We start from the raw sequence: 144,179 nt of genomic DNA on the forward strand, positions 1-144,179 counted from the left end.
CAGGCACTTCCAGTTATGAACTGATATACACATTAGTTTAAAAAACAGCAGTGCTTTATTTTCACACACAGTACTTGTACTTCTGTAAAAGCATCATTCCTGAAAAAAAAAAAAAAAAAAAAAAAAAAAGAAATCTTTGCTTAGTCCCTGCAGAGTCAGAGAGTCAGAAACAGAGGCAGTGTGAATCAGAAAGCTACATGAAGGGATTACAGGCAGAAAAAAATTCTAGGCAAAGGATTGGGAGATTCTGAGCTAAGCTTCCTTTTTTTTTTTATTATTTTCTTTTCTTTTTTTTTCTTGTTACCCACACAGATTTGTAAACTGCTGTGCAATTGAAATGCAAAGGATTTTTTTTTTCCAGTTATTTTTCAAAGAGATAACTAGTACTTGTCACTGGACTCCTCAACCTTGCATTGTTTATCTTTTGAACCCACTATGCAAGTGCTCTGGAAAAACGATGGAGGTGCAGTGCTCACTGACTAGATACACAAAAAGTTGTTCTGTCTGCAAAGAAAATGCCATGTTGTGACTTCTACATTAAAATCTATGCTTGCACAATGGAGGTCTGGCAAATACTTTCCTTCCTTCTCTTTCCCTTCATATTTTTCAGTCTCACCACATGTGTTTTCAGTCAGTCAGTACATAGACTTTTCATTTGACTGACACACCACTGGAGCTAAACAAAAAGCCTCCCACCGTTGCTCATGTTTAAATACAAGCCAGCATTAAAGCTTTCACTTCACAGTCTGTCCATGAAGACATACTTTTCACTTAAACTTATATGTTGCTGAGCTCAGCAAAGAAAATCATTGTCTTTCTCATTTTGTTGTTTTTTTTTTTTTTTTTTTTTTTGTTACGCATTCCTAGAAATAGGAAAAGAGATGACAAAACGTGGACTTTAGGACTATAATGTCTATATGTTTGCAATCCAGCCTTAACTAAATATCACTCATCCTAAATTAAAACAAAACAAACAAACAACCACACAAACCCCCACATTAGGGGAAAAACTGAAAGGCTTTTTTATGCAGCAAAGTGGAAAGTTATGAAGTATTAATTTCTATAAAATCAACTACTTAGAAACACAGGAGTTACATTTGGACATCCTGTGTTTAAAGACCAGTTCTAAGTCAGTTCTAAGTCACATGCTTACCAGTGGTAGCATCCTTGTAAAATTAAGAGAGGTAGTCTTGTTTTACACTAAGGCTGAACAAGTTTGTTTCCCAGTTTTTACCTCCTCAAGCTATTTTGCAATGACTCAGGAATGGTGACCCTCTCAAGTGGCAGCAGTAATTCTGAGGAATGAAAACCCAAACTGACATTTCTTCTTGACCTCATTTGCTTTACTGCTGCATATGTCTGACCTTTCTCTTTTGCCCGCACCGTAAGCACAGCTTCAAAATGAATTGATGTAAACACAAAGCAGTATTCATTTAATATGATTAGTAAGAAAGGTTATTATTTTTTTTCTCTTTTTCCTTTTTTTTTTTTTTTTTTTTTTTTTACAGCCAGGGCTTGATTAGTTAGAAAATACTAACAGCTCCTTTTTTGTGAAAGAAGAATGGACAATTTCGTTCAGATAGTGGAAGAACATTATGGTGTTGGTTTTTTTTTTCTCTTTTTTTAAAAAAAGAAGGTACTACTGAGAGCATAAAGGCTCTTTGTACTGCAGTAGCAAATCCAGTACCGTAGCACTTATGAGGTGGTTAACAGTGCTTTGGTTCAGAATCAGTGTTAGAAAATAAAGTGTAAAAAGTTGTGATATTGGGAGGGATTTCCACTGCAATTTGTAATGGATGTAAAAAGGACTGAGGCATTGGCTTCTTCCTGTTGGCAAAGTACTTTGTTCTTCATTCTGTTGAAGTCCCAGGTTTCACAACTGAGGTTCTCATTTCCATCGGTGTCGCACTAAGGAGGACTCATCATTGACCACGTCGTTGTCAGTGTAGCGATGCTGACAACGGGGTGGAATAAGCAGCAGGATGATCAGTGCAAGGAGGATAATCCCACACAGGCTCATGAGAGCATAGGAGGCAATCCACAACACTGGTTCATGGAAAGAAATGACAGAAACACAGTTGCTTGCAACATCTTCTGTTGTGAAGGGACCTTCAATCTCAGATACTGGAGAGCCATCGACTTCTGAGAAATTACAAAATAAGAAACATTAAGTCTGTAAGACACCATTTAAAAGTAAACAACAGCAGATCTATCCTAAATAACTATATACCCCTCTCCCTCCATCATCATGCATCTCAGCATACTTATTTTTAATCTGTTTCTTATTGAAAAAAAATGCTAGTACTCCATGTTTATGAAACGGAAATCTGAGGTATATGGAGACCATAATACTTCCATATCTACATAGGCTGTCAAAGAGAGAGCAGAAATTTAACTCATGTGTCCCACAGCCCAACTTAAAAGCCCCAGTCACTGGATCACCTTTTCTTTCTGAACTAACATTTCAGAAGCATCAACTTAATGAAGCTTAAAAATTCTACATTACCAATACACTAGAGTAGTTCAGGGTATGGGGAGCTTTTGTTGTTTCTGGCGTTTGCAAGAACACCTCAGAGGATTCTTAGATCTTCTGTGTTAGCTACCTCCCAAGGTCTTAGGGAGCAGCATGCAGGTTCTTTAGCTTCACAGATACCTTAGAGGGCCATATCCTAAGCACAAGGCACTGGGCAGAAACCAGCAACATTAGCCTTGTGAGTAGTACTGCTGAGATGAAAATTTAGAAGGAAGAGGAGGTAAAGCAGGGATGGCTCAGTAACAGACACAGAGGAAAGGGGAATGTTGGAGGGGATGCTCAATATCAGTAGTGATGAGCTGTGACATGAAGGAGCAGTGCTGTAAACAGGCAGGGAGAAGCTAACCAAGCAACTCAAAAATGGATGAGAAAAAATTAAATCAAGAAGCATGAAGGGATGCCTTGGAAGCTGTTTTTGAACAGCCACCCATCTTGGTAACATCACAGGCTGTGTGACTTGTTTCATTACCATCACAAGACAGTACTTGTTAAACCAGTATTTACTGAAAAAGGTTATGCTGCCCATGGTTGTCACAGTAACCATGGCAAGCACAGCAAAGTTCCCCTGAGTTGTGGACAGGGCTACGTGTATTGTAAAGGCAGAGCAAGGGAGTTGCCTAGGGCAACAAAATATTCGGAGCATTTCATACCTGCAGGTCTGTGGCTGGGGAAGGATGTGTCTTTTAGCTTGCTTAGGGGGACCAGGAGCACAGTTAGCCTGTGCATTTTAGAAAATTTTCCAAATGGTTGTATTCACTTTTCTAGTCAGATACTCCAAGACACATTTGTGTATTTCTTATAAAGTCCTCGGTTTTAAGCTTCCTGCTTCATTTCTTGTTCATTTTACACACACGCATGCTCATGCGAAATCATGAGTGACCAGTAAATGAGATACTGTAAACAGTATCTCATATTTACATAGAGCTTCAACAAATTTCCTGGAAGCACATTTAAAGAGATTGGCATAAAATACCCTTTGGAAGGAAATTGAGAGATCTGGTATTCAGTCCCTGGCCTCCCATGACCTCATATTATATAAAGGTTTAAGTCTCATTAGAATTAATTCAACTTAACGGTAGGGTGCTGCTGAAGGGGGCAGTCCTGCTTGCCCTCGCTGCCTCTTTTGTGTTGATGTTAGTGATGGGTAGGTTGCAGTCAGAGCAGCTCACTGATCTGATGGAAAACACACCTGTCATAACAAACTAATGCCAAAGCCAGGAATTGTCTGTGGGATCATTCACTGAACCAACCCTTTCTCCAGCTGCAAGTGTGGGAAGTCTTTAGTGGCATGGCGCTGTTAAAGTGTGCTGGGTGAAACCTAAGGTTGTACCCAGAAGCATCCTGACATTGGTGAGTACCAAACATGTATATCTCAACTCATCAGACTGTGTACCCTGTATCATCAACACATCTTTGCCAAGGCACCGCTGTTGCACAGGTATGGTGAGGGAACTGCACAGGAATGGACAGAGTTGCAAAAGACTGCCTCGAAGGCCTGTGGCAGAAACAAAACTGAAATCTGTTCCGTTTGTAGTCCCAGTATTACATTTTGTCTGCCATGTAATTATTTCATGGAGACGTTTCACTCCCTGTCAGCCCCCCACCATTTACTCTGTCTCTATTAAGTCCTTCAGGAAAACCAAACTAAGCCACATATAATACTGATATCAAATGCAAGGCATAATTATTACTATTTAGGAATTCAGTATTTTGAAGAAGAAAAAAAAAAAAGCAGTACAATTTTCCATCTTGTAGATAGCTTTGAAAATAAACAGTCCCTAATTACTCATTATTTGGCTTGAGTACAATAACTACTGTTATTAAAAAAGGCAATACAAACTTGTTGCCATAGTGGCTGACATTGTAAATTACATTTTGAGAATGCTTGATAGCAGCATAGCCTCCACTTTCTTCCATCCAAAAAGAAAACTTTTCCTTCACCCTCTTCTACCCCCAGGGAAATTGAAAGGAAATAAAAAGGGTGAAATTTGTCTAAATTGTTCAAACAAACCCTTAATATAAATCAAGTCCCATACTTAACCTATCATACATTAGATAATAGGATATTTTGGCATTTTCTTTTTTAGAATACTTGGTTCTAGCTACTTACAGTAATTTCTTGACCTTGAAAACAAATGGGATTTTCTATGTTATTGATAATTACAGGACAAAAATGGCACCTCTAGAAAAAATCTATTTTATAATATCTGTGTAGAACTCAAAGTTGAAAAGGTCAAATAGTCTTTCTTACTACCTTGGAAAGGAAGCAAACATAAAGTTAGATCGAGTATAGCACAGAATAGTAGAATGCTGCCTGGAAGGGACCTTTGGAGATCACATCGTCCAGCCTCCTATACAGAGCATGACTGTTACTATCACTTGATCAAGTCAGCTGCAGCTATGACCAGCCAATTGTTTAACCTCGAGGACAGAGAACCCATGATCAATCTACGCAATGCATTTCCTGTTTCAGTGCTGTACTTCTTTCCTTCTGAAGAAGGATTTCCTAACGTTGAACTCAAATCTCTGAATCTAACTGGTGGATGTTGCCCTTTGTTACATGGTTTCACTTGCATTTAGCCTTGGCATGCATTCAACTTGGTGCCCACCATAACTCCCAGCTCTATTTCTGCAGGGCTGCTCTTCAGCCAGCCCCTTCCCAGATGGTTCACATGCAAGAGGGTTCCCTTGTCACGATGCAGAACTCCACAGTTCTTTTTTTCATTGAACCTCATGAGGTTTCAGCTGCTCAGTCCTCCATGTTACTATGACCTTTATGGCTTGAAGCTCTGTTATTCACCATGACAGCTGTTCTTCCAAGTTTAGGGCTTAAAAAATTGGTGAGGGTGCATTCTGCCTCATCACAGTTTAGTGTAGAAGTCACTTATGATTGCAGTGCTTGGTGCATTTCTTCTCTTCAAACACTCAAGCCTTGCTTCTCTGATTTTCTCATTTACTACAAAAATAACAAGGGGTGTAGTCCTACTCGATGCTGAAGTACCATTAGGTTGCATCACTTAACAAGGTGATCTGAACATCTGGTCTCAGGAATGGGCCTGACGCCAAACTTTTCCTACTCATCCTTTAAATACTAGGGTATCTCTGAAATTAACAACAGACAACTTGAAACGATTCAGAATAATTAACAGGTGGAATAAGTCCTATAAGGCTTCACCTAATTGAGGAAAAAGCAAATTTTCCTGCCACAATGGATTAGCTTCCCACTGCTTTCTAACTAACTCTCCTCACATTTTTAGTTTTTTTTTTTGTTGTTGTTTGTTTTGTTTTGCTTTGTTTCGTTTTTGGGGGGGTACGTCCTGGAGAATGAAATCAAAGGAAGGAGAACTGAATAGTAAGTAATTTCTCATCTCAAAACAAGTCTCAACAGAAACTTGGAGTTCAATGAAGTTAAGGGCTTTAGCCTTATTTTCTGTTTCTGCCACTTTTAAATTCAGCATATACCTGTTTAATACCTTACAAAAAGATAGGCTTAACTTTATTGGTAACATCTGACTGTAAACAAGAAAGTACAAGTGAATACAAAGAAGCACAGCCCCACCAAAAAGTCCCTTATATTTCTCTATTTTTGATGATTTATGCTGCCAGTAATTCAATTTAATTTATGCCTGCTAACAGACTAAAAAGATCCAAATAAATTACATTAATATAGTTGCTATGGAGGACATGGCTGGCCTCCGCAGGAAGCCAGTTAGGCAGCTTAATCCCTCACACTGCACTGACTGCTCACCACTCAGTGCACAACCACTCACAGTTGTGGTTTTCTGATGAAAGCAGTGTTAAATATGGAAACCATAAGCTGTGAAGAAGTGAATTCAGAAATAACTGGCACATCCAGAATGTCATCTGCCCCATGTGAATGAAGTCTGACATATCGGTTTAGCTTGTCTCAGTCAGTGGTTTGTATCACCTGATTACTCAAGAAGCTAAGTTCCCATGATGTTAGGTTAGACATGTGCATGAAATATGGACAAAGAAACAATAATTAAATGCAATCTAACACCAGCCAGGGGTCATCATGTGTCCAAGCTCATGTGGATTCATATTTCTAGTCAGCAAGCTCAGTTCTTCTGCTCTAGAAGAGGTTGGCAGATCTACATGCAGTGGCCAAACACCGTGTTTCTGTTTAGCAATATTAGCATTAAGGTACTATTATGGTTCCCTGACCATTTTTCTCAACATAGACATGCTCTCAAAGCATTTCTTATGAGCACCAGCAGGCTAAAGTGCCCTGCCGACCTGATGTCAGTCAGTATGTTGTGTCAAAATGCCCCTTCTCCTCTCCATTAATGGCTGCAGCATGACAGAAACAGGAGGCAGCTCTAGGCTTACTAAAATTGCAGTCAGAAAGCAAACAGAAATGTGACAGGCAGGAAAACCTGGCCTGTAGTATTTGTCTAGTTACACCCTCCTTCCAGATGCATTCAAAATGTCTTTCATCACTGCAGGATCTCTCACAGAGGTCTTCATTAAGCAACCTGCATCTGTGTCTGGATTTTTTTTATTTTATTTTATTTTTGCTCAGCAAGCTCAAAGACAACAATTTGAACCCATTAACAACAGAGAGATTAAAAGGGGAAAAAAAAAAAAAAAAAAAGGCTTTTAGAATGCCCCAGAACTACAACTCAAACTAGCTAGTGTCTGTCTTTTTTACCCCTCGATTACCTAGTTGCATTAAGCACTCAGGTACTTACTGCCCTTACCTTCCCTATCATAAATACTGGGGAGTAAAGTAGCACAATCACACTACATTTCTCAAGCAGATAATAGATGCTACAATGTTTTTTCTGGGCATAGACCACCTCTGTTCGGGATAGTAACTTCCATATGGATATGCAGCCTTTCCCTACTCCGCAGTTTGTATGTTCTTGCGGTACCAAGGCAATGTCTCATCAGAAAGGAGAGGATACACCAAAATTTGTATTTGTCTTTAGCTACCTTTAGTGAGATAAGATGAATCATGAAAAAGCAAGAAAGTTAACCAGCACTGTGAAATCATCTTAAAATTATCAGTGCTTCTCTTCAAATTTCTTCAGCAGCTAATGAAAATGTTAATGGTTTTCTATTTACACCAAGAAAACTATTTGTTTAGAACTAACACAAACATCACGAGCCTTAATTTGAGTCCCATTTTCATCTTTGCCTTGAACATTTCTGAAGGGCTGAAAAGGCACAATTTAGAGAAAAACGTGAGTAAAGTACTTCACTTCACAATGCAAAAATTAGTTAAGAATCCATTTACGTGAAAATTAGAACAGGACTACATAAATAAAGCTGCATTAAAAATAAGGATTCTCTTTCCCCAACTGTACTGGGGAAACTGCACACACAGACATCTTAGAAAGAATATCCTCTCAGTGGGAAGAATGCAGCTAAGATATCCAAAGCTGATGATTTACTTCATACCAAAAGACTGTTGTGTGCAATACAGTCTTTGTGTGTTTTTTTTTTTTTTTTTTTCTTCTCCCCTTAAAATCTGAATGCCATAGGATTGCTCAAAAATATTGCTCTCACACTTCATTGGTAACCACACTGTCTCGCATCATGTAAGGGACAAGGATGTTTTTTTGAGAGTAGCAGGTGTTTCCTAACTTAGCAGTCCTGAACAGTATTTTTCTTACCTGCACATGGACTCACTGCAAAGCCCACTCTCCTCTGAGCTCTGTCAAATATTACGTAGAAGCCTTCCATGACTGTAGCACCAATAACCAGCGCATTCGCAGATGAAGAGATACCAAATCGGTAGCACTGCAAGTTCTCTCCTATTCCAAGGATGGGTTGAATATAAAGCTATTAAAAAAAAAAATGTGTAAGAAGCAACACCACACACAGTATTTACAAGATGACAGTCCAGACCTTTTGATTTTTACAATCAAGCACACAAACTCCACTGGTAATCAAGAATTAATAGGATCAAACAGACTTCTGTATATAATTTAAATTTAGTCAAAGTGCTTACGTGCAGGTAAGAGGTAAAGCTCTTGGAAGTCTATGATTCAATTTGAACATAATCATTCAATACATGAAGAGCACCAGCAAATTCACAGAAACCATTTTTTATTGTATGTTCCATAAGGGGGGGATAGGTAAGAAAGAACTTGGAATGTTAACTTGAATTAGAGAAAAAAAATATTTAAAAAACATTATCAGGATACAATTGACTCAGAGCATTCTCTTCAGTGTCATCTTGATGTTTCCAGATTCAAAAATTCAAGTCACATTTTACCCCTTGTATCCTCAGGGAAGATGAAAGATTGACATGCTACATGATCAATACAGAAAAAGCTTATCGTGAGGCTTTACTATATTTCAAGTTAAAATGTACTTAAAAGGTTCATTCTCCCTTTTGCTCCTGACCATCCCCAGAGGTATTAGGTTGTATTAGTAATCTTAGAGGATACGAGGCTGTATTGCAACCTATATAGGGGGAAAAAAAGCCAGAGAGCAAAATGAAAGTGGCACATTACATTCCAAAAGCTGGCATGGAATATTAATAAAAGATAAACCAACCAAGTAATATGAACTGGCAAAGAGACCATACAGGCTCCTTGCCAAGAGTGTCATTTTCAGGAGAAGTGCTCCAACTCAGAATGCCATGAAAAACAAATCAATTTGCTTCCCCCAAAATGAGAAGATCAAAATGAGTAGCGACATTCTGTATCAATATCTAATACAGCTAATGCTCAAGAAAACAAAACAAAACTTGCATATTTTTCCTGACAATTTGAAAAATTCATTTCCAGCTGCATGGACTCAACTCAAGGAAACATTTTTTTTTCTTTTTTTTGGTGTTAGATGTTGAGTCTTTTCTAATACACAAGTTTCTTTGTCATTTTTCCTTTTTAAATATTGATCTAAAAAAAATCATTAAATTCCCTCACATGCAGTAAATTATTTTTCTGTTACTGCTACAAATAGCTCCTACTTTTTAAGAGTATATGCGTTACAATAGTAAGAATAAATGTGTAACTGAATAAACAAAGAAAGATGAGACCTGTGGCAGGATAGAGATGCGAAATGACCTGCTGGAGTTCTCATCCCTCATGTAAATGGAGAGTTTGGGAAATAAGGACCAGGGTCTTTCAGTTTTATCCCAGCATGCAAGCTGTGTACCAGTCCAGAAACCAGAAGAGAATTCTTGTACCTATGAAAAAATGATGCATACAGATTAGATACATTTTGATAGATTTTGATAGCTCTGCCCCAACGCAAACAATTTAAAGAAGAAGATAGTTTTTAAAAACACAAAGCAAAATACAAACTACATGAATGTTTAATGAGCTGCTTCCATTCCTCCCACACATTGTTTTGTAGTCAACTTAACTTGAAGACATAAAAATGTCAAAGGAGGGCTACAAGGATGGTGAAAAGTCTGGAAGGCAAGATGTATGAGGAGCGGCTGAGGTCCCCTGGTTTGCTCAGCCCCGAGCAGAGCAGGCTGAGGGGAGGCCTCATGGCGGCCTGCAGCTCCCTCAGGAGGGGAGCGGAGGGGCAGGCGCTGAGCTCTGCTCTCTGGGGACAGCGACAGGACCCGAGGGAACGGCATGGAGCTGGGACAGGGGAGGGTTAGACTGGGGGTTAGGGAAAAGGTCTGCACTCAGAGGGTGGTCGGGCACTGGGACAGGCTGCCCAGGGCAGTGGTCACAGCACCAAGCCTGCCGGAGTTCAAGAAGGGTCTGGACAAGGCTCTCAGACACATGATCTGATTTTCAGGTAGTCCTGTGTGGAGCCAGGAGCTGGACTTGATGATCCTTGTGGGACCCTTCCAACTCAGATATTCTGTGATTCTATGAACTTCAGGGTTTTGAAGCCAAGGGATACGCCAAAATCCCCTAGCATCCAAGGGAATCAAGGTCTGTTGGTCAATGAAAAGAAACACATCCCTCTGTCTCTCTTGCTGCCCTTCTAACAACTACCAGTATAACTTGACATGCTTTTGAAATAAGGTTGATTAACAGTGTTTCTTAACGTATCCATGACACTATCAAAGCGAACACATTAAACCCCTACAGAGCTTCTTCCCCTAAGACAGAAATCTTGCCTGAAGTGCACGCTCCCTAAAACACACAAAGTTGATGTACTGCCAGACCAGAGGAAAACACTTCATTACTTGCATGCAATGCTTCATGCTGGCTTGGCTCTGACTCCCCTGTGAAGCAACATATAAGGCAGTATCTTGTCCTGACATTGTAGAGCCAAGCAGCTCAGGTGCAGAAGAAAGGCGGAATCCAGTCTTTCTAACATCCTCATTTGTAATTATCTGTGATATTGATTGTTTTGCAAACAGCATCTCATACATTAGCTATATGGCATTTTACAAGTGACCAGTGTTCGCACCCTCCCACATGCTTGCCAATTAAAAAAACACTCATTAAGGCTGTATTAGAGACCTTATACTTCCAGGTGCTTCTTGGGCCAAAAAGCATACTCTCATATAAACACAGAATGAGACTAACAGCCACAGACAGCCTGGTTTTACACTTAACTCTCAATGCACACTTCAGTAAGTCTCTTGGCATAGGACAGAAATGCTCTACCCCTCATGGCCAAGTCTCAGGTCACACCTGTTAAAACACAGTTCTCCTCTCTTTCCATTTCCTATTGGAAAGCAAAGCTTGTGATGCGAGAAGAGCTTCCAGGTAGCAACCAGACCAGACAGACAAAATCTATCAAGTGCTCTATTTTAAGCACCTACTTTGATTTCCCAGTAAGGCTGCTTATTACAAGGCATTTCTTTGCCTTACTTACGTATGCTGAACAAATGCGTTGGGAGGGATTTGGCTTTATGATACCCTAAAGGTTACTAAAATAAGGATTTTAAGTGTACGTGAGCCTTCCCTTCTCTAGCTTAACAACTTAGCATTACTTCGACTGTGTGAGGAGACATGCTGTTCTGACTTCAGCTCAGTGAGGTACAGTAGCTGACTTCAGCTCAGTGAGGTACAGTAGCTGCCACTCCTCAGTGGCTCACCTCTACCCTTCACACCTGCCATCATCAAACTGTATCTGTAGCTGCCCCATAAAAGAATTCAGTCTATTTAAGTGGGGTTTAAAAAAACAATCTACACCATCAAAGAGCAGAAAGCCCACAGACTTTTTTTTTTTTTTTTAAATGGAGCTGAATAAAGGAACACTACACGTGCAGTTATGCCAATATACCTGAGGGGGCAATAACGTCTTGCTGGGAAGCTTGTAAGAAGCAGCTAGGAGCAGGAACTTGTTAACCTGGTTCACCTATGGTCAGAGCAGTATGTCTGACTACAGCAGATGATTTTACATTTCAGTGATACATAGCCTGCCAGATGCACAGGGCACTAAGAGTGCATTTGTGATGCCGTGGTATAACTGCTGAAAGTATCCATTTTGCTACCATTGCTCTTATAATGCCAGAAGCTAATCCTTACATCTTGTAATTATTTTCTTATTTAATAGACTATCTCCTTTGTTTAGAGCTGTGAAAAAAACTTCTGGTGTGTGTAGAGGGAAAGGAGTACAAGGTCCTTGAGACTAAAAAGAAACCCTAGAAGAGAATGAATTTTTAATAGAATGAATAAAAATCATGAGGTGAAATGAGTGAGTGGTTCCCTTCTAATATTTTATTGATCAGTTGACTATTTGGCATGTGGAGGGCTCTTGGTCAAATGCCCTCCCGACCAACATCGGGGAGGAATCTAGACCATTGTAATCACTTCACAGGAGGATGTGTACCCTTATTACAAGAGCTCTGGGGTTCCATTCTCCACTCATTGGCAGCAATTTTCCCAGTCAATATTTAAGTGCTTTGAAAAGAGTAGAACTTTTCAATCAGGGAGATAGAGCTACATAAGATAATTCATATATTTATTTCAGATATTGGACATGTATTGGCAGTGAAGAACTCCTCAGGCCAAATCTCTGCTCTCAGTCAGGCAAAGGGTCTCAGTCTTGAACTATCAGTGTACAGACAAATACCCTGCCTTTTGGTCAACTGGCCAACAGCCTGCTTACTGCATTTACCATGATTTGTCCATCCTACCACTGTCCATTCCTGAAGCCAGGATAAAAATATGAAACTTGTTGACATTGAAATATCTGAGATTTATTCTTCAGCTTTAACCTTCTCAATGCTGTTAATCGTATTCAAACAAAAATTATGAATAGCTTTTGTTAACCAGAAAATACTGCTCCAGTTACTCTATGCTGAAATAAATCCACCATGCCCTTGCCCTACTTCTAAAGCCCACTCTATTTCCAAAGAAAGATACTTTTAAACATAAATAATGAAGTTCAAAAGCAGCTTTTTTGATATGAACAATCCTTATGAATGGCATCCATTCTAAACAACAATAAGCTTTATATTTGGAAATCAACTGCTTGCAGTAGCAGGTTCTTTTACTTTATAAACACTGTGTTTTGAATGAAAGGACTGATTTTTGTCCCCTTAATACTATGCATTGGAAAGACAAGGATTAAGTCCATATTTCTGAAACACTTAGAGCAAAATACTCAGTCTCCACACTGTTTCTGATGCATTTTTACACATGTGCCTCTTGCCTGTATTTGGACTTATTCTCACCTCTCTTTCCCTCTTCTCCCTCCATCAAAGACCATCCATCATTTTTTATTTAATAATAGGAGTACACCAGGAAAAGTTCTTCTCCTCTCAAGTCAGAGACCTCCTGACTTACCTGGCAGATAGCAAAGATGACACTCCTTTCAAAGATCATGCAATCACTTAATAGGAATTTAACATTTCAAGCAGAGTTAATTACATTAGCTTACCAGGGATTTGCGAGCTATCGCTTGCACAACAGCACTGAAGACTTTCTGGGGTAGACGGAGGAGAGTGGTCCCACTGTCTACTATCGCTTTATCAGCATTATACTAGGGAAGGAGAAAAAAAGAGAGAAATTACACACTGTAGTTAATGTAATGAAGATTAAACTGTTTCATAGTGATTACAAGGCTGTTCTTTTTGGTAGCTGTCTTCATAAAACTGTACGTCACACTTTTCAGCAGCTCTCTTGAGCTGATAGCTTGGATTCAAATGAAGCTTGAGAGCAAAAACAACGTAATGACAGCCTAGACACAAGAATGAATTTATCTGCACTAGTCAAAAAATTATTCCATCTCACCACAGCTGTTGCAAGTGGCCAAAGTGTCCTAGAAAGAAGTATAGCACAGCCTCTCAGAGATGTATGCTAATCCACTTTACCTCTCATATGTCTTGGGCACAAAGCACTCTCATGTTTAGTTCAGGCACAGGGTAAGCACACTGATGTGGCTTACACACATGTCCATGCCCTGAATTTTGGTCTCAGCTATAATGAAAAAAACTCACTCTAATTTAAACATAATACAGCAGCTTGTTTTTAGTAACTAGTGTTTCTACCTTGAGAATAGTCAGGGAGCATAAGTCCTCATTACACGTCAGGTTTGGTTCTAGCTCAAGAGTACATCTTGTCTCTTAACTTCAGACAACCATGAAAACACAGGCAAAAGCAACTACAAAGAAACTGGAAAATTTCAATCCTGCTGCTCCAAAGTCTGCACAAAGTCCCTCAGTATAAAATTCTCTTCATTATAAAAACCCGAGTCCTCAGGCTGATGAAAAAACCTCTGATGAAATATCAGAGGTTTGATGTTTAATCAAACTTCAGATACAATAAAATCAAAAAATAAATATTTTAAGAGCTACATATTGTTTTATGGACCCTTAAAAAAGCTAATTAATTAATTGTAAAAAGAAAAGGCAAGCAGCAGTGGCAGCTATTCGCATTAACTACTTTTGTTACGAGGTTAGGCAGCAGCATCAATATAACCAAACAATTATATGCTTATGGCATGATCAAAAGACAAGAGCAAACAGACAGCATAAACTTTTAGGAAGAGGTCAAAGAGAAAGTGAATTCTAGATACATTGGTTTAGATATTATCAAGTCACAGGCACTATCTTCAGTGCAGTGATAAAAATAAAACCCCACATAAACTGACTTTCTTTTTGAAAGAAGAGGTGCTATAGGCTGCCAAGCAGCACTGAACGAAAAGCAAACAGGAAAAGCACTGATATGCACCACCTGCCGTTTATCCCACACTCAGAAACATTTCTGACGAGGGGAGAAAAATATTATGGCATTGTGGAATTCATTTTAACATATTTACAATACAAATATGCAATCGCCAAGATCACCACCTCAGGAAAAAAAAAAAAAAAGTGGGTAGATGCACAGCCTAAAAGGGCCAACCACTAACATAAAAAAGCATGCAGAATTCCTGCCTTATAGATTTCCATGCTGTGTACAATGTACTTTCTGTGTGCAGTAACTTCTCGCCTTCTCAGTCTTGCTGGTTAATATTTAACAGAGCACCCTAGGCAGTGTGCACCAGTGGCAGCTTTGTGCTTCCTCGGCCCCGCTCTGCCAGGGTCCTGGCCAAAGCTGCAGGGTTATTCTGGCCCTATCCCCAGATCTGAAGTGCAGGGGACTGTTTTTTCCTTGCCAGGAAAGGAGTAGTCTCTGGTGACTGTTACAAAAATGTTCCATTTCCTAGAAAACAATTAGGAGAAGACAGGGCACATAGTTCATCACCCCACAAAAAGAATTACGCATCCTTGGCAAGCCCTTAACTAGCTAACTTTTCATCATACTAGCCTTAATTTACTACTCTTCCCCTAAACTTCTGCTGGGAAATATCTTTAAATCAAGAAAGGAATGATGCTTTTTGTACCAGTGATGTGCCTACTATGCTAATACATCCAAGGTGAAAGCAAACCATAGCTTAGAAAGAGTAACAATAACAGGAAATTTTCATAACACTGCTACATTTTTAAGTGAGTTGTTTTCTGGAAACAGCATGTATTAAACCATCAGCAGAAGGACTCCTCTTCAAAAAAGATTGTTTTTTAAGGTAGGAAAGAAAAGCAAAGGTATTTATGTTAGAAACCTAGCAGTTCTGCATTCCTAACAATATAATAGAGAGGAATTTAAATAGACCTTGGTCTGCTTATTAAGTTGGAGGTGATATGATCAATTTTAAATATTTTATATAGAAATAAGAATTCCATATTTTATATGGAAATATATTTATCCCTATGTAAGTTTTTTATCATTAATTTCACAAAATTTGTAAGAACTTTTAAAACTTTAGAATGATCATATTCCACTTATTTCCAGCTAAGAGAACAAGCACAAGACAAAATTAAGATGTCTTAGGAAAACAAGGCATGAAAATTATAGAACACAAATAGCAACAAGCAACAGCAAGAAACAAAGGAAACACGCACATATACATATCCAGAAAAACAAAACAGCTTTGGAGCAAAAATTCCACCAACATAGTCTTATCAAAATGATTCAGTGACTACAAAACATTATTCCTAATATGAACATGAAACATATACATGAGGAAAAATAACTGGTAAGGCTGAAGTGAGCAAGATATGGGTTTGGGGTTCTACGACCATGGGACCTTGTTTGAGGATCACTGTCCGCTTGGGAGGGGCACTCTAGCAGAGAAAAGACAGTTTCGCTAGTAGGATGGCTAACCTTGTTAGGACAGCTTTAAGCTAAGAAGGGGGGAGAGGGTAACCAGTAGCCCCATGAAGGAATGAGTGATGCACAGGGCTGCTGAACAATGGGAATGGAGTGATATAATCAGAAGGGATCACAAAATCGATGATAGGGGGCTTCAGAGGGGTCACCTCCAGCACTTACAGGCTAACAAGGAAAACACCTACAAGGCAGCATTATGGAGAAACCTCCAAATATTTTCTAGGAACTAAACATGCTGCAGTGTCCCCTTTTAAGTGCATACACATGCAGTATTGGCAATAAAAAAAACGAGAAAGAGAGGTGCACGTGTCTGCAGGGCAAAGCATTCATAGCATCACTGAGACATGGTGGGATGGTTCCCATGACTGCAGTGTTGGAATGAAAGGATACAGGCTCTTTAGGAAGGACAGGCAGGGGAGACAAGGGGGCATCAATTGCTCTCTATGCCAGTGAGCAGCTGGAGTGCGTGGAGCTCTGCCTGGGTCAGGATTAAAGGGAGGGAAGGGACAGGGGACAATATAGTGGGGGTCTACTACAGGGCACCTGACCAGGAAGAACAAGTGGATGAGGCCCTCTACAGACAGATAGGATCATTCTCACATTCATACGCCCTGGTCTTCATGGGGGACTTCAAGCACCCCGATATCTGTTGAGGGTACAAACATAAAAAGAAAGTATGGGACAAGATGTTTTGGGAAGCTTCCATGGGAAGCCAACCACCACAAGTAATTATATGCTTAGATACCTCCACGGGGCTCATTCCAAGATCTTCCTTTTTCTTTGTTTGACCAGAACTTTGGTTTGATTTTTCTGCATAACAGGAAGCCTGTAGTTGTTTAAAGACTGTTGTCTCTTTGAATCAATGCACAACCTTCAGTGTTTAGACACCTTCAGTACGACTGAAACTAGTCAGGGGGCTGAGCAAACTGCAGCAACTTTATTTTCAGTGGATTGTTCACTTAATGATCATAGATTGGTCCCTACTTTACTGAAAATGCTATCCACAACTCTGAAGTCCTCTGAAGAAATTTTAGTACGTTTACATTACATTTCACATGGCTTATTAATTTCTTTTCAAAGTTCCTATACAGACTTAATTCTAAGAGGAGACTGAAATACACATCTGCCTGCAAGGACAAAAATGATCAATTAGGTGCATTTCTTAAATAAACCTGTGTTTTATACAGACAGAAACAAACTATTGCAAATACCTCTCTGCAGTCCAGTTCCAGGTTCTGTCCTCCAACCTCCAGCTTGAGAATTTCAACCTGATAATACCACTCCTCTTTGATAGGTGTGTACCATATATCACCCCTGTAGAGACTTGGTTCAATGCCACCTAGAACCTGAGGGAAAAGAGAAAAGAATTCGCATACTTTAAAATCCTGGATGTTTAGTTCTGGGGCAAGTACAGGTAAAAAGAGGAACGTTTCATTGTAATAGCACATCAAAATCTTAATTTAGCACAATTTCTGTGGATTTTGCTAACAAATTCTTTACCAATCATAGAACAGTTTGAAACAACTAGAAATTAAGATGTTGCTTCAGTAAACCACCATTCCAATGCTGGGCCAAATTTCCAGGGCCTTCTAACAAACTCACACTGATTTTCTTATGAAAGCTCTAGTATTTCAAATCAAATATTGGTGGTTTAACCCAGGCAATGTATAAAACCAGGACAGAACTGAAAACTTGCACATTATAAATTCACTTTATCAGATCAAAAAAGCCTTAATGCTGCTTATCAACATTTCATTTTTTGTATGAACGGACAAAATAGAATGTGACCATTGTGTTGTGGCTACCACTATTAGCTTCTATCAGGACTTTCATTGAAGCTGTCTGGGAGCATACCAGACCATCAGACTTTGAATTGAACTAACATAAGAAAGTTCTCTCTTGGGCTTCATCTATCTCAAATGTATTAACATTTACAGTAGTATGTGAATTTACAGCAAAATAACTATTCGTGATTAATTCCTTTGCTGATATGTTTATTTCAGCATAATTCATGAAGAGTTATTCCAAACAATGATCTCACATAAATAATAGCCAATTCCTGGAACCACTAAAATGGGTGGAAAGACTTCCCTGATTAATCACAAGGGAAAGATCTGGTCCTCAAATTTTTCCTTTGCTCTGTTGTCTAAAAAAAAGACAAAGAGCCTTGATTCCTCTCCCCCTTTTCACATCATATAAAAAAGTACTACAGCATTTTGATAAATCTGAACAAGCTTAGTAGTTAAGTAAGGGAAACACAATAGGTAAGGAAGTGCACCATTAAATTTATTTTTTCTTTATTGAAATGAGGATCCAAATGCTGAAGTTTACTCAAACTTGAGAGAGAAAAAAAGAATGGGGAATGAAAACAAATAGATACTTTTAATTTTGCTTAAATGCTTAACTTTGCCTTAAAAGAATGTAAAACATTTCATATATTTAACTACTGAATTTGGAAGAAATAAGATAGTCATAGAAAAGAGGGAGAGAGTTTAACAAAGATACATCTTCCCTCTCAGATTGACAGATACCCACAAGACTACCTCCGTTGGTACCACTTCCAGAAACAGGCAGTCCAGCACCACACATCTGCAAAGAGAAAATGTTGGGGATCTTTGCCTGCCTCACAAGAGAATCAAAGAACGTCTCCACAGAACTTGAAGGCTTGAAGGTGAAGAGAAAAAAAAGATATATTAATAATTGCAGAAGTATTCATTATAAAGTTTCCATGTAGAAATGAGCAAGTCATTCAAATAGGACTACTATTTGAATGTAAATTGAATTTCTGACAACCAAATGATGAAAATCCTATATAAGTCATTAAAAAAACAACACCTGTCATTTCCCTTCTGTTGTTCTTAAAAGCATTTTTACTCTTGACCATTGTCATAGAAATCCCTAAAGCATGAGAGTATTTTTGAACTGCAGTTTTCAAATTCAGATACTAGTTTTAGTTTTCAGGCAGAAACTCTCAACGATATTTTCTGCTTGCAAGACTCTTTGGGTTATTAGAAGAGACAAATATGACACGCCCTTCCCACCTCCCATGCTTAGTTTTTAAACACAGTTTAATTCTAAAGAACTTTGAATTCAATGCCCTCATTTCCTCTTCTTTCTTTTAAAGAACTTTCTGTCTCAGTTCAACTGATTACTGACTAACAGGTTATTTCCTACACTGTATACCATGCCTACCTTTGCATCTATTGGAGTATTGCAATTTCACTGTAATTCAGATTTCTGTGTGAGTACATCTGATGAGAGGCAGGGCCACTGGTTAATTTGCAAGATGCCAAGTGTTCATACTGCACAAAGCATAAAGCAGCCTCAGAAGCTAACATTTAAGTCTTTGGAAGAAGGGAAAAATAAATACCCTGAATGCACTATTTGCCCAAAGCAGAGTCTAAGAAGCAGCTCCTCCCTGTCTGTCTGTTGACAGTGCATGACAGCAGCTAAGGCAGAAGTCAATACAATGATCACACAGCTCTTGAATAAAGCTTTTTAATTCCAGAATGCAGACAGTATTGAATCATTTATTCTAAATAGATATATCTCAGTTTGTGAATTTTTCAGACAGTTCTGTGTAGGCTGGAAGCTATGACTATGTAGCATTACAATCACATTTTCAGTTTTAGGTTGTAAACTTACAAATTTTAGTCTATAAATTTTAGGTTCAAATTTAAACTTCTACCTGAATTTCTTACCTCCATAAGAATAGGATGTGTTTGGTTTATGTTCATAAAAACAAGGTAGCTAATATTTGTTCTGAAATTACCCACATTTGCCCTCCATCTCAACCTTTACTTGACAAATGCAGAATGCCTTAGAACAAACTGCCAAGGGCTTTGACAAGTTCATCAGTCCATTGACAAGTCTTGAAGGACAATATTAGAGCCCTAATAAATGCTTCCCACACACATATTAGAAGCCTTGTAACCTTTACTCTTGCACTTTGGTACTACAAGCTCTGTAAAAGCTTATTCATTCCAGATGAGCTAAAATTGGAGCCTTTACCACCAAAAAAGACTAAATCCTCATATGGGACTGTGGTACCATCACAAACCAATTTGTTCTCTCTGGAATTTAACAAATGCAAAAGATCCTTAGGAATGAGTGGTTGGAAGGGAGGAACTTTGTGCTGACAGATCACCTACCCTCTTTACTTTAATATTTAGATTTCTATTTATCATCATTGCAAATGATAAAAGCAGGAGAAAGGATCATTTACCTTGGCTAAGGTGCCATAGGCAAGACCAAGAATCCCATGCCATTGAACCCCTGGTAAGAAGAAATTCTCTGATTCAAAAATGGTTGCAATATTGATGGTGTAGCTGCCATCAATTCCTTTGGGGATAGTAATGACATCTGTACCCAGCACTCCAGTCCAGCTTCCTTGACTGTACTTAACTGTGACATCGATCCCTTGAGATTTGTATGTACTTGACCTTCAAAAGGAAAAGATACACTTATGCATGTGCTGTTTATTTACAATGCAAGACAACAAAATACCACCCAATATTATTTTTTCCAAAGAGAGGAAAAATAGTGAAGTCTGCAAAGTTGATCACATATCCTTACAGAACAGGGTCATATTGTAAAAGCAGTACCATGTGATAATAATAATAATAAAAAACCTTGAGCTCCTGTTTTTATCCTGAAGCCATCAATGACTCAATTTTTCACAATGTGATTTTTTGTTTTTGTTTTTAATCTAAGATATGACACCATCCAGTGCAATGTGTCCCTGACTCGGACTAGTCTGTCACAATAGGAGCAATACTCTTTAACTAGGGATGGAACATATTAAGTGGTGCTAGGAAATAAAAACCTTCTGAATTCTAATCTAATACTGAAATGCCAAGTTAACTGAATAGCTATAGACTACTACCTCATTAATAGTATTAAAATTCTATTTTGGGTAAAATAGAATATTACGGTGAGCAACAGCAGTAAGACACAGGTTGTCTAAATCTGCAGTCTGGCCTGCCTGTAAAGAAGTAAGCAGATTTGGATATAACTAACAAATGATTCACTAACTTATAGGAGGAAATGAAGGAGTTCCTTCTAGACAAAGATAGCTACAGCAAAGGAGCAAAGAAAAAGAATCCTGTTTAGAAGGCTTAACAAAAGTATTATAGAAAACACCATGAGATTTTTCATTTTAAAATTCTATAGTAAAAACATAGCCATCACCTTCCATCTGCATCACTACCATAGAGCTACAAAAGTCCTAGATCCCCTACAATCTATTTTGGTCCCATTCCTTGGCATGCAGTTTCTCCTTCTAGAGAGACAAATGACCATGCTTGCTTCATCTGAACAGACTTTTAGCTTGACACACTTTTTAAAAGTAAATTTAAAAGAAGTACATGTGTGTAACACAATAGAAAGGTGATTTATCAAGTGCGGACAGCTTTATCCACCCAGCTTTAATCTAGCAGCTGCTCTGACAGAAGCAGCCGTGAAGCTGTTAGGTCTGTGGCTGGAGCACAGGAGATGGGAGCTTGCTGACAAGAGCCGACTCGGAGCCAGCTCATCCATGGATAGCTTCACAGCCACCCCTACCTGAGCTAGCCAGAAGAAAGCTGGTTTGATTTTGCTGCTATGGGAAACACTCTCCACATGGCTACACAGACAACTCCCAACCTGTTTGAACACAGATCTCATCTTGTGGAGCGACTTGACCGTATGGACCATGCAAGTGATTCTCTTCCTATCTAAGGGAGAGGGGAGAAGGAATAAGAGGCCAGGCTCTAAACCCAACTAGTTCTTGATACTCCCAATGCATAAGCCTTCAAGGGTCTTCAGGACCCAGTGGCTTGTAACATCCAAGACAGCAGAAATAAATCAGGCAATAGGCCATGTTGATTATAGATCAAAATGCACCAATGCGCCTGAGATTCTGGTACTTACTGCCTGTATCCAGTCACTGCTACTACGGTTTTAACTTTATATGTAATTTTGCATTTCTGTGACATTTAGACAAAGGGACGTCTCTGCTCAGTCATGGTCTTCAGAGAACCACTGTGATACCAGAAGTATATTTTATAAATCGAAACAGAGTCCAAACAACTAGTGACATAAAAGAAACCAGAGGGACCAGGAAAAGGAAGGGAAAATACAGGGCTGTTCATGTAGAAAAGTATATGACTGTGCAACTGAAGAGGAATCATCTAAAACTGGAGAGAAAGGTGAGTACCAGGAGAACATCTGCAAATACAGACTGTACATATGACCAGCAACAGTAGGAGCACATAGGTCTTCTTCCCTCAGGTAGGAGGCAAGAAGAATCCCTCATGGATTGCACTCTGGAACAGGATACAGAAAGACTGGGATCATGTATTGCTGATGAACTTCTCTGTGGAAAGGAAGGACAAGTCACCTCCTCTGTGCCTCCCTACCTGTAGAAATGGGTATGAGTATGGGTATCATTTCACTTATAAAGCAATGTCATATTGGACACATATTGACACAAATGTCATATTGGAGAGGAGGTCTTATTATTTACATCAAGGAGCAGAATTCCTACTGTCCTAGGAAGGGATCTTATGCAGTCCTTGTGGCAGTAATTATATTCTGTTCTGCAAAAACATTTCCTGTTCCATCTTACTGACTGTAATCAGCCCATGTTTTTCCATCTCACTGCTCCAAAAGAAGGAAACGTCTTTAGAGGTCAAAATGAGAGAATTGTTTTAATTCAGAGGTAGAGTGTTTTGAGACAAACACACGGCATATGAAATTCCAAACAAACCATTTTGGCTATGATACAAATATAAAAAATTCAACTCTTCCAGTAGGACAGAGTGTACCTTTGCCAGAGGAAAGGATAAAGGTCTAATAGATGATAGTTCTGTGGTACCACAACTTCCTTCTCCCTCTCCTTAGCAGTTATCGTCTTCTCTCCATAGCACCAAACAGAAGAATGGTTCTCAGACCTTGAATAGTTCTCCAGCCTTATCTCAGAAAACTAGCAAGGAGTTCATTTCCTCGTGCAGAGTTGCTCATTTCCAGCCTATATCACTGGACAAAACATAGCCAAAATATTATTTCTCATATCATTCTATATTTGAAGGATGTTTGACAACGCAAAAGCAAAACCACTAGGCAGAAAGCCCTGCTTAACACCGACCTCACTAGACATGCAACTCCTTCATTCCATGCTCTTCCATTGCCAGTCTGCAATAAACCAGGACTTCATGTTTTCTTATTTACCCATTCACTTTTTCCTAAGCACCCAATCAACATCTCTACAGAAAGCAATGGGAAAGAAGGGATGGAAAGAAGCAAAGGACCAAAAAATCTGAACAGAAATTTTGATCCCCTCTCTAGTGATAGATGGCACAAAACAAGTGATTCAGGGCCAATGACTTTAAGGCAAAGCAAAAGTGAAAACCCAACAACCAACCTAACTGTCTAAATAATATTTCACAACCTAAATTACTGTTTTTTAACCAACAAGTCCCATTTAATTTGCAGGGGTTCTGGAACAAGTTTATAATTTACCCAAACCATAAAACTTACAGTGCACACAACCAAATGCACAGGATCATCCTGCAAAGCAGAAGCTTTGTGTTGCTAAATGGTATGTACTTAATTATATTATCTCAGTTTATTACTCATAATTTTCTTACCCCCTTACCTCATCAAATGATCATCTCTCGAGTAGTTTGCTCTTGAAACTTTATACTGTGAGGCAGCAATACTCACACTGAAATAAGACTGGATACTATTATAGATACTACTGCTGAATACTGACAGCCTGAGTATGTCACTCTTTCACATAACACGCCAACACTGATTTAGTTTCAAGTGTGAAAATCCTTTTATAAATTTAAGTAGCTCTTTTATCATAAGTAGCATATTCAACAAAACCTACTTATTATTTTGAACAGCATGAGAAACAAATACTGTGACTGCTTTTTTCAGTTTAGGAGGACAAATCAGGCTGTTGCCCAAAATCTTACATAACTTGGTAACTTATAAAACATGATCATCACAGCAGACTCAGAAATTTTCACAGCAGAATTTTGTAAGAGCCACTCAAAAACCAGTCATGAAAGAGTTCATGAGAATAGCTCTATTTATTTTGTACATAAAACGCCAGATAATTGAATAATGCAATTATATGATATAAAAATGTGACACATAACGTGATTTAACAAATTACTTCCAAAACTGCTCAAGGAGGGTTGTCCTGAAAAATACACATGCCATGTTCTTACAGACTCTAAAACAAAGACAACAACTTTTCTACACACCCTCCCAATTTCAGTCCAAAAATAATAACACACTTAACTTTATATTTTGATAATTTGAAAGATATTGGCAATCAGGAAATTCAGACCCATCACTGTATTTCTCCAACACAATATTCATATTCTAATAAGCACACATCTAACTCAGTCCCATGAGATTTATTAACTTAACAAATTACTAACCCTTCACTCCCCTTGTCTTCAATTTGCAGTTTATGACTTTGATATGGAAGCACTTCATGACGGTAAAGGGCAAAACTGCAGGACTAATTACCAGATGAGAGGTGATGTCTTTATTTAATTTTAAAGTGTCCCAGATATCATGGAACAAAAGTACACATAGACTATTTGTTTCACTTACACACAGGTAAAGGTCACTCTTGGGTCATTTTTCAGATCTGGCTGATGTGATAACAAGGCCCCTGCCTACCATCTGTGCAAATTCGTGACTACAGAGAAAAGACTGTCCTAAGGCCAGTCTCAAGAAGAGAAAGCAGCAGGGCTCAAGGCCCTATAGGTCCATTGGCTTCACATCAGCTCAGGAAGAGACACAGAAACAACCTCCTGCAATCCATTCCTAAGCACACGAAGGACAAAAAGGTAAAAAGGGACACTCAGTGAGCAATTTCACAGACATATCATGGCACTCTAAGGCACTACATTAAGGAGCATAGCTGGCATTCCACACCTGGAATACTGTGGCCAGCCATGGGAACCCAGATCAACGTGGACAGAGAGAAATAGGAGAGGGAGTGGCAGAGGGCTAGGCCAGGGAGCTCAAACACATGAGCTGTGAGGAGAGGTTGCAGGGACTGGGCCTGTTTTGTAAATGAGGTTAAAAGGAGAAATCATAGCAGCTTACACTGATTTGAAAGACAGCTACTAAAATGACACAGACAACCTTCTTTGTCAAACGATCATGCAAGGGGTATTACCCCTTGAGTAACATTTTTTGAGGTTCAGTTTGGATATTAGGTAGTAATTTGCACTCCTGGAGAGTGTGGCCCACCACTGAAACACACTGCCCAGAGTTCATGGATTCTCCCCCCTCACAGAATCACAGAATTTCTAGGTTGGAAGAGACCTCAAGATCATCAAGTCCAACCTCTAACCTAACACTAACAGTCCCCACTAAACCCTATTCCTAAGCTCTACATCTAAACATCTTTTGAAGACTTCCAGGGATGGTGACTCCACCACTTCCCTGGGCAGCCTGTTCCAGTGTCTAACAACCCTTTCACTAAAGAAGTTCTTCCTAACATCTAACCTAAAACTCCCCTGGCACAACTTCAGCCCATTCCCCCTCGTCCTGTCACCAGGCACATGGGAGAACAGGCCAACCCCCACCTCACTACAGCCTCCTTTAAGGTATCTGTAGAGAGCGATAAGGTCGCCCCTGAGCCTCCTCTTCTCCAGGCTGAACAAGCCCAGCTCCTTCAGCCGCTCCTCGTAGGACTTGTTCTCCAGGCCTCTCACCAGCTTCGTCGCCCTTCTCTAGACCCGCTCAAGCACCTCGATGTCCTTCTTGTGGCGAGGGGCCCAAAACTGAACACAGTACTCGAGGTGCGGCCTCACCAGAGCCGAGTACAGGGGGACGATAAGTCCAAGTCCTGTAAGCCTCAGAGGCTTACAGGACTTGGCTGGACTCAGCCATGGCTGATCCAATCTAATGACAGCCCAGCATCAGGGGCATTATGTACTAGGTGACCTACAGAATTTTATTTCAAAGAGCATTTAAATGTCTCACCGATTCAATAGGGCCAAGATGCCCCCCAGATGATAGTTAGGCTTAAACTATTTGAAATGAAAAAAGCACGATGTAGCCAGGTTCAAGCATGCTAATACCTGCACTTTATTCTGAACATATTCCTGTTCTCCATCAATCCAAACCAAACCAGGAACTGCTATTGCAATTGCTCTCTTCTATTATTACTTCAGTTTGAATCATTTGATAAAGCACCCTTAACTCTCCAGGGACTAATTTTCAAGGTTTCATTATTAATTTTGTACCAAAGTTCTGAAAACACAATGCACACAGAGAACACTGATAAGAGGCTGTAACCTTCAAGTGATTTCACAGTCTTTCTCAACACAGAGCATCTGTTGTTGTTGCTGTTTGTAACAGTGTGTGGTTCTTATGAGAGGCCTTGCCCTTCCAAAGTAACGTCACTGAAGAGAAAAGGGAGAAGGAAATACTTGTGCTTTTAATTCCTGACAAGTAAGTTTCCTTATAATTGTAGCCACCACCTATGGAGGGGACCGCTGACAAGCAAAATTCTGCACTAGTGCAGAAATAGCTCTCGGGTGCAAATTCTGGACTTTTCAGACCTATGTGAAGTATCTCCATTAACAGCTGAAAATGTGACAGGAGGTTAGGCTTTTGTAGTAGGCAGCATGGAAATACTGACTTTGACTCCATTATCAGTGCATCTTATCGGAAGAAAACAATACCCCATGTTAAAATACATGAAGAGGTGATGTTCTCCTGTCTCCCTGTCCTCTAAGTAATTTGAACCATATTCTTCAGCTAAAGATAGACACTGTTTTGTAGAAATTTACCTGAAGTAATTTAAACTAGAGACAGGCAGAAGGGAAGGAAGAATAGAGGAAAAGTGATTCAGACTAAGCTGTGCTTGGCTATGACTAATGTCAGCTCTTGCTAAACAGCAAATTTTGTGCATAACAGGCACCAAAATTTCCAAGTTGTATCTTATAAACAACCAATTTCAGCACAGGGTCTGTTCCAATCACTGGCTGACTGAGGTCCTTATCCAAACTAAATAACAAATTAGTTTTTGACTAATCAAGTTTTGTGTCAAATGAAATGTCAAGTAGCAGATAGGACTACTGTTTTTTATTTTATTTTTTAAGAAAAGAGAAATAAATTTACATTTCTAATTCCTTCCAAGACTATTTGGATAAGAAATTGGTGAAGTTGGTGTGATTTTAGAAATGATTTTTACTCTGTGATCTTCTTCCTTTTTCCCCAGCTCTAATCAGTATTGGGTCCAGATCTCAGTCTTGCTGTTATCAGTGAGACCGTTTGTGGTGTCAGTCTGGACTCTGCATCAAGGAGAACCAACCTTCTGGTTCAGGCAGCAAACACCCCACTGTCATGGGATGTCAGAGAAGCCCCACAAACTTCCTGATTATCCTCTATGGCATGGAGCAGTCAGAATCTCAAAGATATCCTATCCCACCGAGGCGTGCAGAACAGGTACTTACAGCTCTGTATTGAAGTAGGAGGTGACATCAGGATCAGGCACACCTGCTACAGCAAAATTACTGCTTCCAGTGTCAACCAGAATATTTAACTGCCGAAACAGAAGAAAGGAGAGGTGGTTTTCATATTCAACTAAACAAACAAAAAAAAGAAAAAAAAAGAAAAAAGAAATCATTAAAGTTTTTTGTCTAAGCTACCTTTAGTTTAAAAATGAAGACGACAGTTGTCCTGAAAAATAAATGCAAAAGTCACTTTGGGGAAAGACATGCTGCTGTGGCCCCTCTAGAATAGCTGATTATAATAAAATGCTGTAAAATAGTCATGGTCACAGAAGGGGAATATCCGCCAAGCCCATATTTATTCAGCAGATGAATTCATGACCTTCTCAAATTTCTTTTTGGCCAAGTCCTTGTGTCTCAGCAACCTGTCTCATCAGGGACACATGCTGCTTTGTGCCCTCTTTAAAGTACTGCTTGCCTTAGGGCTGATGAGGTTTCTAGGTGAGGTCTGAGCAGAAAGAAGCAGAAACATGAAGCTTAGCAAGCACTGGGAGCGGAGCTTAGCAAGCTCCTTTTGAGCAGTGGCAACCTACCACAGTCTTCACTGCCTGGGAACAGGAGGATGGCAGACTTACAGACACAGTGAAAAGCACTGATTGGTCGGCAGCTTAAGAGGGGGACCACTTGTTCAATTAATTGGGAGGATGACTGAGACCAAAAATTGACTAACAAAACCACATAGAAAAAAATGAGACCTTCCCTTTCCCCATTTGGCTCAGGTGACCTGTCAGGTTCACCACAGTTGTGTGAACGCTTGTGCTAGCACTAAGCAGGTCACAGCATGGGAATGAGCTGAGATGCAAGATAACTTCTTTCAGCAACATTGAAACTACAGCTTGGGAGTGTCATTAAATGATAATTTAAGTCTGTCACTACCAAAAATGGTGGTCACGCTTTTTTCCTGCTCTTGGCTGGATGTTTCCCATGGCTTCTTGGCATAAGTACTAGTACCCACGTGGCTGTGCTACAAATCCACTCAGGTTCCTTACCTACAGTTGCAAAAAACATTAGTAATCTGTCTTATCAGACAGCTACTTGAAAAGAGATGGGAGGAGCAGATACTAGAAAAGGGTGATTGCCCTTTTCAATTTGCTGGATTGTAAGAGAGAAAGATCGGGGAAATGAGCTCAACGATGACAAAGGAAATGGAGAAACAGAATCGAATTCAGAAAGGAGTGTAAAGACAAAGGAAGATAAAGGACTTAGAGAAGATATGCTGAATTCTTCTTTAATAGATTTTAGACTGAGCACAGGAGAAAAAAGTGTGAGCTGATGTTTAAAAACATTTTTGGTTTGCTCATTGAGGAGGAGGAGGAAGAAGGTTGCCTCTGTTTTACCTAGTAAATAAAATCTGCTAAAAAAAAACCAACAAAAAACAACAAAAAACAACAAAACAAACAAACAAAAAAAACTAGTAATCTATGGGACTCTCTTTTGAACTGCATGAACTCTGCCATTGGTATTCCCAGCCCTAATCATACAAAAATGTTAAGACTAAACATAAACAAAACCACAACTTCAGTCAAGTTATTTACTTGCCTCACTGCATCTCAGATTTTAGATTAAGTGAAAACAATGCATTAAAATTTATTTTGCAAACAGACATGCTAGACGGACTTCTAGAAAGAAAAGGACACATCCAAGTTCACCTGGCTCCAGGAGCTGAGGCTTTAAAAGAAAGTAAGAACCTGTGAGGCATGACTTGCAAGAAAATCCAAAGTTTGCTTCATACTTTGTTTCACCAAGATTAAAATCTAACATTCTGTCAAACACCTAACAAAGTAAGAACTGTTCTTTTTTATTTTTTTCCCCTCTCTTTTTTTTCCCTCTCTTGGATAGAAATCGTATTAAAAATAAATAACAAAGAGTAGCTACAATGTGTGCATCTATCAGGACCAACAAAAGTTGCCTCCAAGGGGTGCTGCAGGGCTTAAATTAATTAGCATTTCCAAGGCAGTCTGTGATGTTTGAGTAAAGGGCACTATACATCAACTGAATAAATAGATATAGGTGTTACCCTAACTTCAGTAGTATGTATGACACTGCACATGTAGGAGGACTGGGGAAATAAAATTAAAAAGAAATAAAATAAAAAAAGCTCAACCACTAACTATGACTTATATAAAAGATATTTTACCCCCCACACCTTGAATAAAATGTTACTATCACAGAATTCAGAAATCACTGAAGAAAAGGGCAAGTTTACTGCCCACAGAACGGAGCAAATCAACATTTCCAAAAGAAAACTGGTATCTCTCCCCTCCAAAAAAAGGGGAAAACACAAAGGCAGCTAACCATACAGGTCCCAGCCCACTCAGCTGTGGCCACGCTCACACGACAGATCGCTATTGAGGCTGACATTCCCGATCTGCATGTTTGTGCATAATGAGACGCAGGCGGCCAGGGCAGACACAGATTTATTGTGGCCCTCACAATAGTGCCAGTGATTAGCAGATCATTTTGGGGTGGGTATAACTGACTGGGCGCTCTTTCTCTGCCTGCCGCCCTTTCGGTCCGAATTTTCTTTAGTGCCTCCACGTCTCATTAAGATCCACTTTCATGTTGTCACTGCCGGAGCCTACTTTATTCTGTGCCAGTTCTCTGACAGTTTAACTAGGCTGCTGGGCAGCTTCCAGACCAGCTCTGGTAAGTCACGGGGTGGCAGCTGGAGGCCTCATGGTCCAGGGCTGCCTGCCCTGCCCCATCTCCAGAGGTCAGCCCTGCCCAGTCCCCTGGAGATGGAGGCGAACACACAGCACGTTCGCTCCCCAGCCGCTGCACTTCACCACCCACTCAATGCCACCTGAACACATTGAGCTGGAGAGTGGCCATGCTTCTCTGTACCTTCACCTTTCCGTAGCAGGAAGGTACTGATGTTGAGGGAGAGCCAGCAGGGGTGTTTGCATCCTCTTCAACAGCCTCCTGGCAAAGCACCAGAGAGACCATGAACCAGAGCTCTCCTTGCTGGCAAAGCAGGTCCACTGGATTTATGACAGCCACCTCGAAAGAATCGTGTCCTGTCACTTACAGCTGATTAGTGATTGGCATGTTTTGTCAGAAAGTGTCAGGTGAAGTCAGATTTGGCAAAAGCCAAGATCAGAGAGACACATCTGAATGAGGCAATGAAGGAGAAATTGTCCAAAGGCTGCTGACTGATCATGTGCTAGTCATAAAAAACGAAAGACTCCTTTCCTTTCACACTGCGAGGCGCAAAAGGAAAGCCTACAGTTGGTGGTGGATTTTTTTTTTTTTTTTGGACATTTCTGAGTTCAATTTCAGATCTATACAGCAGATATAAAAGCCCTTTTTTCCCCCAAAGATCACCTTTACCACAGCTGTGGGATGTGAAACCTGCACCTCATACCATACTGGTAGATTATTTTGCTGGATGCATTTCCTGAATAATATGGTTATTAATGAGAGGTTAAAAAAGATTCCTGGGTATAAAGTGACCATGATGGTAACAACCACCTGAGCCATGACAAACTTACAGAGGAAATCTGGCACCCTATCTGTATGCCATTAAGTTGTGTTCAAATCAAAAGCTGTTTACTGAAAGTTGTGAACATGGAAATGCAATGCCAGAGAGGCAGAAGTCTCCTTGGGCCATGCATCTTATATGTTGTTTTTTACTCCAATTGGTGGAGATACTGAAAAAATAAAACAGTTGTAATAATTCATTTCATCTGGTAGTCAAATACATTGTCAATACTTCAAGGATCCCTGAAGCTTTCCAGTATTTGATTTAGCATCAGCATCAAATAGCGCTTACTGTATACTCTCCTGCTTCAATAATTTAACCTATTACCGTCTTTATTTTTTTTATTCTTTCCACTGCTGAATATTGTTGTATTTTGATACCAGTAAAAATTTTCTATTGATCTATCATCTTTTTTCACTCAACAAAACTTCTTTTGTCTGTGGTTCAGGTACTAGCCCTATCTCTTACCGCAAGTGATGTCAATGCAACGTCATCAACACTAGGAGTCATCTATCCCTACTTTAACTGCATCAGTGAGCAGTTTGCAAAACACACCATGTATTCAGAAAGTGACTTCCTTGTCCTCTAGCAGGGACAAACCTTACCTCTGTTCTGACCTACACTGTACTCAGACTTGGTGAAGTTTCTCTTTCCTGTTTTAGTCTGAGGTCAGAAGTTTTTTGTAATGCTCAGAAAAACATACAAAACCAATCCCACAGGCTGCAAGTGCATAATGCATTTCTTTGAAGCAGCTCCCTGTGTGGCTTAGCATACACAGTCTTTGCCAGGTGTGGAATCCCAGGGCTTGCATGCAGCCCTGTTGCACTGTTGTTTTTGATGTAATTCCCCAGGTAACCCACCCTGAGACAGTGATAATCTTCATCCCCATTAAAAGAAGGGCCTGTGGAAAAATACACTATAGTTTTTTCAAGTTAATGGGCCTGATTCTTCTAGGTCAAGCAATGAAGACTTATCACTGAACAAAATGAAACAGACTGCAAAAATGCATTTGGATCTTCATCCCTGCTTCAGCTGATGCTTGGGGGAATAAAGAACAGAATAAGATCTGCAGAGTTAGACCCATAGATATAATAATGAATCTCATTCAGTTGTATGTTTACTCTGGGGCTCAGTCAAAATCTTGATGTTAGGCAATTGACAGCTTCCATCATGCAAGCCAGAAGGTCCAATGAAGCTGGATGTGTAACTGGGATTTTAACTTGACCGAATGTCCTCCCTTTCTATTCCCCTCTCTCCCTTCCCCAGTAAAGTGCGACCGTTTCATGCTAGTAACATTCATATGCCGTTCAAAATCTTGTCCTGCTGTGCTTTCTTGATTTCTCCCACACACACGCTTAAAATAGGGTTTATAGTCCTACTCTGCTTGATGGAGTATGCCACACAGTGAACCATCACAAAGTAAAAATGTGTGTGTTTTTTTTTTTTCCACATTTAGAGACTATAAATAGGAAGCATCCCATTACTGGCTCATGTGCTGTTGCCACATATCATGATGGCTTAGCACAAGTCCACACCATCTAAAAACACCATAACTTGCAACATCTCTTAATTCCCTCTCTTTCTTATTTTGTCCCATACATATTAGACCCTACAGAAAAAAAAATATTGTTAGACAGCGCTTAAAAGAAAAAAAGTGCAAAGAAGAGCTACATTTCTTGTTAGAGATCAGCAGCTAGAAATCATTTGCGTAACAGCTCTTCTTTTTTAAGCTGGTTAATAGATAGGAAAATTAGTTGCCAATTTAAATATTGCCTCATTTAACACAACGATTCCTAATTACATTATCAGCCCATCTGGCAAGAATTGCTTACAACCATCATGCAAAACAGAAAACACTCTAGGAACTATATGCTGTGTTTGCCCACAGTTATTATGTGTTATTATTGGCACAGACTGTCAGTCAGGTTATTTCAGCAATTTGTTTCTACAAATTAATAATGTTATAATATAAAGCGGCTTTTTAAGAAGAGCTACTGTACACTACTTTCAGTGTAATCTGGAATTAGCATTTACAGCCTACTTTTTAGTAAACTAATTCAGAAGACCAAGGTTTAATGCAGATTCTTCATCTCTTCTTTTTAAGATATGGAAATAAAATCTAATTAAAACATGAGTTAGGGGAACCTTTGGAAGCATGTCTAGATGTAGGGGACTGCAAAGTTGCACATAGACTGAAAAATCGTCGGTGACAAAAACACTTCTGCTTGCAGAATGATGTATATTTTGCTGGAGAGGCAAGACTGAAACAAAAAAGGGGTAAGTTTGTCAGTCCACACAAAATACTGGCACACTGCTGCTGAACACTGGAGCAGGGACAAGGTTCTCTGATCTTAGCAGTCTCAAGAACAGTCCCAGGACTGGAACAGCCCAGTCCTTGTTACTCTGCAGCACTTCACAGGATGTGTGTGGTGGGAAGGGACCCCTGGAGGTCACCTGCTCCAAGCTCTGCGCAAGCAGGGCCACCCAGAGCAGGCTGCCCAGGGCCAGGCCCAGGCAGCTTTTGCAGATCCCCAAGAGGAGCCCCCACAGCTCTCTGGGCAGCCTGTGCCAGGGCTCCTCACCTGCACAGCACAGCAGTGCTGCCTGCTGCTCAGAGGGAGCCTCCTGGGCTCCCCTTTGTGCCCGCTGCCTCTTGTCCTAGCGCTGGGTACCACTGAAAAGGGCCTGGCTCTGTCCTCTTTGCTCCCTCCCTTCAGGTATTTATGGACATTGATGAGATCCCCCTGAGCCTTCCCTTCTCCAGGCTGAACAGCCCCAGCTCTCTCATCCTCTCCTCACAGGAGATGTGCTCCTGCCCCTTCATCATCTTGGTGACCCTCTGTTGGACTCTCTCCAACTGGTCTCTCCCTCTGCTACTGGGGAGGCCCAGAACTGGACCCAGTACTCCAGGTGTGGTCTCACCAGTGCTGAGCAGAGGAATCCGGAAAACAACTCTGCTGTCTGACTAACAGCCTGACCACTGGTGACGTTTGAAAAACACCCCACCCAGAGCCAAGCAACTCCCTACAGCTTGGACTCTAACACACTTCACCTTTGAGGAGGAGGAGGAAGCAGGAAGCCCATGTTACAGTGGATCTGGGAGGAGAATTTCTACGTGGTGCATTGAGGGGGGTGGGGAGCATCAAATCACAGGAGACAAATTCTTTGCTACCACCCCCCCCAAGAAATCATCCTGTTTTCACAAGAAAGGTCTAACTATTCAGATGAGATATGTGAGGCAGTACAAAGAAAAAAAATGGAACAGAGATTAATGATTTTCTAATGCAGTTTGCTAAGCAGGTGGTGCCCACGTTTCACTGCAATATCATGCTTAGGACACCGGAAGGTGATCTATTGCAGCTTGAAATCTTGGCCAAACCAGAAAGTCAAGCGAGTTACTAAAGATTATTCCTTCTCTGGTGATTGCAGGAAGTTTGTCAGAGAAAGTGTAGTACATAAAGTACATTATGTAGTAAACTGGAGAACAAATTGTAAATGGAGGCTCTTCAGGGCTGCATTAGATTAAGCCACAAGAGTTTGTTTGGCATTTGCTGTCATTCCCCTCACCATATATTCAGTTTGTGTCAGGACCTATGATTTGGTCCCCTATTTATATTACCCTTACCTTCACTCTCCCCACCAAGCTCCTGAAACACTCATCTGTTACGGGGCACTGTCATACTCACATTGGGATAACAGAAGACAGAGTCTTCTGCCCTCAGTCTTTTCATGGTCTGAACTGAACTGCTGGACTGGGAAAAATACCATTTCTTTTTTTTTTCCTCTCTGAAAAGCAATAATCTCTTTCTTAACCAGAACGTGAAAAGTACTATCAGGATTAGCCATTCTTACCCTGCTTAAGAGCACTGTGTGTTTCTGTAGCTGACATTTGTATTAAAAACACAAATGCTAAAGATGACTGATTGCTCTGAAGTATAAACTTGCTAAACTAAATTGTGAGTTGAAATATGAACGTCTGACTCTGGGACTGATGAATAGTCATTTTGAAGAGAAATATTACAAGAAGTGCTTTATATATATTATCATTTTGACAATAAGGGAAGGCTATTATGGTTTAAAGACCTCCCTCCCCTCCCCAAAAGAAAATAAAATTTGGCCAATCAATCCTGGTAAAAAAGCAAAATATCTATTCTTCATTTCTGCGCTCTCCTTTTCACCAGTTCTTTCACTTTCCTAAACATTAACATTCTAGCTGCACATGCTGTCTCATGTGGTATCTTATTTTTCAAGCTGAAATTTATTTGCTGTGTCTAGATTTATCATACAACACATCCATCCTATTCATGCTATATGAACATGCTTCGCTGTTGAACATGAGCTATTACTTGTTTATCTTAGAGCTGTGTGAATCGTAGCTATTTTGTCTCACTGCCTTTTCAGAAAAGATTAACCTTTTTTTTCTCTTTTTTCCCCAGATATAAGTCCCTCTCCCATATCACTGACATGGACACCCAATAGCTGACAAAGTATTTAAGTGTGTGAAGCAACCCGCTCACTCACCTTAAACATTTATGCCTCAACTGAAGGCATGCCCTCTTCCAGACATTGTGTTTTAAGGAAAATCTGGACTAGTTAGAGGAAGTTCATTAATGACAATCATCTAGCAGTCTACAAAAATCTGTAAATAGACATTGGTAGGCTCAGACTAGTTTGCAAGGCTGTGAAGAACTGTGATCATCTTTTAACATACATATGATTACACATAAGCTCATTGTCTCTTCACCAGCTTATTTCTAACTTCTAAAGTGAAGTAGGAGAGAGCTAGCTCTTACTAACAGCAGTAAGACACCGATATGCTCACAAATTTCAGTGAGGAAAATGTATATTTGTTTCTATATTTATAGTAAGCATGTTTGTGAATTCGAAGATTACTATGTGCTTATGTAAATGGAAGATAAAAACAAACAAACAAACAAACACAAGCACACCCTGAAAATTAAGAATGAAAGCAGAATACATCAGGCATTTACACATAATTATACACAAAGCCCTGATTAAACCAAAAGCAAGTTTCCACCTGTTAGTAGATGGAAATCCATCAATTTTCCACTAATTACAATACAGCACTGAGAGACAAGAGAGAGAGGATGAAAACCACTGGGACCAACTCTCTCATCTAACTGCAATGCTCGCAAGGAATCTCAGTGCCCACTCAGCCTTGGTTTAGAGGGATGGACTATGTCTGATCTCTATGCAACATCTGAATTAGAAAGCATCTCATCCAGAGTTCACTCCTCCTTCCCCAATGACCGAAGTGGCTAAGGTGTTGGAGAGACAGCTATTAATTTATAAATCCAACAGCTAAAAAACAAAAACCAAAACAACACACATTAGGAGAAACACCTGCAGCCTCCCTCTACCACCAGCCTGAGTCTTGGAGATACGCTTGTGAATGCTACAACAGATTTCACAGTCACCCTCTCAACCTGGAGCCTGTTCTTGCTTTGAAACCACCAAACACAGCCAAGGTAGAGAAGACCTCATGGGCAAGGCTTTAAGTTCCTTGGACCAATGGCCACCCAGATGAGATAGCTACTAGTTCATGGACAGGTGTGCACTGTAGGTGGACTTGGGGAAAAGGGCAGTTTATAACTCCACAGTAAATAGCAGAGCAATAGAGATGGGGGAAGGAGTGCACATCTGTGTTTCACAATACAGGAACACCCGCAAGCCATAAAGGGTTTCACTGTCCCCAGCCAGCTCCTCCTCAGTAAGCCTCTACACACTTGTACCCATGTGCTTAACCACACTTCATTCCTTAAGTAAAAGAAAACACTGCCAAATTCTTTCAGTTGACCTGAAGCTAAACTTTCACTGTAAAACTTAGAACCATCTGACTGGAAAAAAAATAATAATAATAATAAAAAAAATAACACATCCACTTCAAGCGTCTTAAGCTAAGTGTCCGCTATGTCTGTTCTGTTTACCAGTATTTCTTAGGGCATAATTCTTCTAAAAATACAGTACTATGCCAAACAATTTCAGAAGTTTTTTTTTTTTCTTAATAAAAAAAAAAAAAAACACAGGAGAAAGGCACTCATCATACTAATATAATATCATACCAATATAATACCTTTCAAAATATGATATCCAAGCAGGGTTTTGTGCTCTGTGTTGTTGTTTTTTAAAGGAAATTAAATCAGTAAACCTACGTTAAAGTATTATATGCAGTGAATTAGTATAGTTAGAAGCTGCATACAGCTTAGAATTTCAATTTTCTGAGGCTTTTGCTCTCCAAAATTAGCTTCCAATTTATTTTGTTAGTTCACCCTTTTCTCTTCCTCTATTGTTCATTAGAATCAGAGAAACTGTTGTATGAAAAACCTTGCATTTTTAGTCTTTTTCTACCTAGCTTCAGAAGTCCTACCCTGTGTTTAAAAAAAAAAATAAAAAAACACCTCTCCAACTGCAGTGTCTGTAAGATTGAAAGAGTTGTGTGCATTTACGCAGAACCACACTACAACAAATAAACTGAAGGAGGCTTGACCCCACTAATCCTATGACCTTCCTCATGCTGTACAAGCTTCTACACTGTGAGTCACTATCCATATTTACCATGCCAGTGGGAAATGATATAACTAATCAAAGGCCACATTTCAAGCTTCAACAAAGCTTATGAAATCCATTCTTAACACTACAGTGAGTGAGAGGTTAGGAGGTATCTCTATCCTCACAAGTGCTGTTGTATTTTTTTAAATCTCCCTTTTGTCAAATACACCATGGTACCCTTATATTTTAGTGGTGGGCAGTGCTGGCAGAAGCCTCTCAGGAGAGCCTCAGTCTTGCTCCTGTACTTCCTCATCCATGTAAAGGTCTCCCTCACACCAAAGATATGAATCTCAATCTCAAATGTAAGTAAAGCCCTGGCTTTCATAGAGCACCAGCGATGTAAAACTAAGCTCCAAAGCTGCTCCCACAATACTTAAGGAGTTTTTGAAGGCAAAGATGAACTTTGAAAAAAGCTACATTTTGAAGACAGGTAATGAGAAAAAGACATTTGCAGGATAGCAGTGAAAAAAGAAAAAAACAAAACAAAACAAAACAAAACAAAAAAAAACACAAAACAACAAACCACAGCATTTTAAGAATGCTGAATGCTTGGCCTGATCTCAAATGCCAGGCCCTTTTCCCTCTCCTCCCCCTGTCAGCTCACTCCTGCAGATACACGACTGTGTTCAGGTTTTTTCCTCCCTGTCAAGATGTTAGCTTTGTAGACGGGTGTTTTCAAGTGAAGGTTTTTCAAAGCCTGGAGAGCTGCAAGAAGGAAAGGTGAAGGAAGGACAATCCTGACATGACACATTGGGCTGAGCTGCTCTCCCCAGGCAGGCTGTCCTCATCCAGGTGCAGTACTCACACTGTAGGGCCGCCACTCATTGTAACATCCTTCCAGTTGCACCTAATGACTCATTTCAGGAAGATCTCGCTTGTATTTTTCAGTGCTCTTCTTAAAACAAGACATTGAATATTTATACAGTATTTTTCATCCGTACTCTTAAAACACTGTAACAAAACCAAAGTGGATAAGCATATTTTTAATTGGATTTTCTCTATCTATACACCTCAACAGTGAAAGAAACATTCCAAAAACATGAAAAGCAATGGAAACGACTACATGAGAATGCCCACCTCACTGCTGAAGTGGAGTTTATGGCTGCGAGAGCAGCCTCTCCCTCCTGGAGGCCAGAAAACCACAGACTAGCTCACAGTCACACATCAGCATTCCTGGATTAGCCAGGATTGTTGGACACAGGGAAGTAAAAACGTCAGCACCTTCCTTGGAAAACCAACTATGCAGCTTCTCATATTTCAAGTCATGACCTCTGCTCTAAAAATGCCACAACTTGTACTTCAGGACAGGACTTGCAGCACTGTTACATTTTGATTAACATAGGAGAACTTCTATAGTATTTTAGATGGCAGTATAGGGGTATTTCCACCTAGTGAACAGAAGAGACTGGTCCCTGCATTTATACATCTTCAGACTCCTTTGAACTATCTCATCCCCATGTGCCAGAGCAGCTCCAACCTCCATTCCTCCCTTTCTGCCCCAAAACAGCCACCATCACATACTTCTGCACACCTACTGGGTTGCTGCCATATAGATAGCAAGGTACATAACTGGATCAGCTACTGCAGGAAAGAGGTGAAAGGGAGGGAAGATATCAGAAAAAACACCAGGTCCAGCTATGTCAAGCACAAGGACTGTAATTTGGCTATTCAGATTATATTCACTGCTAGAAAAGCTGTGCCACATCTCTAGGGAAAGGTGTTGGGTCAAACAGCTGCCCGCTGCTCCGTGCTGTCTTGAGCGGCCATGGAAAAGTACACAAGCAGCCCCAGGTCTCCAAGCAGAAGCAAGGTGATGCAACTCCAGTGTTTTTTAACTTCCCTTGTAATTAATACAGGGAATGGAACAGATGGAAGGTTTCTGCTCCCCATTCCACCTGACCTATTTAGGGTATTACCAAAGAGTAGAATTTGATTGCCATCGTTGGCATTTCTTGGAATCATACACTGGAGTTCAAAGGCACACAGAGAAAGCAGCTTTCAAATCCATAACACCGGGAATAGCTACTTGATTGGGAAACAAACAAACAAACAAGCTGCTATGCCGTGTCACAATAATGTGTTTGATTTATTAAAAATAAGTACAATCTTTTTTTTTTTTTATTCATATTTATCCTAATATTTTTACTTAAAAACTGGCAGGGCAAGTTAAAAGGCAGATTTGATTTTCACATGAAATAAGATATGATTTCTTATTTGCAAAAACAAAACAAAACACCATGCTACTCCCCATGCTCTTGGACTCATTTATTTTTCTCTCTCTTTCTCAAATATGCACACTTTACTCTCTTTACCCTGGCTAATACTGTGGAGGCAGCAGCTCTGGGAAATGAACTAGCTTTGCCTGTGGCTCATACATCATTACAATTGTTAACTAAGTTCCACTATAAAAATCTTTATTACACAGGAGAACACAGAAGCGTGCAAGAACACAGCTTTATTTTCAGATAACAGGTTGAGTTTGTAGGTCAGGAAGTTAAAAGACTTTTTTTTATTCTCGCGGGTTTACAGAGGTTGCTTCATGCAGAGGAGAGATTCCTGGTACTCTTTCCTCCAAATATCAGTCTGTATGTAGAAGTAAACTACCCTCTGCTTCAGCCAGGAGCTAAAAAACGCTGTCTGATGATGGTTTCTCAGGATCTGCAGCAGCCCAGGGTTCTAACACTTCACATACTGCCTGGAAGGGCTTTCCTAAAGTCTTGCAGCATGCAGTCACACTGCTGCCCATGCTGAAGCTCAGGCCAGTGGAGTTCTAAAAGTCTGGCTATTGGCAATGGCAAACACTGCAGGGCACACCCACCATTAAGAACGCTTCCAAACCTTAATAAAAATGTGCAGATAATATCACTGGTATTTGGGCACTTGCCGAGACAACTCTGAAACAATACGGAGAGAGCCAACGAAAGTTAACTTTAGCTGGAACACGTAACATGCGCCAGCATTCATGACTACAGCTGCTGAGAACTTTTACGATTTTTTTTTTCATACATTATTTATCTCACCAGTCCAAATGCAAAAATCTGGCATATCGGATTGTGTGAAATGATAGTGCTATTCCCTGAAGGACTTTGCATCTGCGAAGAAATGAGAAGATTATTCTGTGACAGATAAACTGAAGCAGTGTGACTGCATCAGATGTTTTCTTGCTACAGCATTTCTCAGACTTCTTGAAAGTGTGACCACCTTTGGACTCCTCTGTCTCTTATTTGCAACCTGAGAGTCACAGAGAAGAAAAACGAATGAAATAATAAATAAAACTCTCTTTATTCACAGGAAAATATCAGCAGGATTGATGAATCAGTTTCTGACAGGCCTCACGCTTCCCTCTCACCTGTGGCAGACATCTACACACAGCAGCACACAGCTTTCCGTATCATGCTTAGGCAGTATGACAACACTGCCTTGAAGCTCCTCCAAACTGGTACAGAGTGCTCTATCTTGAAACGATGTTTCAGTTATCAATTTCTTAAGCTGCAAACACTGACAGTCAAAGTTTCTGTATTAATGGGCTGATCACAGTGGAATTTTTGAAGTTATGTTTCCAATTAAGTAGAAAACAGTAAGAGGGGAAAAAAAAGAAAAAAAAAAAAAGAAAAAAAAAACTCTCAAGATTTTGCAGCCAAAGTTGTAATTTGGAAAACAGATCTGCACTTGAAACTTACACTTTCTTCCCTAATACTATTTAAAATGTCGGGGCGGTGGAGGGAGGTCAGGGGGAGCAGGACCCACCCTTCCATATCAGAGCTTTGTAGGTAACCATTCTAGTACTACAAAAGCCTCAGATGGCCAATCTTCTCCAGCATGCAGACTCCTATGGCAGTGAAGTGAGAAACTGGAAGAGCCTGGGCTGGGGAAAAAATCCCCTCACCTGGCCCTGCTGTGAGGTCTTGCGCAGGCTCCGAGGTGCCGGCCTCCAGGCCGCTCACATCGGCAGATCCACAGACAAATATCAGAAGGAATCACTTGAGGGAGAGCTGCCAAAATGGTCCGATTGCTTTTCCCCTGTCAAATGGCAGGAGCTGGCCTTTAATGAGAGAAGGCTTATGGTCTGGCCCTCGAGTGCAAAGGTTACTCTTAGCTCCCCAGTTGTCTTTTTTCCTAAAACAAACAAACAACAAAAAAATAATAATGGGAAAAAGCCATGCTAGCAAGCAATTTGAGATCCCTAGGAATTGATTCAGGTCTTTAAATTGGAGCTTCCCAAGTGTTCCTGCAGCATTAATACCTTTACTCTTTTAAATTAAAACTGGACAAACATTTTCCCTAAACACATGCAGCCCAGCTTAACAGCAGTTTTTGCTAGTAAGTACAAAAATAAACCAACCATAAAGCTAAATAAAATCAACTAATTTTAGTACACACAAGCTGAGCGAAGACGACAAAAATCCACAAATAATTTACTTTTCACAATTTAAAATTATTAGTAAGCAGTGGTGAGTGGAACAAGGATTGCAGAGTGCAATTACTGTCTTAACAGATTCTCTTCAAAAGAGCCTTTTAATTATGACACATGAATCATATCCCATGAATTCTAATTTTTACTTGTATAAGATTTTTCCAGCTCATTTATTTTCTTCTGATTTCCTTTCCACTGTACCCCACAGACTTCACCTACTCGAGGACTCTTACAAAATAGAAACTAAGATCCAGAATATCTTTCCCCTGCTGCAGCCCTGTAAAGCAGTAGTAGTGAGAGGTCCAGCTGGCCATTTTTTTTTGACTGTGATGTAGACATATGCAGAGAAAAGAAGACAGATAGTCAGCTAACATGGTATTTTAAAACTAAGGGAACTCATGTGCAAAATACTGCAAATAAAATCTATTCCAGTCCTGGGCTATTTAAGTGCTTTGAAAGGCACTGAGCCAACAGATACAAATTGAAATGTAAAACTTTTTTATTTTAACAGCAGCCTGGTATCTGTAGAACGCGTACACCATTTGCTTCACAAGCTCAGATTTGCATAGTAAAATGAGGCTGAAAAGCAGCAAGATGCATGACAATCCCATCAATGGCAGGAAAAAGCATTTCCTTTTTCTGGGGCAGCTGAATGTTACCTCCTTTACTTTGAAGACGATTTCAAATCCTAATCTGGTCAAAACAGGAGCAACAAGTTCCTTTACTTATTTACATAAATTATGATTAAATCTATATTTTACAGCAAGTAAGAAATGGGAGAGTGGTGCATTTGATTCATACTGGAGATGCACATGTGCAGGGCTATATAATTGTCTCAGCTTCATCTTTCAAAGGTAGTTGCACTTGACAATGACCAGATTATATTTCAGGTCACTCACTTCACCTACAATAAGTGAGAAAATTTCAAAGATAAAAAAAAACATGAAGACAAAATGTAACAGTTAATGTGTGTGCACAGACTCGAAGTCACAAGTGCACTTCACAAAGAGAAATACCACTACAAAATGTAGTAATTTTTAAATGGGTCTTGCCAAAGACTGTCCCTAGAGCTGACTGGCCTCTGGTCAGAGCTTATAAATAAATAAATCCTTTCTTGATAATCCCAAATGTATTCCATGTGGGCTTTTGTTCACTGCCTTGTTTTCGTCTCACTCCTACTGTAAATCCCAGCTGATTCACTCATACATAGTAGACAACATTGTTCTTTGCCCACTGGCTAATGTACCCTTTCCAATTGAACTGATGTTTTTGCCTTGGTAGGGGATGAAATGCATGGAACAGTAAAAGCATGAACCTGCCACCTCTTGCCTCTTCCCTGATCTTCACAACAGACCTTCTGCCACAACCCACCAGGAACCACCAGCATGATTGTTATGACCAGTGACCACAGATAACAGCTTCCAGCATTGCTCTGAAAGTGAGTGCCTTAAAAGAAGCAGTCTTGTGGGAAACTAGTGGGGCTCTAATCGAACCTACTTGTGTTGGGAGAGGAGCACATCCTGAGGAACAGCCATGATGAGCCTCCTCCCTCCAGTGTCACTGCACATAGACATCGCAATCCATTACAACCCTCTCAAAAACACACCCAGGCAAAGCCTTGCTACAAAACACTAACTGTACTATACTCATGGTTTGGACTATTTTTATAGTACAGGTTCCACAACTTCCATGCAGGCCATTTGCAAGGACTGGTATTGTATGAAGAGGGTGCCAGAATGTTGATCTGTAAAGGCAGGGACACTTTTGTCAACCTAAATCTGGTATGTTTGTTTATTTTGTCTTTGGCCAAAAATATATTATGCCTCACCACATTACACCACAGTATTAGTCCTGTCTCCTACAACTTTCAGGTCCTTGCCCTTTTATTTTGCTGGGATCCAACAACAATCCAAAAAAAAACAAAACAAAACAAAACAAACAAACAAACAAAAAAACCACAGACAAATAAAAAACAATAACAACAACAAAACTACTCAATTTATCCATAGTACTTAGCCAACAGCAGCAACAATTCCTATCCAACTGCATTTCCATAGTATTTCCATTAGAGGGATCTGGAGGGATTTTGAGGCTGCCACCTCAAAATAGTCCAATATGCCCCAGTACTTGTCTTTGCTCCTCAAGCCTTCCTCCTTTCAACTTCTATAAAAAGCTAAAAAATCAACAGAAAAGGCACATGTAACTATTAAAAAAAAAAAAAAAAAAAAAGAAAAAGAGAGAGAGAGAAATAAGAGAGATTTGAGTTGGAGCTTGCATTCTGTCATTTGAACCTAGAAGGATAACATTTTCAAAAATCCTTGTATCTGAAAAGAGGGTAAACTCTTCAACAAAATTAAGACAGTAGAGCTCAGTTTCTCAGGGAATGACACAGCTCTAGAAATCAGGCCCTTACCACCTATTATAGTAAGACCAGTGCAGTGATAAAATTGCAAAAGTAGCTGATTTTTTCCTCACACTATTCATTCCTTACAACTCTCATGAAATAAGAGCTATTAACAATTAAGAAAGAATGGCTGCATGTTCAGAACTTGCTAATGTGCATGTTCATCACCTTCAAAATATCAGGCTATAAATTATAAGAGTCCGTGACACACTTAAGGTGTTTAATACATATCCTTCTTTTCTCTAATAGCTGGAATAAATTGAAGGAAAGGTAACTTCTCACCAATTACATGGAATTGAAGTTTGTGTTTTGCAGCAACTCTCACGTTAACCTGCTAGACCCAAAACTCATGTTAACCTGAGCAAGTTTACAGGAGAGGTAAACTCACTGCTCACCCCCTGCACAGAACAAACTGCCATAAAGAACAATAAACAAAACCTCCTCATGCATAGAATGAAAGATTTAAATTTCAGAAAGGGCTTGTGTGTTCAGAGCATAAATCAGATCCTGTTGTGGTTTCAGTACCCACTAACCAAAGCAAACCTAGAGGACTCTGAGCTCTCAGGAGGTGCATGCTGAGCCTCCCATTGCAATGATGTTGCACTTAGAGTATTTACATTATTTCACCAAATGTGCAGTTTGGAAATACAATGAGACAGGCAGGTTTACCTCTGCTTCATATAATCAAGACTAACATAAGTGGCAAGATGAGACAACAGTAGGTTCTTCGCTATGATATAATGCTGTCCAGATGGACTTCAGGAAAGCTGTGAAGAACACAGGGTGCCTTAGGAGTTTGACTATTCCATTTGTCAAAAGTTTGTAAGAGAAGCAAAATATGAACAGAACTGTGGTGAAGAAAGTGGAAAAAACCCTAAATGATCTTTAATCCTGTTCCTCACAGGGCTTCTCAGGGCAGGCAAAACAGTAAAAGATAGAGCAAAGGTATTCCATCAGATTATTTAAAGAAATAAAAAGTAAGAGCCGTGCACACAATTCATATTGGACCCTTGCCACCTCATATTTAAATCTGGCATTGGAGAAAGCACACCTATGCAGACAGGTGTAAAGCATGTAATCCATCAGAAGTAGGACACAATACATCCTTGAAGAAAGAGACAAATACATCACACTCTTCAATACAATACAAAACTTTTTCCTTTTTCAGCTTTCACATAATTCCTAAGTAGAGCTGTATCTGTATGTGAATTAATGAGAATTAGCTGGGGAGAATTAGTGACAGCTGACACTGATCTGGTAGCTAGTCTGGAGATCTATTGTTAGGATACTGTATCGTAAAACTGGAAATGGTCAGAAATAGTTTGGCTGCAAACACTTTGCAAAACTAGACTGACTGCACTCAAATTTCGTCCCTTGGAAAAAAAGAAAAAATCTGACTTCACACAACTACTCTATTTTTATATTGGCAGAACAATTATTTCAGAACTGCCATTGTGAAGCTCAGCTCTGTACTGTGTTTATCTGCTGTATGACAAACCAGCATTGGAATGAAAGCCAAATTGCACGTCTTAAATGACCTGAAAAGAGAAGTTCTTTCATCGTAGCTTCCTTCCAAGAGCAGAAATTAAAAAAGGGAAATTTCTACAAACGCAATTGAGCAGTAATACAAGTTCAGCAGTGCTAAAGTCCCCTGTGAAACAAATGTTTATCCCCATACTGGCACAGCAGGCTTTCAGCACTAAATGCACGCTTGCAAAGTTACCAGGCACCAGCAGTCCTGTAACCACAACATTAAATCTTGTGCCTTTTTTCACCACCCGCTATTTGGTCTCGGTCCACTGCTGCCTTGCTTGCATTTGCTCACCCGCTTGCCCAGGCGCTGTGCGGAGCAGTAGCTCTGCTCCCCACCTTTCTGCTCCAGTTTCTCCATAACTCTTCCTCACTGGCAGGATTTCTTTTCCCCCCGAGGTGAAGTGTCAGGGCAGCAGTGCCCTGTATGTGGGCTCAGTGGTCCTGGGAGGGAACTGGGTGAAAAAGAGTCAGTCTGGAGGAAGAGTCCCATGCTAGAGGGCTGTAGGGGAGAAGGGAGGTGTCCAAGCATCACCATACACAACAGCTTCTGACGGGTGGCGAAGTCAGAATGGGAGGAACATTTAACAAGAAACATCCCTTTCCTACCTGATCATGCCCCACTCTGACTTCAGTGACTGCTTGCTCAAGGAGTTTAATGTGATCCCAGCACTTGGCAGGGCCAAGATATTTGCTTTTAGTGTAAGCAATGTGAAGGACGCAAGCGGAACCGGCCTGTAGCAGCTTTGCAGCTTTATGCTATTTGTTGTAGAGCAGAAAAGCAGCATGCACATTTGTGGTCTTAAAGTATTCCAGTTTCAGGCAGGAAAGAAGATAACAAATTCTTACCCAAAGCAGCTAATAAATTTTAACACCGCTCTACTGAGTTGCTATGCATTGGGGTCTGACTTTTTGGAAACCCAAATGCATTTATAACCTTACTTGCTTACATTTACAACCTTGGTGGGCCTAGTCCTGTGAATAAAACTTTGTACATGCTAACCACCAGTAGCAATCTTTTAAATAATTAATTTTGAAAGAACTCAGAACTTAGTTCGAAATAGTGAAAGCTTTGCAGCTGGATTCAGAGCTGTTTTTCAGATGAAAAACCAGGGAGGCAAGTTTAACTGAAACCTCACATCACACGTAATGCAAGCAATACTAGCTGTTAAGTGAAGTCTCAAGGTGCACTGAGGGCAGACATCCAGTTACATTATCAAGTGCCTGTCATATTTTTCCTTTTCCATTTCTTTCACTTTCAAAATCCCTGTAGACGTGTAAGGAGATGACATCCTTTACTTTCACTATTTCTTCCTAAAATTATTTTTTAATCTAAGACAGACTGAATTGCATTATTAGCCCAATCAAACCTGATATCTGGATTCTGGCAGAAACCAATATTGAATGTTCCCCTGAGTAATGAAGGCCACACGATGCCACACTAACAGAGCTCACCACACACGCAGCCTGTAACACGGAGGGAAAGATTGTTTCACAGCCTCTGTGGCTATGGGGCCACGCTTTGATACATTGGACGGGGTCTGCTTCTTCTTAACTACATTTATTGATTGTACAGCAACACAACCCTTTTTAAATACAGGTGTTGAGCCTGATGGCACGGAGCAACAATCTGACCAACCCTCTTACGTCCAGGTGTAAAAAAAAAAAAAAAAAAAAAAAAAAGTAAAGATCCCACAGAATCGCAAACATTTAACAGCCGCACGCTCCCCGTTGGCGAGGCGTTTCGGCATTCCTTAGCTCTTTGCCAGCAGCCCGGGAAGAAGAAAGGAGAAATCCTCTGTGCAGGGCCAAGGCCGGGGCTCGGCCTGCGAGAAGAAGGGAGGCGAAAAGCCCCGAGGGCCGGCAGGAAACGAGCTGGGCTCAGCTGAGGAGCCGAGCAGCCGTCTCGGCCGCCCCGTGACTCGGCGGGGGAGGCTCGGGGAAACTTCTCATCCCCCCTCCCAGGGCTGGCGCTGCCTACCCGCTGCTCAGCTCCAGCGGAGGATTTGGAGCGATTCTCGCCGGGGGAGGGCACTGCGAGCACATCCCCCCCCCCCCTCCCCGGAGCGCCCAGACGCGGCTTTAACAGAAAATAGAAACACACCCGCGCGGATGGGTTACTCTAAGCTGCGATCGCGACGCTTTGCAATGGGGGGCCGGGGTCTCCGTCCTAAGCGGGGGGTCCCCATCCTTCGGGGGGGAGGGGAGGGGCCCGTCCTAAGAGGGGGTTCCCCCTGGGCTCGGCAGCAGAAGTTACGGCACGACGAGAGAAAGTTGCGTTTGGGCAGGAACGGGGGAGGGCGGCAGAACCCAGCTACTGAGATGCGACCCCCCAAAAATATCCTCCCCCCTTCCAAAATATCCTCCCCCACCCCCCATCTCCCCGGCCCACTCCTACCGCCTGCGGCGGGGTCCCGAGGAGCATCTCCAGGTAGTACCCGCGGCCGGAGTCCCCCTGCAGGTTGTCCACCATGGCCAAAAAGTTGATGCTGCCCCCGGGCTCCGAGGCCAAGGCCAAGCCTCCCGGCTCTGCCGGGGCATCCCGCTGCCGGCCCCCGCCGCTCCCCGGCCGCAGCGGCACCGGGGCGGGCGGCGACCCCCGGGGGGCGGCCGGCTGGGACACGCGGAGCGGCAGCGAGAAGAAAGCCCGGCACAACCCCGCGGCGCCGGCCAGCAGCAGCAGGAGGCTGGGGGCGACCGGCGGCGCCCCCATCCCGGAGGCACGTCCCGGCTGCTGCGGGGCTCGGCAGGGAGGCAGCGGTCGCCTGGTGCCGGGCTGGAGCAGCCGGCGAGAAGAGAAGGAGGAGGAGGAGAAGGAGGAAGGCGGGAGCGGCTTCCCCACGCCCCGGCTCCATCTCCCCCCACCCCTCGGCGCCGAGCTCCTCCTCGCCTTCCTCCCGGCCGGGGAAGTTGTGCTGCTCGCTCAGGCAGCCCGGCCTCCGCCGGAGGGGAGGCGGAGGCTGAGAAACTTGGAGGCTCGGCCCCGGGGCGGAAAGTTTCCGAGAGCCCCGGGGGGATGGCGGAGGATCCGGGCCCCCCGGGATCCGCGCTGTGGGGTGGCGGTGTCCGTGTGTCCATGTGTCCGTGTGGGAATTCATCTCCTGAATCAACGGCGCCTTGCCATAAAACCCGGCACGACAGACGCCTGCTTGTGAGAAAGACCGACTGCAAGGCTTTAAATGTCTTCATCATGCGCGGAATTAATAGCGGCAGGCCAGTGCGGCCTTTCGGGGGATGGGAAGGCTTGGCCAGCTTTGCCCAGGTACTTCGGTGTCCTAGGCACACCCTAGGCAACTGCCCGTTCTGTCCTTGGGTGTAAACCTGCTCCAAGTGGAGATCTCTCTTGGCGAGGGATTCCTCCCTCCCTGCAAAGGAAGAATCCTCCTTAGGGTTTCCAAGTGTTTCAGTGAACTTGAATGAAGTTTCTTATGGACGTGCTGGTGCTTGCTCCCAGAAAGACTGAGCAAACCCTTTGCTGGAAGGGCACTCTGGTTATTCGTAGCTAGCAAAGGGTAATCCTTGCAAGGCGATTGGAGCCCACACACTCATTCTGAAGGAAAAAAGGCGCCTTCACTTTCCTCACTGACTTGTTTTCTATACCCTGACTTGTCGTTCAATTTCTGGAACCCCTCTCCTCGAATTGTAACTCATCCCTTAGATCTTTTCAGTGCTGCTGGGGTATTTCAGCACAAGGTGTTGCAGTCCCTGACATCCACCTCAGAGCTGTCCTAAGGGAGGAGAAGTGCTCTGTCAGGCTCTCAGCCTTACTGTGCTGGAAGTGGGAAGTGAGCAGTGGGATTGCCCTGACAGAGAACTTGAGTAGAGGGCATAGATAAAGGTTGCTCTGTTTTACTTGTGGGAAACAATGCATCTTACTGAAAGGCTCAATTGTGCAAACTCTGCACCTCCCTGGCCGCAGGAAGCTTTCTGCTTGCCTGACAAGTAGGAAGGTGAAATATTGCAGTCCTGCTCTGTGTAGTTCCACCTGCTCAGGACAGAAGAGCTGGGAAGTGCTGCACTGGAGGGATGGCAGCTGAACACCTGGGGGAGCAGCAGCTGGGCTCAGAAGAGGTTATCTCCAGGGTGCTACTGTAATGGCTTTTACTGATGCGGCTGGGATAGCAATGGGTTATGCTGCAAGGCCTGTCTGGTCAGAGCTGAGGCTGAAGGGGATTTCAAGTGGTTAGGGCTCTTCGTGGGTGAGCTGAGAGCTGGATAAATGCCCCTGCCCCTCTGAGAAAGGAAATGTGGGAAAAAAGCAGGAGTATAATTGAACACCCCCTCAGAGTGGAAGGGATATATTTATAACAGTCAGCAGCTATATACATTTTGTTTGAATTCTTTTACAGTACAGTAAGCCTTCCCCCCGCCACTGTTGCTAAGATACATTACCATACTTCTGGGCAAAGCAATCCCTGTCAGAGGAAGTGTATAGTTCACGAAGTATAGGAGATACAGCATAGCCTTTAAGTGTTTAAGCAAAAATTTGTCTTTTTTGTCAGACTGCTTGTTAAAAGTTCCTTATGTGCTGTTTTCTGCAGATGTTGGTAAGTCTTACAGCACATGTATATCAGAGAGCTGCTGCATGGGGTGTATATGTAACCTTTCCATCCTCCCAATCACATCATCACAGCCGGGCCCGTGTTTGTACAAAACAGCAAGTTGTGCAGTTTCTGTCTGCCCTCATCTCCCCTTTATTTACCTAAGAATCTGACGAGGCTTAGACTGTACTGTGCGCAGGTGAGTAGACTTTGTGCACTTATGAACAATAGCAGGAGGAGGCCTTGTAAGAGCAATGCAAACAACTGCTTTTGGAGAAGACACAATAAACTCCTCCTAGAGAGCAGAACATAACTGTATACAATGTTCCATAGAGAGGAAATCATCTGTATGCAATGCAATTGCATTCAATGTGCATGTTTATTTGTTTGTGTGCCACATACACAAAATAAATTAAATGTTGGAAATACATAGAAATAAAGGAGTGTCTGGAATCCTTATTTTATAGAATTTTTGAAGAATCTATTTTTCTTCTTTCTGTATTTTTGTTATTCCAAATATATACCTTTGAGTAAATAGCTTTTAAAAACCTTTAAATATCAGCCTGCGAGAATAGGTCTCTTTAAAAAGTCATTATTTTCCATGTCAATTTGCAGGTATATCTTGACTTGGATCCAAGTTTGCATTCATTTACAGAACCACAGAATCACAGAATAATCTAGGTTGGAAGAGACCTCCAAGATCACCTAGTCCAACCTCTGAAACCATTTACTTTGCTGGTATTATGGTGCTTAAAACCTTGAGCCACTTGGAAGTGAATTGATGCACATCTCTATAACATAACCTTCCACCAGTGTTTACAGAGTACAGTGTGTCATAAACATGTAACTGTTGTGTGTTATGGATGACGTATGTCTGAAGGACATACGTGTCTGAAGTCTGAGGGACAGTTGCTATATGGAGATACTAAATTAGGGCTGTTGGGAAAACAGGAATGAAGAAGGCTGAAGATGCAGAGGAAGTGCTGGAGCTAATAAGAACAGAGGAACTCTGGATGACTAAAAAGAGATCCTCTCTTTCCAAAAAGGGAAGCTATTAGGGGACTGCTTAGCCTGAAGTGGTTCTCAGTTGTGCCTCTGAAGAAGTCAGGCTGACCTATGCTATCATTATACAATGATAAGGCAAGATGGACACAAAGACTTCTATTCTAAAATTGCTTTGTCTACTTTCCATGTTCCTACTGTTAGCATAATCAATACTTCAGTTTTAAGAAGGCTGCTCTTTACCACTAATTGCACACCGATATGGAAAGAAACCTAGCTGGATCTGCAGTGTACAAATGGTTAATTTGAAGAGTGCAATAGCATTAGGAGAGGGGAGATTTTGTTCTTGCACCTCACTGGGAAATGGTCTTCTCTGTTTGCGGTCTTCTTGCATCAGCCTTTTCATACTTTGGGCCTAGTCCAGGGAAATACTGCTGGCAAGTTACAGAGCAGTAATCAATTAAGCGGCAGCAGAGACCACACGGTTTGGCTCTGTTGCGTGTCTGCCAAGGCAGAACGTCTTCCAAGGCAATGAACAAAACAGCTGCCCTTTGGGGTGAGATAGGTGCCGTTCAGGAGAGCTATTCCAGTGATGCTCCTAAGACTCTAGTAGTATCTCATGTGCCAAAGTGAGGGCGTGGACAGTCTGGGGTTTTGTTTAAGGACTGAGCATATGCACAACGTGTAGAACTAGCCCCAAATTTATCTTGTGGCTGAAGAATACATGGTTGGGTACTTCTGTGGTCTTGTAAACTGTGGGCCTGGAGTAGCTCATTGCTAACTGGGAGGGTGGGTGGGTGTTTGAGTTTCTGCGCCACGTCTGAGGCAGACTTCAGAATTCTGGTTGAAAGCATTGACCACTCATAGAAGACTGTTGTTTTTCTTCAGAAAGCTCTGCAGGAATCCTCGACTCTATTCTCTAGCTGGCACCACAGAAGAAATCATTTGTGGGTTAGACCTTAAAATGATCTGATATCGACCTTCTGATTCCAGACCTTCCTACACCACAAATAGGCAATAGTTATAAATTTATAAACTATGAAAAATTAAACATGCAGTGAACTATAACAGCGCTTTAAAAATACCATATTCAGAGCTGGCACATACTGCTGAGATTGCTCAGATACTTTCATAACTGTGTGGGGCTGCAATCTCTTTGCCCAGAATTGATAGACTATTCATTTAACAGTAGGAGTAGAAAAACGTGCTAGTTAGTGGATATTCAGGAAACTAGCAACCTTGGTCAAGATTTCTCAGAAGTGCTTAGACCTCAACATTGTTTACTGGAAAATGGAGGAGATGGGATATAGAATCCTTGTGAAAGTCTGGGCATTAGTCACTTTTGGGAGGTAAATGCACAGAGTACGGTTTTGTTCCAGTCCATCTGTGTACCAGATGTTCAACAAAGGAGGTTATAGGCATGTTCCTGGCTGCACCCTGCTTAGAAGCTGCAGCTAGGATCTGTTTGTAAATAACCTTGTCATTTAATGGAGCCGTGAGTCCATATCTATGTCCGTCCTTTGGAGACACCAAGGAATCTTATAACGAATCACATTGTCCACATGGCCAACTCAAAGCTGTGAATTTGCTGTCTGTCCTTGTTTTCTTTGTGGTGTTCTGCTTATCAAATTCATGCTGAAAAGTTCAAGCACTAAATGGTCTCATGAATGGCAAAATCAGTTCCTGTAGCCTGTCTTTATATTTGTAGCCTGCTTTTTTGTTTTGTTTTGTTTTTATCCACCTTTCCTTATCAACCTGATGTTGATCATGACAGAGTCCCTGAAGACTGGATGCAGCAAGTATGTTTGGCCATAATCTATAAAGAGCTGTAGTTTCTTTAAGTTATATTCCATAACTCAGTGTCTGCTGGTTGGACATGGAGCTTCCTTCCTTTCCCATCCTCCTGGACTAATAAATTACTGGCTTCTAGTTTAGATATACTGAGGCAGTAAATAAAATCTGAAATGCTGAAGGCTGAATGTGAACCACAGATTTCAGGCCAAGTGTCTGATTGACACTTGGATGAAAAAGAATTTGAAATGATGATCTAGCTATCTGTAGTTAGTAGGATTAATTAAAGATTTATTTTTTTTTTTTAATGATTATTTGCAATCTGATAATGGGATCTTTTTTTTTTTTTTTTTTTTGGCTTTCTAGTGTTGAAATGATCCTTTATTTATAAAATTTGCCCCTTTTTTGTTCCAAAATAGTAGCAGGGATATGGATGAAGTATACATCCCACGGGAAAAACAAACAAACAAACAAAAAAACTATTATGTTGCTCCCAGTGACCTGGATCTAAATAATCTATTCTGTGATCCATTTCTTTCCAATGAAAAAATAACCTAAAACTGGAGCTCTTTTTTTTTCCCCAAAATTCTTAGAAAGATTGAATTTCTTCTGTGAAGGCACATAAAGATGAACATGTGCATGAAAAATGAATATGTTACTAGTGAAGTAGTCCTCAAGCACTGAAATATTCTTGGCATCTAAGCCAGAGGGAAAACCCAGTGCATCTGAGAGAGGTTTGCAGCTATCAGCTTGGCAAAATAAGGTTTTATTGTTATCCTTCTGGGCCTCTGGAGACCCCTGAAATGCTTTACTGGGGCTAGAGAAAGGTGAAATGGAATTGTGTTTTACAGAACCAACTCCAGTAGCAACTGTAATGCTAGTTCATGATGTTCCAGGGTATATTTAGCCTTTTGAGTGTTACTGCTAATGATAAGCCCCAAATGCTACTTAAAACTCACACATACTTTTGAAAACTGATAATGAACTGTTTTTAGTGATGAGTGTTGGTCTTCCTGTAGGATAGAGCTAGAAAACAGTTCAGGTACTTTAAGGTTAAACAAGTCAATCAGTTAAAGGACTGTTATCCTACAGTCACCTAGTAATGATAGTAGATGAAATGATCCAGATAACATATGTCCTAAGGCAAAACACTATGATCCCACTTAAAAAATAAAAAAATAAATTAAAAAAAAAAGAAAAAAAGAAAAAAAATCCATGATCTTAGAAAGTGTGATCACATTATTAATGTGTAAAATTGTTACGTGCCTTTGCACTTCAATTTTTCTCCGTCTTTACAAAAATTCATTATTCCTCATCAGATACAGGCTTATAGGTCTTCTCATAATTTATGTCTCCTGCCGTTTGTTTCAAGTACCCAACAATGAGAATAATTATGCTTGCCTTTTTGTATTCTTTGTTTTCAGGAAACAATGCATCAGGGAGGCTGTTTCAGAGACGAAAACTCTCACAGGCAGACAGCCAAGAGGCAGAAGTCTGAAAACAGCTGAAAAAACTTCAGGTGATTCTTTCCTCATTTATTGTATTTAGAGCCCATTGAGGTAAACCAGGCTGATTTGTTGCTGATAAGGGCAAGATCTGGCCATTTTACTTCAATTTTTCTTTTATCTGTAATAGTTTATACTACTGCTTATGATGCATATTAAAAATACATATTACTTGGAGCTGGTTACATGACTTCTGGTTGATAATGCCCAGCAAATTAGAGAAGCTTATCACTGTGCTAATCTTAGAGGGTGAACTTTTTCAGGCTGCAGGTCTGCCAGAGACTTATACTGTTTTGTGCAAGTTTGTTTCTGGCCTTTCTGAGAAATGCACTGGAGAAAAATACTGTGCTCTGCAGCTTAAAGAAAAACAGTCTAGTGGGAGAATTTATTTATTTATTTATTTATTTTTGTGAGGAGCAGATATGGAATGCCTAGGTACTAGAAAAAAAAAAGTTGCCTGTCTATGAAGTTTATGTCTTCCATTGTTTAATAAAAAAAATAAAATAAAAATAAAAATAAAATAAATAATAATCTGAGCCTTGTCTAGTTATTATCCCCCCCAAACCTCAATTTACATGTGCACAGCAGCAACCAGCCTAACAGCTTATTTCTTCCAAGGACTCCTTTTACACTGAACTTGTTCCATCTCTTTGTTGGCCTTCATCTTCAGGCTCAGGAGTGCTGTTTGGTCCTCACCTGGGGCTCAGTAAGACTTTCTTTGGAGTTACTGCTCTTTGGTGCTGCACTGCTGGGTGCAGGAACAGGGATCTCAGAAATGACTATATGCCTCTGAGGAGAATGCAAGAGGACAAGACAGCTTCCACAGTGATATGGAGCAGGGCTTGGTTTGGCAGGAGCCTCTGTGAAGAGGAGAGCTCTGAAAGTGCAAAGAGAAAGGGACATGCACAGCAGCATGACTTGAAGGCAAAGAAGGGGTGCATATGTGGGAGCAGCAGGAGCAGGCTATCAGCACAGAGCTGAAGAGCCTGTGGTAATTTTAAAATTCTTCTTAACAAATGAGAATATGAGTGCACAAATCCAACATGCCTCAGATGTATTAGTTCGTTAACTAATTAAGAATTTCCATAAGCGAATCTTTTTTTTTTTTCCTCCTATTTTTTCTTTTATCGGATCAAGTAGACCTTCTGGATTCTTACAGGCGTGTCATTGCTTTTTCCTTCATAGTCTCTCTCTGCTGGATGAGTTTATTGACTGCATTTTAATGCCTTCTGAAGAACCACACATAAAAAAATACTAAAAAAACCCAACACCTTCACAGTACTCTGGTCTCCATGGCAAAGGTTTGGCTGCTATTGCTTTTGAATATGAATTTCGGGATATAGTACTGATAATCCTATTAGTCTGTCTAGGAAACAAAAAAATATGAAATGAAAGTTGACTCGGTGTTGAAGGTAATCTCCTTTATTGGACTTGTATGAGAATACATGTTTCAAAGAGAAAAAAAACATTGAAAAATGGCTGTCTCATATTTCCAGGGTCTCAGAAAGGCTGAAGTTCCATGTTTTGACTGTACAAAGAAACTGAGTATGTTTTAGGTTACCTTATGTTCACAGTACCCTATCCATCTCCTATACCCCTTATGGGTACAACAAACGAGAGCCGTATCATGCGGTTTAGGTTCACTCTATTAACTATAAGCTAACCCTGCATTATATAGTTCATGATTACCACTTGAATTTGTAAGAAAGTTGGCAGGAATGCCTTCTGCTAGGTGACCTTTGCAAATGTGGCTGCGGCTGCTACATGTAGTACCTAGGATGTTGGTGTTTACTGTACTGTCTCTCTCCAGGGAACCAGAAAGGAGGACACAGCAACTCTTTGAGGCTTGGCAGAAGAAAATCAGAGATGTCACTTCCTACTCCATTCCTGCCAAATACAGTTAGAACTTTTGCTGCGGAGAACATCATTTAAGGATTGCAATTAAACCTTGACATGTGAAATACTTAATTTTCAGCAGCTGATGCCATAAACAAACTGCAGATACTGGGAATGGAGTATAATTTGTTTTTCTTGCAATGAATACAAGGTATAAAGTGTTTATTGACTTAAAAAGAAAAACTGAACAAACAGAATAAAGAAGAAAGCATGCACGGATGCTTTGAAGGAAAGAATGTTTTTATTTCTTACTTTGAAGAAATTGTTCAACTAGTTCATCCGTGTAAAAATGTGACCCCTCTAATGCTGCCAAGGGCGGTGAGATCAGGGATAATCTGTTGAGGAAATGCAGCTCACGCAGGCCAACAGGCATGCTTTAAACTTACAACACCATTTTTTCAAAGAGGAAAGCATGAAGGGGAGAAGAAGGGAAGTGGAAGGGGAGACCAGTACTGAAGGGTCTCCTTCAGCATGAAAGGAAATAGAAGGGGAGACCAGCACTGTTCTTTGCTTGCTGAATAACCCCATTACCTGTTCTGAGGAATGGTGTCTCTGCTCTTTGCTATAGAAACATGTAGATTTGGGGGACAGTCAGACTGCTGTATTTTCTCCCCCATGAACTCCCGCAAAAAAAAACAAACAAAAAACAACAACAAACAAAAAACACAGCTGAATGTGATTAAGATGCTGAATAATAATTAATAAGCAGGGAGAAAGCATGAGAGAAAGCTATTCTGACAGTCTTAATTCTCACTTTAATGTAGGGCTCAACTTCATGTTCCTCGTGTTCTTCATGCTCTTTTAAAGTAGTTCTGGTATACACATGCACATGTTTATCTGTATGCATGTACTGTCTTTGCAAACCCTGTAGTCCAAAGAATAATTCTCAAACCTAATGGGGGAAAAAAATAAAGCTTCCTTTGTACTTAGGAACATGAAATGATTCTGTCTGTTTTTTTTCCCCTAGAGAGGCCTGAGTCAGTGAAAATGTGGGATTGGAGTGGAATGTCTTTTCAGTATAGTTTTGACTCTTGCAAGTAGTGCTGTACTGGAATTCAGTAATGACTAAAGAGCAACCTCTTCTGAAGTTAGCACTGGTGATTGCTGAACATTTTCCAGTAGATCTACAGGCCATTTTAAGACAGAAATAAACAACGCCTTATTTGTTTAAAACTGCAGCAAAAACAGTTGCTGCTGAAACTAATCAAGATACATGTAAAGCACGTGTTTTCCTTCAACTGCAGAGCTTATTCTTCTAAGATATGTACAAGTATATAACTCATGTTACTTTAACTCTCTGAAGTTCATTTGATCAGTGTTTTTGTCTTACACTTTTCATTTTTCAGTCTCACAGAGAATTTGTCAGTGCCTTCTCTTATTTCTTGTTGTCCTTTCTCTATAATTTTTTTTGTTTCCTACTATGTAAGCTGGCTTTTTTATTTATTTATTTATTTATTTTTTTCCAGACATGCAAGAATGCAAGAAGATTGCTTTCTAAAGCACCTTCCTTTTCTTTCCTTATATTCTGTGGACAGCAGACTAGAAGAGTCTTTAGTCCTTGTTCTTGTTATCGTCCTGTGACTTATTTTGGCTGTAGTCATTTAACATTTTCATTTTGCTGTTTTTAAAGTCTCCCCTAGAGCTGTCTGGGCTACAGCTGAAGGTTAAAATTCCCATTTTCTTGAGTGGGCAGTGATGGTATACTTGTAGCAGAGATTAGTGGTGGTGGTATTCTATGCACTTTAGATGTTGCTCCTTCCCCCTGTCATATGACTGCTTTGCCCCTCTGGGAAGAGAAACCCCAGACACAAATCAGTGTAAATCACCAAGCTAGGAATGCACTAAGTTAGAAAGAGATTTCACAGGTGAAAAATGTAACCTTAATGATAGTCCTTAAGCATTAAGGGATGAGCCCTTGAAGCTCCTTAATGCTCCTGCTCTGTGTCATTCTACTACCACACATTCTTGCCTTACACAGGAATCAACTCTTCTGAGCTGTGTTTAACACTGGATAATTTCCTTCTTCTTCATTATTGTGGTACTGGGGTTTTAGCTCATCTTTCTTTCAACCTCACTGACTGAACTTTCTTGAGTTTTTGACTGTTTTGAGGTGCTTCTCTTAGAAGGTTGTCCAGGGTATTGTTTCCAGACTGTGTGTTATCTTTACATTTACCCTATCAGCAGCACTTTTGCTCCTGGCCAGTGATATTGGAATGCTCATAACATCTAGGTAAGTTTCTTCTTTCTTGTCTGCTCACATTCTCATCAATAATTCTGTTTCTACCTCCCTTATCTTCTTCTTGGAGAGATACAACTGCTTTAAAGATAACAAAAACAGAAATTCATTTCTTCCCCTCTGATTCTCACTATTCATCTTTCTTTTCTCAGTAGCAACATTTGTGTCATTTTGGTTGTTATTGCCAAGAAAATACCTTTTTAAAAACAAGTGGTGCTCTGCCCTAGACCCTTCTCTCCCACACTGTCAAAACAGGCATGTATATTTTTAAGCACAGTCACCAAGATTCTTCATTTTGGTTCAGTGGATAAGCTCCTCCATGTTTCTCTTGTTTTGCACCTCAACATCAACCATATCATCTATGCCTATTTTTTCAGTTCACTACATACTCTTTGCAGTCTCTTAAATCTTATGCAGATCAGACTGATTTTTCACTTTTTGCTATTCCTCATTGTTCCTATCTTGTATGAATACTATCTATTGTTAGTCTAATATTCTTACCCTCTTATTATGGCTGTTCTGTTTATTCTTCTCAGCTCCCTTACCACCTGCCAATTCAAATGTTTCATTTTAGCGGAGTTTTCTCATTCCTCAACGTTTCTACATCATGCTTTTCTCATTTTGTCCTTTGGATTTTTTTCATTACTCCTTTCACTTCTCATTTGTTTCCACAATTTAAATCTCTTTTCAAAAGGAATTTCTATGTTCTACTACTTAATCCCCAGCATACTGACTCTCATATATCCTCAATGCTTGTTTTCTTCAGTAACTATACAGCCGTGGAAGGTATTGAGCTTTCATGATGTTTGTGCGTTGTTGTTGTTTATATAATCCTCCTCCAAGAGTCATACTAGAAACCATTAATAAGTGTATAGGCCTTTTATTTCCAGGTTCATCATTACCCTGATTATAAGTAGAAAAATAATAATTTCAGGATTATATTTCCCAGAAAGACAAAAATATCAGGAGACCCCTTTTGAAAGGGACCAAAGATAAAAGAACTCACAAGTGTCTTCTGTAGTGCCTGAAAAAATACTGCAGTGGAAGTGCAATCCAACAGTGGAAGGAGAGAGAGAGGAAAACCTTGAAGGATGTACAAGGCCCAGCTAAATGCAACATTTTGGGCTGCAGAAATTTTCTTGACTTTTTACGTCCTATGCCTTTTCATCCTATGGGCCAAGTATGATCAGTCACAGATTTCCATCTGAAGCACACAGAGCAAGAAAAAGGCTAAACGGGTGCTATGCTGGAAGCCTAGAGGCAGAACCCAACTGTGAAGGTCAAAGTAAAATACATCTGGTTTGGGTATACACCATACTGTTTAGGGTCCTGATTTTATCTTGAGCCTTTTGTTATTTATTGTGTGTCTGTAGCACCTAGATCCTACAGACAGGTACTTTAGGTCTAAGTCTCTTCCTTCATTAAAAAAATAATAATAATAATAAAAAAAGCTTGCTTCTAGCCTTAACATTTCTAGAGGAAACAACATGCGATGTGAAAATGTCTGAAAGGTTCATAGACCAGAATGTGGTTGCTATATGAGGACTTTTTATTTTTTAATTATGTTAGGACTTTTAAATCCATGTTCATGATTTGGAGGACAGGTGATTTGTCATTTGCCATCATATTCACAGTTTTAACATGTGGAAATAGTTCCCTTTCCTATCAGAGGTGAGGAGATGTAGAAGGAACGCTTCCTTTGGTAGGCCTTTGTAATAGGAGGAACAGTGGGGGAGAAGAGCATTTCCATACAAAAAACACTGAAGGAGCTGAGTTTACATGATACGATTATTAGGGGAGAGGCAGAGTTATGTGGAAACTGGAAGAGAGTTCTGAAAAACTGTTTCATGTGCTTGCATGCCTGAGAGGATAAAGATCTCTTAAAGTACGCTTAGCTGTAAGTCCTGAGTGGGCTTATGCCTGCAGTTCAGAGATGTCAAGCTTGGAGACCTGCAATATGGCATGCTAGCTCTTTAGAGACCTGAAAGAATGGCTGGCTCCACTGTGAAATTCAGTGATGCACAGCTGTGGGGATTTAGACCAAGCATTTGATCTCCTGTTTGGCTTATAAGAATCAGCATAGAACAAGGGAAAATAATGACAAAGCTTCTTAGAAAGGGACAGGATATGTTTAATGTAAGGGGAGACTGAAGAATCCTGCACTTTTTGCTGCGAGGAGGAAAATGCAGATAAATGAGTCAAGTAATGAGGATTGGTCAGGAGATTTCTCACGAGGGTATCATGATGCTCATTAGCCTTGAAGGCGAGACTAGCCTGAGGCCACTTTCAATATGTTGTTTAAACAGTGGGCCTAGTTCAGGGGCTCTGGCAGCTAATTTACTGCTGCTTCTCTGACACCTCAGGAGACTATCTAATTGCAGAAGTAGTTTAACCCATGTAAGGGAATTCTTTAGTTTGAATGTCAAATTGTAGAACACAGCTATAGTGCTTTTGGACCTCGGCCAGTATGTGTGTGTCTTGATACACCGAGCCGGGTGGGTTTGCTGGTCTGGAGAACATCTGTCCTGTGGTCCCTTGAAAGATGTATACATGCTGGACACAACTCTTGGGCCTTTTCTGTCTCCTGTATTGCAGTGTCATATAGTTTACACTCGCAAAATATCTCCAGAAGGAAATGTACTTCGGGAGAAAAACCTCTTTGTAGTTTCTTCCATATCCCAAAAGAGTATTCAGGCAGACTTGCTGCTGGACTGTATTATTAACACATCATAAGAATTGGCAGCTAGTCTAGTCAGGTTAGTCTGAGACTAGGGGACAGAAGGGAAAAGGCTTGCACATGCTTCCCACCTAACCGCAAAAGCAAGGCAACGTTTGCTTCAGGGTGCCTGCATACCTCTCTGGGCAAAAGTCACGAAATGGCATTCTGTCCATGGCTGGGTCCCTTTGTCTTCTCTCCTCCTGTCCCCTGATATTTTTGCTCTGCTGAAATATATCTGAATGAGCATTCCTATATACATAGGGACACAATCATTTCAATATCATACAGTCATAGAAATATCTGGCTGGATGGGACCACTGGAGGTCATGGAGAACAGCTTCCTACTTAAAATCAGACTATTCCTGACACTAGGTCAGATCAATTGGGGTTCTCTCCAGCCAGGTCCTTCTGTAAACCTCTGAGGATGGAGAATCCATGATCTCTCTGAGCAGTGTGTTTTCACAGTGTGCTATGCTGTCTTCTATGTTCAACCTGAACTTCACAAAATGTAACATGTAAGTGTTACCTCTTTTGTTATTTCCTGACTCTATGGAGAAGGTTTTTCTGTGTGTGTGTTACATTTGTAACTGTCTTTCAAATCAGTGTAAGCTGCTATGAATTCTCCTTTTAACCTTGTTTACAAAACAGACCAAGATCCCTGCAACCTCTCCTCACAGGTCCAGAGCTTGAGGTCCCTGACCTATTTGGTGGCCCTCTGACAGTCCCTCTCCTATTTCTCTCTGTCCCCGTTGAACTGGGTTCCCACAGCTGGCCACAGTATTCCAGGTGTGCTCTCACCAGCGCTGACCAGACAAGGAAAATAAACTTGCTTGAGCTTGTTGTCCATGGCTCTCCAGGTGTGGCCTGTTGTATTTTGCTGTATGCACAGTGCGAGTGCACTGCTGTCTTTTCTTTGGCCTGTTGTCCACCATCACCTGAAGTCCTTTGGAAACAACTGAAGAGTCCCTTGGAAGCAACTGACAGTTGCTTCCCAGCTTGTGGTGATACATGGAGTTGTTTCACCCGAGCTGCAAAACTTTGTCCTTCTCCTTATTGAATGGCATGAGGTTCCTGTTGGCCCAATCTTCCCCTTCTTCAGGGTTGCCTTGGATTTAAGCTGTGCCATTCAGCATGCCAGCTATGCTCCTTAATGCAGTGCCTGAGAGTGCAGTCTGTCCCTCAGGTGAGTTCTTGGTGGGGATGTTGAACAATTTTCCCTCCACTGATGACCCCTGGGGCACTCTGCCTTACACTGTCATTGATCTTTGCTCTTTTGGGTACAGTGGCATAGCCCAACGGTCTGTTTGTCCAGCTCTACAAAAATAGGAATGCTGTCAAAGATGGTGTCAAAAGCCTGACTGAAGTGAAGTTGTGCTATAGGCCCTGCTCTCTGCCCATCCCCGTAGCAAGTCATTTTATAGAGGGCAGTGAGGTTGGTCAGGCAGGGTGATAGGTCTGTGAAATTGCTCACTGAGTGTCCCTTTGTACCTTTTTGTCTTTCATGTGCTTAGGAATGGATTTCAGGTGGTGGTTTCTGTGTCTCTTCCTGAGCTGAGGTGAAGCCAATGGGCCTGTAGTGCCTTGGTCCTTGCTGCTTTCTCTTCTTGAGACTGGCCTTATGACAATCTTTTCTCTGTAGTCAGGTCACCTGATTGTCAAGATTTTGTACAGATGGTAGGTGGGGGCCCTGCTATCACATCAGCCAGCACTTGCAGCACCCTTGGGCAAATCTTGCAGATCTGGGTTAGTTTTTCTGTGTAGTCTTGTAGTGGGTTTACATGGCAAGGTTTTGGTAGCGGGGGCCCATGGTGGTGGTTTCTGTAAGAAGAACCTAGAAGCTGCCCCGTGTTAGGTAAGGGCCCCACCGTTGGCCAGAGCTGAGCCAATAAGCAATGTTTGTGCCTCTGTGAGAGCATATTTAAGAAAGTGGGGGGGGGGGGGGAAAGCTGCTGCTCAGCAGCAGCTGGGAGAGAGAGCAGTGAGAAACAGCCTTGCAGACGACAAGGTCAGTGCAGCAGGAGGGCAGGAGCTGGAGGGAGCTGCTGCCCACCCGTGGGGGACCCGTGCTGGAGCAGTCTGCTACTGGGGGATGGATGGATGGACCCCGTGGGACGGAGCCGTGTGGGAGCAGTGCTTGAGGAGCTGCTGCCTGTGGGCAGCCCCCGCAGGCTCAGTTGGGGAAGGACAGCATCCCGTGGGAGGGACCCCACGGGGAACAGGGAAGGACTGTGAGGGAGCGGTGGACACGAAGTATCAGGGGACACCCCCATTCCTCGTTCCTCTGCGCTGCTCGGGGGGAGGCAGTTGAAGAGGGTGGTTTTAGGGAAGGTGTTTTTGGTTTCTTTCCTTTGTTTCTTACTTTTCTAGCCTGTTAGTAATAGGCAATAAATTTATTATCTCCCTATTCTGAGTTTGTTTTGCCCATCACAATAATTGTTGAGTGATCTACCGGTCCTTATCTCAACCCTTGAGCCTTTTGCATTGTATTTTCTCCCCCTTTCCCTCTGAGGAGGGGGAGTGAGAGAGTGGCTGAGGTGGAGCTCAACTGCCCATCCAAGTAAAAACACCAAAAATCTGTAACGAGTTACTCTTGCATGGCTGGCTACACTTCTCCTTCCCAAACTCTGTGATAAGCACAGCAGAATTAGACAAGCCTTTAACTCTGAAGACTAAGGAAAAAATTAAGCATTGAATATATTGCTACTTTTACATTGTGTCTCTGTGTGTGTACACTGAAGTACACACTGTATGTACATACACTGTTGGGATGTTCTCAGAGGGTTTTTACTGTAAACTGCTGATACTGATTTAAGAAAAAAAAGTCTTGCATTGCAGCAGATCAGCCCTGTTCATGTTACTCAAAATTATGTCTTAGCTGAGGTGCAGCATCTTCTGTCTGAAAATGTTTGAAAATTTCTTAGTCAAGCTTCATTTTGATGAAACAGTCATGCTCTGCAATTGTAGGAAGCTCAAAAGAATGTGCATCTGTTTTAAATGCTTTCCTTGAGGTGTTGTATGGTTTCAGAGCACGTTAATACTGATAATGACCGTAGCTCAGCTGATGCATAGTAATTTGTTAAGCTGTGACACAATGTCATCCTCAGAGTACTTTGGAGGGAGCTGAACAAAAGTAATGTGAGAGTGTCGGACTCCTTCATCTCCAGAACATTTGCTCTATTAAGGGCTTTTGTGTTCCCACCAGGATGAGAGCAATATAACTGTGTGTGACTTACATCCTCCTTTTTTATAGTTCTAGTAATAGGTAGTGATCTAAACAAGAATAAACTGGGGTACTCTTCTGTCATTTTAACTAAGAGATAATCAAATTATCTGAGAGATCTGAAGAATTCGATGAAGGTGGACCATAACTGCAAGACAGAGGCATGCTTTTGCATAATGGGAACTTTAAAGAGAGTGCTTATGTAACTTGGTAAAAAATTTAGATTCAAAGAAACGAGCCTTTTTTTAAAAAAAAAAAAAAAAAAGAAAAAAAAAAAAGAAAAAGAAACTCTTTCCCACTTCAAAGATCAAGAGGTTTCTTTATGAGAAAGGAAGGCAGTGAATTCATAACAAACAAGTCAAACCACAGATGCTTTGTGTAATAGTAACCTGTTGCAGGCAACAGAGATGAAGGGCTCATTTCCTCTTAGTGTAGGAATGGCTGGGCTGAGGACACACTGGGGAAGCCACACCACACCATGCACTTTCTGAGCTCAGAGCCTGGCAAACATCCACTCAACGCCTGGCATAAGTCCAAACAGTTTTGGGGAAGTTATAGTTACCTGCTTTGCATCCACCTGCCAGCATTATCTCCATGTACACTCCTCCAGCAGGAATCAAGAGAAATGCCAACAAAAGGCCATTGTGTTAGCTTTTCCTGGTGGAAAATGAGCTTTGTATAAAGCTTCATGTTGCCTTGTGCTATTTCTGCCCTTCCACAACATCAAAAGGTAAGGTTTGTATCCAGGCTAAAAACATAGCTGGGGATATACCCAGTGTTTCAAAGCATAAGTTTAATATGCAGAATTAATCTCACAAAGAGTACTTTCAGTCACAGTACTTTCAGTCAACTATACTAACAGTGAGGTGCACTATGGATTTCATTTTTTGCTTGGAACTATCCGAAGTGTAGTAATTTTGGTAAATGCTGGACCTTGAGTCACAACAGTTTCTTCAAGTAATATTATTTTGTGAAGATTGATAAACACTTCAATCTCTTTAATAATTAAAACTTTTGAAACTAAATAAATATCCAGCAGGTCCTATGTGAGGCAATTAGTGGAGTGGGGTATTTTCTCCAAGGCAATGCTGTGATGATTTGAAGTACCAAACTATCATATCTGCATGTGAGAAATGAAGCAGACTCACATTTTTTTATTATCATCAATACAAATGAAAAACAAAACAAAGCATAAAAATGCCCTTAAATATCTTGTAGTTTTCATGCCTTTAAACAAAAGCTATTATGGAGTAATGGTTCAAGAAGTAAAAATATCAATTATTTTTTATTATTAAAACTCAGAAATGTTAAGGAACTAACTAATTATTCAGGTGGAATATAGTTTTTTTGTTTGTTAGTTTGTTTTTTCTTTGCCATTCAGGAACTGTTTATAAACTGTTTCTGAATTCTGCAAATCAGTGGCTTATATAGATGAACAATTTTCAATTTACATGTGCAATCTATTCAGTTTGACTATTTACCCTCTGTGATATATGTGTGGTTGCATGGCTACATAGATTTTCCTAGACTGAAGCACAGATTTTTTAAGTAGAATGCTGAATAGTAAATATTTGTGCCACTGCATTGAAAAACTTGATTATGTGCAGGCATTTTGGAGAGAATAGATATTTTTCAAGCATTCACATGAATCAAAAAGCTATTCATTGGAATGTTTATGAACTTCAAAGCAGGGGTACATGAACAGAAAAGAGCATAAGAGTGCTTCAGAATTCAAAAAGGCATTCTTAAACATCAGTTGGCTGTGCCAGCCTTAGGCCAAGTGTCACTGCTGTCTCTGCTTACTGTTTAATATTCTGGTGATATAGGTACTGAATATTTGGAAAGGCAAAACGTTCTGTTTTTGTTAAAATATTTATGTCATCTAGGGGTTGTAATCTAGGGGACTGCTGAGATCTGCAGGCAACCAGGAAAGGGAATGACAGTATTAAAAATGACTGTCATCCTTCACAGATTTTTTTTTTTTTATTTATTTTAATCTCTCTTCTGTAAAGCTGTCTTGAAACTGTTCAACTGGATGAATGATCCAGGTAGTCAGGGAGAGTTTGAAGGAATTGCCACCTGTTGACTGTTGAGGGACTCCAAAATAAGGCTTTTGAGGGAAGTTTTGTGGTTTGTTTACTTGGAATTTCCCAAGTTTCTCTAAACTGCAGGGGACAGACTAAGAATAAGCTGACCACTGGTCAAACTGGATAGTTTCTACTACGAATGTCATACTTGAAGCACGGTGTGTGTTGTTTGATTAATAAATTACATGCAGACTCACCACTGATCTCATGATTCTTCAGCCATGAAAGAAATAATGTATTTGGGAAGGAGTATCCCATGATCGAGTGTGGTTCATTCAGCACTGAATCAAGTGCTACTTCTGTCCATGAAGATTTACACAACTCTCCTGAATGAGGCCTGGAGCAATGCTATCTAACTGTGAAGTTGGCCACGTTCTGAAGAGGAAGTCGGATCAGAAGTCCCAAGAAATCTGAATCTTTCTATCATTCTAAGTGCTGAACAAAGTGCCCTCCAGAAGAAGAAGGAAAAAAAAAAAAAGGCAGAGGGCACAAGAAATGAGATTGATATCTGTTTCTTACTTGGGCCATAGGACAGCATTCCAAAGGGCATGACAGCTGGAGTCTCATCCCCTGATTTCATTGAGCTGCGAGTGGTGCACTGTTTCTTTATTCAGCCTTGTTTTTTCTCCCATGGACTTTTATCTCATGCCTAAAGTCATGGGAAGTGAAGCTTTATGCTTCATTTCTTCTGAGTTTATCAGAGAAACGTGGCTTTGTATTATGTTAACTGTCTTGTCTAAAAATACTTCTAACATGTTTTTAAACAACATAAATATCAGGCTAGGAGAAGAATTGTTGTGTAATTAGATATAACAGTATGAAATGAAGACAGAAGTGTAGGAGAGAGAACAGGGAAGCCTTTTTTTGCAAGACTTCAAGGGAAATAGCAGAATTGTTTAAGTCATTTAAAACTAGTCTCAGAAGTGACTCGAGATTAGCCCCATATAGAAATATTTGAGACCCCTTGTCTGAAATTACTGACCTCTTGCAAGGTCCAGTTAGAGAGGACAGCATATAATAAAGTCTAGTCTTTCTACATCCCAAGGATTTCTGCAGTAATGCATCAAAGTAACTTTATAAATAATATTTTGCTTTGCATGTTGTTGTGGGTTAACCTCCGCTGTCTGCCAGGTGCCCACCATGTCAATCTCTCATTCCCCATCCTCAGCAAGGCAGGGGAAGAAAATAAGATGAAAAAGTTTATGGGTTGAGATGAGTACAGGAAGATCTTTCACCAGTTACCTTCACAGACAAAACAAACTTGACCCTGGGAATATTAATTTAATTTATTGCCAATTAAAAATAGAGTAGGATAGTGAGAAAAGCAAACAAACAAAAACCCCAAACAAACTGAAAACACCTTCTCCACCTCGCTCTTTCTTCCAAGGCTAAATGTCAGTCATAACATCTTGACTCTTCTACCTCCTCCCGGCCCTGAGTAATTTAGTGAGGATGGGAATGGGGGCTGTTGTCTGTTCATAACACGTCGTCACATTTCTCCTCACACTTTTCCCCTGCTCCAGCATGGGATCCCTCCCACAGTATGCTGTCCTTCACAAAAAGTTCCTATGTGGGGTTCCCACAAACTGCAGTTCCTCAAGGACTGCTGCAATATGGGTCTGTACCACAGGGTGCATCCGTCAAGAGCAAATTGCTCCAGCACAGGTGGCAGTTCCCGTAGGTGACAGTTCCCACAAGAACTTCTGTTCTGGTGTGGGCTCCTCTCCATGGGATGCAGCATGGATATCTGCTCTGACATGGTCCTTCATGGGCTGCAAGGGACAGGCAGTTTCACCATGGTCTTCTCCATGGGCTATCGGAGAATCTGCTCTGGTGCCTGGAACACCTTCTCCCTCTCCTTCTTCACTGACCTTGGTGTCTGCAGGGTTGTTTCCCTCATTCACAGCTCTTGTGCAGTGTTTTTTTTTTACACTTTCTTAGATATGTTATCACACAGGTGCCACCAGTGCTGCGGAGGGACTCAGCTGTGCCCTGCAGGGGGTCCATTTTGGAGATGCCCAGAACTGGCTGTGTCCAGCATGGGGCAGCCTCATGACTCTTCTCACAGAGGCCACCCCTGCAGACCTCCCCAGACTACCAAAACCTTACCACATATGCCCAATACACCTGTGCTGGCCTAAGTCTTAACCTTTCTTAGCAGAAAGGACTTCTGGATGTATAAAAGCGAAAGTATGTTTAGTATATTTAAAATATACTGTTGGCTGTGCTCCTACATAAGTCAAAAAATGTACTGAGAGAATTCCAAGTGTGTTACTTAAGTAATGATTGGATGGCAGTAGCTATTACAGAGAAAGAAATATAGGCTGGTGGGCCTTGATTTTCTTGAAGCTATAGGAAAGGAGTCCTGGTGCAGTGCAGCCATCTGACCAGAGGGACTACTGATCCAGGGAGATAATCATTTGGTTGATGGTGGTTCGTGACAGCCCAGATCACATGCTTGCTTAGCCTTACAAATTATCTTCTGTGAGTAAGCAGATGTCACCAGGTCTTTCTTAAAGTTGAAAGGGTAATATTCAGAGATCTGTTTGGGGCCAGCACATAAAGACATAACATTACTTTGAAGAGCCATTACCACTAAAAAATAAATGAGAGTGTTATCTTTAGCTTCAGCCTTGAACAATTTTATTAACTATTTCTAGAGAACAGCTTGGGACAGAAAGAAATGTTGTTTTGCAAAATATGCAACTTCATTCTTGACCAGGAGGAGAAATTAATAAATTATTAACTACTTGCATAGCTCACAAACCATTTCAATTGAGGAGGGTCTGTGTTGAGAATGATCATAAATTGTATGGCTAGGGCAGCTGAAAGATGCTGAGGACTGGGTTTGAAAGTGTTCAAGGGTAACTCTGTGATCTATGAGAGAGGGTCCCTCAGTCTGACTGTCTTTGCATGCTTGTGACAAGCATGCTGATGAAATTTCAAGGGGTTACTAGTTGTGTGTGTTGCACAGTTTACAAATATTTGTATTACTGAGTGAATCACAGCTGAGAATAAAGTGAAAGATAGCTGTTGTACTCAGTGAAATGACAAATGATGAAGGTTATAAAGGACTTTGCATTTTAAAGCAATCTCAGTGAATAATGGTGTAGGAAATATAGACTCCTTGCATGCTGATGTATCAAGTCTCTCATTTCAGTGTCTCATTCAAATCATGAAACTACCTAGAGCAGTACTTTTCCTTTGATGATAATAATGTTGTGCGTATGAGGCAAGATTTCATTTTTGTACTACCTGGAATATTTACAGCTAGTATTTTGTTATGTGCTGTTACATGTGGAGAAATATTTTGTTTATCCCCATGAGGTGTTAATGTGTTGGTACAGAACCTCATGAAAATGCAGTTGTAGCAAGAGACAAGAAGATGAACCATTTAGATTGTCTCTCATAAAAGTGCCAGCCCAGCAGTTACTGGTGTCAGATCAATGGAAGAACCTGATATATCTGTTGTGGTCTGCTGTTGGCAATTCACTTTACCTGGTGAAATGTCTGTGATGCTGAAAGTGGACATCCTACTGTCAAATACCTTAAATACGAGAACTTTTAGTTCAGAATAGTTGTTGTAATGTTGTGTATTAAGAGGATTGTATCCTGGTATTAGTACATTCCTGCACAGGAATTTGCTCCATAAATGTAAAGAGCTCTCTTCTCCCTTGGAACATTGACTTCTCTAAGTTCTGGTCTTCCTGACCACTGCTTATGTTTCACATTGAAGAACGTTGTTCTGAGACACGTAAATGAGATAACCAGTGCAGCTGATGAAGAGCTCAGATGCCTGCAGTATAATCTTACCCTTGTGACTTGAATGTTTTCTCTTTCAGAAGAGAACACTTAAAAGTACTGTGAATTTTTGTGGTTTTATTTTTGCACGCTATCTGAAAGAAGAACACTGTTTATCTGTACAGAAATTTATTTGTCTTTATGTATATGAACAAACCAACAAGCTGTTTATTTCCAACCGTAGATTTCGAAAAGATGGGAGCATCAACTTCTATGTGGAAAATTGTTTGTTTTGGCATTGATTCCTTATAAAAAGTAGTAACCGTAATGAAAAAATTTGAGTAATAACCACGCATCGTGTGTCACTTATGTATATTCATTTTAGCTATGCCTATTTTATCAGAAAAAAAAAAAAAAAAAAAAAAAAAAAAAAAAAAAAACATACAAATAGGAAATGGATAAAGAATTTTTCATTAATTTCTCCAAATCAGCTACATTTAAAAGTCCTTTGGCTGTTAAAGAGAAGTCTAACTGGGAATAATTTTCACTTTTGAACAATTTTCACTTTCTGGTCACATTTCAGGATATATTCTTGTTTTCCATTACACTAAAGCAGGAAGAGTCCAAGCCTCTCAAACAGGTCGATTCATGTCCATTCCCACCAGATGTCAGTATGATACAGATAAAAAGAGGCACTAGCACAGGAACAAATACTTCAGCTCTGCAAAACTCTTATGCCAGAATTTATTAGTCATTGGAGTCTTGTAAGGCACATTTGTCTCTTCAGGCCCAGGATAACAAAGTCTATAAAGAATATTCCTTACTCTGATGGTGTTGGCACTCACCCAGGATGCCAAAATACCAGGCTGAGTCCCCGATTTTAAGCTCCGGCAGAGTCTGGAGTGTAGGGGTGTTCAGTACTTATGGCAGCTGGCAGGAAGAAGATTGCATTTGTTTATATCTTTTTTTGTTTGATTGTTTGTTTTTTGTCATACTATTTTCCATGATACTTGTGGCCAAAATATAAAACAAACAAACAAAAAAAACCACAATGCTGCTTCTTCCTCTCTCCAGCACCCCCTCTTGAAGTTCATATTTCTAGACCAGTAATGATAGCTAATTGGAACATTTTGTCCTTACAGTGCTTTCTATTTTATTTTTCTCTTTCTATGGTATTCCAACAGCTATCTCCCTGCCACCCCTCGCCCCCGACACACACACCCCGCATTATCTCTGAAACTGGCCTTAAAATAATCTGAAAAGAAAAGCTGTGGCTATGTGAAGGCCATTCATTCTGTGTGGAAACTCTGCAGTTTTGAACACCAGGAGAAAGAAATAAGGAGTCTTCTTGTGGAACCATTTGTTTTTCTCATCCACCGTGTCTCATTCTTGGCACTGAAGGCTCCAGAATCCTGCCTGCATGGGTGACAGAAAGGCAACAAAAGGAAGGTACTATTCAAATTAACAGGCCTTTTTTTTTTTTTCCTGCACAAGAGGATTCCTGTCCAGAGGTGATTGTGCCTGGAATTAGTACGTGGACATTTACTGTGAGAGATAAAGGGATTTTATTGCTCCCCTTCCAATCCTCACAAGCTGTCTTGAAATATATGTCTGCTGTTCTCCAGCTTCTTTTGTTTTTCCCACAGCTTCATGCCTGTGGCTCTTCCTTGTCCTGTGACAGGGGAGTGATCATAGCTGGAGGCAGTGATTGGTCACCTCTTTCACATCAAACTCTGTTTGCCCTGTTTTGCAAAGTAGGGTTGGAGAGGACCAGGCAGGAACTCACCCAGGTCCCACCATCTCAGACAATTGGCTAATAGGTTGTTTAGTCCAGGAAAGCTCAGGGAATATTCATTCTGCACACTACAAACCCACACACTCCCCAGCTCCTCGTAGCAAGTTGAAAAACCTTCACACAAAGTATGCAAAAACTTTGAGGTGCCAGAAAAAAAGATTAAGAGAGATAAATGCCTATCTCATTCCTGGGGAAGAGTTCAGGATGTATCTTCCATCTAGAGTCTTCCTGACCTTAAAAGAAACATTTCCATCTACTCTCCTTTGTGGGGAAATGAAGTTCCAGAGATGGGGACTGACTCCCTTCAGATTAGCCTTGTTATTGCAGAGTCTGTGTCTTCCATAGTCCTAACTGGAGTTTAGTCCAGCTCCCATAGATAGACTGGGTAAGGCACGAACAGCATGGCATTGCTTGTATTGTGCAAACTCTGAAATTCATTTTTCAAAATTACTGAGGACTGTTGTGCAGCAGACTTCTTTATATGCCTCATTATACTTTTTTTGGCTAGTGTATTGCAGGCTGCCATATGGCTCAATATAAAAATCTTTATGGGTATCTGCTGTCTCTCATAATACATAAAGATATGTTAATTAACACTAATTAAATCAATCTAAAACATATATGAAACATAGCCTTACAAATTAGATAATTGAAGTATGTTGGCCAAGTCCTTAGCTTTTGGCTAAATACTAACTGTTCAAAGTTGATGCCTCATGAAGGCACTGATAACACTCCTACCCTGTGCGTGGTTATGATCTGCGGATATTCCCAGTGCTGGTAAGTTTTCTTCTTCAAAGGTACAGGAACAGGAATGTAAGTACATGTTTTGAGCACAGCTCAAAACCACAGCCATATAACATAAGCCATCAATTACTGATTCAGACATTGAGAAAAAGCGGGAAAACAATTAAACACTTAGAGAAACACCTTTCCTCCCCGGGATCATCATCACTCCACCACCTCTTCTCCCCCCTTCTGTGTCTCCACTTCCCTTGTTCCTGTGTGTTACAGTATTTCCCTACCAACTCCACTGGGGAGGCAATGGGCATCAGAAGGTCGGATCACTGTGTAATTTTCTTCTCTTCCTTGTCTTCCTTCTCCTCCTTCTCCTCCTCCTCTTCCTTCTCTTACTTTACTTTACTTTTTACTTTACTTTTTACTTTACTTTTTACTTTACTTTTTACTTTTACTTTACTTTTTACTTTACTTTTTACTTTACTTTTTACTTTACTTTTTACTTTACTTTTTACTTTACTTTACTTTACTTTATGCCTTCTAATCTTTGCTTCCTGATCTTTTTCCTCTACTGCTTCCTGCTTCTTTCTGCTCTGGTGAAGGATCCTCCATGAGCTGCAGTCCTTTCAGGGATGCTCTGGCATGATTTTTGCCTCAGGGGTGTCCCTGCCTTTTGATGGGTCACCCACAGCCATAGTCCTTCTTGGGTGTTCTTACTCTTTGACTGTGAGTCACCCACAGCCAAAGTCCCTTTGGAATGTCTCTGTCCCAGCATGGCTTACCCATAGCCACAGTGCCTCCGTGGTGTCCCTGCCCCAAAGTGGGTTACCCATGTGCTGGCATTTCTCGGGGAGAAACTTCCTCTGACACGTAGTGCATCCTTCTATCAGTGTTTCCCCAGCTGTGTCCCCAGCAACCTCTTCCACATACCCCCCTCTGTCATTTCTCCAAATCCATCTTTTTACTTTTCTGTTCACAGTTCTCCTTTGGTGTGTCCTCTTGTGTCTCCTGCCACTTGCCACCATTTCTTATAACTAAGTAGATGTGCCATCTACTTCCCTGACTGGTTAAATTTTTGGGGTATAGGGTGCTTTCATCTGTTTCAAAGCTGTCTGGACCTGGCTGTGATTAGCCCTGGACAGTTCATGGCTTCCTCCCACACAGGCCACTCTGCAGTCCCATGCAGTACCCAAACGCTGCCAGTTATGCTGGTACAACCATTCCCAGTGGGGCATAGGTGTCCTAGCTTATCGTCCAGGTGTCTGTCCATATACAAACAGTAGCTGTGACCATGCATTCCAGGGACTGACAAAACACATTGTTCTAATGTCACCCAGGCATCTAATTTCTGCTTAGCTCATGCCTGAAGTCAGTCCTTGGGCAACTGCAATTCCTGTGTCAAAACTGTTAAACATTGCAGCCAATTATTGGTGCTCAGTAACAGCCCTTGCTGTATCACCTTGTATCTACAGATCTCTGTTGGGTTCCCATACTCTCATCCCTTCCTCTAAGTTTGTGTGAAGGTTCTTGCAGCTCTTGGACATAAGAAGATTCCATCAACTGGCTTCCCCAGATCAACTAGGTGGGTAACCTTGTTGTAAAAGGAAATTAAGTTCATTAAGCAGGACTTCCCCCTCCTGAACATGTGTTGTCTGCAACCAATTATAGTATTGTCCTTCAGGTGTGAAGTGAGACTGACTAGAGGGAATGGCCTCAAGCTGTGCCAGGGGAGATTTAACTTGAGAATTAGGAGACATTTCTTCTCAGAAAGAGCAGTAAGGCATTGGAACGGTTTGCCCAGGGAGGTGATGGAGTCACCATCCCTGGGGGTGTTCAAGGAAAGGTTGGACGTGGTGCTTAGGGACATGGTTTAGTGGGTGACATTGGTGGTAGGCAGATGGTTAGACCAGATGATCTTGGAGGTCTTTTCCAACCCTAATGATTCTGTGATATGAGCATATTCCAATAAATATTCAATGTAGCACTATTTTTTTTCTTATTTTTCTAAAAGATTTCTCCAGCTTGTGTATTTCTTTCAGATTACTTATTTATTTGAAGGAACCAAAGTGTTTGCTGACAGAGGCATAAGACCTTTTATAGGCTAAAATAACAGCAATCTATCTCCTGCTACGGCTCTCTGGCAGCTACTAAATCAATGACAATAAAACATCAATGGTTAACACAGTACAGTGTTTTCTGAAAACAAACAAAGATAGGAGTGCTCATTATGTTTCTATAGTTAAGCACAAAAGGGTACTCAGCCTAAAACTGGACATTCAGCACCTACGTTATGTAGAAAAAAATCTGGCATATTCTTCTCAAAACTGCAGTGTTAGAGCCAGACCTATAAAGAATTGTAGGGGCCAAATGGCAAATTTCCCAACTTTGGCAGTGATTTCCTATTTGACCTTGAGAAATCACTTCCAACCTTTGATGAAGTCATGGGTGCTGCTATTTTTCTTTTGGTAAAATGAGAATAGCATTAGTTTTTGATCAGTTATTTGAGCATCCCTGAGGGAAGGCACTAAGAAAGTATTGATTATAGCAGTTGTATTATAAATGTTTGCTGGAGCAGAATTCAACTCATAGCTTTTCCACAGGAATAGGAGAGTCAGCATTGTGAGAGAACTTGCACATGATGTGAAGTAACTTGGTTTTTGAGTTCAGTTTATTTAGGTTGCTTACAGATAAATCCTTGTTTGGAATGAAATGATACTGGATTTTATTTGGTTGTATCTTTGTCCTATTAAAATCATATAGTATTACATTTTGATCTTTGTGGTATTCCTTAAAAGGACTGAAAGTAATAGTAAAATATTTATTTTGTTTGGAATACATTTTAAACAGAATAAATATTTATTGTTTCAGAAAGGAGTGTGTATACATTTTCTGAAATAACTACTTAAGCACAAGATATGATTTTGCCAAAATCATATAAAAGTGATATAAAAAATGCTCATAATTAAAAATAACATTGTTGCTTACTTAGAAGAGAGAACCGTAACAAGTTACAGTATTTCTTTTTATTCACAATACACATTGATGGTGAGGTAGGAAGTAATGTACACTAGCCAGTGTGACTGTAGGAGCAAAAGCACTTTTTAAGATTAAGGTTCATTTGCTGTGGTCCTCAGAAAATAACATAGGTGTCAGCTGAAGGGTAGCCATAGAGTTGGAAGAAACATCCAAAGGTAATCAAGTCTCAAGAAGATCAGGTAGACCTATGTGATTTCTGACAAATGTTTTTCTAACATACAACTAGATCTCCAGTGATGGAGAGGCAGCCTCACCAGGAAATCTACATTTCGACTTCGCTACGCTTTTCAGCAAAATATTTTTTCCTACTGTTTAATCCTTCTCTTTCCTGCTGCAACTTAACCTTCCCTCCTATCTATTATTTCCATGAAGAACAGATTATTCCTTTTCTCTCTATGACAGCCTTCTATTTATTTGAAGATAATTAACCTGTATTTCTTTACTCTTCCTTTTAAACTGATTATCCTACTTCTTCGAGGGTTTCCTCCCCTTTGGATTCTTCTCCAGTCCACACTTCCCTGAAGAGCAGTGCCCCAGTCTAGAAGCAGCATACTGGCTGTGTTTTTGCAGAACAAGGGGATTGATTCATGTCTCAAAATCCTTACTTCTGGTTCTGTATCTCAGTGTGACACTTGCTATTTTCACAACAATGTGACGCTGCTGACTCATGCTCAGCTTGTCATTGACTGTAACACCTGCATCCCTTCTTGCAGAGCTGTTACCTAACCTGTTCCCTCCACCACCACCACCACCACCCCCCCTTCTGTATTTGTACAGTCTGTTGAGTGTATAATATTGTACCTGTTGAACTTCATTCTTTTTCTCATTTTGCTAGTTTGTAAATATAATTTTGCATTCTATTCCTCTGTGTATCCTCTAGCCTTATTCCGTAGTCATAGTTATTAATGAAAACACTGAACAGGACTGAATCTAGGGTTAGCATATATGGATAGTTCTTTATAGACTAGGTTTTACAGCTTGGTTATGTAAATAGTATGTCAGACCATATCAAAAATCTTATTAACGTTACAGCAGAGGACATCTTCTGCCTATCCTATATTCATAAGACCCCTTTCCCTTTTATAGATAGAAATTGTATTGCCTTGAAATGAAAAGCTTTTGGAAGCTTACAGGTATGTTCTTTTATCCCAGACTATTTACAAGACTTATATTTACAAAGACCAGTCTGCACTTCCCTGTTTTGTTTTGTTTTTTTTTTTTTTCTTTTTTTTTTTTTTCTTCCCTGTTTTTCTTTTTTAATGATGTGCACAGTTATACCCCATTACAGCTTTCTACTACCACCTCACCTGTTTTCCCTTGTCCTCAAAGATGATTGCTAAGGCTTCTGAGATTGCTTGTGAGAATTCGGTAGAAACCCTAGGATAAAGTTCCTCAGGCCAAGACAATTACTATCTTTCTTTCATAAGGGAAGGATCCTTTGTTCTCTCTTTTGTTATGTCCTTTTGTTAATAACAGTAACAGGATACTTTACAGGGCACATGTTTGTAGTGAAGACTCAATGCAAAAAGAGCACTAACCATTGTGGTCTTTTCAGCATCATCTGTCAGTCACTTTACCTTCCTGTTAAATAGCAGAGTAACACTTTCCATGCTTATAGTAAACAAAGCTTTTTTTTTTTTTTTTTTTTTTTTTTTTTTTAGCCTCTCTCTTACTGTTAATGTAATGGAATAATTTATGGAATGATTCTTGTTACCCTCTGTGTCTCCCGCTCTTTGCTGTCTCCTCATGTGCTTATGTTATTCTTTTATATTTGTCCTTGGCAATATGATTAAATTTCCATCTACTCTGTTCCTCCATCTTATGTCTGACATCAGTGAGCAGCTCATGATATATCTAAATTGGTCTATTATGCACAGTAGCAAAATGAAAGATAAACAGTTTCAGCTCTTGATAATTTTGCCAAAATTACTACCATGCAAGAAGTGTCAGTTTCTGAGAACTTTTAGCATTCATTATTTTTGGGAAATTTGACAAGGTGAATGTTAAAGACTTGCTTTTCTCCCCTCATTTTCCCTCTCACTGCAGAACAATAGCAAATGCCTTTGAAAAAGTTCTTTGAAAAAGTTCTTTGATAAGTTTTGAAGTAGGGTAACCTGTGGTTTAATCTACTCTGCTGCAGAGATAGACCCTTGCTAGTGCTCTGTGTCCAAAGAGAGACCAGATGTGCCATTTATACTACATATCTTACTGTCCAATGGTTCCTAATTAAGGCAATGCAAATGACTAACAACAAATGGCTAACACTAATACAATCCAAGAGCTGACTTCAATTTGTAGTTCAGCTTTAGATCCATATTTGAACTGCCAATGTGGTAAAATAATTTGTAATAACTACTGTAATGACAATCATCTGCATATCCCACTGAGATGACCAGAGAAGCTTATTTTAATTCAGCATCTCCTTGTATATGAAAATGAAAGACAAAGATTAATGCACTTCTACTGAGCATATTTGAACATCAGTAGTGAAGGTACATTAACAAGACAACTCTCTAAACCCAGTTAGCTAGAGTAGGTCCCAAGGATGCAGTCTTATCTTGTTCGAGAAATGTCACCTAACATTGTAACATGTGTTACCAGGAAACATACTGTTTGATCATGTCAAGAGCCTTCAAGGAACCAATGCTTAGATAACCTAGAGATAGTTTGCCCGAAGAGTTTTAAAGGGAAATCCAAGGTAAGTTAAGAGAACTCATTTGTACAGTTTGGAATTAATGTGACTCATCACAATCATCTAGGAAAAATTCCTTTAAAATGAGAATAGAAAGAAGAATATGACCTTAGATGACTAATTTCATTAGTTTGACTAATGTTCGTTGAGGATTTTGAAGATTTAAAGCACCATATGAGGCTAAGTATTCTTTTAGACTGCTGCAGGGTTGGATAAATGATCTCACATTTCTCACCTGCCTACACTCCATGTTTCCACCCCCTCTGCTCACAATCTGGGTTTTGCTGCTCTCCCTGGCCTAATGTCTCAGTATGTTCTGACTCCTCCTTCATAGTGCCAAGACGCACTGAGGAACTGGCTTGAAGTAAAGGCAGACACAGATTCGTGTTTACTTTGTACATACATGTATACTCAGACATTACGTAATTTCTACGAATTCTTATATATATGTAAAGACACAGTTGTGGGAAAATAGAAATATGTATCAATTTTTAATTTCAGTGCACTTGCCATTGAGCTGGGACCTGTGCTTGGATAGTGTCTTGGAAGATGGTTGGCCCTCAAAGCAAAGGCTGAGGTAGTGCTTTGTGCAGAACGGGAGGTTTGTGGCAGGGGCTTCCTCGCATTCTGTGCATTGCTTGAATGAACAGGAGTGTGCTGCTCTTAGTCAATTCTCATTCCTACAGGAAAAAAAAAAAAAAAAAGTCCTGCAAGGCCCCGTAATTTGGCTAACTACTCAGGCCTAACATCAAATCCTTGGAGACATCATGAAGAGGCCTTCATTCTGCAGCAAACAGATTGGCACTGCAGTGATGATAATTGTAATTATCATGAGCATAATAAATAAATGGCAATGTATTTTGCTAGCTTTAGGGGCTTGAGTAATCTGGCAAACAGCTTGCTGCACTCTGTCACACAATAATGATATTCACTGCCAGCCCAGGAAGTTTACCTAGGGGCTGTGACTCATGTTTGTTTTGAAAGGCATGGCATTAAAGGCCTGTGAATTATGTCTGTTGAGAAGAACACTGATTTAAGTAATTACAAATGCAAAACTAAAACAAATCCACAAGGCAAAAAAATGCTAATTGATCACACTCTTCCACACACTTTAAGTCTTTATTTGTCTTTAAAGAAGTTTTTGCCATAGGGCTAGGTTCCTTGAGACCATTTAATTTCTGTCTGATTACTGGTGCAGTACTGTAAGTCTGCCTGCATATGTGTGTGACCTCCTACCCTTACCTGAGCAGGACGTGTTGCCCCATCACTGCTCTCCCTGCCAGAACACAGTGGGGTAAGGAAGTGCTCAGTCAGCTCAGGGAAAATGAGTCGCTGGGTGAAAAAGTCCTGGTCAATGCCAGGAGTGAGTCCTTCAGATTTCTTTTCTTACCACCCATTAAAAAATTGATTAACGGTCCTCAGGGTTCATATTGGCCCATGAAAGAGCAAATGCACCAGTCCTGGGCATTTGCTAGTGCTGCTCCAGGTACAAAGCCCTGCTGGACTCCCACAATTCACAACTGAGTTGTGGGTCACAGGCCAGGGCAGCCAATGGACCTTCTCATGAAGCAGGAAAGAAACTTTATTTTTGTTTTGGAAATGTGTGGAGCACCAATTGAGCTGCACTGGACTGTACAGAAAGAGCCAGCATTGCACTTCCTTTTTATATTCATAATACTGAAGTTATGCTTATAAGCATGTGCAGCCATTTCCTACCAACACAGGGCTGCTATGGAGATAGCCATTTGCCATCAGAACTACACATCTCTTCCTATAGTGTACCCTCACCCCCACCTCTCCTTCCTTACTGAAGCCTATATTTTTATATTTCCAAAAAACCCACAACAGGTCACAAGCCAATTTTCACTGCCTCCTCACCAGCGTAGTTACAGCAGCAGCAGTCTTACAGCCTGGCATGAGGGAGTTTCTTCAAAATCGCACAATCTGTGATACAAGAGAGGTTCCATTTGCCAGGTCTGATCACTTCTCATCGGCCACAATGGAGCAGGCACCTGAGGCTCAGACCATTCACTGCTGCAGACCTTTCAAGCGTGTGAATCTTCTGGGCTTACCTGTTCAGCATAAAGTATTTTCTGTACCAAACTCTAATTCTGAAGATATACAGCCTTTTGTCTGTGAAGTTCTAAGGCTTTAAAATGATCAGGAAGAGGAAAATAATCAAGGCACCGGAGCATCTCTCCTGTGAAGAGAGGCTGAGAAAGCTGGGAATGTTCAGCCTGCAGAAGAGGAAGCTCAGGGTTTTCTCATCAATGTCCATAAATACCTGAAGGGAGGATGCAGAGAGGACAGAGCCAGGTTCTTTTCAGTTGTGCCCAGAACCAGAACAAGAGGCACTGAGCACAAACTGGAACACAGAGAAACTCTGAATACCAGGAAACAGTGTGGGAAACTGAGTACTGACACAGGCTGCCCAGATTGCTGTGGAGTCTCCTCCTTGGAGACCTTCAAAAGCTTCCTGGGCATGGCCCTGGGCAGCCTGCTCTGGTAGGCCTGTTGAGCAGGGGTTGGAGCAGATGGGCTCCCTTCCCACCTCACCCATCCTGTGATCTTGTGAATTATCTAAAGTCTTTTGCAATCGATCATTTTTCTGAGAGTGGATTTTCATGACTGACTCAGACTAATCTAAATCCAGGCTACTAATAGTCCTGTCCTTATCCCTGTTGCTGGGTGTATGTTTCTATCCATCTTTAAAGGCCACTAACTCCAATGTTTTTCAGCTTGTTGGGGTCACTGTATACTGACTTACTGTAGCATCACAGTTGCTCTGATTCTGGGAAGGAGCCACTGTGTAACCCTGGATTTGGGGAATGTTGAGGCTTGCCCTGACTTGCTACTAGGGCAGATAAAATGTTATAGCAGGTAAGCTGATTTCTGGGGGTGCATTGGAAAGATGCTAGGCAGACATTAAACATACATTTTTTCTTGTCTGAGAAGTTATTGATGTACATGTTTTAATTCAAAAAGGTAGTTAGTATAGAGATGGTTTCTCATACTGTTTATCTCACCTGTAGGCAACTTCATCAGCTGCTAGCAAACAAAAGGTCTCCTTGTGCTCAGAGGACTGCCAGCATTAATGTTCTGCCATTTTTATGCTGTAACAGATGCATGACGAGCACCTAAAATAAGGTGCACAAACTGAAAACACATTTGTGTCACAGATGGCTAGTTAGTCAAATGTTATGAATGGCACCTTAAGAGGAATGCTTTAGAACAGGCTCTGATAACCAAGAGATAAAATAAATTTTTTTCCCCTTTAAAAATTGCTCCCTATAGTGTAGTTTTAGGCCACTGAAAAATTTAATTTCACTTCTGCTTCTGATCCTGCAAACAATTGGGTAGGCGCTTAGCAGCTTTGCTAAAGAGGCCAGAGTGAAGAATAAATTATAGCTTCAATCATTTCTTGTGTGCTGAACTGCAGGTTTCAGTAGCATGCTCCCTGGGGCTGCAACGGGTGAGTTGTCATGGCAGCATGATGCTCGGTGCACAGGCTCTCTACAGCAGGTTCTCCTCCTTACTCTGTGCTCCTCCACTTCATGCCATGCCATCCAGCATGCCTGGGGTTCGAGTGGTGGGGCTACTAGATGCATGACTTTGCTGGTAAACTGGGAGATTTTTTTTTTATCATCAAACCTCATTACCTCTGCCAGCCTACCAGTTTCTCACTTGGGTGTTGTTTAGAGTCACTGGCAACCTTTGCTATTGCCAAGCTTTTAGTCAAAATGAGTCAGGCTAAAACAGGCATAGAAGAGTAATGTGTAAGACTTGGAAAAATAAGTTAAAAATTGTTTGCATTTGCCTTCTAGCTTCTGAATTATTCACAGCACATTTGTTAGGCACTTCTTTGCAAACTTGGAGGCTAGAAATCACTTGAAAAAAAACAAGGAAGTTGAGGTACTGATATAGCCTCTTGCCTCTAGGACTTCAGACGTGAAGGAAAACAACATGGCTAACCAGAAAAAGCTAAAAACTGCTGCAGCTGCTGGGTACCCCACAAGACAGTTGCAGCTCTATATAGTAGTTCTGACATTGTCAGCAGCCTTCTAGCAAGGAAAGCAGCCCTTGGCCAGGGTCACAGCGGCCCCATTTCAGCTGGGTGACCCCTTATTCTCCTGGATCTGTCCTATCATTTCTTGAGGCCTGGGGAGGTTTGTTTTTCAAAAATTTGCTTGCATTTTTTGTTCATTCTCACAATATACTATAGTTATTTTTCTGCTGTGTTTAGAACTATTAACCTGATTTCATATCTTCCGCCAGCATTAATTAGAAAATTTCCAGTATTTAGTACGCATGGCCCTTCCATTTGCAGACCTGTCAGAAGGGCTGGCATGAAGATATAGGAATGTGTTAGGAACATGATATGTTATCACTGTGTATCATTCATGCTTGATATTTTTATGCATATTGCATTATCTATATAATGCATCCTATTCATACTGTATACATTTAAAATAACACATTTAAGAAGTTTTAAGGTTGCATATGGTAAGTGTTGCAGTAGCAGTAAGCACTGAAATTTCACAGAGAAATAATGAATCGTCTTTCGTAACCAAGGGATGCTATGTACTTAAAGTATGGCGAATATGGAGTAATATATACTAAAAGCAGTAGTTCAAAAATACATTTCCAGTTTATAGGATGGTAGCTCAATAATAATTCTTTCCACTATCAATGGGATATGTTTTGATTCAAAGTTCCATTACAGAAACTGCCTATTTCTGTCAAAATCTTGGCTCAGAAGATTCACTGTTGATCCCTGTGAAAAACAGGTGATTGGATTTTACTCTCATTATCCTGCCTATAGTTGTACTGAAGTGTGCTTTAAAAATATGATTCTGGGAAAGGAGAAGGGAGAAAAGATGGAGATTATAACAAACCCTAAGCATTAGAAATCAGACATAGTCTCCTTGGGCAGCCAACTAACCAATATCTGCCTCTGATACAGTTGATGTTAACCAGTGTCAGAACAAAGAGGCCAAACCAGGAGGGCTTTAGTTCTCATTAAATATAGCATTTCCTTCTTGTAAAAGGATTATCAGAGGGAAAAAAGAAAACAACAACAACAAAAGCAAGCAACAACAAAACACAAGAACCCATATGGCATTTGGGTAAATAGAAGTTGGAGTGGAAAGAGTACAGACTGGAGAAGTGGGCAGAGAAGGAAATAAAGATTGGTATGGGGCAGGGATTTAAGGAGGACAGCTTTTCATAACCTACTTGTGTGAAGAAAAATGCCAATGTTCATAAAGAGAGAAGGAAGACAGATGAAAAATATGATGATTTTTGCTTTGTTGGTGTTGCTTGTTTTTAGCCTTTCTGTATAAAGAAATGGTTGGGTAAGTAAAGCATGGAGGGAAAGACTTCCGTGTAGTGTTTTACAAGATTGCTGATACATGAGACACCAAATCAACAGGATATTTTATCTAAGTGTTGTAGATATCAGCTAGAATATATTATGAGATGCAGATCAAGTGCTTGGTAGTTTCATATGCTATGGAAAAGTTTGGGGAGTGTAAGGACTTGTTCCTTTTGAAACAAGTGTTGGTCACTTGAAAGAGTTAAAGGAAAATCAGTGCATTTCAATTTTGAAAGACCTTGAGAAGTAGGGAATTCTTTTTCCTACTACCTCTTTTCTCACCTAGTAGGCAAGAATGAGAGAGTTCTCATCTTAATTTAAATAATGGAAAAAGCATTAAAAAAAAATCTGTGTGTATTTAGGAAGATGCAGTGATTCACTTACATTCTAACAGCTTGCTTTCCCCCTAGGAATTAAACAGCAGCTACTAAGGAATAACATTTTAAGTTCTTCAGGATTGGATGACACTCAGTCAAAGGTGTTACAAGAAATGGCTGAGGCTTTGGATGAAAATTCGTACTTGACTTTTAACAAGAAAGTTGCAAACTACTTGAAGAAGATAGTGATATGCTAATTTTTAGAAATTATAATTAGTATAAGCCCAGAAAGTTTAAACAGGTTCACTTGACATTGTTTCCAAGAAAACTCCCAGAAAACCTTTTGCCTCACTGGGGTGGGGCAAAAATTAATCTACGGTTGTGTGATGAAATTAGTCAACATTACTTCCAGGTAGATTAATAATTCTCCAACTTTATAGCTTTTAATGAAGCAAGGAGTTATTGTTGGCAGGATTTGCTCTGATTTCTCTGAGGTTTATGAATGGCTCCGGCCTGCCCCTTTGATAGAAGAAAAATTAAGTCAGTTACAAAGGGAGCAGTAAGGTGGGTTAAAATCAGCATTGGTAATGGACCATGAGAACAGTGCGGGTAATGAGGGTGTTAATATAAGGTTTCTCCAGAAATCTGTTCTTGGTTCAGTGCTATTTAGTATGTTCAGAGCTAATCACAATAAACCCCATGTGATGACAGAAATAAATAAACAGGAAGTGGAAGTTAGCCTGTTAGTGGTACAGGCTCGCCTCGATCTCTTGAGAAGGTGGGTTCATCTGAACAACATGCATTTTACTAATGTGACATGCCAGGGCATCCATCCAGGGACAAAGAAAGGAGGGCTCACTTATCAGACGAAGCAGTGTGTTTCGGAAGCAGCAGATCTGCACAGGAGGAGGAGGCACTAACAGGTAATCAATCAAGCATGAGCTCCAGTGCAGCAGCATAGCTAAATAGCAATGAAAAAGGAGGCAGGGGGCAGTACTTCTGATTATTAGCGAGATCACTCTGGGAATACCATCTGTTCGGGTGTCAACACTTTAACAAAAGAGTGGTGACAAGTTAGAGCCGATGAACCATGTGAGGTCTGCAGAATTTACCTTATCAGAGAGCAAGTTGAGGATCTCAAATATTAGTCAAGATAGCAAAAATTGCATTGAAGTATTAGACAGTTTAACCTGTCAAAAGGTGGCTACATAAAACATTCTGAAATTTCAAAGATACCAAATATTTGCAGCTGTTGTTGACATAAATAACTTTTGCAGGTGCTCAGCACCTCCCAGAGTATTTCTGCTTAGGAGCTTAGCCATGAAATCAGGAATGTGAACTTTATTGACTGATTCTGAATTTCTCTTTTACAATCAGGGAACATGGACAGCAATGTTTTTTATTTTTATTTTTTTTAATTTTTTTTTTTTTTGTCTTACACCTTGAAGCCAATTCCGTCTCCTAGCCCAGAATTTTCCTCCGTGACTCAGCTAAAGGGAAGGCATCTATCTCCCCAGGCATGTGGCATCCTACAAGCTGTCCTGGCCTTAGCTGTGTGTACCTCTACACTCATTAGACAGAATAACTTTGTTTTCTTACAAAGCCAAGCCTCAGTTCCAGTTGAGCAATCTGCTATCTATGCCAATCTTCCAGCCTGATATGACTGACTGTATTGCAGACTTTTCTCCTTACTCTGCCCAGGCTTTCAGTTTTAGTCTGACTATTCCCCTTTTTGGAAAATGATTATTTAGCTAGACATCACAAGCTAGCATCTCTGATATAACATTTGTCAGGGTATTAAGGTATTTTTCTTAATGGTTATATAACAAATACATGTATTTTCTCCTAGCACTAAGCAAACCAGGCAAGAAAAGATACCAAGTTCTTGTGTGTATTAACACGGGAGTTCAGCGCAGCTTTACAATCTTTCCTTCAGATACATTTACCAGTATCTATTCAGGGAGCTGTACGAAAATACTGTGGGTACATTGACATGTTCTCTTGAAATCCTCACACTGTTCTTTGAAGAAAATGCATCACAGAAATATTTCAGGTGTCGTGCTGCCCATGAGTCATGTATAAAGCTCTCGCTCCAGTAACATTTTTCTTCCGAACAGTGTTTTTTTTTTCCTGCAATCTGGGACCCTAAGTGTTTTTCAGAGTTCCTGGTAACAGAGCTTCTGCTCACACAGCACTGTGCCTGGCAGCAGAAGCATGCACCGAGCTCTCCCATGCCGCTGGCACACAGGTGAGCAGCTGCTCCTGCCCCCAGCCTTGGGAAGCCATCTGGGCTCCAAAGCAGGACCTCAGGCAGGCGGGTGAAGGCAGTGGTGGTACTAAGACCATGCACTGCAGCAAAACATACATCCCCTGTTCTGTGGAGGAGGAAAATAAGAAAGACAAGCACAAAAGTAGACAGAAGTCTCTTAGTTGCTTTTTCAGTTGGGTGAGGGGTTGCCATACAGGAGGGAATTAAGCCATGTGACGGAGAAGAGGCTGTGGGATATACCACCCACTGGGGCTGCTGTCACTACAGTGTCAGATATGATGCCCGAAGGTCCTCCCCACTGAGACACACTGAGGAAAACCAACAGAAAGGAAGATTGCTAATGAACTGCTTGAAGGGAATGAAGGGAATTGGTAATGAAAGAGAAGAAATACATGGTGGCAGGGGAAAAGAAGACTTCGCAGATCAAAAATAAAATCTGATCACAGTTTAGATAGTATTTTATATATATATATATTTCTTCATAAATGACTTTTGGGAGAAAACTGCTTGCTTTCATACGGTTTTTCATTTCTTTCAAGAGGTTGTAGGCTTTCCCTAGGACTATACAAGAAAGGAAACTCTTTGCAAAGTCTTTCATTTTCAAAACTGAAAGCTTTTCTAGCTTAGCAAAGAGGGAGGGAGAATGTGGAATGTAAACAAAACACAACAAAACACAACCAACTCTCAGTTGGTTGAGTTTTCAGGTGTCAGATTGTGTCCACAACACCCACAAAACAACCTTTTTTTTCCCTTCCCTGGCAAATAAAACAGAAAATCCTGTTCTCTTTCCTTGCCCTCTCTCAGTTTCCAGTTGTAAACCACTGTGACTATGGGATGGATGTGATGGGCAGCATGAATATGATGAAGGAAGCAATATTGAAGGGGCACTACCCAGAGAAAGGGGCAGGGAGAGCAATGAGGGCAGAGGAAAGCTTATTTTCAGCAACGACCGCTACTGGGGAGAGAGGAACAGAGCTGTGAAGGAAGGCAGGCAGCAGGGTGGGGGCTGTAGTGTGTGAGGAGTAGAGTAGAGCTTAAACCTGGTCAAAAGGAGGAGGAGTGAGGGCTTGAGATTTGAGTTTGTATCACAGTGAGGGTAAATGCTTCAGTTTTAGGATAGTGTTTTTCTTGTTTGTTTTTAAGAGAGATTGACTTGTAAAATTCAAATGTTGTTTTGGGTTAGCTGAGCTTCACAGTGAGATACTTTTTAAACCTTTTGTTGTTGTTGTTTCTGTGAATAAATGTAGTTTTCAGAACTGGTGTTTTTAAAACTCATTCAGATATATTGGTTACTCGCCAACCACTCCAGGTAATCCTGCATGCGTATTTATGTCTAGCTGTCTGCTAGCAGCCAACTAACTGTGCTGAACACATTTTGCAGGTGAGGAGAGAGCACCAGGATAGTACCAGGTAAAGGTGTGTAGTTGAGGCAGTCATTGTGAAGACAGGAGAAACTACTGATTCAGCACTGTAATGTTTAGGTAAATGCTACAACAGCTATTTAAAAGAGAAAAGAGAGACACATTCTTCTGTATGACTCACTAATCACTGTCTGTGCTGTAGAGCCTGGAGTACAAATTCCTTTTGTCATGAAAATGCTTGCTCCTTTGATCCCCACAACATCATTAAACAGTTCTAAAGAGTAAGTAAATCTTTTGGCACACTCTTTGCAAAATAAGCATGTCAGGATTCAGACGCATGTGGGTGTGTTTGTGATGCTGAGGAGATTGATACTGATACAATTTTTAGCAGTGGGTGCAGACTGTGTATTGCGTTGGAAAGAGAGAGAGGTTTTCCACCTCCTTTTCCAAAGCATTTATGTAGAAAACTGAAATGCACAGGGTAGCCATGCAGGATCACTACACAGAGGCTGCCACTGCAAACTGAACACTATTTTGTTCATCAATGTTATGGCTATGCATGTAAACCGGCCTATCGACACATAGTATGTGCCCATCAGCATGCTACCCAAAGTATTTTTGAAGAATGCCCTCTGTGTTCTCATAATTCAGGCAAAATACGTAGGTTGTGTTTCTGGAGTGTCAGATGCTGTTGAGGACATCACCAGCTCTTTCCCATGACCAGACAATGCTGCAGACTGGTGGAGCATGAGCTTCAAATTGTGCCCTGTCTTTGTGGGGACCTGGTGCAGGCACAGTGGGTTTTTGCGGGGGTTTCTTCCTTTATCAGAGCACGTGTGCATTTGAGTTTGTGAATCACTATCTCAGCTGCTTTAACACCTGGCAATGGTGGTCTCTTCTGGCTCTGTGGACATGAGCTGAATGCCTGGGTCAACCGATCTGCAACTGGTAAATTTAGGGCAGGTGGAAATAGTTATCACTAACAATTTCACCAAAGGTTCTGTGGTATTTATGTAGTAACTTCACAAGGCTTTAGCTAAAATGGGAAAAGCTTATGAGCTTACTGGAAGACTAATGTAAAGCTAAACCATTCAAAGAAGAACGACTGTTTAGAAGTGTAAGAACAGCGTTCTCATGCCACATAGCGCTCTGTGTTAAATAAGTTTATACCCTTCCAACATACCATCTGGCAGCAAATAGTAGATTGGTTTGCATCCCAGCCTGTGATCTTGCAAGAAAAATTAAATCATATATAATAAAATGCACTTAAAAAAGACAACATTTTCAATAATGTTCAGTGGAACTAATGGACTTAAAAGTGTTTCCAGTTATCTGTCAGAAAATGTTTGGGTAAACAAGTATCTGCTCTCAATTGTGGTGTGCATAGGCATAAAGGGATTTATGTCATACTCAGAAACACTGTTGTTTGTGCAAATATGCACCCTCCAAGTGTTCAGAACATCCAAATCTGCATTTGTGTCTGAGCCACTACAGTGGGAGGAATCGGATTATGGGTTTTAAACTGGTGTAGGCTACCCAAAGTATGTGCGCAAATGGTTGTGTGTTTGGGAGAAAATGGAGCAAGTGTCCTGTTTTAGGAAGTCAGAGGGGTCCATACTGGTTGTAGCGTGATACAGTCTGTGGAAGTTCATGTGCCCAAGGCACCTTAGAATTGCCTTCCCTCTCTGAGCTGAATGCCCCAACATTTTAGGGGAGATTTATTTTTGTCTGTGTTGGGTAAGGCAATTACTCCAATTTAAAGCATCTTCTTTCTTAGTAATATGGTAATTCAAGGAACACTTTGGGCTAAATTCAAATCCATTTAAGGGATGTAGTAACTATTTGTTTAAATTTTTTCAGCAAATCAGGCAAAAATATTTTATGTCATTAGGTCATGTATCTCTAGGAAAATAAACAAGATAAAATACATACTGATGTAGCTGCCCTTATTAGGTTTAATACAGGGAAATTAGACTGCCCACTGGATGTATAATGAAATGATTAGGTAGAACCTTCTATCTAGCTGTATACACAGGGCTGCAGAGATTTGATTAGGTTATGTGAAAAATAACAACGGAGACTCAGCTTTATAAGGAGGATGGGTTAAAATGATTCACTAAGAAATTGGTGTAATTAAAAACACTCTAACTGGTATCCAGAGTCTGTTTGTCTCCTTTCATTAAGGGTACATTTTCAGGTTTACATTAATATTCTCTGTGCCTTACCTGTGTCTAGGAACTCTTTCATTTGTCACTCCATGTAAATTTAAATTCGAGCCTCCCAATCAGTTTTTTGAATTGCTAGGTTATTGAGTAAGTATATAATTCTTAGCTTAGCCGCTGAACATCTGTTGCCATTTGTGTCCAATATGTAATTACAGCAGGGGGAGCTGGACAATCGGAGATTAAAAAGATGCTGCTTAATCTTACACCACATGTTTCCACTTAAAAAGAATAATACGCTAGAGATATCCCATTGTAACTCATGGTATATCTGCTTCTCTCCCTGTTCCTGCTCTGTACATAAGATTTCATTTAATTTCTCTCTGAAATCACCGAAGTCCTTGTATTTGGACCTGGGAGTGCATTTACTTAGGCCTCGTGTGGCCTATGTGTTACAGCATGATCAGAAGGTCTCCATTCCTGTTTTTTTCCCAAATGAAAAATTGTGGTTTTCCTTTCCTCTGTGTGTATACATGTATTTCTATGGACTAGAAATGGAGCTGAATTTTTATCGAGAGAACCAAACATCTGGGGTAAATGGGCTCTAGCATTAGTAAACTGGGCAGAAAGCTTGGATGTGGCTGCCTCTGGAGGCTGTTAATGTAATCTGCCCTTAAGTTATGTGGTTAAAGCATCAAATGTATCTATGAAGGAGACCATGATGTGTCTTTCCCTTTTCACAAGATTGGACTGCAGAATTTCCAGCAGGACTGTTCAGATGCATGTGCATTTGCAAGAGAAAAAGAAGTAGCATCTGTGGTGTGGTGAAGGCAAGTGCTAGGAAAGGGGCAGAAGGCCAGTGGTTGAGCAGTCATCAAGATGGCACAGTATACTTTGTCTTACTGCAAAGCAGTGTTATCAATTCTTTTGTAATTACATTTATGCAAATGGGTACATAAAAGCTGATACAACACACTGAGCTTTAAGAAAGGACTGGAAGAGAAGAATTGGATGCTGTATGGAGCAAGAAATGATACTGCAGAGGCAAGCAACATGGCAGTAAAGAGTCACAGTGGTGTTTCACCTAAGTGTGAAAATGTGTGTTGGGCACAACTGCAGAACATTTGTGGACTTTGTCCCACGTATATCCCATTGGAGATGCTGCTGACAGAGCAAGGCAATATTCTGAGTGTTTTCTGGATACTTGGGCATGAACCAAAATATTCCAACAGCTCATGCAGAGGAGGGAGCTCTGATAGCAGTTCTGTTGGGATATTTAGCTTCTGCTAAGGAAGGAAGCTGAAGAGAGGCTCACTTAATCCATGTGTTGTAAAGGCTTTCTTGTGATCCTTTTTCTTCCTGCATATTCACTGTGGCAATGTGCTTCTGTCTGTTCAGACCACTGAACTATTTTCCCGCCCATCCCTCTTTCTCCAGGTGTGAACATAGTCTTCACTTCTCTACAGAAGACCTGCACAACCACATTCAATAGCATCTCAACATTTGACAGTCCTCCTAGGGAGTTTCATGGGGCTGAAACCGAAAAAAGACAGTGTACATGGAGTTCAGATTTGTGCCTTACTGCTTTAGTGAGGGGCATATCAGGAAAGCTACTCCACCTCAGCTAAAAGTTGTCCAACATCCTGTACTCAAAGTAAACATCAGACCCTTCAAAAACAGGAACTCGAAGCTCTGGCCAGACAGGCATATGCATGTTGAGTAACTTGCTTGAATTGTTTGCTGGTTCCATTGAGAAGGTATGTGGAATAGCAAAATATAGGCATTGAACTGGAAGATGACAGATAATTTACTTAAGGTGTGGGTATGTGGATGTGTCTGTCTGCAGTTTTTGTGCTGCCTAACTGCCAGTGGTCCTTCAGCATTGTTTTACTACACTTATAAACCTTGCAGCACTTTTGAACCATCCACAGTAAGAGGTAGGAAGGCAAGAGACAGCACTTGCTTTACCAACACAGGTCTCCATGCAGTTGGCAAAGCTCATTCTCAGGTAATGTTAAATTTGCATCCACATTTAATACTGAAAAACATACTTATTTTGCTGTAATATTATTGTTTTCTTGTTTTCCTGATTACTCACCATTGGACTTCTCTTGTCTTTGTAGGTCTATTTTTCCCCAAATCTTCAACCAACCTAAATTCCACCAAATTTTGATTGCCTCAGAAATATTTCAGGAGCTTTTCTGTAAGTTTACATTTTTCAAGTGTGCTGTATAATACATTTTTCCATCTTGTATGATGTCCTTGTAAAATCATGTCAGAAAAAACATTGACACTTAGCACACTGCAATTTAATTATCCATTAAAGTTCTTCAGAAGCCATGTTAGTCTGTGGACCAAAATAATGGTACAGGCATCTTTGCAAAGTTTTGCTGGGTTTTGTCAAGGTCTTTAAGGTCCCTTCCAATACAAACCATTCTATGATTCTATGAAGATGTGGTTTTTGGACTAGCATGTTCCACTGCTTTATTTTAGTTATGCTTGAAATCCTTACTGATGAGATTTCTTGGAACACATGAACTCTCCCTTCATGTAAATACACAATAGCATCCAAAGGAAAAAGTGGTGATTAAAATACATACATGTATTTAAAGAGCAAATGGTGTTACTGTAGCTGGATTGCATTATTTTGGTAATTCTAACTTAAAGAACTCTATTCAGTGGAAAGATCATAAAGAAAAATCAAGTTTGTCCTACTCTACTCATGCATTAAAAATGAAGTTCTAGGTTTCCATCAATATGTCTGCTCTCACTAGGTGCTGACCTGATCTTGATTTATTTAGTGTTGTGTAGAGACTTTGTGGCCAAAGCCAGGCTATGACACATACCTTCGCTTTTTTGTGCTGCCCACAACCTTGAGATTGTCCTGTGGGGGGGTCTGAACATCACATAGGTGTGCTATTTCTCAAATGGTGCAGGCTGTTTCAGCAAGGAAGTATGCTTTATTTTTCTGACAGTATGGACCTGATTTCTTAAACACAGAATATGTTGTCTGCCCCTCCTTCCTTCGAAAGACACCTTTAGAATACGATTGCAAATTCTTGCAGAACGCTTACAGTGACAACACTGAGAAGACTCCAGCTCTACAAGAAAATGATTGATGGTCAGTGGTAAGCACCCGCATATTGCGTCCCTGTTGAAACGCATTAATTTGATCTCAGGGGCATTCATTTAATCTAAACTGCATTTTGCAAACTGGAGTAGACTGCTCATGTTATAGCGAAGTAGGTTTTTTTGACAGTACCCATTTGTGGGGAATAGTATATAACATGGAGTGTGTATTACTGAACCTGTCTTAAAGTAGAAAGATCTGGGAGTTTGCTAAAGATGAGATATACTTCCAAAGTCCTGTTCCCTAAAATGCAGGTAAAAATAGCCAAGCTCTTCCTTTACAGATATCACTTAATTTGTTCTCCCTCAGCAAAAGCACTTCAGGGGCTGCAGAAACTGCAACTTGGTTCTCTTTAGAGAGAAGAATTTTATCTCCTGTCTCATTAGCTTGCTTCGAAGTTCATATTGTTTTCCCTGTGCCAGTCAATGTTTGCAAAGCTTCCGTCTCAGAAACTCCTTAAAACTTGTTTTGCTGAACCATAGCCATTTTAGTGTGCTTTTCCATTGACTCCAATAGGCTCAGCATCAGGCCAATAAAGGCTATTTGTCAGTGTATCCATGAATTATATTGACCTGTATCGTGCCAAATTTCATCAGTGTGTTTGCAGTTCCTAAGCTCTTTGGCACAACAAGAATGTTACATAGTTGGCACTGCTTGGAAATTGCACAGCTTTGTAGTGCTAGGCAAATAATAATACTATTTTCTATCTGCTAATGGAAGACATGAAGTTCTTTTAACAAATCTATATGCTGCTGTTCTGATGGGGGCATTTGTCTCCCCCCCTCCCACCCAACAAAATGGATTTTCTGACATTTCTGTGACCTCTTAGAGAAAGAATTAGGTGCACCAGTTACCAAGCAACAGAAAGTCAGGCAACACACTTTCAAAGCGCTCTAATTGCCCATAATGGTAAGAGCAGCATCCACATTCACAAAAGCTTCATAGACTTGATACTTATTCTGCTGCAGGAACTCATTTACCTTTTATCATCAGTATGGTGTTAAGCTGTAATCACCAGAAGGAGGAGATGCAAGTCTGAAGGGTCTGTGAGACTTGGACCTGCTCTGCATATAGAAGGCCATAAGGAACAATTGTCCTTTTCACGATTCATTTTGTTTATCTAGGATATTTTAAGCACTTAACTCACAAGAGGGAAGGCACATTCATCTCTACAATATTAAAATCTAAGTGAATGTAAAAAAATAACTCACAAAGCATTTCCGAGATTTAAACGAGAAACCAAAGGAAGTCTTTGAAGGACAATGCATTTTGACAATTTATCCTCTAAGGTTTTAAAATGACATGTTTCTTGAGTCACACAATGAAATCTTAATGGAGGGAGGAGAAATATACGGTTGAGTATTAGAAAGGTTTACTCTTTTCCCACAGCTTGTACCTGACTGCATGTGAGAAGTCAAACTGTACGACACCTCCTCATATGGCACATCTGGGTCACTGCGTGCCACTACTTGAAGCTTTTCCTTCAAAGGCTGGAATAGTCTCCATCTACTCTTCACTACCCACTTCCCTCAGGGGCTTTAAGAAATATTTTGCTTCAAGCACCACATGGCTTCTCATGGAAACCACCATTAGGAAGGGGCAATCCTAGTCTTTGCCACTGGGCCTTTCACCTTTACCTCATCATTTCCTGCAAAAGATGGTGTTGGCCAAGGGCTGGGGCAAGCGACACTCACTAACTTCATGATCCCACCGCTGTGCCTTGGTGAAGCCCTTTCAGTCCTGAATGAGAGAGGTTGTGTGTCTGTGCTCTGGATATCAATAACCCTCTTTTCTCCACTCTGGCAAAAGCTAGATTTAGTGTTCAAATGGGGCTTGCCAGCATTTCTGTATATACATTCATTTATTTTCAAGCATACAGATGTATTTCAAGTAAAGCTCTAGGGCTTCATTCTCATGTGTTTTTTTTTTTTTTTTTTTTTTTTTTTTTCTCAGGGTTAACTGCAGTGACGATAATAGACATTATGTTGGCATAAGTAAAGGCAGGGACCAGAAGCCAAGTATTTTGGCTTAAGACCCAAAGCAAAGCATACTCTAAACTTAGCATGGCATTCTGAGTAAGAAAACACCTCACACATGAGATATTTCTGTAATACTTTTTTTTTTTTTCTTTTTCTCTTTTCCCTTTTGGCTGTGCTTCTGTCCTCTCACCAGAAATGAAGTTTAATGGCGTGGTATCATACAGTGGAGGTGAAATGGCCAGGGGCTCAGTCATGCACTCTGTCAAATGCCATAGCTCCAGTCCAGTAAAGCCCTTAGGCATATGACTGCTTTCAGAGAGTCTCACAAAATGATACAATACTTCAAATTGAGCCATGAATTGCCAAGAAACATGTATACAGGATAGGTAGCTAGTCACTATTTTGAATTGTTAAGAGGGAAAAAGTGAAGCAGAGGTTAAAGTATCTACACGCACATAGACATTTGAGCTCTGTTTTTCTATTTTGGACCTTTTTACTTCAATGACTATGTAATTACCATAATTTCCAGTGGAGTTACTTTGAAATTACTATGTAGTTTACTGTATCTGTCTAATTAACTTGTCTCACAACTGTAAGTGGAATGTACCATCATTTCCAATCTGGAAAGCACTTCTTTGGAACCATATTCTGACAATTCAAGAATATTTCTGCTATGTTTTTGGCTCTTAGAGTAGCTATTGTTTAGAAACATACAGTCTTGAGGCTTGAGAGTAAATAGAGAATTATTGTGTTTGCCTGGTGCTTAAAATGAAGCCATTTTTCCTGTGTTTGGTTAACCCACTTTTAATAGGAATTGATCATACTGTGAATTAGAACTTCCATTAGGAACTACATGTCAGAAAAGCACAAGTGGTTCTGGCTGAATTTAGAATTTCACTGCTGGAGGGTGCCTGGGAGCATATTTATGCTGACTCTTGCTGTTAATGTGGAAATATAAGTGGTATCCTCCTGGAGTTATACTAACCCCTTAAATCTTACCCACCTTTTTTTTATTATAAATTCAAATATTAACTTTGTAATCAGCATTGCTGTTGGTAGATATGTCAAGAAATAAATATCAAGACTTATCTGTATGAGCAAGGTTTACAACTGAGAGTAAGATGGGAAGAGCAAAGTTGGAGAGGAAAACTGCAGAAAGGTTCCCGTCCTAATACGTTTTATTTTGCCTCATTATTGCAATCATTGTGGAAACAAACTTTACTTCTAGTACATCATTACTGTACTTTGTATGATATCCTGATATCAACAGCAGTTGACTCAGCCTTGTGATAGGAGAAAAGTATACAGATATTGTTATCCAGTTATGAGAAGCCTTTGTAGACAGCTTGATTAAAGCAAAACAAAACAAACAAACAAACAAAACAAAAACAACAACAACAAAAAAAAACAGTTCATGTCCTCTTGCATTTCTGGCAACACACTAATGAAGGTTTATGCAAGTTCCTGATGATAAATTTGCTATCACTGCAATGAGGGCAGTGAGAGAGTGAAAGAAAATTATGATATATACATACCCTCATGATGTATGTGCCCTCTGGAGAAAGAGATGCTCTGGCTCTCGGCATAATTTTGCATAGTTCTGTTTTCTTGTTTTTGGAAAGATTACAGACCAGAAAATAAGGGTTTTCTATTGCCGCTGAAAGGGAAGATCGAGAATGTGATTTTCATTGCTCATTCTCCCCACCCAAAAGCACACAGACACATTTGTAAGTGTGCTCTCCAAACTGTTAACACATGTAAAGGATTTCTAAGTCTCAAACACTGTTTTCTGTCTTTCTCGGAGACTGCTGCAGGGAATGACTTCAATATACGTTTAGTTTTGATTTACTTTTTCTCAGTGGTTAACATTATATTACATGGCAAAATATTAACCATCCGCCATTAATTTTCTTTACCATTATTCCAGCTTTCTGAAGTTGATAAAGTCTCTGAAAAGTTTTCATATGAACATTAATTATCCTCAACTTGTGCCCCTGAACATTCCCTATGTAGGTTTCTTATGCCTGACACTAAAATGAGCAGCACTGCAACCAGGTCTTATGAACAGTTGTACCTGTTACCTCACTTATGTACAACGGCTTTGGCACCCATCAGTCAACTATCTTAGTAGCATGCCAGGGGATCTGGTATCTCTAAGGAGAAGTTCCTTTCTGTGGTGTATATGAGGGAAATGAGAAAATTCTCCATACTGAAATGTCTCACAAAGCAGGGAGATATATGCTCTCAGAGCACATGGCAAATTAGCTGGGTCTGTATGCAAAACCTTCCAGGGACTGAAATAAATTGAGGGAAACTGAGAGCCTTTTTACATCCTTAACATAAAAATATACATTCACTTTCTGAAAGTTCAAAAAAACTTCTTTAAGAGGATAGGAAAATCCTCTTAAGAGAATGGGGAAAAAGAGAATGGGGAAAACTAACTTCTAACTCCTTCCTTCATTTTCTTCATCTAGTTAACTGTTTTTGAGTGACAAAAGTGATTCATATTTCTTCACACTATTTTCAAAGACAGTTCCACATGTCCTTTGCAGCAGAAGCCCATCTGTGAAGCTTTTTAGCTCTGCTTCTTACCTCCAGTACTTTCAGCTATTGTCCTGACCTGGAGATCCCATTTCTTTTGTGTTCAGGATGAAATCCAGTGCTGTATGAAAAGGATGATATGAATGTATCTGTCATTTGCGAATTCACATTTCCTGCTCTAGAAATTGGCAGAGTTTCCAGGTTCTGGACTAGCAGCTCTCAGCGTCTCACTGGCTGCAGATTTTTCTAGCTCTCAAAAATGGAAAATTGCACTGGATTTGTTCCTGGAAGGCACTATGAGTTTGCAAAAAATGATTGCTGCAGAGGACCTTACCTGTATATCGACCCTTGTTGGCATGCTCAAGAAAAATAAGTTCAGAACTGTTGTGGTATGTACCTACAACTGTATTTCATTTATTTCATAAATACTATGCAATATTACAGGCATAGATTAGTCAGTAAAGTCAGATGTAGGTGCTGGCTGGGGCTACTGGCACTTATTTATCATGCAGATAGCAAGTAGCAGTAGTAACTCAGTCCTACCCGGAATGGCAACATATATCTGCCACCTTGTTTGTGTGCTACCTCCTCCCAGTCACCTGGAGGCTAATGTCAATGGAAGATATACCAATTCCAGTCACGCATGTGAAATATTAAAAAATCAGTAAGCTGTAGAGATGGCATCTCTGTCTTCACTGTCAGAGCCTCCTCCTGAATACAGTAAGTACTGTGTTACAGCTAGAGAACAACTTGTTATCTAGCTTGAAAAGTGGCAGTCTGATGCAGATGTAACCAATCAATGTCTGATTTTCATCTGTTTGACTCAGAAATTGTTCACACTTTTGGCCCTCTGAAGCACGGGTTCTGCCACATATCATGCTGTACCTGTTCCTAATTCCTGAGAGCATTGCTCATGAGTAACTTCTGTACCTAACTCATAATGAGCCACTCTTGGAGATGTGCTCTTGGGTGAGGGGTTTTTCACACTGTTTTAGAGAGAAGAAGACTGAAGAAGACTGGCTGTGGTCCTAGAAACTATTTCAGTGACCACTCAGATGCATGGATCTGAGGTTGCTCAGGGCCTGGTCATTGTTACAGCCTTGTTGAGCTGGGATAGCTCTGTAGAGCTGGGATGTGTGCTGAGCACTATGCTGGGCTCTGGGGGCTTTGTAGAGTTGTGCAGCCCATTTCTCTTTGGGAGAGGGACCTTTACTGTGAATTGCTCTTGCTTCTTTTGGTTTTGATCACCCCAGGTATCGCCATTGCTTGCAGTGATAATAAGTACTGCGGGGAAGGAAAAAATGGCCTTTAAAAGCCTACTGATACTATTTCATGAAAATACTTTTCTTTTAAAAATAAAGTTGTCTTCTCAGCCATGGTAAGGATGAATGAATGTTGAGGAAAATATTTTTGTCTTGGTGAGCATCTTCCTACAAAATCCTCATGCCCAAATTATTCAGAATTTTGGCAGTCAAGAGGCCAGATCTTCAGAGTCTAGCCCTCTGAAACAGATAAAATGGGTGAAAAATTTCAAATTCAGAAGCCTTTCCTTTCCCTTCTGATCTTCTCCTTATTCAGGCACATATAAGTCTGTTTGGCCTTTTCTGTTTTTCTGAAAACGTCGACATGAAAGGAGTTAAGGAACCAGCTTTTTGACTTTGACCTGATTTGTCCTCACTGTCAGGAAGCCTTTGCATTCTCACCTCAGACCCTTACCATTCATCCATGTGTCTTCCTCAAATGGGGTCAGTATCCTGTTCTGTGAAATGGATTTGCAGAGCATTAACCACAGAACAGGCTCCAGGCTTGCAGGTCAGTTCCTCACAAATTTTCTATACTTACCTGGGAAGCAGTGTGGCCAGCCCCATGAGTAGAGCAGGTAGATTCTTTTTCACTATATTATTATATATTTTTTCCAAGGAGAGCTACTCCTTGCCTTCACAGGTAGCAACAACCTGCTGTTCTGCAGACATGACCTTCAGTGCTGGGTAGGCTCAGGGAGGCTGTTTATGCGCACAAACTCTTGAAAAGTGCAAGCTGTCACAGGGTGACCAGGTTGCAAACTCCTGGGTGCTACAAATTAGTTTTTAGCACTTCATAGAAACTCTTCAGGTGTTTTGCGCAGCTGTTATCTCCATCTCTGAGGTTTGTCTGGAATGCTTTGACAACAGAAGGCAGGAATCTCAAAATAACCTGTTCACTGTCTTCAAGAAGTTCATCTAAATGCAATGCTGTCAGTGAGGGTATGTTATTCTGTTTAAACAGGTTCACTTCCTGGATGTTATTTTCAAATCCTCGGTGGTAAAGGGAATGGAGGCCAATGACCTCAGATGAATATCCTGATAATGTCCACCGTCCTGTCTGAAGTAACAGCTTTCTCGTGAAAAAATGCAAATGGTATTATCTCCTCATCTATGTCCCACTTTTTCCATTTTTATATTAGCCCTCACTCTTCTTTCTCATATGTGGTACAAGTGTTCCACATTATTTGACTCCTCATCATGCAAAGGTGTTGTCTGGTCAGAAGTACTATGTTGTCTTTGCTAAAGCACTAACTAGGTAGTTTGATACAGCTTTCAATGAGACATTTCATGCTAACCAAGGAAGATATGCAATGTTTACCCATGTATATCAAAAGATACGATTGCATGATAGAAGTTATGCATGAGTTAGGAGCTAGACAGAATTAAAGTTTCATGGATCTCTTTTGTTCCTTTTTAATTAATTTATTTATTTTTTCCAGCAATGCAACATTTTGAATGTAATTCTTAAAAAAAAAAAAAAAAAAGAGAAACATGAAATCAAATCATATGAAGCTTTACTGAATCCTTTATATCAGTATTCATTCAGATTCCCAGTTCAGATCTGAACTAAATGTCAGGGAACTGAAACTCTTTTCTTCTATCTTTAATCCATGAGAAAAGAGTACAACACAGACATTGCTAGTGGGTCATATGCTATTTAATAGCAACAATTGCTTGAAGGATATGTCTTAAATTTTATTTCTGACTTTGGGGAGTGTGGTCACTTAGAGCTGTCACTGACAAGCACATTAACTTGGTACATTTGGGTGGAAAGACAGTATGAATCACCAGTGGAGATGTGAGTGGGCCACCTTACAGATGAAGTCATAATTTCATATTTGCAGGAAGTGAAATGTAAAACTAGTAAATGTTCCTATTTCTAAAATGGGCATGAGATTATGTTTGTCTAATCCTCCTATGAAGAATAAAGCTTGACCAGTGGTACAAGCGAGGAAGTATTATAGAAACATTAACCAGTCTGTGAAAACAGCCATTCTCTTGGATCCTAGAGACACAGTCTTTGTCCTTTGGAAATTATACACAAGCAAATAACAAGGCATTTCTAACTTTGTCTTGAATTTCTAGTTAGCAGTGCCCTCTTCTTCAAAGAGGGGAAAATATATCTGCACATGTTCTGTATAATGGTATGTTGAACCTTTCAGTAGAGGCTATCATACCTTCAGATAGCTGTGAAAGCCCAATATGACTGCGTAATCTACACACTTCATTGGAACTTTTGGAGAGCATTGACATGTCTTTTTTTCATCTTAGGCATCCACACGAACTGATGTTTTCCAGAAGACTAGATGCACGTCATGGGCTGTATCATGCATGTACAATCTGTATGCGCTATATTCCAGATTAACAGAGGGGTAGCTAGCTCATGTCCTGCCAGACTTCCATCTTTGCATTGACTGTATAGAAAGATCTGTGGAACAAATTCATGAAAGATGATGTTTGCAAGACTTTTAGAAGTAAAAGTCTAAGAATGTAGCCATGCACATGCCAATGAAGTTGCAGATGCTTCTACGATTAGCTGAAAGCATTAGCTGATATCAGCAGTAGGCAGCCCTGCAGAGTTGGCTCTATATCCAAAGCAGTTCTAGTCCAGGCATGAGATACCTCCTCTTTGACAAGAGCAAATAACTACTTCCTGTGTCATACTACAAATATGATAAATATCTAACAATGCAGTAGTCCTTTGTTCCTGTTCTACAGAAATGGATGCTCATTTTGGTCTCTGTACTACTTGAATGAGCATACAAAAACAATGAGTGAATCAATGAGAACAGGAGCAGTAGTTCAAGGCAATGAGAAGGAATTCAAGGTAATGCAATTCTAAGGTATACGCATGCAAGGAAAGAAACCAGTCTCTGAGATTTGTGGACCAAATGGGGTGACTGTGCTGCACAAACTCCTTTACCCACTAGCACAACTTGGGATATGTGGAATTTGGTCCAGTACAATCCAGTTCTAATGAAATCCCCTGCTGTACCACATAATAAACAAGAGGTGTTGACTGACTGTGTACAGATTGCAGTTTATGAAATGAACAGCAGGTGGGAGAGAAGCAATATGCATCCTCTGGTAGACCTCCAGATAACAATGCTACATCTGAAAATATGAAGCACGCTAGTCCTGAAAAGAAACCTTTTATATTGTGCTACTTGAAAATGGGAAGTGGGAGGGAGCAGAGTAGAGGGGTAAAGGAAATGGGAATGTGAAATAATGGGATTTGTTTATAAAAAGATTTTTCTTTACAGTCTCTTTGGTCCTTTTCTTATTTCGTACTCGTATTTCTCTGTTTCCTGACAGTTTTGTCATCTGTCAGCCCTTCCCAAGCAGTATGCCTCCAGATGATATCTACCTACCTTGGTGGCAGGAACCTCCCTAACTATTCATCTGCCTCTTGCTTCCTGCCTTTATGTTCTGTCAAACTGTTTATTTCATATCAGGTTCTCTGTGCCCCATCTTGCTGCTGCCCTTAAGCCTAACCATCCATCTCCATTAAAATCTAAACATTAGAATCATAGAATCATAGAATATCCTGAGTTGGAAGAGACCCATCAGGATCATTGAGTCCAACCCCTGGCTCCACACAGGTCTTACCCAAAAATTCAGATCATATGACTAAGAGCACAGTCCAAATGTTTCTTAAACTCTGACAGGTTTGGTACCATAACTGCGTCCCTGGGGAGCCTGTTCCAGTGTGTGATTAGCAATGCCATGTTTGATGCACCCCAGGATACAGTTGGCCTGCCTGGCTGCCAGGGCACACTACTGGCTCATATTCAGCTTGCTATCAACCACAACCCCAAAGATCCCTCTCTGCGGGGCTGCTCTCCAGAATCTCATTGCCCAGTCTGTACATATAGCCATGGTTGCCCCATCCCAGGTGCAGGACCCGGCACTTGCTCTTGTTAAACTTCATGCAGTTGGTGATTGCCCAGCTCTCCAATCTGTCCAGATCCCTCTGCAAGGCCTTTCCACCCTCAGAGTCAGCAACTTCTCCAAGTTTAATATCATCAGTAAATTTGCTCAAAACACCTTCTAGTTCATCCAAATCATTTATAAAAACATTGAAGAGAACTGGCCCTAAATTTGATACCAAATTGCACAGGTAGGCATCCAGATGGGTCTTGAATATCTCCAGAGGAGACTCCACAACCTCTCTGGGCAGCCTTTTCCAGTGCTCTGTCACCCTCACCATGAAGAAGTTTTTTCACATATTGGTGCGGAACTTCCTGTGATATATTTTGTGGCCATTGCCCCTTGTCCTAAACCCACAAACCACTGAAAAGTGGCTGGCCATATCCCTTTGTCTCCCACACTTCAGGTATTTATACACATTGATAAGATCTCCCCTCAGTCTTCTTTTCTCAAGGCTGAACAGACCCAGGTCTCTCAGTCTTTCCTCATAGGGAAGATGCTCCAGGCCCCATATCATCTTTGTGGCCCTCCACTGGACTCTTTCCAGGAGATCCCTGTCTTTTTTGTACCGGGGAGCCCAGAACTGGAAACAGTACTCCAGGTGAGGCCTGACCAGGGCAGAGTAGAGGGGAAGGATCACCTCCCTTGACCAGCATGCTGGCCATGCTCCTTTTAATGAACACCAGGTTCCCATTGGCCCTCTTGGCCACAAGGGCACACTGCTGGCTCACGGTCAACCTGTCGTCCACCGGGATCCCCAGCTCCTTCTCCACAGAGCTCCTCTCCAGCAGGTCATCCCCCAGCCTGTACTGATACATGCGGTTGTTCCTTCCCGGGTGCAGGACTCTACACTTGCTCTTGTTAAACCTCATTTGGTTTCTTCCTGCCCAGCTCTACAGCCTGTCCAGATCTCGCTGAATGGCAGCACAGCCTTCTGGTGTGTCAGCCACTCCTCCCAGCTTCATATCATCAGCGTACTTGCTGAGGGTGGACACTGTTCCTTCATCAAGGTCATCAATGAAGACGTTGAACAAGACCGGACCCAGCACCGACCCCTGAGGAACACCACTTGTCAAAGGTCTCCAACCGGACTCTGCACTCCCGATCACCACCCTCTGAGCTCAGCCAGCCAGCCAGTTCTCAGCCCACCTTACTGTCCACTCCTCTATCCCACACTTTCTCAGCTTGGCTATCAGGATGTCATGGGAGACAGTATCAAAATTCTTTCTAAAATTAAGGTAGATGACATCCACTGTTCTTCCTCCATCTACCCAGCTGGTAATGTCATCATAGAAAGCAATGAGGTTGGTTGAGCATAATTTCCCCTTGGTGAATCTGTGCTGACTACTCCTCATAACGTTCTTATCTTCCAATTGCTTGGAGATGGCATCCAGAATAAGCTGTTCCAACATCTTTCTGGGGACAGAGGTGAGACTGACTGGCCTGTGGTTTCCCGGATCCTCCTTCTTGCCCTTTTTGAAGACCAGACTGACATTGTCTATCCTCCACTCTTCAGGCACTTCTCCTGTTCTCCAAGACCTGTTAAAGATGATAGAGAACTGTTCAGCAATCACCTCTGCCAGCTTCCTCAGCACACATAGATACATCCCATCAGGACCCATGGATTTGTGTGTGTTGATCCCACTCAAACACTTCTGAACCACCCCCTTCTCAACCAGAGGGGAGCTCTCCATTTCACAGACTTTATCCTCCCTTCAGGGACCAGGAGTCCCAGGGGAGACTTTGAAACAAAGACCGAAACGAAGTCATTCAGTATCTCTGCCTTCTCAACATCCCCTGTTACCAGGATACCTGCCTCATTCAGCAGGGGACCCACATTATCCCTAGTTTTCCTTTTACTGGTTACATACTTAAAAACAACAACAACAAAAATATTATCCTTTATCTACTTTGCCAGCTTCATCTCTAGGTGGGCTTTAGCCTTCCTCATTGCATCCCTGCAGGCCCTGGCAACACTTCTATACTCCTCCCAAGGGGACAGGCCCTTTTTCACATTTCATAGACCTTCTTCTTCCTTTTGATCTTGTTGATGAGCTCATTGCTCATCCATACAGGTCTCCTACCCTCCTTCCCTGATTTCCTACTCTTTGGGGTGCACCGATCCTGTGCTTAGAAGAAGTGCTGTTTAAATGTTGGCCAGCTCTCACAAGCACCCTTGCCTTCTAGCAAACTAGCCAATGAGATACTCCCAGGTAGGTCCCAGAAGAGGTCAAAGTTGGCTCTCTGAAAGTCCAGGGTAGCAATCCTACTTTTTGCCTTACTTCTTCTACCAAGTTCCATCTTGAACTCCAACTTCTCATGATCGCTGCATCCCAAGCTGCCCCCAGCCTTCACATCCCTAACAAGCCCATCCCTGAACAAGGTCAAGAAGAAGCAACACCCCCCACCTAGTTGTCTCCTTCACTACTTCTGTCAGAAAATTGTCTTCAACACATTGTAGGAACTATTTGGACTGCTCGTGCCTGGCCAAGTTGCTTACCCAACAGATGTCCAGAGGATTGAAGTCCCCCATGAGAACCAGCGGATCATGACACTACTTTCAGCTGCTTGTAGAAGGCCTCATCAACCTCCTCCACCTGATCTGGTAACCTGTATCATACCCCCACAACAGTGTCACCTATACCAGCTTCCCCCTTAATTCTCACCCACAAGCTCTGCATTTGTTCTTCAGCCTCCCCCAGGTGGAGCTGGGTACATTTTAATTGCTCTCTCACATAAAGGGCAACTCCTCCTCCTCCTCAAATAGAGGGGCCTTTGAAGGCTCCCTTGGGCAGAGTTTGAGGAGCATCAGTTCCTAAGGTCTATGTTGTATTCCTGGGGGGAATGTCAATCTTGAGTATGTTATTCACTGGAGAAGAATGCTTAGCAGGGGAGTGATTTGGCAGGCAGCTACGTGAGAATGGGAAAGAACATAATAACAGTCCACAATGCAGAAATCATGTGAGAGACTTGGGGTCAGAATGAGAAAGTACTCGGGGATGAATCCTGAGGACCTGGTAGCCCAAGGGCTCTTGCGATTAAAGCCTGGCCAGATGCACAGAAAAAAGCTCCAGAAGGTGGGAGAATGGAGTGAACAATGTAGGTAGTACTAAGGTGTATATGAAGAGGGGATGTGAGAAGAAAAAGCAGAGACTGAAACTAATTCACAGTGTACTGGGTAGTGAGACAGAGGTTTGGAGAAAGAAGTACTTTCGGGAGGAGTCAGGCCCAGGCTGGAAAGGAGAGGAAGAGAGACAAAGGAATAGCAGGCAGGGAAAGCTACCTGTGTTGTAACCTAAATCCTAGCAGGGGCAGGCTTTGAGAAGATGTTTTTTTAGGTGTGGTTGGCCACTTCAAATAAGAGTATCCAGGGTGGAAGAAGGAGGAGGGATTGCTGTTATAAATTCAGAATACGGGAGCTGGGGCTTCTCAGAAAGCCAGCTCCCTGATAAGTGAAAAAGTGTAACTCAAGGGTCGAGATAAGGATATGGGGATCACTCTACAATTGTTGTCTCAGGCAAAAAAGACTCAGCACAGGAATATTAATAAAATTTATTACCTATTGCTGACAGGCTGGAGTGGTGAGAAACAAAAAAACAATCTAGGGGTACCTTCCCCCACCCACTCTCTTCCACCTCTTCCCTGCCTTGAGTAGCATGGGAGGGCTGGGAGTGGGGTCTGTGGTCAGGCCATGGTGCTTTGTTTCCACCACTCCTTCACAGTTGCTCTCTCCCCTGCTCTGGTGTTGGGTCCCTCCCATGGGGTGCCGACATTCTTGGGCTGGTCCTATGTGGGTTTTTCCACAGGTGGTGGCACTTCTGGAGCTGCTCCAGGTGTGGGTCTGTGCTACAGGGTCTATTCATCAGGAACAGGTTGGTCTGGCTTGGGACACGCAGGGGACCTCCCCCCTCCAATCAACTTCTCCTGCATGGGCTACAGCATAGAGATGTGTTCCACTGTGGTACACCATGGGCTGGGGGGGGAGGGAGTCAGCCTGCTCCACCATGGGCCTCTCTGTGAGCTTCAGGGCTGCCTTGGCCCTGGCACCTGGAGCGCCTCCTCCCCCTCCTTCTGCACTGACCTTGGTGTCTGCAGGGAGGGTTTCTCACTCCTTACTCTCCCAGCTGCTGTTCTGCCGCAGTTTTTTTGTTTGGTTGTTTTTTTTTTCCTTTTCTTGGATGTGCTCTCAGAGGCACAAACTGCATTGCTGGGCCCCTTTGGAGCTGGTTGAAACAGGCCCTTATCTGCCACAGGGCAGCTGCTGGATTCTCCTCACAGGGGCTATCACTGCAGCCCCCCTGCTACCAGAACCTTGCCACGTAAACCCAATACACTAGGGCAAGGAGGTCATTGCTGACCTGTAAAGTATCAGAGCTTAAATTAACTAATGAAACCCTAAACGTGATGGGGATAGAAGGGACTGTGATAACAGTGCTACTTTTTGGGGATACCAACCTGAGACTAAGGATAGAATTATCAGTGGGCAATTATTGTACGTATTCGAGGCTGGGACTAACTCAGTAGAAAAGGATCTGATAATGAAATTGGTCATTTGAATAGTAAATTATTAGACTGGAATAACAAGTGTTATTGATGGGGTGTTCTCAGACCCTGAGAGCAAGGATGTATTTGTTTTTGAGTGGAAAGACCCTGAAATGGGGACAAAGCAACAATACAGACGGACAATTTTACCTCAGGGATTTACAGGGTCACAAAATTTATTTGGGCAAGTTCTAGAACAAATTTTTTGAGCAATTCCAACTTTTGGAGGTGGTATTACTGTTACAATATTTGGATGAACCTTTATTGTCAGGATGAGAGAAAACAGTTGTGAAGGAAACTACTAAAAAGCTATTCAACTTTCTCAGAAAACAGGGTTTGAAGGTATTAGAAAATAACTTAAAATTCATAGAAAGAGAAGTCAAGTATTTAGGGGATCTAGTGTCTGAGGGGGAATGAAGAATAAATCCAGAGAGTATTCAGGGAATTGTTGAGCCATCCCTACCCAAAACTAAAAAGAACTAAAAAGTTTCAAGAGAAAGAGGTCTTTAAGGAATTAGGAGTCACAAAGTCCAAAGGAAAATAGATGCTTCCTGATGGGAAAAAAATGTAGAATAAAATGCTAATGAGGCAAATATTAACTATTTTACATCAAGGGAGTCATTGGAGATTTCAAGCAACGTGTGACTCTTTGCTATGGAAATATGTATGTGTAGAAATATATATACTCTGGCTGACCAAGTATGCAGGAGATATGTAGGATGTCAAAAGGTAAATAGGAAAACTATCCACAGTCAGACCCAAATGGGGTGAGAATCAGGAATTCTACATTTCTAAAATGTACAGATAGATTTTACAGAATTCCTTAGTTAGATTTAAATACATATTAGTCTTGGTCAATTATTTGTCAGGGTAGGTGGAATCCTTCCCTTCGGTGTCTGCTACTGCAAACATAGTAACTAAAGTAATTCTAGAACAAATAATTCCCAGGTATGGAATTGTTGACAATATTGACTCTGATCAAGGAAATCACTTTATGTCAGAAATATTACAAGGGCTAATGTGGACTCTAGGAATTAAGTGGAAATTTCACACTCCTTGGCATCCTTCCTCTTCTGGAAGGGTGGGGCAGATCAGACAGTAAAGAAGCAATTGATTAAGTTCTGGAAACTCGGCTTCCCTGAATGGAGTCCTTACCTTTGGCATGTCTACAAATCCAAACTCCACCAAGAAAAGATGTGCAAGTTTCACCATATGAAATATTATTTGGATTGCTGTATCTGGACAAAGGGAATGAATTACCTCAATCTGAGACAAAAGATGCTTTTCTTAAGAACTATATACTCGGGCTGTCCTCTTTGTCATCTCTCAGGGCCTGTGGATCATTAGTTCAAACCCCACCCCTGCAAACCCTGATCCATCCATTTCAAGCAGGAGATTGGGTTCTGATGCGAACATGGAGAGAATCAAAACTGCAAATTGAGTGGGACAGACTGTTCCAAGGGCTTCTGACTACTGAGATGACAGTAAGAGTAACTGAGAAAGGGTGGACTCATTATTCCCAGGTAAAAGCATCAGTTAACCCTGATACCAGAGAGACTGCATTAACAAAGACTTTTAAGGTTAAAATTGTTAAAACTTACTATGGTAAACCTTTAACTTCTCCTTAGAAGAATTCTTAATGAATTAATGAGTAAAAGGAATTGAATTACACAGAATTAGATTGTTTCCAGGGAACACTCTCTGGAAGTGGGAGAAACAGAAGGGTTGGGGGGGAGAGGATTTAATTCCCACCACAAAAACCCTTATTTGTGATTTTTATTTTATTTCTTAATTATTATTTCTTAATTATTGTAGGGGTATATATAGAAACTATGTATTTTAAGATTATTTTAGTAATATCTATTCTCAATGGATTAGTGATAGAATGGAGGGAAAAAGCAGCATTTCCAATTAATAGAGAACATCTCTGGAGTTCTATCTCAAAATAATTGTTGAATTTGCAACCAGGTGCCTAGAAAGACTGAAAAGGCCTTGTCCTTGATTGCTATTCCAGCAGCAACTGTGTCTGGATTCTCTAGATTTCTAAAAGCATCAGATCATACTCAGTCCCAGGAAGGAATAGATTTTGAAGCTGAGCTCCCTACACATAACCCTGGCTACAATACAGTGTGTTATGAAAGGTGCCTTTTAAACAACACTGATAGAAACTCAGGGGGCAATAATACTGACCCTGTATATGGAAATATTATCCACAAAATAAGGAATAACCCATACTGCACCGAATATGGTAGCTACGGGAATGCTAATATACATAACACACACCAGATACGACATAAGAATCCTGTAAGCGGATGGCCTGTCCCGAATGGCAATTGGTGGTACAGGTTATGTGGCCATTAAGCCAGGAAGATGTTGCCCCTAGGATGGAAGGGAGCTTGCACCCTGGGGGCAATAATTCCAAGTGTAACTATTATTGAAGATCCACAAAGCCAAAGCCCATTTGAGACCACATGCAGAATTAAGTAGACTCCAGATAATCCTCTAGTAAAAAGAAACAGGCCATTTCACAGTTTTGCAAGGTAGTTTTTACCTTGGTTAAGGATGAGTGAATTAGGAAAAGCTATTGTAAATATCTCAGCTATAACTGAAGAACTAGAAAATAACACTCTGGATGCAGTCCAGGCATTACAAAAGGAGGTAACAAGTTTGCAAAAATTGTACTCCAGAATCAAATGGTATTAGACTAGTACTAAGCTCATAAGGAGGAGTGTGCACTGTAATTAATGCTAGTTGCTGTATATATGGAGATCAAATGGGATGAACTTGATTGATCTCAAAAATATTTGGGGGAAAAAAATCGTACATAGAGTGGCTTAGAAACATTTGTGAGAAACCACATGTTTCTAAACATGTTTAAAAACATTTGTGAGAACCTAACTTCATGGTTACCTGAATGGAATTGGCTCAAACAACTATTTGTTGGTATTATAGTAATAATGGCACTGTATATCTGTCATCCCCTGTGACATCCAAAGAAGAATATTGCACCTTAATGCTGGAAAAACTCAAGAGTGAGGTATGTGAAGAGGTGCAAAAACAACCACAGGAGTACGAAAAGAAGGGGGGGGAGGGGAATTGTTAGAAACAAAGTTGTGTTTTTGCAATAGGAGGTGTTCTTGCAATAGAAAATTCCACTAACCTTGCATGTTCAAAAGTGATTGTGCAGCATAGCAGTGGGGAGTATGCTAAGAAGATAAGGGGAAGGTCCCACTGTCACAAAATAAGAAGGATAGCTAAGAAAAACAGGATGAGCAGTACAAAATCAGTAAAAAAAAAAATAAATAAAATAAAATAATCACAGGCCCTCTGGTCACGGGAGAAGAAGGAAAAAAAAAAAGGAAAACGAGAAATTAATGGTTGGTCAAAAAAAAAATGGTACTTATATGGTATAGAAGTGCATCAAGGAGGTTGTGAACCTGTAGTACTCAGCCAATGAGGAAATGGGAGAAATCAGGTGTCGGGTAATAGGGAATATAAGGTTATGATGAACTTTTACTGTGCGTTCCTGCTTGTAGGACGCCTGCCATTGCAATCGCAAATAAAATAGCTTCACAGCAGATCCTGTCTGAAGAAAACTATTGAGATTTGTCTCATTTCTGACAGACCTTCGAAGGTTTCTAAACACAGGCCTTTGAAGGCTTCTAAAACAGGCCTTCTAAAAGGCTTCTAACAGGCCTACAAAGGCCTTCTAAGAGGCCTTCTAAAATGCCTTCTAAGAATGCAACTTATTGATATTGAGTATCTATGAAAATAATACAGCCTTTTCAGGGAGGAGGTCATTTGTGTGATGCTTTATGACTGTTGATTTGTGGTCAGATAGAGTGGTCATGAAAGGGCCGTGAATCAGGCAAATGTCATAAAATGCACACGTCAGCAATTAAAATCAGCTGTATTATGTGGACACCCAGCAGGGCTGCCTAGTTAAGGCCCTGCCAATGTTTTGATTATTACAACTCTTTACAAGCACTCATGCTGTTCCTCTCCCCTCACACCCACATCTAATATTTGACCCTTTCTCTCTTCCTGTGTGGCTTAACTGCTTATCCTGTGCTTTGATTCTCCCCTGCAAGATGCAGTTTCCCATATATTTCCCTCCCTCTACGTCACACTAACCACAGCAATACAAAATTGCCTTATTCTTTTCCTGAAAAGTAAGCCAGATTTCTCCAGTACCAGAATTCTGCCAGCAGTGCTTTTCTACCTGCTGTATCTATTGCAAGCACCTTGTCTTACTGAAACATCACCTCTCTCTGTCTTTGCATTTCTCACCCCTCCCTTGCTCCTGCCTTGCAGAGGCAGGCATTCTCATCACCTGCAGGCTGAAAGGAGAAAGGTACCCTAGGTACCCTAGGATTTATGCTGAGCTTATCGACTGCAGTGGCACTTTGCAGGATCGCCAGGTCTGCATGCCTGCAGCTGCTCACAGAGAGGCTGCATGGAGATAGTGTCTTTCTCTATCACCTTCACGCTCACTGCACGCGCTTGAATTCCTCCTTTCAGTGTGCCTCATGCTTCTTCCTGTTGTGTTTGAGTCCCTCCCACAGATTCATCTCCCATACCTTTATAGTCACACTGACTATTGAGCTCTACCGGGGGAAGATTTTCTGGAGCACAAGTACAGACTGCTGTGGGGCTGTCTTCTCCATGCTACAGTGTGTATTTGGAGACGGTGTGCCTTTTACCATACATCTACCCACACCTACCACCTGCACGTGTATTGAAAAGACTCTATAATGATTTTTGAGTACTCACCGGTCTTTATGTCATTATAATACTCCTTCACTGTAACACTTACGCTGCTTAATAAAATGACTTAACAGTTTAAAACTATCTATGGTGTTTCTGATTTTTTTTTTTTTTCTGGGGGGGGAGGGTGGGGTGGGGGAGTAGATAGCCTTCAAATAAATCCTGTGCTTCTCGTTTTGTGATGTAGATTTCATTTTGGTTGAGAAATTACCAAAAGGATCTAGTGGAAAGATCTCTCCTGCATTCTCTTTGTGGCTATCTCTGATCAAGGAGTGAATCAGAGATTGTGATTGTGTCACATAAGCACACGCAGGTAATGGCATTTGAGACTCTCTAGGGTATTCAAAACAGCAGTCAAGAGCTGGTAGATGTGATGAAGGCCCTTGAGGAGGCACGCACTTTCCTGGTGAGGTAGTGAGGAGTACAGTGGCTAAATGATCTCCACTCTCTCTTGCAGCTGAATCCTTCAGTGAATGTCAAAATTAGACTGTACTGACAACATACCCACGTTTCATGTTGCCACTTTCCCACCTGGTAAGAAACTTGGAAGGTGCAGGCATACTCTGCTTTAGATTTTTCAACTGCTTTGTTTCCCCATGCTAATTAGAGGCTGCAGTTACTATCCATGTAGCCTTAGAAGAGCAACAGCTGATCTAGAAGTTCAGGGAATGAGGAGGGAACTTTTGAGATGTTTTGTGAAGCTCTGGATGAATCAGAGGAGTTCTGGAGAAAAGGCACCTGTCTCATGAGAAAAGTTTTGTATTCTGTGAGATTTGAGCCTACACTAATGGTTTAGTAACACTCACACTCTTTGTTACATGCAGGCTATACCAGCTGGCAGATCAGCACAAGGGAGCAATGCACCTGCTTGTGCTGCCTGCATGATGCATAGTGAAGAGATTTTGTTCTGTTTTGCATGAAATGCATTTTTTTTTGCACAACAAGGTACAAAGTAATATACTTTAAGTAGTGAGTTCCAAACTTTCAACTTTTGTTCTGGCTTGCTGAGACATATATTTTAAATAACATATTATAACAATGTTCTGGTAGGAGTTTTGGAATTACATAATCAATGAGGAACGCTGAGTTTAAAGATCACTTTTTTATTCTCCCTCCCTGCCCCTACTATCTAGCACATATAGAAATAAAATCACCCAGCCAGCTGCGCACCCCTAACTTCACAAGTACTAAGAGTGAGCTCTTCCGCCTCTCCAGTGCTGTGCTCCCACTTCCAAGCACTTGTGGCTGCATGTGATTCCTGACCTCATTGAAATCAGCAGCAAAATGCTACCTTCATTGCTGCAGGATCTAATATTCATGACAAATACTTAGATTCCAGATGGCTAGGAAGATTTCCATATTCCATGTGCATTATTTCCATATTTTGTAAAATCACAAGCATATTTTATCTGTGGTATTTGTTTTGTCGTGGCAGTGGACAGTGAATTATGTCCTGACACCTATGTTTCCAAGGCACTGATACCAATTTTAGAAATGTTTCAGAAAGTTCTCTGTATACTCATTTAGCTTTAAAAGTACTTACATGCACACAGTGCTGTGTGAGGACAAGCCAGAGAGGTTAAGCTGCTTGCTGAGTCACCACTAAAAATACATTAATTTATACCTTGTCAAACCATATTTTGGTAATTTATTTTGGTGTCCTTTTCTCCAGTCCTTTGGTAAATGAATAGACTCTGTTGATGCAGTAGGCCGAATTAAGTGTATTTTTCTTGAAGGAAAGAGTTTGGTTATTCTGTGTACGCAGTAAAAACCTGAACAAGAATTTGTCCATATGCTACTTGGAAAAGTTAACTTAATGTTTGACTATTAAGGGCACACATTAAGCAGTGCTAGCTGATAGAGCAGAGCTGATAAAGCAAGGCCCACCTGGTCAAAAGCCTCTGTATGAGGCTTTTGACTCATACTCCCTGTATGAGCTGAGCAGGGCCTTGGACTCAAGGTTGGTGGCAGTGAAAGATCCAGGGTGGGAAGATTTCCCCCACTAGCACACAGCTCTGCCACTGTAAAATGAGGAAAGAGGAGATATGAGAGGGTGGGAAAGAGCATGGGCACTGGGGGAGGGATGTGAGACAAAAACAGGAGGAGCAATTCCAGGGTTTCATTGAAGTAGCGAGTCCCAGAAAGGTAGCAAGATGACAGCATGGAGGGTCTGTTGCTCTTCTTTTGCGAGATCCTCCATCCTAGGAGTGAGAAGGGTACCTGCCTAGGGAGGAAGGCAAGGAAATGACACTTGACAGGAGGTATCATCAGCATGCCAGTCATGAGGCAGGGAATCAGCAGCAGGGTGCTTTCAAGAAACTTGCCTCTCTTTGCAACCTTTAGCAGCCTCATCTGTGCACCGTCACGGAGATGAGAGGTACGTGACGGCTGTGCTGATGAGGTGACAGTCACACTGATGGGGAGGTTCAGGGCTGAATGGCTTCCTGGAGGTGTGCAGGTGGTTGTTGATGCTTCTGGCTGGTGTTTGGGAAGAGGTACTTTGCTTCCCTTCTAGCTTAAAGAGATGGCCAAATACAAAGGAATTAAATGTCAAAAATGCATGTCAGGACAATCCTAGATAAGCTAGCAAAAGCCAAGAAATTCAGGGCTGCTTGCAGCTAATGCTGTGATTTTTGCCAGCCTGGAGAACACAGGGAAAAGGGTAGTCCCAAGGTCACTTCAAATCACAGGGCTTTGTGAGGCATCATTCCTGTTAGCAGAGGAGTGGAGCTGGCAGATGAGACTTGCAGAGGTATGGGCCTATAAAAATACATTATTAAAGAAAATCTGAATGTAATGGCAAACAGAATAGAAAATAGCAAATAATACTTACAGCATTAGAAATTCATTTCAGTTTTATGGAATATAGCTTGGGTATAAATATAAAGCATTACATTAAAATTCATAATAACAGATTATAGTCTTCTTTCCTATCTGTACCACTGCAGACAGCGTGAATGCAAGAGAGCTAAGCTGAGCAATTTAGAGGCAAGATTGATAATTCATGTGGCAGCTAATGGTGGCTTCCTCCATTCACCACTTCAAAAGTAACCAAGATGTAGTGCCACCATCCCCAGTGACAGCTGTCCAGACATTTCAGCCTGACATCAAGGATCAAATTGCTGCAGGTGCTGAGCAACACAGAGGAGCTGTGCTGATGGGTGACAGCAAAGATGGAGGCATGTGCCTGACTCAACATGAGCTTCGTCTGCCAATGCCAGCTTTTTAATCTTCTACAATTTTAATAGATGTTTTTCTACGACTTTAAGGTATGCTAGTTTCTCTTTAAAATTACTCCAGCTGGACAGATATCTACACAAAACAGAAGTAGCAGCAGTGCAGCTAAGATTTTCTCACAGTTTTCCTTTTAATAAAGCTTTACTAATCTTCTTGCTCTGTTGCTGCCAGAGGATTTTGGTATTGTGTCCTATGTAAGAGATAGGAATTGCTTTCTATTTCCTTGAATTTCCAGGAGAGCACCTTTAAAGTTGCCAAGGTGGGAGGGGAATGGATGATGTTAATCTGTGCACAGGGTAGTGATGAATGTAGATGCTTGTGGCTGCATTTTCTGTGGCTCAGAGTCTGAGAAACCATTGCTGTTCCTAAGTTGCATTAATGACAGGGGTAACATTTTCAAAAGCCTCTAATGGGATATCTTTTTTTTAGTCAGTTGACAGATTTGAAATTTTTGCCTGAGGTACTTATTATGTTTGAACAATATTGTAAAATATTTTTTTTTTATTCAAACGTCATGATTACTGTCCTGAGCTCCAAGCTCATGTGATGTTTCTTGTGAAGCTAATCTGCAACCCAGAGCTGTTTTGCATTAGAAGACTCTTTGATTCAGCAATGTGAGCAAAGTGCTGCTGTAGGGAATACCTGGGCTGAGGAATTATCTGAGTTGTCTTTCTCCAAAAAAGAGCACAGAATTCTTCAAAAGATGATGAACGTTTTGTAGTAGATGTTTCATAAGACATGAATGGTATTAGCATTGTGATCTGGAAAGGCAGAAAAAGCTCACAGTTCTGACTGATGTGGGTTAGGGCATGGATATTATCACTGGAGAACGGAGTTGCAGCATGGAGGTAACAGCATTGTCCCCATAAATAGCTGGGGCATTTGTGCATCCTATTAAATGCAAAAGAACATGGAAGAAGACATGTTTGACTTCATCACCCACAGCAAAAAAGTGATGCACAGAACAGGTACACCGACTCACTGTCCAAAGTCAGTCATTGCTGTTGTTCTGAGGTCAGACGTGAGGGTCACTAGGGAATTTACGTGGAAATCTGATCATTCCTGATGGCACCTCGTCTGCTCTGAGATAAGTTTTGCTGGTTTCTTATCGGTGTGCACCAAGTGCTGTGACTGTGGCTGTTAGCAGTGGAGGCCAGAGCTTCCACACCAAGTCAGGGAACGCAGGGTTCCCTCCTCGAGCTGTGAGCTGGCTCTGAATGTGCCTTTACATTTCCAGTATCCTGCCTGGCTTCATCAGCTCTTGGTGGCTGTCAGCCCAGTGGAGCTCCAAAGTGTTAATTGGTGTCTCATTAGCAGGCCACCAAGAATCTCTGGAAACCAATGCCTGAACTCTCTGCTGCTATGTTTGATGTACTTGCATGAGGCCTTGTGTCTTTGTGTTAGTGCTTGCTATGATAAACTTGTATTGATCCACATCAGTTCAGGCATTTTACTTGCTATGCTCAGCGAGAAAACCTCCAATGGTCACAGGTTTTGTGAGAACGTGTTTAATATCATCATAAACACTCATAAATAAAGATGGTTATATCTGTAGTCATAACCTTGAAACTAACAGCCTGGGAGATCTGAGCTTCAAACGGGTGGGTAGCACTGTGCTGAGGAGGAGTGTGTGCAAATTGAAATGTTAGCATTGGCTTCATCCCTGGCTGTGCAGCTGAGTACATTTTATGCTGGACAATGGTCCTTTCTGGGAGAGGGAAAAGGAGTCACTTCATCATTCTGGGGCCGTATTCAGCAGCACACAGTCCACAGTGAGTCATTGCTGAAATGAGTGGCAGGGCAGGAAATCCCAGCTGTCGGGAGCAGTTGGCTCCTGTGCAGTTATGAAACATTCCCTCTGTTGCCTGAATCCCCCTGCCCCCAACTCTCCCCCCCCACACCCCACAATTCCACTCCCCCAAGATGAGCAGGAGGCGTTTTTTACCATCTATTCTGTCTAGGTCTGGATGGCTGATTCAAGCCCAGTATTTCTAGCCCTTGTGACTGCACAGGGAGCTTAAAAAAAGTAGCAGGAGCAATGCCTGACTGGTGTGGTGATGGCTCCTGTAAGCAGCAATAGCAATAGCTCTGAGATGTATGAAATGCCCAAATTAATCTTTTGGGTCAATTTGAAACCTGAAGTTGGGAAAGGCTGATGTAGCTAATTTCACTGCTAATCAATTTAGCAGAAGGATCTGGTTAGTATGGCTTTGTCTTAATCCTAAATCATTGCCATGGACTTTCCCAAGGGTCTCCTATATGCTTTACTCTGAATGTGAAAAGCTCCAGTTTTCTCTCCTTCACTTTCAGCTTTGAACCTGTAGCTTTGCACTTTCTGAAGAAAACTGCAGTGTGCAGAACACTGATGATATACAGCAGGATAAAATAAACTGAATTTAATGTAGTATAGATAATGCAGTGGATTCTGCATTACTGTATACCTTTTCATGTTTAATCCTAAAAAGGCCTCTCCACTGAGATTATCTGATTTTTCTCTAGATGGCATTTTGCAGTTTTTCTTCAATTTTTTTTTAGCCTAGTTTTCAGGGCCTGCACAATAACAGGAGACCTTTGATTATTCCTTATAAAGGAACTAAATGTATTTGAGGACAGGAGTGAGGATAAATTCATAAATAGAGGAAAGCCTACATGAAGGGCAGTCATATAGATGTGAAAGAGTATCTGGGAGAATATGAGCCTTTCTCTGCCATTCATAGGTGAAGGTGTACAGATCCCCCTTATATGAGACACTGGGGGCCAGATGCAGGTAGTATGCATATGACTTCCATGTCTTCTCTTGCTCCAAAGCTCTCCAGTTGGAGCTGTATTAACAATGAGCCATTCTGAGTGAAGCCATCCATCCATTCTGGGGTGAGTGTACCCACTGACCATGTAAGTCAGGGAATATTGAACTGATCGTATCTTGGCTTACACTGCAGCTCCCAGCACAGCTGCAGGAGCTGTCAGAAATGCAGGAACTTATATAGCTCAGAAGTGAATATGAGTACATGACCTTTTGGTTCCATTGTCAGTGAGAAACAAAGGATTTTTTTAACCATGGTCTCAGGGACTTCTGGCATTCCTTTGGGGTATGACTGGAACTATGGACATGTATAGATTTTTTTATCTTCCTTATGCTTTTTCAGCATTATGCAAGAACGGAGGGATAAAGAGAGAAAATTATTTTTCTGGATGTTTATTTTTGGGGAATTGAGATAACTTTCCTCTCAGTCTCATAAAATATCTTATGAATCAAAACTGGGACTTGAAAGGGGAGAAGCAAACATACTGTCCCCCCATATTACACCAGTGGACTAAAACCACAGGAAAACAAGGGCTGAAGAGTGCAACGCAGCAAACGTTGCAAAGATTGCAGCCTGAGAGTTTTCTTGTTGGATGATCAGAGAGGGATGGGACAGGACAGTATGCACACATTCTCTGAGCTTTATATTCTAAATCCTCTCTTTTAATCTTTACCAGACAGAACGATTTCTGGGGAATGAAGACACTTCATACAAAGAGAAGGGTGACATGACACAGAATACCTGTAAGCAGAAGCTGTCATGTGTTTTTGATCATTTTTCTGCTGTAAAAAAACACCCTGATGCATCTCATCTTTCAAGAAGTAACCATAGTTGTGTCTCTCATTCTGTCTAGTTCCTTGTTAATGTTCACTGCTCCAGCCCTTTGAGCTTTCCAGCTGCTACACATGGGGTGAGCTGTGGTGCCAGGCAGCCTTTCCATGTTTTGAGCTTTCCTATATGGAAAGAAAGAGTACAGTGGGCTATAAATGGGAACACAACACAGTGGTATATGGGGCACAATAGGGCAGGATTGTGAGGATGCTGGAAAAGAAATATTTATTTTCTGAGTCTCAGAAAGATACACTGCAGAAGTAAGACATATTGTTGAAGTGGGCTGTTTTTATTTATTTATTTTACTTCCTTTTTTTTTTTTTTTTTTTTTTCCTCAGTTTCTTTCCATTACCTTCATATAGGAAAACCTTCATAAACTGGTGGGTTCAGTAATCCAGTAAGCAAATATTTTTTTTACAAGCATCTCAGATTGTGACCACACTGTGTGCAATTGCGAATGCACCCAAGGAAGCAAGAACACACCTAGGACAGAAACCACAGGCACCATCTGTCTTTAGTTAGGAAATGCAGTCTTTCTGCTGCTTCTCCACCCCTTTTGACTCCCCTCTTCAAACAGCTTCCAGCTATTATATGATCCTTATATAAAACTCCCTTGTTCCTCCAACAGATTTCAGTACAACAACAACAAAAAAATCATTTTCTTTTCTCACTGATTATTACATGAAGTTTTTCAGCAACTGAAATTAAATGTCCACCATTCTTATGCTGTAAATTATTATTATTTTTTTTTCCCTGATAGGGAAGGGAGATGGGGGAGACACAGGTCACAGCCAATATTGTTTAAAATGCTTTTTTTCATTAAGCTGGTTTTAGCGATAAAAACAAGCTGTTACTATTAATGGCAAATGACTGCACACAGCACATTCACTCTAACAATTCACTCACACGGTCACTTATCACACAGCTCCCAGTTGGAGCAGCAGCTTTGAAGCCAACCTCAACCTTTTACTCAGAAGCAGAGGGTTATACTGGTACCCTGGTGGTTTCTGCAGAGTTTTTTGGGGGAAGTCCTTCAAAGGGTCTGTTCTTTCCACAGGCATATACAGTCTTGCAGTCTTTGCAAACAGCAGTTGCCACCTTCTTGGATGTAGTCTGACTTACACAAGCCACTGTTAGGTGCTCATGTGTGCACTTGGCTGTATAACTGCAGCCAACTCTTGGTCCTAGATTTATCAATTCTTGTACGTTCACCGGGACTGTTAATCTCCAGGACTTCTCAGTTCTTGGGGAACTTTCACTTATTACATTCTCAGCATGTCTTCTTTTTGGCATGGTGTTTTCTTGCAACATTTTTTTTCCCATTCAAACTTATAGGCAGCTATAGAATCCACTCACACAGAAAGAGCCTTTATGACACTGAAGTATTACATTATAAAGTTTAGTGCATATTTTATTTCTTTGCCATTAACAGTAAGAAGCAACACATTAATGACATGGAAGTAAAAAGAAATAGTGGTAGTTATTACGTTCATCCATCACTTATGCCAAACAGTGCTGCAACAAGGAGCATAAGCTGACAAAACATTGCTTCAAACTGTGCCATGTCAGTTAAGTTTCTGCAGGTGAATACTGCAAGATCATCCCCGTGACTGCTTTCTCTGAGGGACTGTAACCAGTCGTGGATGAAGTGGTTAAGACCAAACAGATCATCCATTCTCTCAACCCTTTCCTCCTTCCTCAAAAGTGAGTCAAAGTCAATACATTTTTAAAGCTAAAAAGAATTCATGTGAAAGACCAGACATAAGCAATAACATCCACCTTACATTGATGCTACTCAGATATTGAAAGTGAAAAAATTGAGAGTAGACAGGAAAATGCTGTATTTTTCCTCAGTGAATTATGAAGTGAGGCTTGGTGTCATGCTCTCCCACCTCAGGAAAATGAATGGCTCCATTTCAAGTGTAAGGCTCCTTCCAATGTGAAACCAATTTTCTAAGCATCTTTCTCTTGATGGGACTTCCTCAGCAAGATCAGGGAATCTAAGGTGTTGCTAATGTTTAAAACCACAAAGAGTAAGAGGAGACTAAAAAAGTGAGTTTCTATAGTGAAACTTCCACTGCACAAAGTCAGAGTAAGTTTGCTGCAGGCCAGAATGACTCCTTCACCTAAACAAGTCAGGCAAAGGAGAAATTCTAGGTGACACTAACTGCATCCCAAATAGTGCCTGATATTAAGGCACTGATATTAAGGTTTTCCTGAGGACAGGAAAACCATTGGGGTGTTTGACTGTTTTATCATAATACCTAAGGTAAAGGATGATTATGCTAGAAATCCCCACAAAGTGCATACAATGCACTTTTCCTGAGAAAAGGCTCTTGAAAGATGACCTTTGTACCAGCGTGTCCTTTGGATTGGAGTATTCTGGAAAGGCGTGCTTATTTCCTTGCTGCTGAGGTCTACACACATCTCCATAGATGGCAGCCATCCTGTTTCTATGAGTTTTTGTCCAGGAAGAATAACAGAGAAGCCAAATGAAGAGACACAGTTGGAGTGCTACCAGAAAAGGGGAATCAAAAGTATATGGCTCTCTGCAATATAGAGCAGGTTGGCAGGGGGTCAGCAGAAGGCTGAAGGACTGAGAAGGTGATGGTACCTGGCAGTAGAGAAAAACCACCCTTTTAAGCAAAGGAAAATGCATTCCCATGGCACAGATCTGAAAAAACTCTGATGTTTTATGAACATCAGGACACAAGATTTGTATCATATGTTTTCCTTTAGGTTTGAGCAACTACTCAGAAAATATGCATTTCATTCTTCGTTTGTCACCAGAATGCCTTGATGGAATGTCAGTCTCTAAATCTGTCAGTTCTTTTGTCTGTTTCTGTATTTTGTGGGATATGTCCTTGTCTGCAGTTCTGGAGAGAAAACCTAGGAAATGAATACAGAACCCACTGCTGCTCTTTAAAGGTTTCCCCCCCCCCCCCCCCCTATTTATTTATTTATTTATTTTTCCTATAATGTATGTGTGCACCCCTGGGCTAATCTTGAATGAACTGTCTCAGGAGAGAAAAAAACGTGATCCTTTGGACCACTGAAGGTGTGTCTGTGCCTGTGATCCTGGCTCAGGTCTTCTCTGCCTTGGGGAGTGCAGGCTGCCATGCTCAGGGTGGCATCAGTCCTGCACACCATGCATGGGCTGAGGGAACAAGTGGCCTTACCAACTATGTCCTCTGTCTGCATCAGCAGAGATGTTAGTACTATCAATTGTTCCTGGGAATTTAAGCTGTTAGTGAGCAAAATGTTGCTTCTCCGTTGTTCTGTGGATAATACACTCTATTGATCAGATTTCTTCACTAAAGCATTGGTAAAATGTCTAATGGCATGTCTGAAAGCAGAGTGCTTGGTGACTGTTGTCCCTTCTACATTGGACTCAAATGCCCTCTGCAGCCAGAAAATCTGAAGCACCTTTTGATAGCCGAACACAGTCTATTGTAGTTCTTCTTAAAATTTTTGTGGTGTGTGTCTTTTAGTGATTCTAAGATTCTGAGCAGATTTTTAATTCTTTGTTTTGGATACAGTATATTGCATAATAAATCTGAAAATAGTCTTTTTTTTTTTTTTTTCTGTGTCAGCTGTCTATCGTTGCTGCTGGTTTCCGTATTCTTGCTGATTCCTGTGAGATTACTCAAAGTATAGAAGGAGAGGTGCATGAAAAAACAGGTCAGTCATGTTGCTTTCCTTAAAGATTTAAAGGGCTCACCTCTTACTACAAAAAAATGCAACTTTTCCTAGTATTGTACTCCGTGCTTTCCTGCTCCTGGTCCCTCCTTTTCTTTTGTTAGCTAGCCTGTGTGACTGATCCCCTTTATTCCCTTATCTTCCTCTACTATTGGAAGTCTACTTTCCTATCCCTCCTCTGACCAACATGCCTCACAAACACAGCTATCTAGAAGTCTTCTTCTCAGTTTAAAACTCTCAGTTCTGTTCAAAATCCTTCCCATTCCCACCTCTTCTGTATCTCCATTTCCTGGTACATGGTTCTCATGTAAACAACGAATTCTGGTTTTGTCATTTTGTGGAGTAGCAATTGCACTTGGCTCCAAAACTAGTGGTCTCCATACAAAGATATGTACAAAGGTTTTATGAAGAACAAACAAAGAAACAACATAAAAGAAAATAAATAAAATAAAATACAAATAAAATAAAAATAAAGAGTATCTGAATGCAGGAAGTATTTTTCCTCTGGTCAGCCTTCTGAGTGGCTAGAAATGAAAGAATAAATGCCAAAGGTAATAAATATGAAGCTACAATACTTAAGATATTGTTAAAAAATAGCCTGGGGTAGAGCAAAATATATTTATCCCTTTTGTATAAAATTATTCTACATACAGAAAACCTGAAATGCCAGGCAGCAATGTCATGGTTCAATGCAGAATAAAACAGGGATGTTTATTTATTTATTTTTTTAAACAGCACTGTCTCATGATCTGTTCCCGATAATGTCAGGAAGTCCAGAGGGTTGCAAATCCACATGGTGAAGAACAGGCTGGCAAAACCCTGCTGGTGTCTTTCCTGAAGCAGGAATAGACATGAGTAGGTGCAAACTTTGGAAATACTGCACTCATGCAGTGTCTTTCAAGTTCCTATACTTTCCTGTCCTCAAGCTCCATTTGGGAAATGGCCTCATGCTGCAGTGGGAAAAATGCAAGCTGATGAAAGAAAGCCGTATGGTGACAGAGTTCGCTCTTCAACAACTGCTGCTGATCAGGCCTTCGTTCTATAATTTCTTTATATGAATAACTGCTGATGAAACTGAAGGATCTTTTTTTTTTCCCCCCACCAGAAGAACTAGGTGATCTGGTCCACAATAAAACTGATTTGCTTGATTTAGGTGGTACCATGAAGAATATGTAGATAACATATTAGAGAAACTTATGCCTGCCATGATTTCTTAAAAATCTTAGTTCTAAGGAAACAAATGCTGTAAAAGTGAAGGTGGAGATACTTGTGAAGACTTTAAGTGAAACTTAGAACAGAGTCTGTATGATTGACTCTGTACAGTATTCATACATGAAATATAAAATTCCAAACATGATCTGTAAGTGAAACATAACAGTTAATTTACTAACTCTCATTAGGACTCACTTCTTTTTTTTTTTTTTTTTTTTTTTTGCATGTGCCTTTTGTGGTTTCAGTAGATTGTCTAGGCTGAAATTCTAATCAGACCAGTATGAAAGTGCTTAAAGAAGATTAATGGACTAATTTTGGTGTGTCTAAGAAGCTAAGTAAATTTTTTTCAAAGTAATTCTGGTATTTAGATGCAGATATCAATAGTACATGTATTCCTGAGATTACCAATATGTATCAAAAAAATGATGCATTACTTCTTCCTTCAATCATCTGGTCTTGAGGACAGTAGTTTCTGTGAAATAGTGTTTTAAGAGAAATAGTAATTAGAACACTAAAAATAGTGTTCTAATTACTATGGTGGCTGCATTTTGATTACAATGAATCATAAAATCATAGAATGGCTCGGGTTGGAAGGGAGCTCAAAGACCATCTACTTCCAACCCCCCTGCCATGGGCAGGGACACCTCCCACCCGACCAGGTTGCCCAAAGCCCCATCCAGCCTGGCCTTGAACACCTCCAGGGATGGGACATCCACAACTTCTCTAGGCATCCTGTGCCAGTGCCTCACCACCCTCTGAGTGAAGAATTTCCTCCTTATATCTAATCTAAATCTCCCTTCTTTTATTTTAAAACCATTCCACCTCATCCTGTCATTATCCGATTGAGCAAACAGTTGCTCCCCATCTTTTTTATAAGTCTCCTTCAAGTACTGAAAGGTTGCAGTGCAGTCTCCCCGAAGCCTTCTTTTCTATAGGCTGAACAGTCCCAGCTCTCTCAGCCTTTCTACATAGAAGAGGTGCTCCTGCCCCTTGATCATCTTTGCGGCCCTCCTCTGGACCTAATGATGATGATGTCTCCTTTGCTTCATTGTCATGCCATAAGCATTTTGCTCTTGTGTCAGTATTTTAGCTCTTGGTGACATTATATTGCTGCTTAATTTTTGGTATCATTTTTATCTTGCTTTGAAATACTTGAGTTTTCAATACTTAACCTCCTACCACCTCTACCACTGCTTTAAACTTTAAGCATATTCAGTCTGACGCATTAATTCAATGATTTAATCACTGTAGCTAATTGAAATGGATGGTATGTTCAGGATTACTTTGAGATCCAAAAGTTTGATCTAATAAAAACCCAGAACATTTTCTATCTTCTCGTGAACATTTCTGCCTATTACGCAGTCCCTCTTGGAGATAGGTTTGAATTCCTTACAGTTTTATTGGGGTGAAAAAAAAAAAAACAAACTAATCCAAACCAAAACCAACTAAAAAAAACAAAACAAAAACAAAGAAAAAAAAAAACATGACTTGGGCTGAAGATATTATTTTAAGTGACAGCTTTTTCTATCTTTGTAACAACCCTCCTATTTGCAATTCAGTGATGGTACGGATCATCAGCTTTCACTTTTTGCACAGTAGACTGCAAAACAGCTACTCTGTGTATTGAACGCTGAAAATTCAAGCTGATAATTGTTTTCATAGAGAACTTCATTTTGAGATGCTGTGCCTACCCACCAGAAATTTCTAGCTCCCCTAATAATTTGCAATTCCACTATTTCCCTATTATATATCCAGTGACTATGGATTCCATTTAGTGTTTACTTCTGCAAACACAAAAAGCCTCCATCATCCCTTACTCCATTCAGGCACCACAGGCTTTGTTTTGTCTCTTTTCATAACTTTCTCAGAATACACAGCATGCATCTCACTCAAAGTTCTCATTAATACCCTTTACATTTTTAAAATAAGTTTTTTATTTTAAAAATAAGTTTTGTTCACTATGTGGAAAGAATGTAGAAGTTCTTTCTGGATATATACTAAGATAATTAAATGTACTTCAGAGTGATAGAGGAATTCAGCAAAACATGAAGCAGGGAATAATTTAAATTATTACTACTTCTTAACAATCACTGCTGTGTTTTCTTTTATAAAGAGTATCATATATATGCAACTGTGTACACACACACACATATAAAATGTCAGGGCAGAGGGGAAAAGGGAGGAAAGTAATTTTACCTCAATCCTATTCATTCAAAGAGATACCTAAATGTTTGTCAGTGATGGAACAAAGTCAAGGTCAAAGGCAGTGGCCACCAGATGGGCCTGAGATAGGGCTCCATCACCATTTGCCACCTGTGCTTATTTCTAAGTTCTCACACTAGAATTATTACAGAAGGCAACAGCTTTATGTAAGCAGGGGGTCAGAGATAATATTATTGCTAAAATCAGAGCTGTTTCTTTATCTCCCCATGGCTGGGCAGAAGACAGAGGCAGGAGGTAGCTCCACGTGATGACAAATTACCAAAGTAGGTGTTTTCTGGGAGAAATGAGTGCCTGGCCCTGTTCTGCAGCCCTCCTATCATTTCATACTGCTAACACTGAGAGCATAGGAAAAGAAAAACACAAGGTGTACATCCTTACCTAGTGTTCAATACGAGGACCAGTGGGTGAAGGGAATCCTGAATCTGGACTGCTCTCCTCCTTATCCTTTGTTCCCTGTCTCCTGGGCTCAGATGTGGCAAGGAAGCAGTAGTGCAAGCTGTTTGGGCATCTCTGGGCTGAAGTGCTCTGTGGTGTTTGTGGAGAGAGGCAGAGGAATTTCATGAGAGGTGGAAGACAGAAAAAGGCAGACAGTCCTTGGAAAACTTCATAGATTGCTCAATATCTCCCTTTCAGCTTGCTTCTCACCCATCACCCAAGACCCCTCTTTGCCCTTGACCTCTCCACTCCCTTGGATATTTCTCTGGGATTGTCACAAAAATGGAGTCATGTCAACATGCATGAACTGGACAAAATCAGTTGTTTTGCGCCTTGTACTCACAATGGAAAATAGAATATATCAGTGTTACATGTACTACAAATCAGTCTGAGCTGGTCTGGCAGGGTGACAATGTCTCCATAAGTGTCACGTGGATGAAAAACACAAGGAGTCATCTTGAACAAGCCTTGTCTATACCTTGTTTTACCCAGTTCACCTGTCTATTTTAAGCCATTTCTGTGCATTGTTAAGTCATTAGAGTACAATTTATATAGATATACATCTATTTCATACTAACACTTACCACCATATCAAAATGTCCATATTATCTTATTCTTGTAAATACAACTTGAGCTTCAATCCTAATCAAATACAGTGCTAGTAAGCATCCCATATATTCAAATGGAACAAATGTATCAAATCATTATGTTATTTTTGAAGAAACAAGCAAGTGTCCAAGGACTCAGTTTCTTCTGCTTGCATACCTGCAACAGATCCAATCAAACTATCTGCTTGGCTGTGTAGTATTATTTTTCTATTTCTTAATCTTCTCTTACACTTGTGTTTAGTTTTAAATTAAAGAGAGATACACTGGACAAAGTAGTTCAAAACTAACTCAGATACTGGAAGCCTGCTGTGTTTGTATTTTCTATCAAATTACAGATAATGTAGCTTTCTTAACAGCTCTACTCAATACAAAAATTGAAATCAGATATTCCTACAATGTGTTTCACCTGATAATGAGCATATCCCATCTGAAGGACAATGCACGTTCACATTCACATTTTTCCAGTTTATATTGCTTTATACTTGTTTTGTTTTGTTTTCTTATGCAGAAATAATGCAGATAAAATGTAAATATAACTGGTTTTAAAGCCTGTTACATGAAGGCGTCTGAGAAGGTGGGATATAACTTTCCAAGGCATACCAGATTCTATCACTATATGAATTGGTTACTTCTTTTAAGGGTAGACATCAGGGCCCTGAGGGCACTAACAGAGCAGAATGGCTCTGACCAGCCTCACTTGGGACCCCCTTTCCCTGCTCATGGGCATGGAAATCACAAGGCAGCCCAACAATGAGGAGGTGTGAACAATCTTTTGTAATAAAGAGCAAAGGTCTTTTCATTTGACGATAGTGACATATGCTAATTTTCTCACTATCATGAGTTATAGAAGTAATGCAAACTGCTCTAGTTAAGATTTTACCCATTATTATTGCTATAACACCCAGAGGTTTAAATCAGTATCCTTCTGGGATATTGTTCACTTTATGAACATGCACTAGGAGTCCAGAGAGTTTATATGCAATGTTCTGAAAAGCGTAGGAAAGGGAAAATCATCATTTTTGCTGGGAAGGAGCATCAACATATACAAGGTCAAACAAATGCCAATCAGATGTATAGAGATTGAGCTAATCAAGCATTGGGAAAAGGAAATGGATGTGATGATCTTTTCATTCCCTTTCAGCCCTCTTTATGGTAGCCTTCTCTCCTCATTTTATTTTTTCTTTAAGGTTTATACACCCTAGTCCTCTAGACTAGCTGGCTGGAGAGTGGAAATGGAGATGTGAAAGGAAATGGGAGAGACAGCAGTACGGTGAAGTCCTTCATCAATGCTGGATGGCTTGAAGCTGCTCTTTGCTGCTAGGAGTACAGGGGCGATCATTCTTTAAGCTCATGAACATGAGCTTAAAGAAAGTCACTGAGTTAACACAGGAGATTTGTTGTATTAACTCTAATGTTTTTCCTACTATAAGTAGATTAGTGTTAAGACAGTGCTTGCTCCTGATTTGCTAGGACACCTAGGATGACTCTCTCAGCTTTTTCATGAACATAGTAAGACCTGTGCGTGATGGTGTATCACAGCTGAAATGGCTGTAACCTGTGTCAGAGAGAGGTATGAAACATTTGCTTTCTCTAGATATTTTTGGCTGTAAAATTTGGGTTAACAATACTCTGCACTGATTCTTCTGGCAGACTTATGCCACCCATTAAAGTAGGTCATTCAGATTTTTTACACTTAAAAACTTCCACAAAATTCTCACTGGTGTACATGTAAATAATCTCTAAGTGATGCACAGCTACCAAATTTTAAGAAGTTTCACTCTCTGACATACTCATTATTCAGATAACCAAATATTCAATCAGTCTAAGGTTTCTCCTAAAGCTTCACAGTTCACGAAGCTTCCACTGAAGAACTTTCCTTGCTTTAGATTCCTTCCCTGTACTGTTTGGGAAGGCATTCAGATGATTCAGAAATCATCTGCTAGTACAAGTCACTCAATAACTTGTCTTTCTAGGTGGGGTAATGGCAAGTGGTTGTCAGTGTTAGAGCAGGAGGAATTGATGTTCTTACATATGAACCTAAAAATTTGTCTGCTGCTGTAGCAGGATAAAATTTGAGTCAGCTCTAATACTTTAGAGGTGGTTCACAACAAGGTTGTTGTGAACTTGAAATGTTTATGCTACATATGAAGGGCATTCAGTTTACACATGAAGAAAAGTAGTTTAGAGAACTGTGATGCCTTCTCATGTTCAGGACATACTCTCTCTGGCAAAAAGGGATAGTTTTTATAGCAGGAAAATAAATATAAATAATTTACTTTGTAAGTATTTTATTTATCTGAAAATAAAGTTTTCTTACCGCAACAGGACGAGTCAAGCTGAGCCCTGCAGAAGAGACAGAGAGGTTGGGGGTGTGACCTTCTGGAGCCATATTACAATCAAGCTGATCCTACTGTGACTCTGCAAGTCACAACAAGTGCCTACTAGCTCTAAGTCCTCTTATCACCTATCTTGGCATTGAAGGTGACCTTGGAATTTGTCCCACCTGATGGAGATTCCGTATGTGTTGCAAAGGAGCTGCTTCACCTGCTACAGGGGCTGGAGCTGACTGGGGCAGGTAGCAAGATGTAATTCTCTGCTGCAGCTGGTCCTGCATTATCGGTTCAGTGTAGTGAAAAGAAAGGTGTAGGTGGGGCCAGAACCAGCAGCTGATGGTTTGAAATCAACCTAGAAGCTGAAGGCAGTATTGTCACTGGGCAGTATCCCTGACTGCATGCAGTTATTCACTTCAGCTTTGATGGTTGTGTTCAGTAATGTGTCTCCTCCCCTTAAGTCTCTCTTGACCCTATGCTGCTCAGTCTGTGACCCTTGGGCTTTTTGTCTTGTTTTAGATGTCCTGCATTTTCTAACAAGAAAAGGAAGCTTTGTCAGTTTGGTGGATTCACAGCCTGACTTGCTGCCATCACACTGGCCCATGATTTCCACAGGCAGTAAATTTACTTTATAAAGAGCTAACAAATTTCATGAGAGAAGACATGTGTACCTTTTCAAAGGTACACTGATATACAGAAATGGTTATTTCACATCTGGGATCTCTCTGTATGGAAAGTTTACATAATTTTATAACTCATCAACTTGAAGAGATGCCCAAGCACACTGAAAATAGGACCATCAATTTGTAGGAGATAAAAAATTTTCCTAGAAAAAGAAAATTCCAACAAGATAAGCAAGGTCTATGGTGTTTCTGTCATCCAACAGGAAAAAAAAATATATTCAAAAACAAACAAACAAAAATCCCCAATCCCTGCCTTTTATTTTTTAACTCTGTTTAAGAAAAAATGAAAATTTCCCAACTTCCATTAAAAAGATAAAAGATGAAAAATATACTTCTCCACATTTCATAGAAAACTGCTCTGTTAAATCTAAAATTTAAATCATAGTGTTTGATTATCAGTACTCACCAAGAGGATTACAGAACAGTCATTAAATCTTATTACAAAGCGAAGTGCAGAAAGTAATTGCACATATTTGTAAGTAGCTTAGAATTGATTAAAAATGCATAAAGAAAAACTGCAAAATTTTCTGCAGGCTCAAGCCTACTAGCCCCTCTGGGTAAACACACATCAGCTCCTTCCTCCAATAACCGTCTCTGTTTCCTCCTGATGTGGCAAGATGAGGATTTCTCCCTGCTTTAAGGACAATGACACTGTATGTATGATGGCTTGAATTGCTGTGAGCTGTAGGAGATGGGGAAGGCCTATATTCATGTTAAAGTCAAGCAGCTTTAAGAGAAGCTCACAAATTTTAATTTAAGCCATTCCTCAGGCTAAGCCTTTCCTTCTCCACCCCCATCTTCCACCAAGGGCTGTTTTAAAGCTGTGTTTTCAAAGCTGTGTATGGGGAATTAAGTGCTTCGGTTCCATGACTGTTAATGTGATTTTGTGAGCAAATACTCTCTACTCCAGCACAGTGCAGATACCATAGTCTGCTATGAGGTTTTATACATTCCTTGAACTCAAAGGAGCTGTGCCAAATCAAGGTAACTTTAGAAATGTATTAGCTCTGAGTAAGTTGCTGGCACATGGGGCTTTCTGCTGTTTGTGTTTGGGCTGGTCATGGAGGCAGACTTTACCTGCAGAGGTTGGGCAGGAAGCAGGGCTGGGAGAGTTGGGTGCATTCATTGTTTGGATGTCACACAATGAACTAACTTAAACAACTTTCTGTGCTCAGTTTTGGTCACTTGTGTAAAGATGTGTCCCCCACAAGACAGCCTTTGCCTAAGCCACAACAAATTTGATGTATAATGCAATGCAAGCAGTAGTCTGGTCCCATGCAATCCAGGGCTCAGTATGCAATTTGTTAATTTTAATTTTGCCTTTAAGTTACTCACATGTCTCTCCTGGAAGTATTCAAAATATTCTTGTGGCACTGTTGTGTCATGGTTTTCCTTTCTTCTTGGATTCACCTTTTCTCAGCAAGCATGGTAGCTGGTGGTTAGGTAGTAGGTTACTTTCTTTTTTTTTTTTTCTTTTTTCTTTTTTTTTTAATCAAAATGCTTTTTCCAACATAAATCAAACAAACCTCATCTTTTTCATTTTGAGCCCAAACAGTTTGAGGAGAGAACACCACCAGTGCACAGGAGGAGAAGGGACATACATTTTCCATCTTCTCTCTCTTGTCACCTTCAACCTGTGGCAGCACATGGACAGAGCTGGGACTGGAGCCTTTAACCACTGTGAATGAGGTAGAGAGAAGCTTGGCCTCGAACCTGGTGTGCAATCATGAGGTGACTTGTGGTGCAGTCTCTCTAGGATCATTTTTTGATCACAATTCTCAGAGCTAAGGCAGTTTAGTTATGCTCTACTGTGCCCATTTGTGCGGTTGTGGTAAGGAGGGCATGCAAGGTTTCTAATTACCCGCTGCATATTGACAAATTCATGACATTTCATCTTATTTTCCTGTCTCAGCTCTGACAATCATGTGAAAATAGAACTGAAAGGATTACAAAAGATTTTGCTGTTCTGTATTTATTTAGAACATCTATAAGGGCTTTTGAATAATCTTTGTAACTAGGAGAAAAATGCACATTTTGTCAACTTATCTTCAACTCACTGCATGGAACTAGACCTGGATGGCTGTCCTTCAAATTAATACGAATTTAAGAACTAAAGCACTACATAATGAGTTGAGAATATATCTCTCAGAGTTTACTATTGATTTACTGTCCTAACATTTCTGAGAATTACCCGTTGCATAATCTATAGAACCAAATGATTTCTTTGCAAGGTTACTGCTATCTCTTAAGGTTTTATCTAAAGCCTTGAAAACTGGTATTTTTTCCCAAAGTCACATAAGAATCTTATGTTTCTTTCTGTTGTAAAGAAAGTTGCTTGCTACAAGGAGTGTGCAGACAAGCTCAGATGTCTGAAACTCCAGGAGAAGCAAAGGCCTAAGGGCCAGGAAGCTGGCACAGAAGTGACCTGGCACTGGTGGTGCCCTCACTGACAGGCACTGCCCTGCAGGATCTGAGCATGGTGGCTGGACCTGGGGTCCATTACAGCCACCGACAGGGTGAAGATGTGAGCCAGAGCCAGCACCCATCTAGGAGGTCCAGCTGTGAACTGAAAAAGACAGGGCCAGGATCAAGGGCTGGAGACAAAGCTGTACTCTGGGCCCAAGGGGTTCATCTAGGGGACAGGACCAGAGGCAGAGTGAGGGACAGGCTACAATGTCTGTCTGAGGGGTCCATGGAGGAGATGAGCTGTCATAGTATAGGGCTGAGGCCAATACAGGAGGCAGGCCCATGCGCAGGGGTGGGGGTCCAGGATCAGACGGGTCAGGGACATTGAGGACTATTAGTACTTTTAGGTCACTGACACTGAACCAACCAAAGGCCAAAGAAATCTGAATATAAAATGAATACACAGATTATTTTTTGAACTCATAATTTTTAAGCAGGTTTCATTAATAAGGAAAAGACAGGGATACTTCCTGAAACATAGTTCATTAAAGAACATGGGCTATACCAGAAAAGGCTCACTGTATTCTCTGGTTGCGTCTTCTTTACTTTTTCTGCACACCATAGGCTTCAGCACTGATGACTACTGAAGCCAGATTACTGTGCTAAATGAGTCTTTGGTCTTACCCAGTGTATCTGTTCATATATTCTTATATCCTTCTGGAGAACTATTTACAAGACACCCACAAATAATAAATGCGTTAAAATAAAGAACTGCAGAATTTCCCTTTCAGGCTATTTCCCAAAGCAATGATCAATGGTTTTCTACTGAGTTCTTACCACCCTACTCTGTCAGAGATACTCCAACTCCCCTGTGAGGAACGTGAAGTGAAGTTCAGCCCACACAGCCCTACTGCCTGTGGGCTCAGACGTCCCTCAACAAGAGAGTCACATCATCACTTAGTCTTTCTGTCTCCCATATTTGTGCAGTTCCAGTAGCAGCTGGGCACTGCAGGAAGTGGCAGTTCTCTGGGGAGATTGTACCTCTGGAAGCAACCTGGATATGGGGAGAAAACTGTGGACTCTTATCTCACTCTGCCAGCTTGATGTTTACTAGTGATTACATGCATCTACATAGAAACCCACACAATATGCACACTCTCTGGTCTCCCCAGTTGCTGCTACCTCAGACACACAGGCCCCTGTGACCATGGTCTGACTCTGCTTGCTGGCACATAGATCCTCATGAAAACATGCACATAGAATAGAGAGCCCTTGATGCAGGAAAATAATCAGAAGCAGTTTGATGAGAAGACAGAAGAGACAGCAGTGATCGAGTATGGAGCATGTCCAGGTAGGTGTACTGATCCGTATCCTGTTTTCACATGATCAGCTTTTTTATTCCCTTATCCGTCTGTTTTCCCATTGTTATTCCTCCCCCAACCTCACTGAACCTTCCCTTTCCCCTCCTTTAGTTTCTCCCTTAAATGTCCCACTGAAATCTTAGGCAATCCCACGGTGCTCTTCCCATATTGCATAATGGGCCCCATACCCATTGTGTATTGTGCTGAAAGGTGATTGGGAGTGCCTCTCCTGCTGACTCATCTTCATGTATGTCACCCCTGAGACCATGGGACTGACAGCTCTCCTGAGATGGCTCAAGCCAGGTTGGGTCAGGGATTGAGGAGATTGTTGGGGTTCATCCATCCTCATTCTTCAGTGCTCCCTTTGGTTTAGTCATATAACATAATAATCACAGAGCAGACGGTCTTCTCTTCTGTATCCCACTTCTTCCCTTGCAATTGCTTAAAATAATTATTCTTGTCCTGAAAATAAATATTTGCCCCTATTTTTCTAGCTCATCCTTGTTGAAAATGATGTAGTATGTTTAAATAATCAGCAGACCACTGTGTAATTGGAATGAGTGTGTAATTTCAGTTACAATAATTATTATTCTAGAGGTTTTCTGGGTTTTTAACCCATGTCAGACAAATCTACACCTAGAACAACTCCCTTCTGAGCATGGAATGCACTCAGGCCTATGGCCTGAAGCCTCACTGAAAGCTCAGCCCCCTTCTTCCCGGGTCTGACAGCATCTGGGGCCTCTGGCCAGGCTGCGCTGCCTCATGGCATAGTCTGTTTTCCACAAGGGCGTTGAATTTCCAATTAGTTCCTTCTTTTGGGACATCTCACTTTTAAAAAGCTAAGATGGTTTCTTCCAGGTGTGGGAGAACTGTACCTGCCTGAGTGAATTTCTGGATATTGACTTGCAGCTACCATCCTGGCTCTGAGACGTGCTGTCAAGGTCAGGTAGCAGAGAGGACTCCTGATATAATGAGATAGAAAGCAGTAAAACAAACCTCTGAATTGCCTGAGATATGAAAAATTCCCAGGCCAGTGCTGAGAGGATTGTAAAAATCCTCCCAAGTGTGCTAACTGCCCATTGATTAAATAAAATAAATACAAATTCATTTTTACAGTACTCATTGACATGTCACATATACCAGGAAACCTGGGTGCCTGTTCCACCGCTAAATTATAGCTATAGGCTGGGTCACCTACAGATTGCCAACAAGATTTTATTACTTGTGAATAGTAAAAATAAAAGTCTGTCTAAGAGAAATCCCAAACAGAAAAAGCTGCCAATTAGCAGGTTGGTTTCTATGATTCTGACCTGGTAAGCTCCTGAGCTGATTCCCAAGGGCAGCCAGTAGGCTCCTCTCAGACCCAGGACTCTGTGTCTTTCTTCCAGTCCGGTCTATAACATCAGCAGTCAGAGATTCCCTGCAGGTCTTCCTAACTGGAGATGAGCTCTCCATTATATTTTGGTGTCTGAGGAGCTGTGCTTCATGCTGCTTTTCAGATACTTCATTTTGCTTAAGTGAAGCAACAGTGTTACAGGTTCCCTTACTCAGACTTAAGAAACATCTGGGAAAAACGGGCTTTTTCTTGGAGTTTCTGAAAGTCTTGACATACTCCCTTTCAGTACTAAGGAATGGGAACTTCTGTAACAGATGAGTGTATTTGTAAGTGCATTACTTAGGAAACATCTGCCTATTGTATTTAAAACTCTTGATCCATTAAAGCTTCATATTTTGTAGCAGATCAGAGATTTCAGTGGTCCTTTGGCACTTTCAGATTGTCACCCAGCAACATTTCAGAGTTATTTACCCTCTTTTGCAGTCACATCTCACAGCACTGAAAGAAATTTCATGAAACCCCAGAACTGTTTGCTTAGACGTACAGCTGTAATAAGCCTGAAGCCAGCTGATTACTACTGAAAGGGATATTTTGAAAATCCTTTTGGTCCTGATTTAGGAAACTGTCTCTATCCAGGGATCACAGTTCAGCATGTGCTTTAAATGTGATGACAAGCCATGGAAGTCAAAAAGGTTTCTATGTATATGCTTCCATGTGATCCTGAATCTAGTCCTTTGTTGGTAAGAGGTATCCCTTATTAGTGCTCTCACTCTCTTACACTATCATTTGTTTATCAATAGCAATGGAGAATGGAGGAGGACTGCAGTTTCTTAATCACTGCCTGGAGAAAACTGTAAGCTGATCCCAGTGTAAATGAGCATGCATGAGAATTTGCTTTAATAATTTTCAGTCCCTTTGGTAATGAAGAAATTTTGTTTGATTTTTGCCATTATTGTTTTTAATCTTTTTACTTAGTGTTTTAGGCAATCACTATTTCAGTGGCTTATGTTCTTGGAGTTTTCTTTTTTTTTCTTCTTCCCAGGAGATAAAAACATTAAAATCCTCCCCTACTGAAGTCAGTGGCAAACTCCCACTGAATTCAGGATTTTACTCAACCAAAGAGTTTCTTGCAAATAAGGTATTTAGATACTGCACTCCAGGGTGATATTCACAAATTTAAGACTGTTTCCTCAAAATAAAAATTCTTATATATTAGCGTGAGAAGGCCCTAACTGAAATGTTTCTTCTTGAAAACAGATTCACAGCCCTGAAATTTAAAGTTGTCACCAAAAACTGCTTTGACAGCAGTGAACTCAGCTGTCCTGGCTGTTTTACACAGTGCCAAAACAAATGGTCAGTGGTTTGAAAAGGAAAGCAAAGAAAGAAAGAAAGAAAGAAAGAAAGAAAAACCAAGAATGAGAGAGTTTGCCTTCCTGCTTGGCAAATATCAGATAGATTTCATTTAGGTGCAGGCTCAGGTCCATTACGCTTGTACAAATCTCAGCCAGGCAGTGGTGCCAGTTGTGGACTTGTGAATCCATGGAAGACTTTCAAGTCCCAGGTAGCCTTAATCAGGTACTGATCCCAAAGCCACACCTGCTTGGGCTACACTTTGCTCAGAGGAGTTTCCAGTGCTGGAGTCACCATATTATTTTGCATCCTTCAGCTGCTTTCTGGCCACAGGTTGAAAGTCCCCCCAGTCACCCAGGGCAATTACAGCATGAGGTCATCTGAAGGACATGGCTTGTCCCCTGGCAGTGGAAAGTCCAGGTGACAGGGTGCTGAAGGGACCATCATTTATGGCAAGGGCTCATTTTGAAGGCAAGTCCTCATATGTTGGCCCAGGGGCACAGCCACCTTCTAGCTCTGTAACCCCTTGCCTTGGCCTGCATCTCTTTGTGATGGTGGAAGAGAAAGACCATGGGAGGAAAAGGATGAAAAGAAGAGTTCTGCACAGCACCTTCAGGACTGCTTGTCTGAGCTCTGAGGATGGGAGACAGAAGCCATATAACATGTCAGAGAGAAAAAAAACAGCTAGGTGGGTGAGCCTACAGCAGAGTGAGACCTAAGAGGCAGATAACTGCATTGGTAACCCTAAAGCAGGCTCCATGAGCCTGTGACACACCTGCTTATTGGAGAGGAAACTGGGAATGTGTTAGAGTAGTTCTCTGACACAGTGAACAAGTGGATGAAAGGATTTAGGGATGAAAAGGAAGTACAATGTACCTACACAGAAGAGAGATTTGTTTCTGAAAGACTTTTTCTCTGTGTAACACGGCGAGGCGAGGAGAGGCGAGGAGAGGCGAGGAGAGGAGAGGAGAGGAGCTGGAAGGGACCTTCAAAGATTGTCTAATCCACATGCCTGACCACTTCAGTACTAACCAGAAGTTAAAACATATTATTGAGGGCATTGTCCAAATGTCCCATGAACAGTGACAGGCAACAGTCACTGTGAGCAGTGAGCAACCACCTCTTTAGGCAGCCTCTTCCAGTGTCAGACCACCCTCACAATAAAGACATTTTTCCTATTGTCCACTCTGAATCTCTCCTGGTACAGCTTTGTGCCTGTCCTGCCAGTGGTGACTAGGGAACAAAGACCAGTGCTTCCCTCTCCACTTCCCCACCTCAGAAAGTTTTAGAGAGCAACAAGTTTGTCTCTGAGCCTCCTCTTCGCTAGAGAAGACAGCCCAAGTGTCCTCAGCCTCTTCTCATAGGACACCCCTTTACCAGCTTCGTTGCCCTCTTCTGGAGTCTTTTAGGTATCTTAATGTCCTTTTTATATTGTGGGGCCCAGAACTGCACACAGTATTCAAGGTGAGGCAGCACCAGAGCTAAATATAGTGGGAGAATCTCCTCTTTTGACTGGCTGGCTCTGCTGTGTTTAATGCATCCCAAAATGTGGTTGTCCATCTTGACTGCCAATACACACTGCTGACTCATGGTGAGCCTGCTGTCAAGCAGCACCCCCAGATCCCTTTCTGCAAAATTCTTTAGTCAGTATACTTTGAAAGGTATAAGTAGTTACTTTTAAGAAGGAAATAAAGCAGAGATGCTTTGTGACTGAGAGAACCCCCCAAGCTCCCCAGCTGCCATGGCCATTTCTATTTTTATGACACCTGGGTGGAATAATAGATAGGGCTGCATGGGTCATGGGGATGCTGATGAAAAGGAGCTTATTTAAATCTGAGAAGATTAAGCACATATCAGCTTTGTATGTCTGTCTTCCATGCAGACTAATTAGTGGACATGGGAAGATGAACAATGAGAGAGAAAGATACTGAGAGAGATCTACGATATGACCTAACCTTTAAAAAATGACTACTGAGCTTCAGTATCTCTCTGTCTGCATTTCTCTATGAACAACTCTCAGTGCATCCTAAAAATTAGTCCGCTTTAAGATGTCACTGGATATGCATCCAGTAGGAAATGGCACACAAAATCGTAGGTCATATATCAGATAAATATCAGGAACTGCAATTATAGAGATGTGCATTCTTACATATGCCTACGTACACGTACATAAATCTGCCTGCAGATCTAACTAGTGCAAACAGGTAATTCTAGCTATTGTTCGACTGTATGCCAAACCTACATAAAATGTACCTGATTATGGTACAAGAGCTCTAAAAATAAAATATTAAGGTAAAATAATACTGTACTCTTTATACAAGTACTTCAAATGGAATACATAATACAAAATATTGATTCAAGAGGGTTGCTGTATTGAAAATCAAATGAGTTTTTGCCAATGCTGAGAGCAGACAAACCCAGCGTAATCAGCCTGTTCAACTAATCATTACAGCAGTGCTGTTGGTGGCACTCTACTTAACAGTCTGTCAGCAATTCCATCAAAAACCTTATTTTTCAGGTTCTTATATTTTGGCCATAAAAAGTTGCTCCAATATGAAATTAAAAGTGACTTTAGAGATGTGGTGGAAGAAAACTCTCTTGCATCTCCACTCCAGTTGCTTTTGAAAGGTCTGATGCTAGGTCATCAAAGTCAGCAAAAAATTTGCCTTTTTTGTCAGTAGGAGTAGAATTGAGATGAAAGGGTCTCTCTGTGATTAATTGCAGTTAACAGTAGCTTTGATTTTGACCTTAGCTGAGCTTACATTCTCTGATATGTTTTAATCACCAGCATGTGAGGAACTTTGAGGTGTCTCTCAGATTTTTTCCTCAACTCGTAGTTTCCTATGGTGCAGTCCTTGGGAAGAAAAAAAAAAAAAAAAAAGGAAAGAAAAAAAAAAAAAGAAACACTTTTGTGATGTGATACTTTGGTAAATGAAGGCCAGCACTGTGGCTCAGATTTCAAGTCCAGTTCAAGCAGTTGCCTTCTGTGCCAAAATGGGACCTTCCTGGTATAGCACTTATGCTGAAAGCTGGCACTGGAGGCAGTGGACTTTAGGACAGCAGAGTAATCTACTATCTTGAATAGTGCAATGTAACATTTATAAGATTTGACATTTAGCTGGACCAGATCCTGAGGAACCTGATCTGACATTGCTTTTGGACCTGCCTGGGGATGGTAATGGTTTGACCAGGTACCTCTTGAGGTCCCCTTTCACTTCCATTACTCCATGGCTCTGGGGAGTTGTTTGTTATGCAAGACTCTGTAATGTCTGCTAATACAGAGAGCTGGTCAGATTCCTGTTCACAGTAACATATAAATATAAAACTTTCTGTTGCTTTAGGACATTAAGAGTCAAGCTTTGCTTTGATCCATTATAGTTGTGATTATATGTTGCTGGAGAAATGGCTTCGCTTGCTCTTCCATACCCAAAGTGAATGATTTATCTGACATGCTGTGAATTCAAATTTTTAATTCTTTGTCTCTTTGGGGACCACTTAAAACTTTACTTACACAAGAGAGGTATATTGAGGTTATTAAAATGTACTTTTTAGATTTCTTAGACAGTGACTAAGAAACAGCATGACACCTACAAGAAAATAATCAATATGAAGGAGCATGTGAACTGAGACGTACACCAAAATGTCATAACTATGCTAGATCTTAATATGATAATTTATTATTTGCAGTCATGTAATATAAATCACACCAGTCTCTGTATTCTAAAGAAAGTAAAACTATCAATGTGATGAGAAAAGTATCAGTTTCCAAGTAAAAGTAATGACTTGGTTTGAAAATTGGCAAGCTTTGTGAAACAGAGAGGGGAGACTATGACCCTGTAGAAAATCTGAAGTAGATGACTTGGTGAACACTGGGAATTTATTTCCATTCCTAAAATGGCACACCAAGCTTGTATTCAAGTTATGACGGATATACATCAGAGTAAGAAGATAAAAATTATCCCTATATAAAGATATATGTCGCTTTGTAAAATGAAATTGTTAATAAGATCAAAAAAAAAAAAAAAGATGATGTATTCATCCAACTATTATGATATTTTGGTCTATTTTGGTCTAGGTCTATTGCTTTTATAATTAATTGTTTACTGGCTCAGGAAGTTTCCTGAATACACACAAGTATATAGAGGAGAAGCTTTTCCCAGATTCTATGTAACTATTTGCTTATTGTCTACTTAGAGTCAAGCATGCCCGATTCTTCAGTTACTGCTAGCTCCTAGCCAGCTCACCTACCTTTGAAACATTTATTTGCTGCCATCGTTTCAGTGACTGCTGTACACTTTGGTTGATTTTGATGCTATCTGTTGATCAGTGTTGAGGTAATTTCTAATCTTGGAAAAGGTGTTTTTTTTTTTATATTTTTTATTTATAAGACTGAAAACGTTCTACCGTGTGGCTTTTAAAACTAATAAATAAATAAATTAACAGTAGTTTCTGTGCTCAGCCACTTTGCAGTCTTATACCTTCCTCCTGAGTCAGCTACTGTGCTTGTTTGCTCCATCATTATCCTGGCTGAAAAATGTCAGAGTGATGGAGTACCTACGAGCAGTTTCCCAGAGAAAAAATGAAGGGATTTGCTGAGTGAGCACGAGATGTGTTCCACGGAGAATCCTAATATCTGGTGGCAAAACCAGGACAGAAACAGGTCCCCTTGCAAAGAGGCTAACCACTGATGGAAACAGAATTGTCACAGAGCCTAAGGAGTAGAACCATTTCTTACAGTTTTTATTTTTCTGATGGCTGTGACAGGGCTCACACACAGACACGCACATACAAGTATGTGTATATATATTTATAAGAAGAAATATGTACACATGCATATGTATATAAGAAAATCACATCCCCCAAATGTTAGAAAAATGATAAGAACTACTGGTACATATTTTAAATGATTCCCCTCTCCATGTGTCTTGACACAACATTTAATTACGTGACTGCATACTAATTTTTCCAGAGGCAGGCCATACCCTTCAGCATATGTAAGAAGCAGAGTCCTTGGAAAGGGGTGAAATTCTTTCCAGTCTGACTTGTTGCAGTGGAATTTCCTAATTGTATTTTTGAACAATGTTTAGAATTTAAAAAATAAATAAATAACCTTACAAAATTATATTTCCACCCTCTCCTGTCCCTGTCCCTGATCTGCTTTGCTCTTCCCATGTATAAGCACATTGGTTGTAGGACTGGGCTCTACCATCAGTGGTGTGGTCTTCTTTCAGTGGAGGGTCACAAGCAGCTATGCATAGCTGCTGTTTCCACCAGCAATGGGCCTGAAGACACCCTTTGCTATTTGTATTGAGTGGACAACAGAGAGCAGGACTGATCTCCAGGTCTCTGGCAGCAAATGTGCTGTATTGGCTATCACTTTCAAGACTTGTCCTAAACAGCATCTTGCACTCTTTTTCCTTTCCCCACTCATTCCTCCCTAACTGTTCCTCGTCATTGCTATTCTGCCTATTTCTTTATCCCCACTCTCCTTTATTTATTTTTTTTTTCCTTAGAGGCTTTATCTCTGATAATGAATTTAGCATGTTTTCCTTTCCTTCAGCCTCTGAGGCCCCAGCCAAGTAAACTTTTGAGAACAGAATAGTCTCCCTGTCTTCTTTTCCTACTAGTGATATCTCAGTAGTAGGGCTAGCAATTTTAGGAGGAAATCCTGCTCACCACCTCCATCCTTACATGTAAGTATTTATTCTGCTTGGCATTGAGAACCTGCAAAGAGATGGAGGAGGCAGGCTTAGCTCACATCTGTTAGCTGCCCAAATGCAGCACAGAACAGGTCATTCTGCATTAATGAATTGAAATATATTGTTTGCTGCTGAGGTTAATCCCTAGCCAACCCAACAGCACATCACTGGGCCTACTGCAGGTCCACCTCTCTCTACTGTACCATCATATTTCAGGTTCCTGGATTTTGGTAGAAGAATACTTAGAATCTGTAAAGAAAGTGGTTCCTTTTTTTTTTTTTTTTTCCATTTCTTTTCTTTCTTCCTTTTTTTTTTTTTTTCTTTTTTCTTTTTCCCCCTAGCTGGTCAGTTATAATTTGTTGAGAAATGCTTGAAATACTTTAGCTGAAACCTCTCAATAGGATCATCGTCAGAGAAATACGCTCTGTGAAGCCTGTAGCCTGGTCATCACAGTTCAGCAGCATCAAAGGCTGCAAAAAGCAAGGGGTTTAGAATGGAAAGCACTGCAAAAACTTCATTATCCCCATTACTGCATTACCAGCCTTCTTCCTGGTTGCATCACACAGCTCTCCAAATCACAAGCAGCATTGTGGAAGTGGGAGAGTGGGGGCTTTAACAATCTATCTCCACAACCTTCTGGTAGACCTATGGCCTGAGTTAATTATGTGTTGACAAAACCACCTTTGGCAGGTTGCCTGGAGCATTGTAACCATGGAGGATCATTTCTTGTCTCTTTCTGGGTGCTAAAAAGAGGTAATACCCATACGAGGAAGCCCTGAAGCTTTCTAACCCAGATGCAGAACAACAGGAGCTGGTCTGTAATTCATACTGCATACAAAAGGAACATGTTCACACCCCCAGAAACCCTTTTGCACAACGAATAAGAGTTAAGACTCATGCTGAGCATTACTTTCCAAAGTAAAGCAAAAGATTTTCCTGTCCCCAAGTGGATCTGAAATGAATAAGAGGAGGTGTCCTCATGCATGCTGCTTGGTTTCTTGCATATTAGTTTCTCTGTGTAAATTGGCTGTCTTTTTACCAACAATTATTGTGTTCCACTGATGGCAAAACTGCCAAAATCCTTTGTGGAGGTGGAGAAATTAATTATTTTTGCTCAGGTCTGAGAGTATCAAAAAGGGAAACTTGAAACCTTTGTTCTGTTCAGTTTTATTCTACCCAGTTCTTAAGAATACAGAATGATGCTGTTCACTAGAGAGAGATGTACTGTATTATTTCAGAGGTTTATTGTTACCAATATAATTTGGGAATGTGCTTTGCTC

The 144,179-nt window shown here is 40.8% G+C and overlaps 1 protein-coding gene and 1 long non-coding RNA gene across 5 annotated transcripts; one reads left to right on the top strand and one right to left on the bottom strand.

The window, feature by feature from the left end:
- Positions 1-1,455: 1,455 nt before the first annotated feature.
- On the bottom strand, positions 1,456-49,160 carry BACE2 (beta-secretase 2). 4 transcript variants are annotated; one of them, XM_068687717.1, is made up of 9 exons: positions 48,412-49,160; positions 27,558-27,687; positions 20,306-20,522; positions 18,616-18,669; positions 17,292-17,426; positions 13,313-13,414; positions 9,546-9,695; positions 8,173-8,341; positions 1,456-2,142 (listed from the first exon to the last, which is right to left on the bottom strand). In XM_068687717.1, exons 1-9 carry the CDS (start codon positions 49,109-49,111, stop codon positions 1,889-1,891), a joined length of 1,911 nt encoding a protein of 636 aa, XP_068543818.1. In that variant the 5' UTR covers positions 49,112-49,160; the 3' UTR covers positions 1,456-1,888. The 4 variants fall into 4 exon arrangements, with proteins under 4 accessions (XP_068543818.1, XP_068543817.1, XP_068543819.1 ...); XM_068687716.1 differs by having other exon boundaries at positions 18,616-18,744; positions 48,412-49,153; XM_068687718.1 differs by having other exon boundaries at positions 18,616-18,744; positions 27,558-27,646; positions 48,412-48,844.
- A 9,533-nt stretch (positions 49,161-58,693) lies between these two features.
- On the top strand, positions 58,694-68,208 carry LOC137850181 (uncharacterized). Its single transcript, XR_011092334.1, has 2 exons — positions 58,694-58,978; positions 67,230-68,208. It is a non-coding gene; the product is annotated as an uncharacterized lncRNA (long non-coding RNA).
- The last annotated feature ends 75,971 nt before the right edge of the window (positions 68,209-144,179 follow it).

Source organism: Anas acuta, chromosome 1, assembly GCF_963932015.1.
Source record: "Anas acuta chromosome 1, bAnaAcu1.1, whole genome shotgun sequence".
In the NCBI taxonomy this organism is placed as follows: domain Eukaryota; kingdom Metazoa; phylum Chordata; class Aves; order Anseriformes; family Anatidae; genus Anas; species Anas acuta.

What these genes read in the sequence shown, in the direction of transcription:
- BACE2 (XM_068687716.1), bottom strand. Translation starts at nt 49,111, where the DNA reads ATGAATTCCCACACGGACACATGGACACACGGACACCGCCACCCCACA. An exon ending in TCCTACTTCAATACAGAGCT is followed by an intron (nt 20,523 to 27,557) that starts GTAAGTACCTGT and finishes TTCCTTTTGAAG; the next exon opens with GTCAAGTACATACAAATCTC. An exon ending in GTACCAACGGAGGTAGTCTT is followed by an intron (nt 17,427 to 18,615) that starts GTGGGTATCTGT and finishes CTTTTCCCTCAG; the next exon opens with GTTCTAGGTGGCATTGAACC.